This window comes from Vigna angularis, chromosome 1 (assembly GCF_016808095.1).
Source record: "Vigna angularis cultivar LongXiaoDou No.4 chromosome 1, ASM1680809v1, whole genome shotgun sequence".
Classification (NCBI taxonomy): Eukaryota; Viridiplantae; Streptophyta; class Magnoliopsida; order Fabales; family Fabaceae; genus Vigna; species Vigna angularis.
The window spans coordinates 53,860,029-54,004,207 of record NC_068970.1 but is presented as its reverse complement, the minus strand read 5'-3'; the positions used below and the strand labels follow the sequence as shown (position 1 = coordinate 54,004,207).

At 31.9% G+C, this 144,179-nt stretch overlaps 12 protein-coding genes and 3 pseudogenes across 14 annotated transcripts; 7 read left to right on the top strand and 8 right to left on the bottom strand.

The window, feature by feature from the left end:
* Positions 1 to 4,071: 4,071 nt before the first annotated feature.
* Positions 4,072 to 7,254, top strand: LOC108326139 (pentatricopeptide repeat-containing protein At1g55890, mitochondrial-like; annotated as a pseudogene).
* Positions 7,255 to 8,354: 1,100 nt separating this feature from the next.
* Positions 8,355 to 9,798, top strand: LOC108335909 (protein E6). Its single transcript, XM_017572119.2, has one exon. The coding sequence runs from the start codon at positions 8,420 to 8,422 to the stop codon at positions 9,548 to 9,550; it is 1,131 nt and encodes a 376-aa protein (XP_017427608.1). The 5' UTR covers positions 8,355 to 8,419; the 3' UTR covers positions 9,551 to 9,798.
* A 7,541-nt stretch (positions 9,799 to 17,339) lies between these two features.
* Positions 17,340 to 17,858, bottom strand: LOC128195307 (uncharacterized). Its single transcript, XM_052872552.1, has one exon. The coding sequence runs from the start codon at positions 17,856 to 17,858 to the stop codon at positions 17,340 to 17,342; it is 519 nt and encodes a 172-aa protein (XP_052728512.1).
* A 19,322-nt stretch (positions 17,859 to 37,180) lies between these two features.
* LOC108333284 (uncharacterized protein At3g17950) lies at positions 37,181 to 40,419 on the top strand. 3 transcript variants are annotated; one of them, XM_017568688.2, is made up of 4 exons: positions 37,182 to 37,316; positions 37,446 to 37,517; positions 39,253 to 39,411; positions 39,986 to 40,419. In XM_017568688.2, exons 1-4 carry the CDS (start codon positions 37,305 to 37,307, stop codon positions 40,241 to 40,243), a joined length of 501 nt encoding a protein of 166 aa, XP_017424177.1. In that variant the 5' UTR covers positions 37,182 to 37,304; the 3' UTR covers positions 40,244 to 40,419. The 3 variants fall into 3 exon arrangements, with proteins under 3 accessions (XP_017424185.1, XP_017424177.1, XP_052727306.1); XM_017568696.2 differs by lacking the exon at positions 37,446 to 37,517 and having other exon boundaries at positions 37,181 to 37,316; XM_052871346.1 differs by lacking the exons at positions 37,182 to 37,316; positions 37,446 to 37,517 and adding an exon at positions 37,526 to 37,549.
* A 9,583-nt stretch (positions 40,420 to 50,002) lies between these two features.
* LOC108324089 (protein DEHYDRATION-INDUCED 19) lies at positions 50,003 to 53,110 on the top strand. Its single transcript, XM_017556912.2, has 5 exons — positions 50,003 to 50,370; positions 50,486 to 50,625; positions 51,919 to 51,996; positions 52,107 to 52,396; positions 52,734 to 53,110. The coding sequence occupies exons 1-5, from the start codon at positions 50,286 to 50,288 to the stop codon at positions 52,840 to 52,842; spliced, it is 702 nt and encodes a 233-aa protein (XP_017412401.1). The 5' UTR covers positions 50,003 to 50,285; the 3' UTR covers positions 52,843 to 53,110.
* A 6,382-nt stretch (positions 53,111 to 59,492) lies between these two features.
* On the bottom strand, positions 59,493 to 60,223 carry LOC128194906 (18.5 kDa class I heat shock protein-like; annotated as a pseudogene).
* Positions 60,224 to 69,070: 8,847 nt separating this feature from the next.
* LOC108337209 (18.5 kDa class I heat shock protein) lies at positions 69,071 to 69,892 on the bottom strand. The gene has a single exon (XM_017573684.2). The coding sequence runs from the start codon at positions 69,655 to 69,657 to the stop codon at positions 69,199 to 69,201; it is 459 nt and encodes a 152-aa protein (XP_017429173.1). The 5' UTR covers positions 69,658 to 69,892; the 3' UTR covers positions 69,071 to 69,198.
* A 3,536-nt stretch (positions 69,893 to 73,428) lies between these two features.
* LOC108336979 (18.5 kDa class I heat shock protein) lies at positions 73,429 to 74,253 on the top strand. Its single transcript, XM_017573419.2, has one exon. The coding sequence runs from the start codon at positions 73,667 to 73,669 to the stop codon at positions 74,123 to 74,125; it is 459 nt and encodes a 152-aa protein (XP_017428908.1). The 5' UTR covers positions 73,429 to 73,666; the 3' UTR covers positions 74,126 to 74,253.
* A 9,708-nt stretch (positions 74,254 to 83,961) lies between these two features.
* Positions 83,962 to 84,691, top strand: LOC108318818 (18.5 kDa class I heat shock protein-like; annotated as a pseudogene).
* A 4,696-nt stretch (positions 84,692 to 89,387) lies between these two features.
* On the top strand, positions 89,388 to 90,063 carry LOC108337130 (18.5 kDa class I heat shock protein). Its single transcript, XM_017573591.2, has one exon. It carries the CDS (start codon positions 89,477 to 89,479, stop codon positions 89,933 to 89,935), a length of 459 nt encoding a protein of 152 aa, XP_017429080.1. The 5' UTR covers positions 89,388 to 89,476; the 3' UTR covers positions 89,936 to 90,063.
* A 2,634-nt stretch (positions 90,064 to 92,697) lies between these two features.
* LOC108333576 (18.5 kDa class I heat shock protein) lies at positions 92,698 to 93,453 on the bottom strand. The gene has a single exon (XM_017569047.2). It carries the CDS (start codon positions 93,278 to 93,280, stop codon positions 92,798 to 92,800), a length of 483 nt encoding a protein of 160 aa, XP_017424536.1. The 5' UTR covers positions 93,281 to 93,453; the 3' UTR covers positions 92,698 to 92,797.
* A 6,615-nt stretch (positions 93,454 to 100,068) lies between these two features.
* LOC108326152 (17.4 kDa class I heat shock protein-like) lies at positions 100,069 to 100,628 on the bottom strand. The gene has a single exon (XM_017559461.2). It carries the CDS (start codon positions 100,520 to 100,522, stop codon positions 100,121 to 100,123), a length of 402 nt encoding a protein of 133 aa, XP_017414950.2. The 5' UTR covers positions 100,523 to 100,628; the 3' UTR covers positions 100,069 to 100,120.
* Positions 100,629 to 101,084: 456 nt separating this feature from the next.
* On the bottom strand, positions 101,085 to 105,035 carry LOC108336655 (uncharacterized). The gene is made up of 5 exons (XM_017573127.2): positions 104,957 to 105,035; positions 103,565 to 103,705; positions 102,911 to 102,995; positions 102,691 to 102,771; positions 101,085 to 101,642 (listed from the first exon to the last, which is right to left on the bottom strand). Exons 2-5 carry the CDS (start codon positions 103,694 to 103,696, stop codon positions 101,287 to 101,289), a joined length of 654 nt encoding a protein of 217 aa, XP_017428616.1. The 5' UTR covers positions 103,697 to 103,705; positions 104,957 to 105,035; the 3' UTR covers positions 101,085 to 101,286.
* A 7,065-nt stretch (positions 105,036 to 112,100) lies between these two features.
* LOC108319309 (polyubiquitin) lies at positions 112,101 to 114,042 on the bottom strand. The gene is made up of 2 exons (XM_017550408.2): positions 113,887 to 114,042; positions 112,101 to 113,276 (listed from the first exon to the last, which is right to left on the bottom strand). The coding sequence occupies exon 2, from the start codon at positions 113,274 to 113,276 to the stop codon at positions 112,359 to 112,361; it is 918 nt and encodes a 305-aa protein (XP_017405897.1). The 5' UTR covers positions 113,887 to 114,042; the 3' UTR covers positions 112,101 to 112,358.
* A 7,429-nt stretch (positions 114,043 to 121,471) lies between these two features.
* Positions 121,472 to 126,860, bottom strand: LOC108319735 (MACPF domain-containing protein NSL1). The gene is made up of 7 exons (XM_017551083.2): positions 126,340 to 126,860; positions 125,308 to 125,546; positions 124,595 to 124,799; positions 123,868 to 123,942; positions 123,570 to 123,753; positions 122,796 to 122,968; positions 121,472 to 122,377 (listed from the first exon to the last, which is right to left on the bottom strand). Exons 1-7 carry the CDS (start codon positions 126,604 to 126,606, stop codon positions 121,691 to 121,693), a joined length of 1,830 nt encoding a protein of 609 aa, XP_017406572.1. The 5' UTR covers positions 126,607 to 126,860; the 3' UTR covers positions 121,472 to 121,690.
* Between the last annotated feature and the right edge of the window lie 17,319 nt (positions 126,861 to 144,179).

Here is a 144,179-nt window from a genome sequence, read left to right as displayed (position 1 = left end):
TATCTATAAATATTCACTAATATTTAAAAAATATATATTTTATAACTTTTTAAAATAAAATTATAAAAAAAATTAAAAATATAATATAAATTAAAATTTAATTTAATTAAATTTAATCTAATAAAATATGAATTAATTTTAATTTTAATTAAATTTAAATTAATAAAATATAAATCAAATTTTATTTTTATTTTTATATATAATAATTATCCGTAAATAAAAATAATATAATATCACATTCAATCTATTTATAAGTAGATATTAAAATATTTATTTTTGTTTATTATTTATATATAATTATAAATATTCAGAAATATCAATTATTCATATGTTATTATGAATATTTTTATTATTTTAAATAAAGAGAACAGTGAGAGTGAAAAGGGTAGGTGCAGTCCAGAATCTAGACAAAGCATAGAGGGCACATGGTGTGTGTACCGAATAACATTCATTATTTTGAGTTTTCACGTCCCACCCACTCCACAAATCACGCACTCCTTCTGCCCTAATCATCTTCCAACTTTCAACTTTTTCATCTGCCCCACCCTTTACTATGCCATCCTTAACTTCCAACTATCACTCAGATTGCTATTTTCTTTCGCAGGGTTATAGGGTCTCATTAACATTACTTTCCTCCCAAAACCCTAATATATCATACTTTCTTTTCGGACATTTCCCTATCTATAGGCCATGTTTATGGTGCTATTCGCACAATCAGTGTCACAGCTCTTTTGGATTACTCCACTCACAAATTTTTTGTACATTGTACATCCACAAACTTAAGGGGTTATTGAACAAGATTTATCTTCTAACAAGTAGGAATACATAATAAAATTATAATTATAAAGGCATACTTATGTTTTAAGTCATGATCTGTGACATCCCAAAAATACGGTCAGCACTGTAGATTCAGAAAAATCACATTTAATAATAATTCAGTACAGTCTTTCACTAAAAACAAAAACCAAGCTGCACATCTTACAACACGAATCACAATCTGAAGTCGAACGCACAAATAAAAACTTGACCGAACGGTTTACAGAAAACATTTACCGAACGGTCCAAAAATCAACTTAAGCGAAAGCAAAGGATGGTCGGACGACCACTCAATTCAACAATCACACTACTGGCCGAGCGGTCTCACTGTTCGGTCTTCACTTCAACATTAATCAGGTTCTCTTCATTCAACATTTCTTCCAAACGCTCGTCTCCCTCTGCTCACATCCACGCGGATGATCATCGCAATGACAAGACGGACGTACAAGGACAGAGGACAACACAAGGAAAACGAAAGGGTAAGCTTATATAATTTAACTCATGCATCAACATAGAATTTCAAGTAAGCAATTCATCATACATGCATATTTCAACATACACATTCATTACATAACAACCCACTGTAATGCACACACTAAATAAAACTCAACACGACTGACTGTCCGGACTGTATGAAATCTGCGTAGTTACAGGCGTTCACGCGCCCGGGTGGTGTGGTAACTGGCATCCTCATCAGCTGCCACCCGAGGTTAGTACGTCCGTCCAAAGTACCCCTAAGGACGACGACCTCCTGCCATTCCCACGCATGACGTGCGCCCTCTACTTGAGGACAAGCACTCACGGAACATCAGGATCGAACAGCCAGCATTAACTTCCCACAGTCATACTTTACGAATTTCAACATTCATCTGAGTCGTTCCTACCTGGAACGCTCGTTCAATAATCATACTTTCATTTCATCTCATATATTGTTCATCATTCACTTTTCATAATTCACTAGTCATCATTCCATAATCATTTTCATCATTCATAAGGAAGCCATTAAAAGAACATTCTTTCAAAAGTCACAATATTCCCATTCATCTCATGCAATCTTCATCATTTAATATTTGTCATTTTACTATTCATCATTTACTGTTCATCATGAACTATTCATCATTTAAATACCGAACGTTTCATCACAAGGGGAACGAGAACGAACGCTATCCGCGAGACCAAAAGACGCTCGTCGGATCAAAGAACGAACGCCAAAAGCGAGACCGAAAGACGCTCGTTCGAATCGAAGAACGAACGGTTTAAGTTCAGAAATGTACAAGTCTGGTACTGTTTACTGGACGAACGCTCAGTGTGATACTGAGCACTATTTGGACGAACGCTCAGTTGGAGACCGGGCATATTAGGACGAACGCTCATTGCCGAGCACTATTAGGACGAACGCTCAGTTGGAGACCGGGCATATTAGGACGAACGCTCATTGCCGAGCACTATTAGGACGAACGCTCAGTTGGAGACCGAGCACTATTAGGACGAACGCTCAGTTGGAGACCGAGCACTATTAGGACGAACGCTCATTGCCGAGCACTATTAGGACGAACACTAAACAGAACGAACGTTCAGTATAAGATTAAATATCAATTAGGATGGACGTTCGGTATGAGACCGAACCGTACTCGGACGAACGCTCCCATTAAAACCGAGCAAACAAAAGTACGAACGCTCAACAAGGCAGTGTAACATGAGGACGCTCGTCCTCGACCAGAAATCATTCCAAATGAACGAATCAAACTCTGACCATTTTAGATAAGGAAAAACCGAACGGTTAAAGACCGTTCGGCACCAACATTCATTAGCATGGAAGACTCTTTTTAATTCATTTATATTCCAGTTAACCTCAACATGTAATTCTCATAATTTCATACGTTCATATCAGCATCAACTTCCACATCTTATTCAATCCGTATCATGTAAATTCATATATCTCTTTTTACCAAAAATAACGAACGTTCATACATTCAGAAAATCCAATATCATGCATTATACTCATGCAATTAACAACGAACGTTCACACACATACATCAAACCAGTTAAATTAAATAAGCTTCCCTTACCTGGAAAATGACGAACGTTCACAGACGTACACAAACGCTCTCCACTCAAATCCCTATCGCCAACGCTCGTTAATCCGCTATATGAACGAACGTTCAGAAACCCACCTATATTTTGGTCATATACTGTTAGGACGAACGTTCAGAATATTTAAGAACGAACGCTCAACATGTAACTTAAGGACGAACGCTCGACAGCACTGTTTGGACGAGCGCTCGGTACTAAGACGAACGAACGTTCAGAAACGAACGCTCGACAGAGAAAAAGAGACGAGTGCTCAAAACAACGTGGACGAACGTTCAATTTGTCAAGTTTTGGACGAACGTCCAATTTGAAACCAATTTGGACGAACGCGATTCTGCAGATTTTGCAGAATCGCAGGTTTTCCAGAAAACCAGAAAACCTCCATTTTTAACTCTAAAGCTTTTAGATTTCTTCAAAAACAGTAAGGTTAACTAATCAAAACGAAAAATCTATCTCCCCTTACCTCTTGAAGACTTCCTTTGTGAATTCTTGAATCAATCTCAGCACTGTGTTCCTCCTTTGCCGTTTCAACCCCCTTGCCACAGTGTCCAGCTCTCCTCCCTTCTTCTTCTTTCCTCCTTCTTTCCAGCACCTCTTCACTCTTTACGTGAGCTAGCCATGAGTTGTTGCAAGACGTGAATATCTTCTTTACTGGACGCAACAACCTACTGAACTAAGCTTGCTGGATGGAAGTTGTGCTACTGCCCACCCTTGATTCCATTAAGCTTTGTCCCTTAGCACTGTCTTTACTCAATTCTCCATATCTTTGTGCTCCTCGGCGTGACAAAGGCAGAGACCCATCCATTTGTGTTGTTGCAGACCGTGACAACATTCAAGCTGGACTATGAAGTGCTGTTCTTCATTATTGTGCAGACCTCTTCCTTCTTCATTCTCCATATTAGAACGTGACTTCTCTGCTGGTGCTGGTCCAAGCTGCTGCCATGGCTTTGCTGGAACGTGGCCTCCGTCTGCTGCTGGACTTCTTCTTGCGTGTTGTTGGATGTTGGGGCTGTGTGCAACCAGCTCGGACGTGAAGACTGTGCGCTCTTCCCTCAAGGACGTGGCTTCTCCAAACTGGATACCTGCTGGACGGAGCTGTTGTGACAGAGAAGCTAGCTGTTCACCGTGATTTCTCCTGGAAGATGAGCGTGCTGGACTGCGTTGATGGAGCTGCTGTCGCTACTGGATCAGCTGGCTGGTGGACGTATGTGCTCCTCCTTCTTCACGGTGGTGGATGATGCTTAGCTAGAACCCACCTTCAAAACCGGCACTTCTTCATTCACCATGCAGCTGTTCCTTCTCCATCAAGGTTAACGTGCGTATTTTTCCTTCCAGTCAGTAACTGCAGCACCGTGAACTTCTACTGCTGTGGGTGTGGCTGCTGGCTCCTGGATGTTGGACGTTGTGTGGAGGCCATGGTTGTGACGCCTCCCAGCTGGACCGTGGGCATCTGCTGGTTCTGCTAGCCAAAGAGAAGAAACATTGAAGTGTTGGATGAAAGGAATGAGTTGTTCCCAAGGAGCTATCCTTTACGTGTTGTTTTTCATGCGCGCAGCTCTCCAACTTAATTGTTCACCCATGAAGATAATAGTAAAATATACTGTGTGCATGTGAACTATAACAATGTTCACGGGTGTGGCATATTACTATGCTCTCACATGAACGTGAGCTCTGTGTGTGGCATGTTGCTCCACTGAAATGAAAAAGGGTGGGTGACCACCGTGTCCCCACTACTCTTAAAATCATGGTCCTTACATGATCAATTTGAAAACTTTTAATTAATTTATTAATAAACTTTGATAGTTTATTTTCAATAAATTTATATTTTTCAATTTGAATGTTTGATGTTAAATTTTGTTGTTAACCGAATAATGTAGCTGCTAAGTAATTAAGGTGATTCTTATGTACTCTATTAAGAATTTGCAAATTTGATAAAGAGACAATTCTAGCTAATGGGAAGAGATGCAATGCACATAGCATCATATTAATAACAACATTATAATCTTTTAAGAGCCTAAGTATTAAAGGAATTACTGTTTTAGAAGTTTTGATGATGTCTACAAGTCAAGTTTCAAGTGTTAAAATTACAAGAAAATTTTTATTAAAATTTTTTTATGTTAAAGTTTTTGTAATTAAGTAGTTTTATGTAAAGGGTGTTATTTATCCCTTATTATATGTATTATGTGTTTAAAAGTTTTCTAAAAACTCATTTTGCCTTGGAATAATTGATTACCAACTAATGATAATCGATAATTAATTATGACGAACAATTATGAGAGTTTTCAAGCAACCATTGTGCATACATTAAATGCATAATTGATAACTTTATTTAGATAATCGATTATCACGCGTTAAATAGCTGACAACAAATTTTTGAAGGTATCCTTGGGCGAGATATCAATATATTAGATTGAGACTCTCGTTCTAAAATACGAAATACGTGAATTTCGAAAATCTTATCTATTTTGTTGTGTGCTATGATAAGTGTGTTCTAGGGTTTGTGTAACTCTTGTGCTTGTGGCTTTGAGAACTTGGTGTGGGCATAGAGTGAGAAGTTTCACGGTAGTTGTGATTAAGTGTTGTTGTTGTTGCTAAGTCAAAGCCTATCATCCTTTGTGAAGATTCAAAGGAGGTGGTCACCCTTCGTGAAACATTCGAAAGAAGTGTTCATCCCTTGTGACTTTCAAGGGAAGTGAGTTTTCTTGGGGTAACAAGAGAAGTGTTCTAACCTTAAACTTGTTTATTTTCTTTGTGATTGTAACAGTTTGTTGGTTTGTGATAGTGGATCGTTCATTCTCATTTGATATTAGCAACTAGACGTAGGATCCTTGTGATCTAAACCAGTATAAAATCATTTATGCAATTTTCTCTCTTCCTTACTCTCTTTCTTACTCTCTTATTTGTTTTAAATTATCGCTAAGGAATTTAAATTACAAGAGAAAATATTTAAAGACACGACTTGCGATAAGAAAACAATTCACCCCGTCTTGGTTTGTTATTCACGCTAACCATTATGTTGCACCACTCTAACAATTACATTTCATAGTTTTCTAGTTTTTCAAAATGTAATAGGACTATAATGCTACTATTTTATATTAAATACATTCATCTTAAAATAAAATAAAGTTAAAGCCTAATTATATGAGAATCTACTTTCTCTCTCCTATTCCCAAAGAATTTGCTACTAATTTCTTTTATTTGAATATACAGTATCCTCAGCTCACACAAAAAATATAGTGATCATTACAAAAGAAAAGAAAAACATAACACAAACCAAAACAAAGTAAACTAATATTATTAAGACGAAACAAATTACAATTTATATTTTTATAATTGATCACTTAACCAAGGACTCTTGTTGAGCCCACGCGTAATGGTAGCTAGTACCACTCAATAACATCTATGACATTAACTTCTGTTTGAGACTATGTAAAATTCATTCTTAGCGTAGTAGTAGCTAGTACCACTCAAACACTAAAAGAAGTATTCCGACATTTCCAACGAGGGTTTCTCTGTGCGCCTCATATTCCTTTATGGAAAATCTGGCATGGCCAAACACGTGCGCACGATGTTCAACGAAATGCCCCAACGAAAATGCGACCGCATCGTTCTCTTTGTCAATGCCCTCTTGGCCGCATACCTCCACTCTAAGAAGTTCGACGTCGTGGATGAGCTTTTTAGGACCCTCCCCACTTAGCTCTCAATTAAGCCTGATTTGGTGTCGTACAACACTTTCATTAAGGCGTTTTGTGAAAAGGGTTCCTTTGATTCAACATTGTCATTGCTTACGGAGATGGGTGTGAACCCTGATTCCATCATGTTTAACACTTTGCTTCATGGGTTATACTCAAAGGGTAGTTTTGAGGATGGTGAGAAAATGTGGGGGCAAATGGGTGCAAAGAATGTTGCTCTTGATGTGAGGGGTTATTGTTCCAAGTTGGTGGGGTTGGCTAGGGAGAAGAAAGTGGGTGAAGTTGTTGAGCTCTTAGGGAAATGGAGAAGGTGGGTGTGAAGCCTGACCTCTTTTGCATAAATGTTGTCATCAAAGGTTCTATGAATGAGGAGAATTTGGATGTGGCTAAGAAGTGGTTTGTTGAGATTGTAAACTCTGATTTTGACCCTCATAAAAACACTTACTTTATCCTTGTTCCCTTCTTGTGTGAGAAGGATGATTTGAAGATCACAATTGAGATGTGCAAGGAGATTTTCAATAACCAGTGCATTGTTGACACGTCATTGGTGCAGCTTGTGGTGGATAAGCTGGTGAATGAGGGCATGGTTTCAAAGGCGAAGTTAGATTGTGGCAAAAGTCTTGTACAAAAAACTTTTAAGTTGGAAAAATCTTAAATTGTTAGTTTCGCATGACCCTATGGACGGTTCTACAAAAAATATTTATTGTATGTTTAATATTAAAATAAGCGAGTTTCATCATTTAGAACATACTATCACTTCTAATACACTATTTTTTAGACTCTTACAAATTGTTGATAAGAGTAAAAAATATAAGTAGTTATAATTTTATTATAATTTTAAAAGTATTTATTATATTTTTATAAAAATTGATAGGGAAGGCATTTTAGTGATTTGAGAAAATTTAGTAAATATTAGACTACTCGTAAGAGAGAATGAATAAATTAAATTATCAAGTTACTTAATAAATTAAAGATTTATGTAAGTAAACATAAAAATGTGTAAAACAAATCTTTAAATGAAGTAAAAGTATAGATAGAGAAGAATATTTAAAATAAATTTTGTAAATTACCTAATAAATAAATAGTGTTTTAATAATTTAAAAGAGAAATGAGTATGGAAGAAAGTCATACATAAATACATATTTTTGTTTTTGTACCTTGTTTAAAATAATTAATATTATTTATACAAATATGTTATTTATGTATATTATATGTATATTATCATGCCAATGTCAATATGTTTTTTATTAAAGTAAAAAGTTCATATAATACCTAGAAATAGAGTTTAAATGAAATTTGATATTTGCTATGAATATGAATTGAATAGATGTGGCCGATAAAGTTGTTACATTTTCATTTTATAAAATGATTTATAAGTGTTCCTTTTCAAATAAAAGCTAACAATCTTACCATATATGCTGAGTTATTTATTCCACTTAGTATTTGCATTTGTGGATTCAATGATGCAACTCTAATCAAGGATGGATTTGCTTAGAAGTAACGAAATATGATACAAAATGTTGAGCTCAACCCTAACAAGAAAGCCAGGATTTTTGACTGAAAAGATTAATAATGATGCAAATCCTCTGTCCGGCTGAGATTAATATAATATGGGCCCATTTAAATCACCTAAAGTTCCCCGGTGTGGGACCACAACCATCACAGAAAGCCTTCTCCAATTTGCACTAGATGAGTGGAAAAGTAAAGAGGGTAGAAGGATAGGTTGAAGACCCTCTCTATATAATCAAACTTCCACAACCAAAACTACTCAGCAGCACTATACACTGTCCACACCATCTTTCTCTCTTTCACACTCACCAATGGCTCCCATCCCAAAACTCATTCCTTTCCTCTTCTTAACAACCCTTTTCTTCTCCCTCCAACTCAATGCCAGAGAAAGCCAGTTCTTCAGCAAAGTCACCCCTCTCAACAACAACCTCAAAGAGACAGAGCTTACCGATAATGAAGGCTCACTTAACAAACCAGAACAACAACAGCCAGTGTTCATTCCAGAAACAGAAAACAGCTATGGCCTGTATGGTCATGAGACTGGTCTGCACCCTCCCACCACTACAACAACTAATGCTGCCCCCAACACCACTCCCACCACCTTCAAGCCATACAAAACTACCACAACTGAGGAGGACAACGCCAACAAGTTCCACAGCTTCAAGAAAGATGCCTATAACACCAACCAAAATGAACCGAGTGAAACAAGACTCACCGGCACTTCTTTCAACAACTACTTCTACAGCGGCAAGGATGCTTTTGAAAAGCAGAATGAATTCAGTGACACAAAGTTTGCAGAAGGAGGATACAGCTCCACGGAAAATCAGAACAACAATAACTACTTCTACAACAGCAATGATGGTTTTGGTAAGCAGAGTGAATTGAGTGACTCAAAGTACGCTGAAGCAGGATTCAACTCCAAGGAAAATCAGAACAACAACAACTACTTCGACAACAGCAAGGATGCCTTTGGTAAGAAAAATGAATTCAGTGATACAAAGTATGCAGAAGGAGGGTACAAGTCCATGGAAAATCAAAACAGCAACGACAATGCTGCCAACGAGAGATATTACAACAGCAACAACAACAACCACAATGCTGCCAACGAGAGATACTACTACAATAATAACAACAACGAGGCTGCCAACAACAGGTACTACAAAACTAAAGCTGTTAACAACAATTACAATGGGGAGAGGCAGGGTTTAAGTGATACGAGGTTCGTGGAGGGTGGAAAATACTATTATGACCTTAACTCTGAGAAGTACAACAACCCAACACAATATGGCGGTTCATCCAGGGGAGTGAACTCCGAGCAATGGTACAACAACAGGGGTTACTTTGGCAACAACAATGTGAACTCCTACGAGAATAAGAACTCCATGGAAGGTTATCAGAACCAGGAGCAGTTTGAAGATGAGCAGGAGGAGTTCGAGCCTTGAGCTTCAGTCATCAGTGTCACAGTGAAGAGTTAATTTTGCTTTTGATTTGGAGTATTCACAGTCGGTGTGGATGATCGATGTTTTACTGTGCTTTACATTATAAATTACAAAAAGTGTTAAAGGGTAATAATTTATTTAGGGGTTTTACTTGGTGGTAATCTTATTAAATCTTGCTTTTGGAATTGCACAGTCTATGTAATGATTCGGAAATATGGCATGTAGTATCAAAGCATGTGTAACTTTTGCTATGAACATGTTGTGGTTTCTCGCTTTTCTCACTAAAAAAGGAACAATCTTCTGTGTTGTTTTTCTTTTTAAACGAGTGCAATGCAACACAAGGATTAAGCAGACGGAGAAAGAGAATATAGACCAATAAAAGGAAACATAATTTACTAATTTTAAACCTTCTTTGGTGGTCCAACTGGCCTTACCTACCAACATAGATGATCACAGATACCATTTTCAAACAGTGACAGGGGCACCACACTGTTGAAGTTGAGTGATAAACATCATTTTGTTATACCTTTCCTTTTTCACCACAATGGACAAAACGAAGTCAATGATTAGCAACGAATAACATATTAATTCATACTTCTAAATCACTCCCTTTAGATGCTGATATGCTAATCTGATAAGATCATGTCTGCTAAATAACATACACTAACTCATCAAAAAAATATATTTCGTATATATGACAGTCTTTAGAGTATCAGTCAATCCTTTTATCAAGGTTATTTTCCATTTAAATTGAAAAAACTTCAGCTTAATTGGAGTAATATCTCTTTAGGTATTTAGCCATAACCTATTCAAGCTGCCTAGAATCAGCACCAGTCGGTTCCATGCCAATGATGCAAAACAAGGTTAGGAGCTTCCTCATTGGAAATTATGCACCAATCACTGTTTCTTGGTGGATTAGTTATGCACTGTAGCTGTAGCCAATGGCATCTATGTGATTGGTAGAAAACTCCCATTTTGCCACAATTTTTCTATTAGTAGAAAACTCTTCAAACTTACATAAGGTGAACTATAACTACAGTCATTGATTCACTTCAACGGTGACTTCTGAGAGGCAGAAAACAGTAGAGAGGAATAGGTTACCCTTTACTACAGTCTTTGGACATAAATAAACTGAAGTCAATTTGTAGTTTAAGGTGTAGAAAGGTGGAATTGTTGTGAATTTGGGTTTGTGGAGATGCAACTATCAATATTAATTTTTATTGGTTGGGTGTGGAGAGGCATAATAATAATAAATGGAGTAATTTTTCAACCCAATCGATTACGCTTTCTTTCCTCCGTGATTGGGGGTGTGGGAAAAAATAAAGTGGTTGCTTGTGCTAGTTTGCACTTTATTTACTCCAAAGGTTGTTATGGTTTGAATATTTAAAACTTGGCAAGAGAAAGAGCACTTCACTTGCCGCTTGCATTTCCTTAAATAATTGGGGAGGGAAGAAACTTTCCACAAACACTTGGAGGACACTAGGAAGCAAGTAAATGCAAAGTCTGAGCTATTTTTCCTATACAGTGTAGAACTCTAGAAGAATTTGTCCTTATTTGACAATAATAGTATTCATAAATTGGAAAACTATTTTTCCTTTTTATTGTGGCACATCTTTTCATTCCTATTACCTACTACAGTGAAAAAGTGAATTTGTATTTGCATAGCATGTAGCAATTTGCTTAATTTGGACAGGGCATGTTGTGAGAGATAGAGGGAAAGAGGGCAGTTGAAAGTGTTAGGTTTAGATTAATTGATGGATAACCTAAAACACCTAACTCGTTTGAGGCACACGAGGGGGGCACCCAATGCATGGTAATAACCATAGACGGCATCAATTAAATAACCTTCACAAATAGGTGTACATTTTTTAAAAACCTTTTACTTCTTGCTTCAAATTTCTCATAAAATATCAAAATATTATGATTAATATTTTCAAGTTCAAAGAAATCTTACATAGTTTTTTATGTATTATCGGACTTCTATCAATACTTCTTTATCGAAATTTTATAATTGACATATATATATATATATATATATATATATATATATATATATATATATATATATATATATATATATATATATATATATATATATTTTGTTATAATGCATAATAGTGTTTTGATAATTACTTCTTTAGAAGAGTAATTTATTTATATAGACAATTTGAAATTATTTCCAATAAAGTATGAAAATTGGGTATTGAAATTCTAAAATCTTATAAGAGTAATTAGATTAATTTAAAATAAAAAATTTCAAATTTTACTTAAAAAGTAAAAATTTCAAATTTGTTCTATTTTTAAATTTATATTTGTGCCTTGTTTTCATATTTTCTTTCATTTTAATTCATTTCAAGAATTATCAATGTGATTAAGATCAAATATTATTGTGATAATTACTTTTCGGTTAATATCGACTTGAGATTTATTACTGATGTTGATAATAGTTTTTTTTTAACTTTCATGACTATTTTTATTATTATTATAAATCACTATTATTTCTTATTCAATATTAGTTATTATTCAATATTACTAGTTAGAATTTTATCTACCAGTATGATGAAGATTGTCTTTTGATAGATACAAAGTAGAATTTTTTGATTGAGAAAATATTTACCCAATTTTTTGATTGAGAAAATACAAAGTAGAATTTTTTGTATAAGATGTTGATTGAGAAAATATTTACCCAATTTTAACTAAGATTTCTTAACATTAAAATAATTTTCTTCGTTTGTAGTAATTAAAATAAAATACAATAAATTTTAATAAACAATTTAAAATAATATTAATTTGAATTTAATATGTTTAGATATCTTAAAAATTAATAAATTTCCTCCATATTTAAATTTTAACTTGATTTCTACATGCTATTATGGTAAATATGTGAATTCATATGATGTGGTGGGTGGTATGTTAGCTTCAAAATCATCTTTGACTTTATTTAGTTATGTTAATGGCTTGGGTAGAGATCTAAGTTAAAGTCTACTTTTATAAGAAAAATAAATTTGAATTTACATTATTTATGCATTTTTAAATTATAAATTGTAAACTTAGTATATAAATGGTGATGAGGTGACACTAATCCATAATATTATATAAAAAAAATCCCATTTTTTTTACACATTTTGTTTTGAATTTTATCTTTTAAATATTTTTTAAAATTAAAAAATAATTATTTTAGCAAATTTATCTTTTAAGTAACATTATTTCTAAACTTAACCTTTTTTATTTAAGTTTTTTTATAAAATTTAAATATTATTTTAAACTAAAATAACTATTTATAATAAAAAAGATTATCTAAAATGCTAAAAATTGCCTACAATAAAAATATAAAAATTATTTACATTTACTTTCATAATTATATTAATAATAGTTTTATTTTTTTTTTATCATAAAAAAAAGTAAAATACATGCGCATGAGTTTTCACTAATATAAACCGAGAATAATGCCTTTAAAAAAATGTGAAAAAAAGAAAAAAAAAATGGGAGTAAGAAGAAAATAATGTTAATATCCAAATAATGTTATATTTATAATGAGACTTAATTAAATGGTTCAATGATAAAAAAAATTCTAATACATAAGATCCTCGTTAGGATCATATTTGCATTTATGTGGGATAGAGATAATATAAGTTATATATTTCAGACTTTTAGAGAAGAGAAGAATTAGAAGAAAAGCATGAAGAATATATGACAAACAAACTTTGATTCAACAACTGATGATCCTAAAAAAGAAAAACAAGGGAGGTTCACTTTTATAGAAAAATCCTTTCATGTGAATTTTAAACTTTAGACATAATTATGGATTTCAAACCCCTTAATTCGGATCCCAAAATATATTTAATAAAATATGAAATCTGAATAAAGTAAAACAAACACAATGAAAAACAAAAAGAAACAAGATTAAAGAAAAAGAAAAACAACGTCAAAATTGTCAACACGAGTAGTCTTAGTTTAACCATCCTAGTTTACAAGTATTCTAACCACTTCTTGTTTACAAGTACTCTAACCACTTCTAATTCAACCCTAGACAACACGCTTAGACTATTTAACTCAACTAACTTAAACACCAAATGTTTTAATTCTCTTCAGAATTTATAACACAAATAGTGTTATCATCAAAGGCATAGATGATAACTCTCAAAGAGAGCATATAGAAAATACAAAGAAATTTAGTGATTTGCTAAGGTTTTTTTTATTAAAAGAAATATATCTTTAGACGATATATGAGCATATAGTAAATCTGAGGGAACGACGAAACTCGTCACGAACAACGATGGAATAGTGGTTCGACGACATAGCTCCTCTGATAACGACGTTTGAGAACGAAGAAGAACTTTCAAACCTTTCACACGAACCTACGAAACCAAATACCTCTAAATGAACATTCCATGTCATTTATTTTTGTTTAAAGAAAAATACCAATTCGACCAATTACTTTTTGGTACGTGACAATGTCAAAAGATTGTCAAGAGGGTGTCAATATATCATTACCCTTTTCATAATTGGTAACTCATTGCCTTGGAATGAGTTTCTGTAATTCTCGGCGGGAGATGTTTCGAGGGATATGGACAATAGAGGGTGTTTCTTCTTGATTATTAGTGTTGACGAATTTGACAAGTGTACCAAATCGTTTCAAGTAATAAAATCGGTAAGACTGGATATCGTTTCCCAAGAGACTCGTGTCACCAAACAATCGTATAATTTCTAACCAACTTAGACTAAAGAATGATTCCATAATTTGGATTTTTATGCAATTAAAGTAAATATAAGACAAGAATGATAAAAGTGAACTTTAGTAACTCAAACAATTAGGAATGAAAAGATTAGAAATGATATGAAATGATGTTGTTGGGTATGATTTCATCTATTTCACTCTAATGTATGTAAAAATACACCTTCTTCATTAACTTGCTAATGTCAATTTTCTAATTTACTCAAACTCAATCCCTTGGTAGAGAGAGCCTAAACTTACTTCTTAAACTTCAATCCCTTGGAAAACCTAACAAGTTCATCTGCTTTAAGAATTGAGATCTAAGACAACCAAAGGTCCAAGTTCTATCCCTAGATACAATTTCCTTTGGGTAATTTGTTCCAGTTCTAGGTTTACACAATACTTCCCAATATCAAGTAAATCAATTATCATGCCATGGATAACCAATTCACAACAAGCATTAAGAGAAGGAACAAAATACTAGCAATCAATGAAAGAAGCATCAAATATATTCAAAACAATTGCAATTACATAAGAGTTCAGTTGCTACATCAATTTCCCAACAAGAATGAAACTAGCTCTCCATGAATGGAGAGCTTGAGCTTACAGTAATGGTGGAAATGGAAGAAGGGAGAAGACCCAAGGATAAAGAAGGGATATTCCCACAGCTCCTAGCTTGCCTCTATGTGCCCAAAGATGTCGAGCCCCTTCTGTTTGAGGGTTAAATAACCCTAATCTGCCAAATCAGCGAAAGTCGCGCTCCAGCGCGCGTCACTCGGCAAAGTGACGCTCCAGCGCCCATATGCAGGGGGCGCCCGAGCGCGGTCCAACCACGGTGCAGTGGCGCTCAAGCGCCCATAAAAAAAGGGCACTCGGGCTAGCTTCAACAGAATTTTGGTTCTTCATTTTTGCTCTTCTTTCTACTTTACTTTGGTTCCAGCACCTTCATTTGATGCAAAGACTTCTTCCAACTAATTTAAGCATGTAAATGGATGGGTTAATGATCAATTTATCTCAATAAAGCTTAATATGCAACCACTTATTAAACTAAAAGAAACTAGGATTTACAAGGCAAAAAGCTAATAGAGAGTTGATATTTTCTCTAAATTCGATGCTGAAATCATGGTCAAATATGCCATTATCAACTCCCGCAAACTTATAACCTTGATTATCATCAAGCAAAAGGTATCTGACTCTAACATAAAACACAGTTTTCAAAAGCACAACTGAATTCACAATACATTGCTTAACTTGAAACAACTAGAAATGTGTAACAAATTAGTCATCTACTATGGTGCTCACAACACAATCAATCAATCAAATGCCATAGTTTATAAGAAATCAACAGTCATGACAGAATGCTTTACTGAGTTATATAGAACCAATCCTCACAAGAAAAATCAGAGAAACTCAGGAAAAATCAGTTGTGATCTAACATTATGGCATTCACAAGAAAAAATTAAGGCACAACATCTCACATGGTTACTCAAGGTTCCACAAACATCATCAAACAACTACCATAAACATTGATCACAATTAAACATAACGCATTATCAAATTGTTCATAATGAAAGCAACCACAATTTGTACTCAACTGCACAATCTCAAGCATCATTTCTCAGGCATCGATATTATAAATCAACATAGTTTATTAAGGCAGATAACTTAAACAACTTAACTAAAACTGAAAAAGAAAAAGTTTCATTCAAACAAAAGTTAAAACCAAATCAAACTAGCAACCAAAATAAAAGAAAGCAAAATAAAAGGTCCTGTGAAAATCATGATGTGCTCTAGTCACTCATATCTGTAGCATCATCATCATCAGCATCAACCACATCATCATTGTTGGATTCCTCATTTTTTGCACCATCTGTTGCGGCTCCACCTTCCCCAATAAATTGGGTTGGTCCCCAAGCCATGCTACTTGGGCCGCATATTACTCTACTGAGATCTCTCTATATGGTGGCATTTGTTGTGATTCTCTTGGAGTTGGATGAAGAAGTCATTTCTGCACAAAAAGAGTGAAACTAAAGTTTGCAAATGTGAGCCCACAATGTAAGTATGCATTTGTAGCAAACAATCATTAGATTGCATGATCATGATTTCACAAGGTAGAAAGCATACTATATAAGCAAGAAAAATCACAAAACACAAGTTGGAGCATGAAAAATTTGAAGCATAACAGAAAACCAGAGTTGCAGCCCAAATCTGGTCCGGCTCGGGCACCCCTAAGAAAAGGGGGCTTGAGCGTGAATCAAATGCTGAATTTGTAGGTTGTGCTTGGGCGCCCCTGAGCAATGGGCACTGGGGTGCACATGGGTTAGAATGCTAGAAAGCTGGCTTTGTGCAGTCCACGTTGAAGCGCCCCTCAGCAATGGGCACTGGGGCGCCATACCAGATTGCAGATTCTGCAAAATTTGACAACTTACCCTACGATTTTTGGAATTTGACACTTCTTGGCACTCAATTCAATCCAGATTAACATGTTTTCACTATACAAACTTGATCAAATCCATAAGGAGTAAAATTAAGTGCAAGAATGACAAATTAAGTGCACACTTCCAAAGCTTTCTAATTCTACAACTCAAGGCTTTACTTTTTGACACTTAAAACATACCTAAACTTAGCAACACATAATAAAACATACATAAGCACACAAGAACACATCAAAACATATTGAACCACTCCTATTCACATCAATTTATCACAACACTCAACATTACACCAATGCAACTATTAACATCACATAAGTTATAATTCAAACTAACATGCTCCAAAATAACCAAATCAAACTAAAACATTCTAAAGCAAATTCAAACAATCAAAACACACTCAAACAACAAAAGCACACATAAGAAAAGGTTAGAAAGTTGGGTTGCCTCCTAGTAAGCGCTTGTTTAAAGTCACTAGCTTGACAGATGAGGTCATTAGGTTTGATTCTTAATGCTGGTGAGTTTCTTCCTTTCATGACACCAACATGTTCTTAGCAGCTTTCTAGTCACCAACTTGACCCTTCTAGAATAAGGAGCCTCAATCTCAAATACTCCATTTATCTTTATGTCCTTGATGACCCATAACCTATTTCCTGATTCTCACTAGTTTGCCAGGTTTGGGTTCATCTCTTTCCATCATAAGGTTATGGTGAGCTAGTTTCTCTTCCTTATCTTCTCCTCCTCCCTTCACTTTTGGAGAGAAGCAATTAAGGCTCCTCTTGACTAACTTGGCAGCTTGATTTGGTAGACTAGTCACTAATAGAACTTCATCTGTCGTTTTAGGACTAGTTTGTTTTTCTTGAATTGGTTGCACATCTTGGAAGACATTTAAAGTTACCTCATCTTCTTGGTCTTTCAATTTCAATGTTCCTTCTTCTACATGAATGACAACCTTGGTTGTCTTCTTGAAAGGTCTTCCAAGGATGAGTGGTATCTCTACATCTTCCTCCATCTCCATCACTACAAAGTCCACCAGGAATTGGAGCTTATCAATTTTTACCACCACGTCTTCTACTACACCATATGGATATTTGATGGATCTATCTGCCAACTGAAGCATCATTCTTGTTGGCTTGGCTTCAAGACCACCAATCTTTCTAAGCATGGATAGGGGCATCAGATTGATGCTAGCCCTTAAATCAATAAGAGTCTTCCTTATATCATGGTTTCCAATGGTGCAAGGAATGGTGAAACTCCTCGGATCTTTGAATTTTGGAGGGAGAGTCTTCTGCATGATGGCACTACAATTTCCTTGCACTTCAATTGTTTCCTCATCTAAATACCTCTTCTTCTTCCTGAGGATTTGCTTCATGTACTTCGCATAGGCAGGAATTTGTTGTAGTGCTTCGGTCAAAGGAATGGTGATTCCCAGGTGATCGAATATTTGCTTGAACCGAGCTAGTTGTCTCTCCTTCTATTTATTAGAGGGTCTTTTTTTATAAGGAAGGTGTTTCACAAACTCTTCATCTTTTTGCTTTTTCTCTTTTTCTTTGATTTTATTTTCTTCTCCTCCTCCAACAATCTCTTCTTCAATTTCTCTTTCTTCTTGATTCTTTTCTTCATTCTTTTTCTTCTCTTCTTTTTCTAGCTTTTCTTCATCTTTTTCTTTTCTTCCAACCTCTTTTCCACTTCTAGTGAATATAACATTGCATTCTTCCCTTGGATTGGCTTGACTGTTAGCAGAGAATTGTCCGCTTTGTTGATTAGCCAACTGCTTCGCCAATTGACCGACTTGCACTTCTAGATTCTTAATTGAAGCATCGGTTCTTTTCTGATTTTGGATGGATTGCTGCATAAACATTTGCAGTATTTCTTCTAGTTTTTGAAGTTCGATCATTCTGAGATGGATAATGTTGAGCAGGATTATACGAATTTCTGCTACTAGAAGCTCCTTGTGCTTGTCTCCACCCTTGATTTGAAGGATTAGGAAAAGGGTTGTTGAAGAAGTTTTGTCTTTCTTGGTTCCCCATGTAGTTGACTTCTTCGGATTGGGAACTACTTGGAACTTGACAATGACCATTAGGATGGTCATCTCCACAGAAATCACATCTCATTACTCGTTGATGCGATTGAGCCTGAGCTTGCATTGCTTGCAATTACTAAGGTAGCTTGGCCATATGTTGAGTCAGGAGCTCCATTTGTTGAGCGAGAAGTTTGTTTTGTGTAAGTAGTGCATCTTGAGCACTAAGTTCATAAACTCCTCTCCTTTGTGCCAGGATTCTCCCATGTTGACTCCTTAGATTAGTGGAATCCATATTTTCAATAACAACAATGGCTTCATCAACAGTTTTCAATAGAACCGAACCACCAAAAGATGCGTCTAATATCATCTTAGTATGAGGTTGCAAACCATTGCAAAAGGTTTGCACTTGCATCTCTAGACTAAATCCATGGTTGGGACACTTTCTAAGTAAAGCTTTGAATCTTTCCCAGGCTTCACACAATGGTTCATCTACTCCTTGGATGAAAGTAGCTATTGCAGCCTTTATTTCTGTACTCTTAGATTGTGGAAAGAAGCGAGCAAGAAATTTATGGTCCACATCCTCCCAGCTAGTCAGACTTTGATTAAGCTGTGACTGAAGCCAAACCTTAGCTTTTTCGTTAAGAGAAAATGGTAATAGTCTCATATACAATGCTTCTTCTTCCTCCCCCATTACACCCATAGAGCCACATAATTCATAGAAAGTGACTAGATGAACATGAGGGTCTTCATTATCTAGGCCAGAAAATTGATTTGAACTAATGAGCTAGAGTAGAGCATGCTTCATTTCTGCTAGTTTATCACTCATAGTGGGCCTTACAATGCTTGAGAAGTTTCTTGGGCTTGTGTAAGTGATTGAGTCCCCTATGGTTCTCCTTGGAGATAGTCTTGTGCCAACCATTTCGTTCACTGAAGAAGTATCAAGAGGATCAATGTCTTGATTGTTAAAAGAAGATGAAGATTCAGGGGCAGCTTGTTGAGCTAGAGCTTTTCGTTTCCTTGTGTCACTATTATTCCTTCGAGCAGTTTTCCCGATCTCAAGGTCAACAAGGCATAGTTCTGATGATACAGTTCTCCTTGTACGGATGCTTCCCTGCATACACTAGAAAACAACCAAACTCGAGCCACAATTTAGCCCAAAAGTATAAAAATAATAATACAATAAAACAGAAAATTATACACAAAAGATTAGAGTCTAAATCGGTTAAAAATCACACGATAGTCTAATTTTAACACGGGTCCCCACAACGGCGCCAAAACCTTGTTTGCAACTTTGACAAGTGTACCAAATCGTTTCAAGTAATAAAACCGATAAGACCGAATATCGTTTCCCAAGAGACTCGTGTCACCAAACAATCGTATAATTTCGAACTAACGTAGACTAAAGAATGATTCCATAATTTGGGTTTTTATGCAATTAAAGTAAATATAAGACAAGAATGACAAAAGTGAACTTTGGTAACTCAAACACTTAGGAATGAAAATATTAGAAATGATATGAAATGATATTGTTGGGGTATGATTTCACCTACTTCACTCTAATGTATGTAAAAATACACCTTCTTCATTAACTTGCTAATGTCAATCTTCTAACTTACTCAAACCCAATCTCTTGGTAGAGAGAGCCTAGACTTACTTCTTAAACTCCAATCCCTTGGAAAACCTAACAAGTTCATCCGCTTTAAGAATTGAGATCTAAGACAACCAAAGGTCCAAGTTCTATCCCTAGATACAATTTCCTTTGGGTAATTTGTTCTAGTTCTAGGTTTACACAATACTTCCCAATATCAAGTAAATCAATTATCATGCCATGGATAACCAATTCATAACAAGCATTAAGAGAAGGAAAAAAATACTAGCAATCAATGAAAGAAGCATCAAATATATTCAAAACAATTGCAATTACATAAGAGTTCAGTGACTACATCAATTTCCCAACAAGAATGAAACTAGCTCTCCATGAATGGAGAGCTTGAGCTTACAATAATGGTGGAAATGGAAGAAGGGAGAAGACCCAAGGATGAAGAAGGGATGTTCCCACAGCTCCTAGCTTGCCTCCAGGTGCTCCAGAAGAGAGGAATCGCGTTTGGGTGCCCAAAGATGTCGAACCCCTTCTGTTTTGGGGTTAAATAACCCCAATCTGCCAAATCAGCGATGCTGAAATCATGGTCAAATATGCCATTATCAATTAGCAAGGATGGAAAGGGCATTATCTTTACAGGAAGGAAGTGCAAGATCAATAGTATGATCTTATAGTCTCTATATTATTTGGTGATGAAGAGTTGAGAAAGCACGTCAGAAACTTGCTTTGCTCCTGTGATCTAGATCTGAACTTTTAGTCTTTGGGAGATAATGACATCTCTAAGGCTGACATTAAAGTTTGGAAACACTGAGAATACTACGCTTCCAGCATGAAGAGTAGTTAATATAATGCCTATGATTTCATGCTCGTAGTGTAGATAGTTGAAGTCTAAAAGTAAGACTGGTAATCCCTTTCTTCTATGAAGTGAGAGGACTAATCTGATAGTTCCATAATGGAGATGAGTGCATCCTTCATTTTGTCAATGTCTAATCAAATCTTTAGGAATCTCTATATTAACTTATTGTTTTTCAGTAGTCGTAGTTGAAGAACATTGGTCCATCCTTAAGGACTCAACATATTCTCTAACATGAAGTCTTTTGGTAGGGATGAGTTTAGTGATGAATCTGAGAACTGATCTTTGTCTTCTGAAGATTTTATAAGGACTTAAGAAGAGAGGACTTTGTGTTTATGAGATTTGTGCATCTTGACGTACATAATAGTATTCTATAAAGTTTTCTAGTTTTTAGGATAGTTTTTGAGATATTAAAAGGTAAATAGGGTAGAATTTAAAAGAACAAACTATGAAATAGTTTGTGGTTGGGAATCTTTATACTATCATCTTATTCCTCTCTTAGAAAATGGTTAGATAAACTCTTTTAGACAATAATGTTAATGAAAAATATTTGAAAAATATATTTTTAATTAAGATCGTTTAAACCAAATGATATTTAATTGTTTGTTTAATAAGTTAAAACAAGTGCCAATTAACTTTTCATGCAACCAACTTAGGTCCTGATACGCTAGGCTACGACATGTTTTATTAAGGCACAAGCTACGGTACTTACGGTATGCCTTGTAGATTAAAAAAAAGCAGAATAAAGAAAAAAAGTAGATTCAAAATAAAAATTATTTGGTTCAAAAAAAGGTAAAAATAATTTAGTAAGATTTTATTTTATGCTCATAACATTATTTGATCGAAGAGAAATATAAAAAAAATAGAATAAAACTTAACCTTTAAAATTATTTAAATTAAAAACAATTAAATATTATTTTATCATTTTTCTTAATTAATAGTCATGTTATTTATCATTTAATTTTTTTTTATCATTGATGATATTACAATCATTATGATGTAAAAGAAACCTGAAAAACAAAAACCAGAATTCTATCGATAATTTTAAAATAACACAATCGTATTTACGTTTTCATATTTTCATTAAATATTTTTGTAAATAAAAAAATAAGGAGCAGGAAGAGGATTGAGAAGAATATGGGCTCTTGTTCTGCTCTGCCAGGATGAAGGCCCAACTTAGTCTGCAGTTCAGCCAGTGCTTCCTGTATCCCGATATTTTCTTCCTGCATTCTCAAAATTTTTTAAGTTATTTTTTAAAATGTATTTTGTATAATCTAAAAATGAATAAATTATATAATTCAAATTTCAAAAATAAAATACATATTTTAAATTATATAATCCAAAATATATTTCTGAATTTAAAAATAATTTAGATTTTATTAATTTTTAATTAAAAAAAATGATCATTTCATCATGTCAAGGAGGTACAGGAAAATAAAATATGAAGGTGCAGGAAGCAATGCCCTGCAGTTTTTATCACTATTCATCAAACTCTAACATAAATACTATTTTACATATCATTGTTAATTTTAACATATAATCTAAAGAAAGTCTGAAATCACCTATTACCTACACTGAAATATTTAAGAAACAAACAACCAAACAAAATATATATATATATTATATATGTGTATATAATATGTATGTGTGTATAACCCGTAAAAATGGTGTTTTGAATTGAAAGTTAAGTTAGCAATCGATTTGTGATTATTTCTACTCAATCCTCTTATTTATGAACAAATTAGTATAAGCGTGAGATATTAATGAGAACCCTGAAAGAGTATAATTAAGATTTGTGGCATTTTATACCAACTATCCTTAACACAAATGAAATGATGATGTTTGATAATTGGAAATAAGGAAGAGAATCACAGGTCCACGTGGTGCAAAAGTGCACTAAAAGAAATGTAACATAAAGTGTATTTGATTAGTCTTTTCAACTAATTTATTTTATTTCTTTGGTTACAAATTGTTTAACTAAAATATGTAGTAAATAAACTTATTTTACTAAATTATACAAGTTTTTTCATATGCTATTACAAATGAGTTTATAATAACTTGGATTTTGTTTTCAATCTCAATACTTTAAAAAACCATCCATGCTTGCTACTCATTGAATACTACATTATTTATTTCGGTTACCATACTATTTTTTAAATAAAATTTTTTCTTTAAACAAGCCGTAAAAATAATTCAAAATTAAGTAAAAGCTAAGATTACTTGTAAATAAATTTATCTACAAATTAAGAAAAATGCATATAAAAAAATCATGCAAAAATTTTGGACAGATGAATTGAACTTGAAATATATGATCATCCAAGTGAAATTGAATTTAGATTTATTAAATAAAATCTCATATATTTTTTTTTAGATAAAGCAATATAATAAAGATGGAGATATATTAAAAGTAATATGTATAAAAACGAAAAAAAAAATTGATACTTGAACAAAATAAAAAGATAATTAACTTATTAATATTTTGTTTATATATATATATAAAAATAAATTAATTAATTGTGAGAACCTAGAAAATTATAGGAGCACAGTGTTTTAAAATAATAAAACATTATTAGTTTAATGCTAAAATATTTAAGTATAAATGGAAATCTAATAAAAGGATATCATTACTTAAAAACACTTTATTTCTCTAAAATATATTTTTATAGAGTTCTCTTACTTCTTTTTATGTCTTCCAACTCTATGGTCATTTGTTTGAAGAGTAGATATTGTGGAGTGATCTTCTCAACGAACTATCCTCTTTTATCCGATCAGATTCCTTAGTTGTGTAAGTCGTCTTTTGCTTATTTTCTTGTAAACAATGCTTGTCTTGGCTTGCATATGAATCTTATTTGATTGCATGTGAGGTTCTAAGCTTCTTTGTGAGTCTTTATCGATCAGTGATCATAATGATATGGTCTGGTAATGTTTGTGATGTTTCTATGTGTAGATAGAGTATATTGTGAATTGGAGGTGTGTTTGTTATCTTAGAAGCTTTGGGGTTGTTTCGACAAAGTAAGGGAAACTAGTATTGATTTGCGTTATGTGAGTGTTATCAATTGGATGTTTTGCATTTTGTGCTTTATTTCATATTGGGGATGAAATTTGGATGTTTTTAATTAGTCTAATTTGGTGTATATTGCTAATTTGATTTGTATAATTTGGATTATTGTTTCATGCTTGAGTGTTTTGGTCAATTTTGTGTTGATTGAGGGAATTATAATTCGAGCAATTGAGCAAATTGGTATGAGCTCCAATGACTAAAACTACTTTTGACCAAAATAAGAGGGAAGTATTATTAGTGGAAGGGAAAAAGTGAGAAAGCACACTTTCACATATCATGATTAAATGACTAATCCCACGTAGGCAAGAGAGAGAAAAATAAGCTTCAGAGTTTTTTAGAGAGAGAGAGAGAGCAGAGAGAACTAAGGAGCTCTACTAGGGTTTTTAACCCTCACACGCACAAATCAGAGATGAAGAAGATGATGATCAGAGTAGAGAGAAAACAAGAAAAAACACACACACAAGGTACTGAGTAAGTATTTGTATATTATGTTTTTCTGCTTTTATAGTAACTGAATACACTGAACTTGTGTTCTGTTTTTGTTTATTCTAACAAGTATCAAACTCATCAATTGAACAGGTCTCATTTCTCCTAAATCATACAATTTCATCGGTTGAAACCTGATACAAAGTTTAGCAGTGGCAGACTAGCCTTGAGCATCAGCCTTGTTGTGTAGGTTTGGGAGCATTTTAGCTTTGGGCCGTTGAGTGCCAATTTGTCCATTAAGCCTCATGTTTTGCGAATACATTGGTGTTGAGTAGCAGTAGGGCATCGATGAGCGTCATATTTGTACTGCAGGTCTAGAGCATTTTAGCTCTAGGATGTTGAGTGTTAAAAAGTTCTGTTGAACGTAACTTTTTGTGAGAAGAAAGATGTTGAGAGCCATTTTTTTTCTAGAGGTTAGGCACTGAGTGCCAGATTGTATGTTTGCCATGTTTTCTTCTTTGGCTATTTGAGATAAATCTATAATGGACCTTGTGTATGTTTATGATTTTGATTAATGTTGTTGTGAGCACGATGATGGTGTTTAAGGAATGTTCAAGAAATGCTTATAATGGACCTTGTGTATGTTATGATTTTGAGTATTCATAACACACATTGGAGACTTATAAATATGTATTCTACATGTGCAAGAAATGTTCTTATTTTCGTTTTACATTTAAGATTACTTGACATTTCTTCTTATTACATAATATTCTAAGCACTATAAAGTTATTCAATATCAAGAGGGGTGAATTGGTATAATTTCTAATTAACAAATTCTAACAAGTTTTCGTGAACTACTTGACTAGGAGTTATAAGAAAACCAAATATAATAGAGATTTTCAATGATTATTATGGTTGTTGAGGAAGAATGTGCCCCCTAACTTTTTTATATATATAATTTGAAATATTTTTTTAATTTTAATATATTTTATATATTTGACACTTCCAAAAATTATTATAAATCTATACTAAAATTTTGGCATTCTTAAGATATTTGTTCAAATCCACCATTGACATAAATAGAGAAAGAAATATTGCACAAGAGATATTAAATGGTTATAAATTATCAATTTTTACACCTAATATCAATCAACTAAACCTAGGAGTGATTGTTTCCATTATAGTAAAATATTTATATTATAATACTACGTGGTTGACGCGACCAAATTAATATTACTAAACTATAGCAACTCAATATTTCTAAGTTAGTAGCAAATAATAATAGTATGGGTAAGATAACCCAAAATCATCTCCCAATGAACATAAAATTGATTCTTAACAAATTATTTTTTATAAAAATTATACAAAAGAGTCAAACAAAATAAAAATAATACAAAAATAAAGATAAATAAAATATTAATAACAAAAATAAAGAGAATTTAAAAGATACAAAGAGACAAAAATAATAATAAAGAAAATATGTTGATTCCAATCTTTTTTCAAAATAGAATTCATTATTTGTTGTCTAAATATTATTGTTCAATTATTTATTGTCTTAGATTTTCAAATTAATCAATGTAGTTTCTCAATTAATTTGTTGGATTAATAATAGTAAATTTAACCAAAGTACATTCTCAGTTAATTACTATGCCTAATCAAAGTACATTCTCTTACCACTTTTATCAAGTAAAAAACTAATTAATCAAAGTACATTATTGATTAATTTTTGTTAAAGTTTTCACCTTTAATAAAAGTACATTCTCAATTATTGACAAAAACTCATTCAATCACATGAAAGTTTCTAAGTTTAATCAAAATACATTATTAATTAGAATTAAAAACCGTTGGACTCATTTGATTGACATGTTTTATAGATTTAACATTGTGCTAACCTGCTACAATGTAAAAATCATTATTTTTATAGTATAATCAATCCTAAAAGCTCAACACTCCATGAAATGTAAAAACAATATAAAAATAGAAGAAGAGAGGGAAGAGAAGGTGAAAGTTAAGAGAGAGGACAAAATTAGGTCCCTAAAGGGTTTCTAAGCTCTTCTAATGTGTTTCCTCAACTCTAGTTATATAGAAATTAAACTGAGCTTTATTTTAGACTTTCTTGTTGGTGTAATCTTATTTTTTATAATGTTATTTCCTCCAATTATCTTTTAAATAATAATCTATTATCTTCGAGATATATTACATTTGATTGTTCTGGATATCTAAAAAGATTTAAGAATACCTTGTCATATTCAAAAATATTTGACAAATATTATCGGTTGATAATTACTGATACAATTAAATAATATAATTATTTGAAAATATCAAATAAAATATCTAAAAATACATATTTACCTATATTATTTTTTATCATAAATATTTTTGAATTATCAAAACCTTTTTTTTGTGAAAAAAGATAAAGAAATTGCAAGGTCCAATTTTGGTTGTTTGTTCTCTCTTGCTAAATTTTTTCACTTTTCCATGCTTTTTTTGTTTTTTTTATGCAAGTTTGACTTTTTTGTAGTTTTGATTATTTTTTATTTTTTATTTATATTTAAGGTGTCATGATGTCTTAGTGAGTTTATTTTCACACTTTCATATAGTGAACTTAGTTGTTGTCGCACTAACACATCTCAAAATATCTAAAGAACCAACTAAAAAGTTGTTTATAACATGTTTTTATATCTCATGTTTAACAAACCTAATTATAAAAAATCATAATTATTTGTGTCTCATGTTTTTTAAATAACTCTTAAGAAAAAATACCATAAAATATATATATATATATATATATATATATATATATATATATATTTATATACTCCACAACCAACACAATTAAACATATCACAAGAGTTTATAAGATTTCTCAAATATATAAGCTCATAAAAATGTAAATTAATGAGTAAGCAAGTAAGAAGATCAACAAACAACTTGAAATTGATCCTATAGAGTATCATTTCACAAAGTTTAAAAATTCCTTGGAAGTTATTTTTGAATGATTGTAAGTGATAATTTTTGAAAGTAATTCATGTATTTTAAGAGAAACCCACTAAACCTTTTACAAAAGCATATTAGATATGACTCAATTAATTATACTAAGTAATAATTGATTGCTTTAATTTTTTTAAATACAATATAATATTCACTTAATTTTATTATTTGCACAATGAGTGTTTAAACGTTTGAGAAGAATAATTAATTATTATAAATGATACTTCATTAATGCAAGTCATATAAGAGTCAATTTTAAAAAATTAAAGTCCTAATTAATTATTTATAATAACGAAAGAAATTATTGGATAAAAATAACCATCAACACATAATTAATTATGTGAAAAGATAATCAATTATCGATAAAGTGATGTTTTAAAACGGTGGGAGGCGCAACAACGTTTGGAGCAGTGAACGGAGAAGGATTTTATAGTTTCACTCAAAAACCCCTTATATACCCTATAGTATCCAAAACTTATTCATAAACTACGAAACAATTCAATAATATAATATTAATAACAAAACCTATTTAATCCAAAAATCCCCGTTTCTATGAAATTGTATAATTATGGTTGATATCAATAGTAAAAAGTGTAGTTTCTAACGCAATTATGCGAAAATCAAAGCGTACAACACTGTATATCTCGGTTACAACTTAACTCGTGGTGGAATGCTGATATTGCCTCAGTTAATATAAGACCTGAGGCCTATACCTATGCATAGAAGGCCTTATTACCTCGGGTTGACGACAACCAATGTCTAAACACATTTGCAAGTCAGGTTTTTTGCCTGAAAGTCCTCTGCAAGTCAGGCTTTTTGGCTGACAACTCGCCTATTGCCTCGGTCTGCTAGGCAACCGATGCCTAAACCTTTGCACCTGCTACGTTGCCTGGTACTTTGTCTACTACGCCAGACCTAAGGCATTAGTTTAGCCGGGAACCGAGGTTGTTGGTCCCGTACCTCCTGACATTTAAGATTTCATACGTTTTGTCCAACACTTTATACTTCGTTTTTGCTTTTAACTAGTGCTATATGGTGCTATTACCTCGTGTTTTTGAGTAACCGAGGTAGTAGCTCCACTTCATATTTTTTAACCTACAGACCTTTCATTTGGGTCGCACAACTTCTTCTTCCTCTGCGTATACCTCTTCTTCCTTTGCATAACTTCTTCTTTTGCGGGCTCGTCCACCACTGCCACCCCTGTGTTGCCAGTGGTCTCGCTGCGTCCTACGAAAAAAAAATAAAAAAAAAATCAAAACATTTACTGCTTCGGTTAAGGATGAACCGAGGTGGTATCCTACCCTTTTATGCCTCGGTTCGCACCCGAGGCAAAAAGTATTAGACTTTTTGTCTCGCTTGGATATGTCTCGGTTCGAGAACCGCTGCCTATGAGCAAAAATAACCGTTGTCATTTTCCCTGACTGCACTAATGTATATATAATCATTTTGGTGTACAAAAGAATTCAAATTACCATATAAAATCAAAACAATATCATGTAAACAAGAAAAATTTATCCTAAAATTCAATTTTTCTCCATTTTTAAGAATTTCCATAAACCAAATTATCTACATAAAAGAATCTCACTTATTTTTAAGGAGAATAGCTCCCTTACTGAAATTTCCTTTCATCAAATCTAAGAAACTAGCATTTAGACGAGTTAAGTTAAAAAAATAATTAATTAATTTGAATAATTTAAAATTTTTTACACTGAAATAATTTGTTTGAATAAAATAATTAAAAAAGAATTAAAATTTAAGCCATCTTAAAAGGTATTTTAAATTAATGAAATAAAAAAATTTCAAATACTCAAAATATAAAAATTTGAAATTTTATTTATTTTTATTATTTTCATTCGTTTAAGTTGAATCAAATTAACATAAAGTAAAGAGTTAATCGAGTCAATTTAAATCAAAGACTTAATTGTACGTTATAAAATGTCATTTTTTTATTAATGTAATTTGAATAAAAAATTAAACAAATAAAAAAACAAGTTGATCGAACTAAATTGAAAGTTAAAATAGATAAGTCCGAATCAATTGGGTGTATATATAAATTGTTATTAAAATTAATTATTATAGTAATTAATTAACTTTTCTTTAAAAATAGTTTTTATTTAATAATGTTTTTAGTGAAAGAAAATAAATGATTTTGTCTAAAAATGTTTTAATAATATTAGTGGAATACCTTCTGATATAATAGTAATAAAGAGCTTATGGCAGATGAAGGAAAAGGAAGATCTTAATATAAGTCAGACACAAACCGACAATGAGCTACAATGAGCTTGTGTCCATATGTATCATTCTCTTTCATCACAATATAATCTTAGGTGTCGGTTATAATAGTAAATAAGGGTGAGTCATTTTCACATATTTATATGATTCCTCCCACGAATAAGAGACACCCAATGCAGATAAAACTTCTGTAGCCATGTGCATGGAATCTCTATATAAATGTTAGAACTCATTATCTCTACTCAAAGTTCATTTTATGAGTTTGAATTTTAAAACTATAATTTAGTTATCTTAATATAATAATTTTAATTATATTATTTTTACTTTTTAATTAGTGTGTTTTATTTTACCAAACATGCTATTACAAATATGTTTTTATTTTTGGTTTTATTTTATACTTGTTTAATTTTACTGTATGTATACAATTTAATATGTTAACATTTGAAAGTTTATAATGGTATCTAAGATCACTTTATCTAAGATCACTTTATTTAGAAGTAAAATATTTTGAATACATCATTTGAATTTTAAATTGTGAGTCTCTCTCTCTCTCTCTCTCTCTCTCTCTCTCTCTCTCTCTCTCTCTCTCTCTCTCTCTCTCTCTCTCTCTCTCTCTCTCTCTCTCTCTCTCTCTCTCTCTCTCTCTCTCTCTCTCTCTCTCTCTCTCTCTCTCTCTCTTCTCTCTCTCTCTCTCTCTCTCTCTCTCTCTCTCTCTCTCTCTCTCTCTCTCTCTCTCTCTCTCTCTCTCTCTCTCTCTCTCTCTCTCTCTCTCTCTCTCTCTCTCTCTCTCTCTCTCTCTCTCTCTCTCTCTCTCTCTCTCTCTCTCTCTCTCTCTCTCTCTCTCTCTCTCTCTCTCTCTCTCTCTCTCTCTCTCTCTCTCTCTCTCTCTCTCTCTCTCTCTCTCTCTCTCTCTCTCTCTCTCTCTCTCTCTCTCTCTCTCTCTCTCTCTCTCTCTCTCTCTCTCTCTCTCTCTCTCTATATATATAAAAGAGGATTTTTATTTGTTTATATTTGTTTTTCAAATTTACTTTTTAAATAATATTTTTAATTAAAATAATTATTTTATCAATTTTATAATTTTCTTTAAATTTAATCGTTTTTTAATTTGACCTCTTTATATTTATCAAGCCCATTTTCTATAAGCTTAGTAACGCTTGGTCTTATACCAAGTGTTCGTTCTAGGCAAGTGTTTGGTCTCACACCAAATGCTCGTACGGAGTAGTGCTCGGTCTTACACTAAGCGTTCGTACTCGTATCTTTTATAATCTATCTTGATGAAAATAACGTTCGTCTAACTTCAATAAGAACTTTCTTCTCTACCGTGCTCGGTCATTGACTGGCATTCGGATTTCTTAATGTAAATTCAAATAAGCTAAGTATTTATCAGCGTTTGGTTTCTTTGTGTGAATTCCTTTAAGTATTATTATTGGAATGTCTTGAAGTGTCTATACTCATTGATTTCGGCCTAGAGTCGTAGCACGTGGCGTGGTCCTTTCAGCGTTCGGTCGGAGCTATCAAGAGTCAATTCATCCAATTAGTTCACTTTGTAATTAACGTTCGCTCCATTCGTTTCTTGTTATATCTATTACACTAGGTTTCTTTCTCAAACCGACAATAACCCTCTCGTCTTATTCTATTCTGGAATTGGAGACCTCTCTGTCTCGTTCCAAGTGTTCGTCCTCGTTCTGAGTGAGGATTGAACGTTCGGTATCTGATGTCCTTCATAATCTTTGAAACAAAGAGGAAATTGAAATGATTGGTAATAAAAGACAAATTTGAGATGATTGATAATGAAAGATGAAATTGAGAATATGATATGTATGAAATATGTTGGATTATGAACGAGCGTTCCGGGGAGGAACGACTCATGAATGAATGTTGGAATTTGTAAAGTATGAATGTGGTAATGCTAAGCTGTCGGTTCATCCTGATGTTCCGTGAGTACTCGTCCTCACGTAGAGGAGGGTAGGTCATGTGTGGGAACGACAGGAGGTCCTAGTCCTTAGGGGTACTTTGGACAGATAGGACTAACCTCGGGTGGCAACTGATGAGAGTATTCCAGTTACTACATCACCCGGGTGCACGAACGTCGTAACTACACAGACCTTACTTTGAAAGATGGACTAAAAACAAATTCGCTTGATAGTTTAGGGACTAAAAACATATTTAACCAAAAAACAAAAGATTGAATGTTTTTTTATATCTCATACTAACAAAATAAAATGCTGATAAAAAATAAAAAAAAATCAACAAAAATTTATTATAAGTCTCACTATAACTATAAATAAAGTTAATTTAAATAAACTTAAAATCTTTCAATTTAGTAAAGTTAGGTTGGAATTAAAGTTTAATTCTTAACCTATATGAAAACTATGAGTGAAAACATATTTCAACTAAATAATCTTTTATTTATATATATATATATATATATATATATATATATATATATTTATATATATATATATATACGAAAATGTCACATTAAATTAAAAATAAATCCATTTAAAAAACTTAAATTATGAGACCACAACAAATTTTCTTAAGATCTACTATTGTTAAAAAAATTAGACAAAATCTTAATCTTATTAGACATAATTTAATCTATAAAAATACAATAACATTTTAAAATAAATTAAAAATACTCTTCAACTTACCAAATAAAGGAATGAATATCCCTCACAAAATTACTAGTAAATAAATAAATGAACAACAATCCATATTAATGACTAATGTTGCATATGTAACCTCTCAATTTCAAAAGCTTACAGATGATAAAATAAGATATTATAAAATTGATAAAACAAAACAAATTGTCTCAACACATAAATAAGTTAAACATTGATAAAATACAATCACTCATATAAACACTCATAAACAGTTGACACTAGACTCTATGATCCAGATACATGCCTTTGACATTGGGTTTCACCATAGGCATGCACTTGTAGTAGTGTTTATATTGTGCAGAGTTATAAACAAAGGTGTTGTTACCCTACTACTTACAAGGTTAATCCCCTTTGCGCATAAAACCAAAATAGTCCAATGATTAGGACCTCCTCACATTCTCTCCCCTACCATTCCTCTCTATATGAGTTGAATGATTGGTAATATATTATGATACTTACTTTATAAACCGCCATATATCAATGCATACGCTACACATCACCACCACACAAAATTTCTCCTTCAAATTCTCTCGACACAATACCACACATATCCACAAAGTATCCTCATCTCAATAAATCATCAAAATAGTCACAAGCATACATAAAGTCCATTTTAAATCTATGTCAAACAAGACAAATAGATCCATACATACACACTCGCGCTCAAAGGTGACGTCCAACGCTATACTTTTCACAAAATGTGATGTCAGCGCTAGCTATGACGCTTAGCATCATTCCTTTCGCAAAAAATTATACTCAACAACACTTTATGGTGCTTAGCACCCTAGAGTTAAAATGCACTAGACCTATAATACAATAATGACACTCAACGACACCCTAACACCGCTCAACGCTAAACCATTCACAAAAATGAATGCTTAGTGAAACATTGCTTAACATTATACTGTTCACAATATATAGCGCTTGACGATTCAAAATTGGCGCTCAACAGCTCGGAGGTAAAATGCTCCCAAATATGCAAAATGAATGATAGTGGCATATTTCACCATGATTTCAGTATTGAATTAGAGAAAATATCAACTCTTTCTTGGCCTTTTGCCTTGTAAATCCTAGTTTTCTTTTAGTTTAATAAGTGGTTTCATCTTAAGCTTTAATTAGATAAATTGATATTAACACCTTCATTTACACACTTAAATTAGTTGGAAGAAGTCTCTGCATCAAATGAAGGTGCTGGAACCAAGAAAAACAACAAAAATATGAAGAACCAAAATTTTGTTGAAGCCAGCTCGAGTGCCATTTTTAGATGGGCACTAGAGCGCCAATGCACCATGGTTGGACCGCGCTGGGACGCCCCCTACATATGAGCGTTGGGGCGCCATTTTGCTGACTGTTGCGCACTAGAGCGCGAACTTAAGTGCGAACTTAAGCGCGACTGCTGCTGATTTGGCAGATTGGGTTTATTTAACCCCAAAATGGAAGGGCTTTGACATCTTTTGACACCCAAACACAATTTCTTTCATTGGGAGCTCTTGGAGGCGAGCTAGGAGTTGTGGGAACAGTCCATATTCTTCCTTGGGTCTTCTTCCTTGTTCTATTTCCACCATTGTTGTAAGCTCAAGCTCTCCATCCATGGAGAGCTAGTTTCATTGTTGTTGGGGATTGATGTAACCACTCAACTCTTATGTAAACTACTTTGTTTTGAATGAATATATGGATGTCTCATTGATTGTTAGTGTTTAATTCCTTCTGTTAATGCTTGTTGTGAAGTTGCTATTCATGGCACGATTTTAGAGTTGCTTGATATTGGGAAATGTTGGGTAAATCTGGAATTGGATTAAACTCCTAAAGGAAACAGTATCTAGGGATAGAACTAGGACCTTTGGTTGTCTTAAATCTCAATTCTTAATGCGGAAATAATTGTTAGGTTTTTCAAGGGATTGAAGCCTAATAAGGAAGTCTAGGCTCTCTCTACCAAGGGATTGGGTTTGAGTAATTTAGTAGTTTGACATTGACATATTAATAAAGAGGAAGTGATTTTCTATACATAAGAGTGAAGTAGGTGAAGTCATACCCCCAACGATACCATTCTATATCATTTCTAATCTTTCCATTTCCAAGTGTTTGAGTATCTAAGATCACTTTTATCATTTATGTTTCATGTTTACTTTAATTGCACTAAAACCCAAATTATGGAATCATTCTTTAGTCTAAGTTAGTTCCAAATTATACGATTGTTTGGTGACACAAGTCTCTTGGAAAACGATATCTGGTCTTACCGGTTTATTACTTGATGCGAATTGGTACACTTGCCAAAGTCTCAATAATGAACTAGCGCTCAACAATAATGTGCCATCGCTCAATGCTACATCAGAACATATCAGATGAAAACTCAATGATTTGGGAAATTGAAACCTGCTTAAATGACCAAATTGGTATTCCTTTCTTAGTACTTTGGTCAAAAACAATTTTTAATATTAACGTACATACCAATTTGCTCAAATGATCAGATTTTAAGTTCCTTAATTACCATCAAATTAATCAAGACAAACAATATAATAAACACCCAACATAAACCAAATTTCATCAAATCAAGGCTAATAATATCACTTAATCTTGCAAAACGTACATTTAGATACATTTATAACTTAAAAACAAAGCAATTACCTTTCCTTACCTGAGAGACAAACAAATTTGGTTTAAGAAACCTCAAAACTCTTCAAGCTAACAAGATGTCCTATCTACATCTAAGAATAATACAAACACAATTAGGGCAAACCACTTACTAATGATTGAAAGTTGAAAATTTTTAGTTAGTGAATAGTTTCGGTAGTTAAAAAAACTAATATAAATATAACTTTTGCATTCTATATTTTTTTTTGTCTTTTTATATAAAACTTGTTCTATAATTTTTTATATTTTCTTTAAAAAAGATATGCACAACTTCTTAAAATCACTAAGTAACTATCATCTGTTGTTACTTTACATATTTTATATATATATATATATATATATATATATATATATATATATATATATATATAATTCATAAAATGATAATTTATTAAAATTGTTGAGTTGTAAAGAATTATATATCATATACATGTAATGAGAGAGGGAAATTCATTATTTTATGAAGGAGGAATGTTAAATGAAAATGAGTTTGAGTAAAGAATTTTTTAATTAAAAAATATAATATTTTACATGTTCGCAATTATAATTAAGTTAAGAGCATATTTAGATGAGTTTTTGAAAGATAAATTTTAGGAGAAAAAATAAAATGAATTATTTTAAAAGTTAAAATTAACTTGTACACAAATTAACTAAATACAATTTTAAAGAATATATAAAATAATTTGAACAAATTAGTTTGTTAACAAATTAGTTAACTTGTGAAGAAACTTTGGTCATCATGTAAGTAAACATATTAATATTAAAAATATTATTTTAGATATAATAATAATAATAAAAAAAATAAAAAAAAAGGGAAAATGAATATTAAACTATTTTATACTACTACGATCTAGATACTTTTCAAATAGTTTAAAGTTCAAGTTTTTTTATTTATTTAAATGGACTTTAAAGGCAAAATTATCTCTCTAACTTTATAGTTAATTGGAATATATATATATATATATATATATATATATATATATATATATATATATATATAAATGTAAAAAATATAGTAGTTATGCTGTATTGATCATTCAATTTGTTCTTACTTCCAATTTATTCTGAATCTCAAATTTGTACCATAATATTGGTATTAAGTATTATTCATTTTAGTGTTTCGTATTCAACTTTATCTACAGAAAACATCTTAAAAGATTCAAAAAATAATGTATTTAAATTATTTTTATCTTCCTCTCATAATATTAGACTCTTTAGAAATACAGGATCATCATTAATTTTTTTTTAAAACCCCTTACTAATGATATGAATAGTCAATAGTCAAAACTTTAAAACGTGGTGGTAAATATAACAATACAATTTATTTTAAAAGATGAGTATTAATTTAATATTTGCAATTGATATCAGAATTTGACATTATAAAAGAAACAAATTAAAGTTCTTGACCGTGACAACTACCAATCAACATGATATAATTCTTGATATTACGGAAAAGAACAATTTGGTTATTGACTTTTTCGACTATCAATTAATTTAGTTCCCTAGATAATCAATTTGGTCTCTATCCAAATATTAGATATAATTCATCACTTTCATGCATAAAATATAATTTTGTCTTTATGAAAATATTAAATTAATATATCAAGGACCAAAGTAGTTACCAGTCATGTACTAAATGATTATAATCATCAGATTGAAGATCAAAATGTTTAATTATTTTTTTTTTAAAATTACTATTTCTTATTTATTTTTGGTATTATTTACTCAAAATGGTGAATAAGGTAAAGAAAACGTACATATGTTTACTCCAGAAGTTTTTCTCTAAAACTTGCATACTAAACGACGTTAATAGAAAAAGTGTGTTAATTATTAACAAATTGTTTTCATCATTGACTAAAGTACATAACATTTGAGATTGGTTTCTGAAATATCATGAATTAATCTAAGTAACAAATTTGGTGCGCAAAATTGATCTTTAATTCGAGCAATGTTCCACAGGCGATGTGGGGCCTGGAGTCTTAAATGTCTAACGTTTAAGGAAGGATACTATTAAACCAGTTAGGAGACACGTATATTGTTCTTTGGTTTCTCTCCAATACAAAATTTAGTTTTTTCTCCGTGATCATCATTTTGTCATCAATTTCTCGGTAGAGGCAACTGACACAACATGGTTTCAGAGGTAATAATAATTCAGTGCCCTTTCGTTATTCCTCTGCACAACTTGCAACCATGACATCAAAATATGTCTTCTTTCTCCATCTTCTTCAACCATTCACCATTTCTCTTACCACTCCCTTTCTTTTTTCAGTTGATTGTTTTTAAGCACTCCAAAAGAACAATACTTCTTTCTGGGTGTGTTACTGCTATTGATGAATACATGGTGATGTGTATGAACTTTCCAGTGTTTAAATTGTAATTGATTCTGGATCTCTCTGGGTTTTTTCTTTTTCTGTGTGAGGATGGTTCTGTTCTTAGTATGCAGTCTCTTGATTCGTTGAATTAGAGAGTAATCAGTTTGTAGGGCACGTATGTTCTATGTTCTGTTTCTGTTTTCTTATAATAGTTAATAATCTTGCAAGTCCATCAATATCTGATGGAACTGGAACTGAATTTCTGCTGTTTTGTGAACTTGGAGTTATATTCTAGAAATTATTAGGTGAAGGAATGTTGAGCATAATGCAGTTATGTGTGTGTGAGTAGAATTTGCCTTAGCCAGATGGAGTGATACAATGAAAAGAAAACAATGTGTATGGACTATGATCAATGTGCGTACTGTAAAATTTGTACTTTCCAGATGGACTGACATGAAGAAATGACCCCATTAGTGTCTCAAGTTAGGACCGTATTGTAAGTAGTAGCTGTGAGAACAGTGAGCATACGAACTAACATTTCATTAAAACCCATCAATGTTTGTTGTCCGAACTTCGTTGTAAGAATGTGATTTTGATCTGAAAGATAGTCTTGGCGATGCCAACATGTCATTTACTAGAAGCAGAAAATGGGGTAACAAATGTTGATGGTCCTGTCCGGAAGATTACTATTTCATAATTTTGGCAAATTGAAGAGTTAAAGCCAGGGAAAAGGTAGGTCCAATTTTAAATTTTTAGCTTAAAATGATAAACTAGATGGTATAGGAACACAGTTTCTCTTAAATGAATGTCTTTCTCACTGGAACAATTATCAGTAAACATAACCATTCATGTATCATTTTGACCAACTATTCTTTTCATTTCATATAGTATGTAACAAGATAAGGAAATCTAGCAAAGGCACATGATGTGGGCCAAATCCCAAATCGAAAAGGAGCAAAATATTTTTTAAAAAAGGTTCGATAAGTGTGGCAACTAGATCTGGGAAATTTCTGGAGAAATGAGCCCATTCAATTCACACTGAATCCTGAGCATTGTTTTTAAAGCGCCAGTGAACACCAATTAAGTGCAAATTATTCAGACAATTTGATTTCTATCAGTTATATTTCCCCTTCATAATTCGGTTTATTTTGATTTTTTTTAATTGGCCACGCCTCTGTGGTAGAAGAAGAGTTTGTAACAGCACTTAGTTGCCCAAATAATTAGCTCTCTGTAATACAACTAGAAGATTCATAAATGGTCGGTGATAGAGTTTGCTGTCTGACATGAGACCAAAAGGTTGTCTGAACAAATTGTGTGGGTTGAGATTTGTAGGCCTTTTAGTCATTTGAAATTAGATTTTATGATCTTCTTTCCTACCGGATCTGTTGTTCAATTTACTTTCTTTCCTTACATCTTTGAAAGGGAAGAACAGCATTGTCATATAAACAAGATTGAAGGAGAATAGAATTAGTACATCCAGGAGGATAGTATAGAACAGTTATGCAATGTTCAGAATTTCTGAAAGATTTCCATAACGCTTACACTTGCTGAAAATGGTACCTTCAATATTACTCTATCTTTCTTTTGTTCTAGCATAATATTTGCTATACATATCTCAACCTCTCCAATTCAGTACCAGTGTTTGGGAACTCTTGTGACTGATCTGCTGATGTTACTTTTGCTATAACTGTACTCAATTTTTCATCAGGTCCTTGTTTTGAACTTGATTTGTATGTATTTCTTATTCTTGGCATCAATTCTCAGAACGATGAAATGCCTATTGGATGGCCATTTGGTCTGGGCTTTCTGAATACAAGACTTAGAGATGTAGAATCACTTCCAGCTGCTCCAGTAGAGCCACACTCAATGCACATTCCGTCCACCAGTTTTTCCTCATTCTCATCCTCCAACCTTGATACTGAGGTAATTCGAATTCACTGATACTATTTTTCTTTCTTTCTCATTTCATTAACTGAAATTAACTAAGGAACAACAGAAGTTCACAGTTAAAGTTAAAATATCTAAGGGAACTGTACTTCTGATCAGAGTGTACACAAATGAACACATTAGCCACTTATTTCAGAACAACAATTAATAGAATCTATGTTGTTATGGAAACGAACTCTGTGTAAACCATGTGTGGCTGACATTTCTTTCCATTCTTTACACTTCTAGAATTGAGTCAATGTAGACATTCAATGTGAGAACTACCAATTTCATAGAGTAATGGACTTCATCTAGAGGCACAGGAGGACCTACATACAGTTGAGGGTAGGCAAAAATATACCCTCTAATCTAGGGAAAACCATAAGAGAAATCAGTTTTTACCTTTTGCAACCTCCTTTTATGATTTTGAACTCCTAAACCCATACTCAATTATGTGTTATTAGTTAATAAAGAAAAGGGTTGGTTAAAGAAAACTGAATTGAGCACTAGTAAGAGAAGATGTAAAAAATAAATGGTCGTTTTAACAATGTTGTTGTGTTGGAAAAAGCAGTCGACAGCATCTTTCTTTCAAGACAACAGTGTATCCCTGGGGCATCTGATTGGGCTGAGAGCAGGAGAAAAGGGACGGTTGTACTTTCCAAACTCAGTGAGAATAGAAGAAAGGGAGGAGAAAACATTAGCAAAGTGTTCCACTTCTGACGATGGCTCTAAAGTAAAAGAAGAAGAAATGTCTGGTGGCATTTGTATATCTATACTACTTGAGGCCCTATTCAAGATCAGCAAAAGTAAGAAAAGTTCAAGTAACTAGCCTTGTCTCTACTCAAAATTAACAACAATCATTTTTCTTTCGTTTCCCATTTAAACTTTCCAAAGTAGAATAGAAAAGGGAGTCTTGTGTATTTTGTTATTCTGTTCTTTAGCAGCATTCTGTCTCTTCTACCACATCTTTGCATACCCAATAAAATGTTTTCCAGTTCTTGTGATCTTCCAAACTTTAATTTTCAGTTAGTTGTAAAAGTTTGTGCTCCGTGTGCATAATTACATAGATGTTGATTAATCAGCGAGTGAAGCAAGTCATAAAAATATGATTCCATTAGAGATTCTCGTGAAGTCCCAATTTTTTCACACCCCTCTCACCATCCATCGAGACTCTCGTATAGTTGCAATCTTCGTCAAGAGGGAAATAATTGAAATCACTATGTTTCAACATTATGAATTACTTATATTTGTTATAATTATGATTCCTTATTTTAGATATTACTTATTCAACATATTCTATATCTTTTTTTCTCCCTGACGAACCATTATTATGTTTACTTAAATCTGTAATTTTTCTTTTTGTCAAAGTGTGAAATATATATATATATATATATATATATATATATATATATATATATATATATATATATATATATATATATATATATATATATTAGGTCTGATTGGTTCTAATTAAAAATAAATAAAGGTAAAATTAAACATTCAATATAAAAATTCTCATAAATACAGTTAAATTTATATAATTTTTTTTTAAATAATCAAATTACTCTATATAGGTTATGTTTTTCTTTTTTTATCTACATTGTACTAGTGAAGTCTAGTCCATTGGGCTGGGTTGAATAGGCTAAATTTTGGGAGTTTTACCCTCCACACCTCCAGTCCCTTCATCCTACCCTTTCAAATTTTTGTAAAATGTCTTACTTTAAAAAATTAATGGTCAAATATTCCTTTTTAGCTTGTCAGTGCGTACACAAATATTCTCTCTCTCGCATCTCATTATTAACTTCCCTCCGCACAACACACAACACTCTTTCTTCTCCATTCACACACAGCACACGAAACACACTCTTTCCTCTCCATTCTCGCGCAATACATAGCACACAAAACTAGGGCTGGGCAAAAATAACTGTACTGTACTATAGTTAACTATACTATATTATACTTAAAAAAACTGATTCACTTTTACTAAAAGTTCAGTATACTATTTTATGGTTTAGTTTTTAAAAACTGAACTTATAACAGTTTCGGTTCAGTGTGAGAACTGTATCTACTCTTTTCTCTTTTCTAGTTCTCGTTCAATTGTTCTGCTAAGAAAACGTTATTTAATAATAAAATATTAATAAAAGAAACCGTTCAAATAAAAAATTAATAATAAATTTTTTAAGACAAAATTTTTTTATCACAAATTTGTATATTTTTTCATCAATAAACATATATTACTTTTTAAATAATAGGTTTAATGTCTCGGTAGGTCCCTATTTTCGGCGTGAATCTCAAATAGGTCCCTTTTCTTTTCGGCGTCTCAATTGGGTCCCCATTTTTGTAAAATTGTAACAATTAAAGGCCTACCGTCAAATTGGACAAACGGTCGTTTAATTGTTTATTACGTGGCATGGTCAGTATTTTCAGTAATCATAGGTGGAATTAAAAAAGAGTTTTGTATTATTAAATCAGCTTTAGAGAAAGGGCACAGTGGGAATTCCCACTTCATCTTCCCCTCTCCTTCTCACACACAACCAGAGTTCGATGATCTCGTTCAGAGACTCTAACCGATGATCTCGTTCGGTGGTGAGTATCTGCTGATTCTCCTTTCTCAGCTGAGCCACTTGGGTAACCAGATCGTCCAAGTGCTTCTGCTTCCTCATGCGAGATCGCCGTGCAGATTCGCGATTCGATGTCATTCTCTTCCTCTTTCTCTGATTCATTACTGCTTGCAAGTCCTCCTCAGAACCCGAGTTCTGAAGCAGAGAGGATGAACCAGAACATGTTCCGCTTGAGGAAGCCATGGGTCTTGCGCCTAACAGTGCTCGATTTGTGATTGTTGGGTTCTTCTTTGCAGGTCTGGTTTTTATGCAGGTTCGATTGTAGAGCGGGAAGGTGCGGTGGCGTGTGATGGCTGCCATGGAGGTTGGGCAACGGCGAGGAAGTTCGCGAGGTGAGGGAGGTTAGTGGTGGTCGCGGCATGGTTGGTGAAGATCGCGAGGTGATGATCCGAGATGAAGGTGCGATTGGGTTCCGAGAATGGAGAAGATGAAGATGGTTGTGCCAAGCTTTCGTCAATGGAGGAGAGGCGCGATGAAGGTTGCGGTGGCTGGTGCGTGTTCGATGATTTGCATGTGAGAAGAGTGGTGTCGCGGCGGCTGGTGTGGTTGATGGTGGTGGAGAAGAGGACGTTGACTTTGTGCGACGGCGGCGAGATGTTGGTGATGCGAAGACGAACTCGCAGATGGCGGTCGTGGTGGCTTCGAACCCTTGCGCGAAGGAGAAGGAAGGTGGCGGCGGTCTTGGTTGAGGCACCGTGGTGGTCCGTTGATGCGCCGGCGAGAAAGGAAGGAGATGATGTTCTGACCGTGGCGACGACTTGCGGCATTGGCGGGAGCGGCGGAAGCGGAACGGCAGTGGCGGCTAGGGTTAGGGTTTCAGTGGGTGGAAGATGATAGGGCTGACGTGGCGCGAGGTTGAAGAGAAGGTGTTTGATAGAAAGTCAGTGTGAGATGGGAATCATAATCAGTTTTCCCACTATGCCCTCTCACTAAAGCTGATTTAACCTCATACTTTTTAATTGAAACTCTTTTTTAATTCCACCTATGATTACTGAAAACACTGTTCATGCCACGTAACAAACAATTAAACGGCCGTTTGTTCAATTTGACGACAGACCCCTAATTGCTACAATTTTACACAAAAAAGGACCCAATTGAGACGCCGAAAAGAAAAGGGATCTATTTGAGATTCACGCCGAAAATAAGGACCTACCGAGACATTAAACCTAAATAATATTATTTTAAGTAATAAAAGTAAAATATATATTTTTAAATTTAATTTTATTAAATGATTAAGTAATATAAATCATAAAAAAAAAGACTATATAAAAAAAATAATACTTTAAATATATTATATTCTTTAAAATATTATTAAATATGTAAAAATATGTTAAAAAATCTTTTAATGATATTAAAATGTGTGTAAGCGCACACACTAAAATAACTATTTATTTTAAAAATCAACTTACTTTAAAATAAATATCAATATTATTATTTTTAAATGATAGTATTTTACATACTAAAACTAAAATATATTTTTTAACGTTAAATTTTATTAAATGAATATATAATGAAATATCATAAAAAAATAGTAAGGTAGCAAAAATAATTAATATTATAGAAATATCAAATGACAAAAAAATTAACAAACGTTTGTTAAGAGTAATTTTTCTAGTATCATCTTTTATTATATTATAATAATTAATAAATATTAGTTTAATTTTTACATAATAAAATATAAATAATAAATAATTGATTAATAAAACAATTTTACGAGGAACAAAATAAATATAAATAAAAAATTATTTTAAAATAAAATAAGTAGATAAAAAGATAAAATAAATTATATACACATAAAAAAATATAAATAAAAAATTAAAAAAATAAATATAAAAGTAAAATAATATTCATGACAAAATAAATAAAAATAAAAATAAATAAAAATAAATAAATAATAAAATAATTTCTATACACATATAATAATAAAAGAAATATAAATAAAATAGAAAATAATAAAATCAAATAATTAAAAAATTAATTTGTAAGACATTTATGAATAAAATAAAATAAATATTAAAATAAATTTCAATTAAAAAGAACATGTATTGTTATACTATTCAGTTTAAAAACTAGTACAATTCAGTTTAAAAACGAGTACAATTCAGTTTAAAAACTAGTACAATTCAGTTTAAAATTAGTATAGTTAGTAGTTCAGTTTAGTTTATATTGTAGTTTAGTACAATTTATTATAGTTCAGTTCAGTCCAGTTTGATAAAACAAAAAACAGTTCAGTTCAGTTTGTCTGAACTGTTTCAGAGCTCAGTTCAGTTTATACAAATTAGTTTTTAGTTCAGTACAGATTTTAGTAGTACAGATTTTAGTAGTACAGTGCAGTTCAGTTGTATTTGCCCACCCCTACACAAAACACACTCTTTCCTCTCCATTCTCGCACAATACACAACACCCAGGCACTCTCACTTTCCTGTTCCTCTCTCCATTCTCGCATAACACACAACACACAAGCAGCCTTCGTCTAGGCATTATCGCAAAATATGGAAAAATGGGCAATAGGACCATCATTGTACTTAAACACTACCCATTCACATTAAATTCACTCATCCATCTAAAAAATAGAAAAATTGATCCAAAACAAACAGAAAACCACATGGAGAGTGTTGTTGTTCCCATTGGAGAGTCACATTGAAATTTCTGTACAAATGACCCTCAAGCACCTAGTAATCGATTACACGAACCCTGTAATCGATTATCAGGGACCTGAGGATCATTTGTATAGAAAATTTAACGTGACTACCCAGGTGGAACAACAACACTCTCCATGATGGTTTTTGCTCTGTTTTTGTTGATTTTTTTCATTTTTTGAGATGAGTGAGTGAGTTTAATGCTATTGGGTGTGTTCACTGCACCAATGATGAGGTTAGGCCATTGATTTCTTCAAAAAAATGTCCATTTAGGTGGTTTGCTCCAACTGAGGTGCATAACTATTGTTGTAATACCCTTCTCGGAGTGTCACATGAAAAATTTTCATTTTATTAATTAAGAAATATGTCATCTAATGTTGTTGCAATGCACAAATTTTAAAAGGCATTTTCAATAAATAATAGATCTCTGAACAAGAGGGAAACATATACATATAAGATAACGTGCTGTCAACTTTGACCTTTGTTGACTATTTTAATCATAACTTTACACATACACTTGTAAATTATGTGATTCTTTTCTTATTATAAAATATACTAAAAAAGCTTTCCAATGACTACTAATTTGTAATTTTTGGACATCTGAGGTACAGTTAATTCCTTAAGGTTAACGTTTTATATATTTCTGCCAACTCTAACCTTTGTTAGTTGTTTTGCTTTTAACTTTCTCCACCGAACTCCAAATGAGTTGATTCTTGTTTTATTGGAATTTAGACTCAAAGAGCTTCAAATGACTACTAGCTCATAATTTTTAGACCACTGAACTAGGTGTAGTTAATTTCCTAAAAACAACATTTTTCTAAGCTTTCTAAATGGTCATAGACTTCACCTACCTTGGTTCAAACACCTATAGGAGATTTTTCCTCCACAATTGAGTGTAGCAAACTGTGTTTTAATACACTGTACACCATCAATGAGGATCAACGTGAGTCATCCATGCAAAAAAACAGAAAAAATCATTCATAGGAACACAAAAATGATCCTAAGGAGTCAAGTTCTCCGAACTGGGAAGTAACGTGTAATACAAACCAGCCCCTAGTCAAGTTCTCCTTTCTCTCTGTTTTAGTTTCTCTCTCCTTTTTAAAATATTTTTATTAAATCTAATAAATTCATAAATATTATTTTTTAACAATTAAATATTTTGTAATTAAATTATAAATTCATACATAAATTTAAAAATAATTATAAACAAATAAAATAATTAAATAACTAATATAATTAAACTTTTATATAACAAAGTATATAAAGAATCGGATATGGACATTTGAAAATTAAGACTTTGGATATTCACATTCGATACAAGTATAATCGGATTTTCATATCTGATATGCACATTTTAAGTTTTTCTTATTTTAAAATAGTTTTATTAATTTTAATAAATTCATACAAATTAATTTATAACAATTAAAAATTATATAATTACATTATAAACTCATATAAATTCATACATAAATTTCAAAATAATTATAAACTAATATAATAATAATTAAATAAGGACTATAATTTAAACATTTGAAAGAGATCAACCATAAATCAAATATCAAAATCCGAAAAGCATTACAGCGAATGTCCACAACCGACTCATCCTGCATCGGATCTTAATATTATCCCATTCATGTTTGTTTTGTTGTATGATTATATCTAATGCAAACAGATTACAAAAATAAAATCCTAACCTCCCACCATCAATGCACCAGCAATGTCCCACCAACGCAACAACCAAGAGCACCAAGAGGAAGCACCACCATAAAGCACCAACAAGCACACCAACAGAAAACACCCCCAAGCCTGATAGAAGCACCACTCCAAGCTACACTGGAACACTAACAACTCCTCTCACTCACAAGAACAATTGATATGAGTGGAAAGAAAAACACTCAACCAAAATAAATCAAATGGAATGAAGAGAAAAAATATTAAGGAAGAAAAAAGATTATCATAGGTGTAATTCAAATGGAATGCAATGGAGTGTAGGGTTTCTTAATATATGAAGGAAATGGAGGTACATGGTGCATGTTTCATGATAGAAGAAAAATGGGGTGCATTCGATGTTGGGCACAAAAATGTCAACAAACATAAAATTAATAAATAATCACCTTATTAATTAGGGACATTTTAAAAAATTGAAGGTGCAATTTGAAAAACTTAGAGTTGTAGGGTGAAAGACTCCTAAATATTTCAGACCTCAATTTTAGAAACCCAATAAAACTTTAAATGTGAGTTGTTTGGTTCTTCCCATTATAAACATCAATTTGCCATCTCTATAACCCTTGTAGTTTTCTATAGCCACCTCTAACCTTTATTAAACACTCTAAGACTATTTTCTTTGTGTAAAGATATTATCAAAATGAGTACAATTTTTCTTAATAAAACGTTTTTCACATATGATTAAAATTGAGCGATTCAAAGATTTTTTTTAAATCTAATTATTTTACCAGCAATGTCCCACGATTATTATAAAAAGGGGAGACAAATTTAATGGATAAGATACAATTTATTTAATGTTACAGGGAATAGGATAGAAAAACTCATTCGTGTACTTTTATTCATTTAAATTTTAGTTAAAATTGATCTATATAATAGAAGTCCAATATAATTTATTCATTAATAATATGTTTATAGATGAAATTTATCCATAAAAAATAATATATTTCAAAAACAAACTATTATTATTTTATAAATATTTTTTAAATAATACATTACAAATTGGATGAGTAATTCATGTCGATGATTAACACATGTAGAATTGATGATGTTTAAGTTATTTTATAAGCAAAGAATAAAATATATTTAATAGAGCATTTGGGATGCACTTTACACGTTATGTACAAATAATATTGTTTACCTTGGTGATTGTACATAAAACATGTAGAAACTTCCAAAAATGTCTTACACATCAATTGACTATCGAAGCTTACCAATCTACCCATCAACATTATGTTTGATAATCCAAGTTCAAACACCATTCTTTAGTAAAAGATTGGATAATTTACGAAAAAAAAATACACAAATACAACAACCTTGTTGACATAAAAATCCTTTAGTATGATGAAGGTAATAATGATTTTAGGGTCAAACTAACCGTGTTCTAACTAAAGATTAGTTAATTATGTTTTGGTTGAAATCAATGTAACAATGTTTCAATTGAGATTGAGTTGAAGATTCTAATAATGTCTCAATCAAGATTGAGTTGAAGATGCTTAAAGTCAAAATTATTAATGTTTTAGTTAAAAATGAGTTAAGAAAAAGTCCTATATACTTAAAGTTGAGTTGATGAAAGTCAAAATCGACAAATTAATAGCTAAATATGATCCAACCTTAACTAATTATATCTTAACTACGATCAATTCAACAATCTATTCATTAATACTAAACCAAAAATATCTATTGAATGAGTTATAAACCATTTAACTAAAATTAAATTGATAATATTTTAATACAGTTTAACTCAATAGTTTATCTACCAACACCAATGATACCATAATTGAGATTGTACAAAAGATAGCTCAATAAAAAAAATTAATGACATTTCAAATATCATTGAGTTGACTATTTTCAAATTTTAAAAGATATTAAAAAAACATAATTGAATTAGTTTTGATTCATTAAATGCATAGGATCAATTCAATTTTTAAAAAAGTAATAAATAAGTTATTAATAATTCATAAAAGTGAATGGTTGAATTTACTTGAATTTACTTTCATGATGTCTAAATAGAATGGTTTGACACCATAATTATCTAGAACTTTTTGTTAATCAAATTATCTTCCAATTTACTCTTTAAGTTCCGGCTACAAATAATAATTAAGTTGTTATTTACCTAATAATGATAAGCTGGTACAAATAAGGGAAAGGAGAGCAAGAAAGGAAGCTAAAATGTTTTAGATTAGATTAGACGCAAAAAACATAACATTTCTATGTTGTTAAATGGGAATGTATTGTTTTCATCATTCATCTTTAATTCATTAGCTACATTTTTTGTACATCTTAAATGCTTTATTCTTTAAATCCTATTCATTCCTTTGATGGTAAAATGTCTCATTATGTAAATATTGTTTGTGTGGTTCGAAGAGGACGAAAAGCAATGTTCTTTATGTAAGTAAAATAAAAGTGTCTACAACACTTAACAATAGCTCATAAAAGAAAACAATAGTCCAATAAAAAAAAACTTCAATTTCTTCTTAATTTTTAATTGTTATAATATTTTTTTTCAAAAATATAATAATTAATGTTTTTATTTTTTTACTGTAGACAAGTCAATTTATATAACCATTAACTGGTGCCGATTGAATCATATTGACTACTTTTTGACTTGCTAAGAAGTATACGATTTTAAGTCTTATGATAAAACAACCAATGAGCTAAAAGATATTCACATATTATTTTTAAAGGGAAACAACGTAGTGTTGCTTTAAAATTCCCACAATTTTATGTATATTTTTTTTATAAACTAAAAGTATCTTTTGAGATAAAGATTTATAGTTAACACATCTAAACACTCTATACATAGAATTCTAATTTAAGACAATTACTTAAGTCAAAATACTCTCATGCTAAACTTGATTTACGCATTTTGTCATATACGATAAAATTGTTAAATTTTATGATAATTATTTAAAATGATTTTATTCCTTTTTTCATGTAGAATTAATATCCTTTTTATTATTTGAGAATACAAACTCTTTTTACTAATTTGAATATTACAGCCTCGATATTTTTTTTGAAAATAATTGAGAAAGTGCTTATATTTGGTATGTCACAATTTGCTTACTATATATAAGTAATATATTTGAACTTGACACCATTTAATATATTAAAGATAAAAAAACAATCAAATAAAAGTAAAATGAAATGTTATGCAAATAAAGTAAATATAATCAAATCTACCACCAAACTAGGATACCTTTCAATGTAGATATTGATTAAGACCAACAAACAAACCGAGGATAATATTGCAATGTGTTTCATTATATTATATATCTGAAATAACATTTCACTCACTTTTGTTGTTGGTGTGTACTTAATTAAGATTAAATTAAAACATTGATTTTGAAACAATTAAAGTCACGATTAGAAAACTAAAATTTGTGTTAGAATTACATTAACAGAGTACTGAAATTTAATTAAATATTTTGAAATTAAGTGCAGAATTAAATTGAGAAAGACAGAGGGCAAAAATAGGGTAGAAAAAAGAAGGAAAGAAGAAAGAAAAATTGTGATAACCACATGAAAATAAGAAAGGAAAAAAAATCAAAGGTGTGTATATCTTAAGATAAACTCTGACATCTCTGCTCCTTTGTTTAATCTCAAGTTTGATGCTAACCACAAAACAAAACGCACCTTACTCCATTACAGTCGGCGATTCTGAAACTCTTAGAAAAAGTCAAATCATTTTCGGAGAACGATATTAAACTCTTATTTTTATTTTTATTTTTTTTCTCTACACTTAGGACCTGAGATCACGTTGCATCTCAAAATATTTTCATTCATTAGAGAGGGAAAAAAAGTGTTCGTTGAATCTGTTGAAGGTGGTGATTTGATTTGAATTTTTTACATAACCCATTTATCAATTCATCTCTTCGATCTTTCAATGGATTCTGACTTCTGGACCTCGCGTCTTGCCGCCGCTAAACGCCAATACACGCTTCAGCATCACCATCAGAATTCTCATTTAGGTTCGTGTTAATTGTGCTACGTGACAATTCCCTTTTTAGTTTTTCTGGAGAAGGTTTTCTGGGTTCAATCAAAATATATATTTTTTTTTAATTTTGAATATCTGGGGTGTGTCAGATCGGTTGGGAATCGATGATTTTGATGTGGAAGAAGAGGTGCGACCCGATTTCCCTTGCCCCTATTGCTATGAAGACTTTGACATCGCGTCTTTGTGTTCTCATCTTGAAGACGAACATTCTTGCGAAGCCAGAGTCACGGTACGAGGCTTTTTTTTTTCTCAGATGCTCTTTTATGATGTTTGTTTCGTTAGAAAAAAATGGAACGCTGGATCTTTGTTTTTTTAGTCTTTGAGAAATTGGTATCCTTGATGGCAAAGTTGTCTAATATTTACTAGGAAGCATGCTAGTATATTTTTGTGTAGAGGAAACCTGTAGAGATTTCAATTTCAGAAGAATTCTAAGACCATGTAAGGGCATATTTTGAAGTTATTGAGGTTCAGGATGTTGGAGAGCTAATCTACTGTAGGTCTTGACATGGTCTTACCTTTTGATTGACCTTAACATTAGTCATGATGACCAAAGTAGTTTGCTGTTATCCTTGTCGCCTTTTGTTCCTTGCCCTTTGTTGGTACACTTTGCAAGGTTTGTGATTTATTTATGAGAACATCTAGAAGTAATGAGGGAAATTTGCCCCAAAATGTATATAAATGATTAGTTTAACCGTTGTGGACGAGGAAATTTGCGTGTCAAGATGTGGTTTAGTTGTATAAGTTTGTCATCTATTATAAAGACCAGCAGGAAATTGATATAAAGAACAGGGTTCAAGTATGAAATCAAGAGGGCTTAGCCCCAAGGAGAATTGTCTTTTTTAGTTGCACCTGTCTATTGTATGCCTGTGCTTAAGTCATAACTACAATACATCCAAGATCGTTCAAGAGGTATGTTCTAAGCAACCACTTTTTCAGATGGAAAATAGTTATATATCATATAATAAAAAAGTAACATGTCGATTGATGATCTCCTGAACCCCGAGTTGTGAATTTTACCAGTAATTAACAATCTGTTGATCACTGATATGGATAAGCTGCCTTAGTACGCACTATTAGAATTTAGTTCATTTGTTGTGTATGTCTACATCGCACACATGTGTGTGCTTGCATATATATATGTGTGTGTGTGTGAGGGAGAATATATTAAGAAGTGAATTTAAGCCTAATTCATCATTATAAAGCTAGCTTGATGAATTATAAAACTAGATTGTTAAGTGAGGTTTATAACCGTTTATATTGTTTATATTGTAAATTGATCATATTTTTGCATTATATACATGTATGCTTGCATATATATGTGTGTGTGCTGAGTCTGAAGAATTGGTTTGAAAGAACTATATAAATGAAAAAATCATTGAAGTTCGGGAGTACGTACTAACATACCATGTGCAGGAAAAACGAAAGGCTAAAATTCTGTGTTGTTGCTTTTTATCCCTGCCTCAATATTTGACTTAACTGTATCGGGTTATGGTAGCTCAGTCTTGGTTTTTCTGGGATGCAGATTTGTCCTGTATGCTCTGTTAAAGTTGCAAGGGACATGTTAAGTCACATAACGCTGCAACACGGGCACTTATTCAAGATATCCTTTGTACCGATGTTTTGTTTGAATACTGTAAACCTGAACAGATAATGGTTGTTTGTTGAGTGAAAATTGAAAAAATTTAGTGGATTCCCTTGACTAAGAATTACGTACAGAGAAGACGCAGGTTAAGAAGAGTTGCTATTCCAAACAGTCAGACACTGTCTCTCTTGGGTCGAGATCTTCGTGAGGCTCATCTACAGGTGCTTCTTGGTGGTGCTGGCGGAGGATACCGGTCAAACAGTGCAGCAGTGTCTAATGTTGCTACTGATCCCTTTCTATCCTCATTTATTTTGAATTTCCCAGCCTGTGAAGCAGAAGAGATTTCAAAATCTGTGGTGACAACTGCTGAGGATTCTTCTGCAAAAAATGTGACACCTGAACACATTTGGAAGTCAAGGTACTTTTTTATGAATTTTGGCTGCCTTGTCAGTATACAATAAAAAGATATTATGATGTTTAATCCTTCAAGTCATCACGAAAGTCTAATTAACACATAATTATGTAATTCATAAAGAGTCATTGTCCTTTTTATGAACTCATTCCCATGCATTGTTTATTTTAACAAAAACCACAAGAATGTCTCAAATATTGACTCTGCTACTAAACAGTAGTCTCTTTTCTGTATTTTTTGTGTACTCATCTAGCTGGGTCAATTATTCAGGAATAGTATGCATGCTAAATGACTATTAGAGAATGACTTGTGAATCAGAACTTTGATCTGTGTCTTTGTGCAGTTTTGATCCCTCCTTGAGCAGCGAAGAGCGGGAGAAAAGGATGAGACAAGCTGCTGGGAGATCTGGTTTTGTGCAGGACTTGTTTCTTTCAACTTTGTTAGGCGACTAATGAAAGGTGTAAGATGGTTCGAGAAGAATAATGAACATGAGATCCATGGTTAAGGATCTTGAATGAAGGATACCTTTAGTGGGATCAGTGGTTGTTTGACAATCCATGTTAGCCTGATTGGTATATTATCTAAGTGGCACCTTTCACACAGCGCCGAATCTGATCATATTTTCCATTTTATCCCACCCTTGTAAGTTGTAAGCATCTTCACTGGAGATGTATTACTCTAAAAAATGTTTTATAGCTTATGGAAAGACTTATTTTGTTATATTGCTATTTATAATTAATTCACTTGACTCAGAACACAATTATCCTTATGCTCCCCTTTCAAGTGGAATATCTGAAAATTTCTCTTTAAGATAGACTGGAAAAAAAAAGTCAAACTACAGTCTTACAGTAACTATTTTGCTTTGCACCATAAATATTCTGTCTAAAGCCCTACAAAATTGGAAGCACAATGAAAACCATCGTCATATTCTGTCTAGCTCAACTTCAACCTTATCCTGCCAGAACATCTTATGTGAAAAATCTTGACTTGATAAGGGCCATTAGTTTTTGAATCATTAGGTAAGAAAAGAAAAAAGAAGCTTCAAAAGTTGTTTAGTAGTTATTACTATAATATCGATTTGTCTCCATTAACTAAACTGAAGAGGTCTTTAAAGGTTGATCAAAAGCCAAAATTGGCTTGGGTAAAAAGTTGAACGTGTTGTTGAATATTTATTTCGTTGACTTACTAGAAATTTATCCTTCATTGGAATACTCGCATGTCGGCATTAGTTAAAGTTGCAAATTAATATGTGATTCGCATTATTTTATTTTGACAAGAACTTCTAGATGATAACGAAGCTTATAATTGACTATGAACAACGGATAACCTAATAGACTATGATTGATCAGATGAATGAATTGTGAAGAACAATATTCCAAGTGGGAATTGACTTCTCGTTGATAAATGGCATGCTGGAATGTGAATTTGTCTTCTCTCTCCGAGAATTGTTCACTCTGAAAACAAGATTTTCTGAAGTCCTCGTATTTTTCAACTACTACGACAATTTGATATATTTTCAGCAAAGATTTAATAATGTCAACACATATTACACATAGTTGAAATATATCTAGAAAAAAATCTCTGATTTCTAGCCACATTTTCAGTGTACTTGCGGTGGTCTTCAACAACTTGAAGTTCACACCAATTTTGAGTACATTATGTTTTTCTTAATGTATCTGTATGATTCATTTTCTCTAGTATGTGGCCAGATTCTCCGTTTTGATGAGCTTCTGTCAATAAGTAATGTTTTCTCTCTTTTTCTACAAGACTTCATCTTCCTATTTTTCCGATTCTCTTATTTATATGTTAATACATCTCAGAAATTTTCCTCTAATAATAATAAACATAAAAGTAACAAGAAATCAAGACTAAGTGTTGTAACAATCCATATTTATTAAATGTAATAATTCAAATTTCTTTTAATATATTCATTAAGTACTAAATAATCATTAGGTCTTTGTGATAATAATAATTAGAGATGCATTGATTCATCTTATATTTTTTAAAGCTGGAAAATATTGCGTTTCAAAATACATCCAAAGTAAACTCATAACTACTTCAAAACATAAATTAAGAACTTAATACAACTTTTTTTTAAAAGGTTAAACGGATTTTATAAGACATTTTTATACTAATTCTTCAGTTTCCGGTCTTAATACTATTATCATCATCGATTTTTATTTCTGCTCCTGTATATATATTATACGACCACAAAAGAAAATTAAATAGATATACACAAAATGCAAGTGTATGTTAATACATACAAAGGTTGATGAGAAATAATATATCAAAAATAGTAACATATCAAACTATTACGAAAAATATCAAAGTTTATTTGATAAAAAAATAAGTTCTTGATCTCATCTTCTTTCTCCATATATTACTATATAAATACTCACTCAATAAACATTCTCTTTAAAAACCAATATACAAATTCACATGATATATTTAAAAGAAGAAGCGTAATATGAAAACAATAATAATTTATAATAAAAATTATTAAAACAAATCTTTGTTAAAAATCTTCACCTATAAAATCAATTACACTTGATAACTAATTGATTATTAGAGAAGGTAACAAGTATGTTGCACATTAATAATCAATTACGCATTACGTTTTTTCTATAATTGATTACCAGTGAAGATAACATGTTTATTATACACTAAAAATCAATTATGCTTTCTCTTAATCAATTACCCAGATAGGTAATAATGTATCTACATTCCTAATTAACTTAACAATCAAACAAAATGTAAAAATCATAAGTTCTGATTATGTAACCTAAATCAACACTATCATAATAAATTCATACATTTTTTTAACAATAAATATCTCAATATACTTCATATTCCTTCCTAATCCAATTCCCCATATCTTCAGATTCAAATTTTCAAATAATCAAAATTTGTTCAAAACACATCATTAAAAAAAAATCTAGATACTAGCCAAAGTTTTTGATTGTATGCTTTTACTCTTTTTAAGCCATACTCTTCAATTAATAATAAAGTCACAAGTATAATCATCTTACTTCATCAAAACCACTCAAACAATTAAATTCAAAGAAATTACTTAATTATGAAATCCAAAAAATCACATTCAATCAATAAAATTTCTACTCATCTAACTCTTCTATCATTATTTTCATATCAATTTCATAACATAACAATATCAACTATTAATAATTTCATAACATAACAATATAAACCATTAATAACTTCATAGTACAAAACCAAAAATCTCTTTCTCTCACAAATTTTAAAATTTTTTAAATAAAAGAAAATATCAGCATTATAGATATTATACATTAAATTTATACTTAAGAAATTCTTTTTTTTCAGCAACATTCAAGCATAACGATCATACATCAACTAATATATTTTCAAAAATAAAAACTAAATTTTAAAACTGAAATAACTTCTTTTATCTAATCAAATTTGTCTAACTCAGCTCTTCTCCTATATAGTGTCACGTGTGATAAATTATTTATCTATAAAATCAAATGCTGAATTAACTATCAAGACAAAGTTTTAAGATCATAAATAAAAAGATTCGCTAAAAATAAAAAAGGTAATATACAACTTAATATAAGGAAAAACGGATTCCTCTTAGAAAATGGATAGAATCTTTTAACTCACCTTAAAAGGTGACTAAGGATTTTGATAGAGTTCTTAACATATATTACTCTAATAGTATTGATTCTTCTAGAAGAATGAAAGATGATTTAGAATTTTGGAAAAGAAAGGAAGTTGTTGGAGAGAGTTATGTTTATAAAGAAGAAAAGAGTGTTTTAAAGAAAAAAAAGAATTTTCTCACAAATATAACCATTATGAATTGTTTGGTATATCAAAAAAGTACTCCGAGAAGAGGTTCACCTAGAAAAATAAAACACTAATAAAATATGAGCTTAATTATATAAAAGATTGATACTATTCTCTATCCAATATCTTAAGATAATAAATTAACGGGTTTCATATCTTTATATAATGTTCTACTTTTTTATTTTTATTCAATGTAAAACTTAGACTCATACTTGGATTTCTAACAATAGATTATTAAATTTATATATACATAAGATACCTTCATTAGTAAAAGGTTTTTTAGAATAATATCAAAAGCAAATTCGTGAAAACAAAAAGAAATAGTGATGATGATGTATCTAAAAGTAAGAAAAGATTTCCACGGTAAAGGAAGTGGAAATAGAAAACTATAATCCTAAAATATACATATAAGATATACATATAAGATACCTCTTACTAGTAAGAGACTTTTTCAGAGACTTTCTCAAAGTCATACTCAAAGTCATACTCAAAGCAGTAAAACAGGCTTTGTTACCAAAATAGGCAAAAATGGATCATATATTACGAAAATAGATAAATTCAATTCAAATTACCAAAATGGAGAAGTCGTGAGGGGCCAAAACGACTTCAAATGAAGAAGTCGTGCACCCCTACACGACTTCACAATGTTCATTTGACCAGTGGTGAAGTCGTGAACCTCAAAAACGACTTCTGGGTCCTGTAATTGATTACAAGATCCTATAATCGATTACACAATGTTGAAATCGTGACCCCCCTGCACGACTTCAGTGTAATAAGCAAAAATGATACTGGTAATCGATTACGACACTTCTGTAATTGATTACCAGTGTTTTAAGTATGCAAGAACCACCCTGGTATACAAGCTTGTTGTAATCGATTAGCAGTGTGTTTTGGTTGATTTACGAAAATTATTTGGCAGTTTACATATTTTATGTATTGTTTGTGTTATACGAAAAAAGAAATTGTGGTTATTATTTAATGAATGGAAACAAATTTGAAGAAAAGAGAAAAAAAATATTAATAAGAAATATTAATAGTAATATATTAATAATCGATTTGATTACAATTGGGTAAGATTAAGAAATAACTAATGACGAAATGAACAATTTCCCCTATGATGACCTTCGTTGCGGTAGTAAGAGCATTTTTTTGGCTTATCTGGATTGGATTGATCCATTTCATTATGAATCCTATTTGTAAATGGTCTTTCGGATGCCTTGCGTCGCATTTTAGGATCTGGTATGAATTTTGGACTTGTATACGCAGACCAATAATTCTGATTTTGGATTGGGTGAAATTGTACTTCATATGCCTTGAAAATGTTGTTAAGACTGTATACACTGGATCGATTACTTGGATTAGTGGGATATGCAAAAATGCACAAACAACAATGACATGGTGACATGGGAAACGAGTACCCTGGAAGTAACCACAATCACACCATCATTCATTTAGCCTAACCTTATAGGAAAGTGGAACAGGACGGTATTGGTGAGGTGTTGAAATTTCCTGAACATCAAATTCAGAATTTTCACGGTTGTAGCGATGAACATAACAAAATGTGGATTATTGTTGATTTTTCCTAAGGATGTCGGCGATTTGTTCAGGAAATTGGTGGCCTGCTTGTAGCATATAGTTCGCCTTTAATCCTCGTTCAACAAACCATGATTGTGTCCTCTTAAATGTTGTTCTGATGAGAACACATATTGGTAATGAACGTGCTCCCTTTAAAATGGAGTTGGTGCACTCAGCAAGATTAGTGATCATATGTCCATATCTTCTCCCTCCATCAAAAGCCTGAGACCATTTTTTTAATTGAATTTTATCTATCCAATCAACTTGTTGTGGGTATTGATTTCTTAGTACAATAAGTTTTACCGTTAATGACATAATAAATAAATAAAGTTTAGAATAATTTACAAAATTATAAAAGTAAAAGTGTATTAAAAATATTTGTAGTACCTACATTGATGAATTGTTTTTTAAGGTCATGATTTTTGAATTTGTTGTTGAAGTTGGATGCTAGATGACGTATGTAATAAACAGAGTTCAAATCATCTTGTTTCCAACCAACTTCTTCTGATCTTAAGGCCGATAGAATACCTTTTCCTCTGTTAGTGATGAAGCAAATATTTTGTTGAGGACAAACATGTTCTCGAAGTAATTGAAAGAACCAAATCATGGCCTCCTTTGTCTCACCTTCAATGGCAAAGGCCAATAGAAAAAAATTTCTATTGTCATCTTGAACTATGGCGGTAACTTCAAATAATATTTTACAATACAATAAAAATTTTCATCTTGAAGTCGTTTTGGCCTCACAATTTTATATTTGGTCAAAAATTGCCCATTTAAGTAATATACTAGGTAAATATGCCCAATTTGGTGCAAAGCCCATTAAAAGTTGACAATATCTTTCTGAAGATTTATATATGTATTGAAGATTTATGTATGTGTTCAACTAACTTCCGTACCGTTAAATATGCACAGTATCACAATTTACTTTAAAATTTAAAACAAACAATTTCAGATTCTATTCTCAGTTTTCATTATCCATTTTTGAGTTAATCTTTGTTGGTGAACCCTGTTACACATTCATATCAGTAAATTACTTAATTAGCCACAGTGCTAGAGTTTAGCAGAAAATGTGGTTCTAAACTTTTATATCAAGGTCTTATTTCAAGATTGCTCTTTCAACACATTATTATTGGAACCGTGAAACTGCAAAGGTTTGTGCAGATACTGATAATAACGAAATTCTAAAAGCTATAGTTAAGAAAATGAGATTCTCAGCAATAGCTATCAATCGTGTAACAGAGCACAAATTACCCACAAATTGATTCACACAAGGTCCTAAACATAACAAAAAGACACGTGTTTCTACCGGAAAATATTTTGGTGGCTTAATCAGAGATTTCTGAATTTGGTGGAATTAGCCACAAAAAATTCAGTTGCAAAGACAATGGCAAGAACAGCTAAATTCTTCTGCAATGAAGAAAAACTAATGGAAGTGAGAAAGAAACATGGCTAAAAAATGAGGCTTCTGAGTCTTCTTTCTCCCCTCCTCCTTTGATTCTGCAAACTCATCCCTCCAAAAGTTGATATTATCATCAGCGAATGCTATCCATTTTCAATTAAAAAAAACATAGGTAATTATAATTCGACAACAAGTTAGTTCAAGAGATAGCTGTTACATTAACTTCCCAAGAAAAATGGTTGAAGCCTCTAAGAAAGACCTATGTTTTAAACCATTAGCAATACCATATGAAGAAATTCTAAGACATTCTCAGGTGAAAGGTTCTTCAAATGATATTATATTTCTCAACAACCAGAACCATTGGTTACATTTTACTGTATTTTTATTGTATCACTCACTCACAAGATCCTCACCAAAACAAAAAGACTTGCGTTTTACAGTACTTTTATTGTATCACTCACACACAAGTTCTTCAGCAAAACAAAAAAGACGCGATCATCAACAAAGTAACATTGCTTAACCAGAAATTTCAATGGACTTGACCTCAGGTTTCTTAATCTCTTCCTTAGGAACAGTGACAGTAAGAACCTCCTCAAGAACTTCCCACTGCTACGCTCCACACGATGCCACGTGTCGTTCTTATCTTCCTTCTCAACGTTCCTCTCTCCGCTTATCTGAAGAACCTTATCATCTTCCACCTCAACCTTCACTTCCTCCTTCTTCAGTCCCGGAATCTCAGCCTTGAACACGTGTGCCTCTGGCGTCTCCTTCCAATCCACACGGGTGCTCACAAATGCAGAATTTTGGCGAGAAAATTCGGGGAAGGAAGCAGAAAGAGAATTCTGGAAAGGGAAATCCTTGAAGGGATCCCACACGTCCATGGAAAAAGGATCAAAGACGTTGCTCCTTCGGCCAATGATACTTGGAATCAGAGACATCTTGAATTTCTATAACCTGCCGAAATCCGAAAGTTGGAAGATTTAGTGAAATGGGAAACACGTAATTCTTTTCTAGTTCGATGATGTGTAGAGGAACCGATGCGGTATTTATAGAAAGTGAAAGGATTATTTAGGATGTTCCAGAAAATTCTGTATTCCCTTTGGTTTCTTTTCGCAGCTTTCAGTTTCTTCCACAGACTTCTACTTTTACCCAGCATCACTGAGAAGGTTCTAGTCTTTTATATACATCATTCTGTTTGTTTTTTAATGTTATTACTGGAATTAAATTTAATATGTAAAAATAAATAAATTTAAATAAATAATAATTTTAAAATAAAATATTAAATAATTATTTTAATTTAAGAAATAATTAAATTTAAATTAATAATTATTTAAAATATAAAAATATAATATAGATATTTTAATTTATTTTAATATTAAAATATTAAAAAAGAAACATTTACCAAAATAAGAAGAATTCATCAATCGAAGTAGTACAGTACGTATAATCGATAAAAGTCTAGGAAAAAGTTTTTTAACCACTTTTCTTAATAATTTTTTATAATAATTTATGTGATTGATTCGTTTTAAATATATGAACCAATAAAATAGTGACACGTAATTTATTGTCAAAAAATTATTTAAAAAAAGTTAACATAGTTTAAAAGTTTAATAGTAGAATTCTGTTATCCAAAAAACATGTATTATCTTCTATTTAAGTTGGATAATGATACTTTTAACAATATTTTTTTTGATAATATTTTACATCTATGTTATTGTGTGATTGATCCAAAATTACTTGACAATTTATAATAATAATCATAAACACCAACATAAACAAATTACAGAATGACACTAAATAATGTTATTAAAATATCATTATCAATTTAAGTTTTAGTATATTTCATAACTTGTACTCTGTTGATATTGATCATGCCCCCAAATTATATTACTACAGAAAATTGTTACAATCACTTTTGTTTATTAGTTTCATAATTATTATTTTACATATGCTTAATTGCATAAATATATCACATTTTACGGTAATTTAATATATATTGCAAGGATTTAAGTTTTTCTTGGTATTATTGTACGTGTAAATTTATTTGTTCATGTGATTTGTTTTGAGTTGAAAGTCTTAAGATATTATTATTTTATTATATTGTTTATATGATGAAAAAGATTAAGAGTGGTGGGAATAAAATATTTTAACTAAATATCTATTTTGCTGAAATAAAAAAAAGTTAGTATTAGTTATTATCTATTTTAGTGAAAAATTATTAAATAAACTTTTAACATTTTTCAATGTAAAACTGATATTTAGTTGTTATACATTTTTAAGAACTATGAAAAGGTGGAAGTAAAGAGAAAAAGTTAACATTTTTTTCCCACTGAGACTATACATTAATTTTGAAATGTTTTTGAAGTTTTTAACGAGGAAGTATATGGGTTCTTGATGAAATGGTAACGGAGTGGTTCTTGACGACCTTCTTAGATTATATTGTTGTACTGCTACAATTTCAAAACCTTTTTTTTTTAATAAATATGTCTAAACTTTCCTAGTCCAATCATTAATGAAAAATAAGAAATACATGTTGCCCCAAATATATTTGATTAAATTGAGCCACAAACATCTAAATATACTACTCCTAATTTCTCTATTTTCTATTTTTGAAAACTTCCTTTAGTTTGTTTGCGTTGACACACTTACGCATAGCTTCAGGGATGTAAACCGTGGGTAAGCCATCAACCATTTCTCATTGACTTAGTTGAAATAAATCTTTAAAATTCAGATACCCAAATAGTAAATATCGTAAATGCCACGACCATTATGTTTTGTTCTCTGTAAAACATTAATGTTTGATAACATTCATCATGACACAAAATGTCCTATTCTAAGACATATGTGTTTGGATTATGAGTCCTTTGTTTTGATCAAATATGTTGAGATAGTTATCCTACATCTTTGTAACAAACCCTTTATGTAACAGTTGATTTAAATTGAGCAAGTTTGTCTTCACTTCTAGCACATAGAACATCTCTTCAATCACAACTTTTCTTTAATTACCATCTTTAAGTTTATCCTTCCAAATCTCTTTGTTGTTAGGCTTCTATCATTAGAAAATTTAATCTATCCTTACACAATTTCATTTATTTTCAAAAATCATTCCTTTCTTCTAATTATGAGTTGAACAACCTAAATCCAAGTATCAAATTTATCCTTTGATTGATTGTAATTTTTTTAGCCATCAACATCATCTGATTGACATATCATCCTAGGTCGAATGAACTTTGTTTTTGGTTTGTTTTTCACTTCATTTCCTTTCTAACATTATTTTGGCAAAATGATGCCAAATCTTTTACAATTGTTGTATCTCATGTTTTTATCAAATTTTCATTCATTTTCTCCATAATGGTGCAAGACTTGTAATGCTTGTATTTGATAGAATCACTAAAATCTCCGCTTTGTTGTTTTTGTAATTCTTTTAGGAAAATGTTTCTTCGACAATGCAAATTTGACAACGACATGTGTCTTTCTGTCATTTGTTGTTTTAAATGATTTATTAGAAAATGTTAATTTTGTTTTCGAGGGTGTTTTTGGAAAGAAAAATGTTGAAACCTGTTGGCGCCTTTCACAAAGTGAAATTCATCCCTACGAAACTCTGTCATCAGTCTTTCGTTCTTCATTCGAAACTCTCGCTCCACCAACGAAGTGCTATTTGTCCACCGCTGTGAAAATCATTCTTGGGTCCACCGTTCTATCTAGACGAAGTCGTGTGTGTCGATCCGACATTGCAGTGCTGGGAGGAAGTCTCGCTTGGGTCCACCGTTGGCGTCATTTGTCGAAAGGTTTCGTTTTTTTGCCGTCATCGTTGGTCCTTCATCGGTTGGGTGCGGTGGTCACTTTGTCAGCAGCGATTTTCGTCTTTTATCCAAAGGTATTGTTTATTCGCACATTGTATTATGCTTCGTTCCTGTGGTTTTTTGGTTTGTCAATGGTTTCTTCCTTTCTTTGTGCTCTGTATTGTGCAATGGATGTGGTTACCTATTTTCCCCTTCCAACTTGCAAACTCTTGCTATGAATATTTCACTTTCCATGTCTTTAAAGTTGCTTTTAGGTTCAAGATCTTCACATGCATAGGCTAACTTATAGACTTTCTCTCCAAATAATGTGTCATTAACGGCAAAAATCTAGAGTCTAGTTGTTCCCTTGAGTAGTTCATGACTTAACTTCTCTTCCCTCACTTTAATTTGTAAATATTACATTATCATTGTCTTCATATTGTTTCTAAATTCCAAAATGTTCATTTTAGGAGGACTTGGCTGCGTTTAGGAAGAAGTATATATTTGACTCGATCCTAGACGAGGACAACGTCCGAAGATTTCAAACGCTGCAACATTTTGGATTACTATAGCATTAGAAATGTGTTCTTGGTTTAGATTCTTATTTTATAGCAAATGAATAGACATTGTACAAAATTATACTATTAAATTTTTTTACAGAATTGTACATAATTATAACAAATGCATACAACTAAACTATTCTTGATTAATTATTCTTCATATTCATTTTCTTTGTCAGTGTTTTTGGTTGAGTGAGTTTATTCATTAACTTGTTGAGTCAAAATTGATGTGTCCTTGTGTTGATGAGGAGTTGGACTGAAACAATAAGTTTACTAAATTGGTTGTTGTTGATTGCCTGGAAAATATGTTTTTGGAAGACAATTGTTCCCAATTATGTGCATCTGTAATCGATTACGAGTAGCATGTAATCGCTTACCAGCAAAAAATCACGAACTTGCACCGAAAGTGTAGCGCCACTCCCCTGCTGTGGAAGAAGAGCTCCCAATTGAGGGGTTGGAGAAGGGGTGTTACAACAATGGTCATGCACCTCACCTCAATTGGAGAAAACCACCTAAATGGAAATTTTTTTTGAAGAAATCAATGACCTAACCTCATTATTGGTGCAAGGAGCACACCTAATAACATTGAACTCACTCACCCATCTCAAAAAATGAAAAATTCAACAAAAATAGAGAATGAGGAGTAGTGTTCATCTAGCTGGGGAGTACAGTTGAAGTTTCTGTACAAATTACCCTTTTTCCTCTAGTAATCGATTACAGGGGTCATGTAATCGATTACCAGAGGAAAACGGGTAATTTGTATAGAAACTTCAACTGTACTCTCCAGCTAGATGAACACTACTCCCAAACTCTGTTTTTTTTACCTTTGCTACTTGTTTTGTTCTTAACTTTCTTCACCGAACTCCAAATGACTTGATTCTTATTTTGTTGGAATCTAGACTCAAAAATATTTCAAATAGGTGTCAAGTGCATCAAAACAATTTACCCCACTCAATTGTGGACAAAATAGTTCATATAGGTGTTTAAACCAAGGTAGGTGAAGTCCATATAAGTGTCTGGCTTGTGCTAGTAGAATCACATCACACCTTAACTATACTACTATTTTACCTTGAATTATGGAAAATTTATAAATAAATAAAATAAATTAGAATAATATAAGAAACATGAGACAATAACGTGAAAGTAAACTCATTTAGGAAGCTTAGAAAAAACGTTGTTTTTGGGAAATTAACTGCATCTACTAAAGTGGTCTAAAAATTATGAGTTAGTAATCATTTGAAAGATCTTTGAGTCTACATTCAAACAAAACAAGAATCAACTCATTTGGAGTTCGGTGGAGAAAGTTATGAGCAAAACAACCAACAAAGGTCAAAGTTGGTAGAAATATATAAAACGTTAACTTTAAGGAATTAACTGCACCTACTCAGGTGTCCAAAAATTATAAATTAGTAGTCATTGGAAATATTTTTGAGTCTACTTTCTAATAAAAAAAGAATCACATCATTTGGAGGTCTGTGGAAAAAGTTATGATTAAAATAGTCAGCAAAGGTAAAAGTTGACGGCATGGGTTATCTTATACGTATATCTTTCGCTCTTGTTGACAGATCTATTATTTATTGAAAATGCATTTTAAAATTTGTGCATTGTAACAACATTAGATGACATATTTCTTAATTAACAAAATGAAAATTTTTCCTATGAGACTCCGAGAAGGGGTGTTACAACAATGGTCATGCACCTCACCTCAGTTGGAGAAAACCACCTAAATGGACATTTTTTTTAGAGAAATCAATGAACTCACCTCATTATTCGTGCAGGGAGCACACCCAATAACATTGAACTCACTCACCCATCTCAAAAAATGAAAAATTCAACAAAAATAGAGCATGTGGAGTAGTGTTCATTTAATTGGGGAGTACAGTTGAAGTTTTTGTACAAATTACCCTTTTTCCTCTGGTAATCGATTACAAGACCCCTGTCATCGATTACTAGAGGAAAAATGGTCATTTGTACCGAAACTTCAACTATACTCCCTAGCTAGATGAACAACACTCCCCAACTCTGTTTTTCTGAGTTTTGCTACTTGTTTTGTTCTTAACTTTCTCCACCGAACTCCAAATGACTTGATTCTTGTTTTGTTGGAATCTAGACTCAAAGAGCTTTAAATAGGTGTCAAGCGCATCAAAATAATTTACCCCACTCAATTATGGACAAAATAGTTCATATAGGTGTTTAAACCAAGGTAGGTGAAGTCCATATAAGTATTTGGCTTGTGCTAGTAGAATCACATCACACCTTAACTATACTACTATTTTACCTTGAATTATGGAAAATTTATAAAGAAATAAAATAAATTAGAATAATATAAGAAACATGAGACAATAACGTGAAAGTAAACTCATTTAGGAAGCTTAGAAAAAACGTTGTTTTTGGGAAATTAACTGCATCTACTAAAGTGGTCTAAAAATTATGAGTTAGTAATCATTTGAAAGATCTTTGAGTCTACATTCAAACAAAACAAGAATCAACTCATTTGGAGTTCGGTGGAGAAAGTTATGAGCAAAACAACCAACAAAGGTCAAAGTTGGTAGAAATATATAAAACGTTAACTTTAAGGAATTAACTGCACCTACTCAGGTGTCCAAAAATTATAAATTAGTAGTCATTGGAAATATTTTTGAGTCTACTTTCTAATAAAAAAAGAATCACATCATTTAGAGGTCTGTGGAAAAAGTTATGATTAAAATAGTCAGCAAATGTCAAAGTTGACAGCATGAGTTATCTTATATGTATATCTTTCCCTATTGTTGACAGATCTATTATTTATTGAAAGTGCCTTTTAAAATTTGTGCATTGTAACAACATTAGATGACATATTTCTTAATTAACAAAATGAAAATTTTTCCTATAAGACTCCGAGAAGGGGTGTTACAACAATGGTCATGCGCCTCACCTCAGTTGGAGAAAACCACCTAAATGGACATTTTCTTAAAGAAATCAATGAACTCACCTCATTATTGGTGCACGGAGCACACCCAATAACATTGAACTCACTCACCCATCTCAAAAAATGAAAAATTCAACAAAAATAGAGCATGGGGAGTAGTGTTCATCTAACTGGGGAGTACAGTTGAAGTTTCTGTACAAATTACCCTTTTTCCTCTAGTAATCGATTATAAGACCCCTATAATAGATTACTAGAGGAAAAAGGGTCATTTGTAGATAAACTTCAACTGTACTCTATAGCTAGATGAACTTGACTCCCCAAAGTCGTTTTTGTGTCCCTATAAGTGATTTTTTCTAGTTTTTGCATGGATGACTCACGTTGCTCATCATTGATGGTATCAAGTGCATCAAAATATAGTTTGGCCCACTCAATTGTGGATGAAACACATGTTGCTCATCATTGATGGTGTCAAGTGTATCAAAATACAGTTTTCCCCACTCAATTGTGGAGGAAAAAACTCCTATAGGTGTTTGAACCAAGGTAGTTCAAGTTCATGACATTTTTGCACAACTTGTAGAGCAAGAACTTATTAACTTCTACATTCAATTTGATCGACAACCACCTTCTTAGATTACATTTTATTGTATACTATTATGAACCTTTTCATTTCAAAACTTGTTGTTTCGTGAAATGTCATTACGTTTTTTTATTAATGTATGTGCTTTTTAATATTGTTATAATTTTTCATTACTAAATACCCTTCATTATTTCTTTTATATTTGTTTAATATTGAAGTATTCCAACTTGAAGTGTTCCATTAATGATCCATCCACAAAACCTTCAAAAGACAGTCATAACGAATCCAAAATATTCCTGGGGAGTGCTTAAGCCACATCTGGGTAGCACTCTTTAACTTTCGGTACAAAAGGGAATTTTTCTACTGCTAAGCGATTACCAGCTCCCTGTAATTGATTACAACAACATCAGTCCTGTGTCAATGGTGTAGGAACTCACCTCTCAACCTAGAAACACCTTAACTTGGTCTTCCATCCACATAGGACTGACCTAACTTGAAATTTTTTGTTGTGGACACCTTCAACCATGGCCAACAGGGATAATCAATCCACACAACATTGAAAACACACTCGTAAGTACCCCTGGAGAGTGCTTAAGCCTTGTCTGGGTAGCACTCTTCAACTTTCGGTACAAAAGGGGATTTTTCTAAAAACCATCCAAATTGCGTCTTCAAAATAATGGACTTGTGCTCCTCACTCAAAATTCCATTCAAAGTAGCAATACACTTTGTTTTCAATGATGACGAACAAACAACTGCAAAAAAAAATTAATATTTGTTGGTATAAATAACCAACAAAAGTCAAACCCAAAAGCAAACACCAGCAAAATGTCCAACAAAGGCCAAAAAAAAACCCAACCCCAAAATACGAATACGGAAAGAGAAAAAGTTCATACCTTGTTAGAAGAACCAATGTCAACGGACGAACCCATTGCACAAAAAAAGCTCAAAACTTTGACAAAATTGACACTGAACGAGACACTTTCAACAGACCAACCATAGAGATCGCTGAACGTATATCGTTGAAATCACGAACTCGAGAGAGAAAGAGAGACTTTGAGGCCACAGACGACGGAACTTCCTCAACGTCCAGAGAGATTACTCAACTTCACCAAGTGGAGGGAGAGAAGATCAAATGAAAAAACTAAAAACCTAAAATGGAGAGAGAAAAGAGTGTTTCGGAAGAAGGAAAGAGTGCTGAAAGAAAAGAGGGTGGTTTCGAAATAAGCAAATGTCCAATTCCTTTTTCAAATCAGTTTTTTTTTTAAAAAGTAATTTTAAAATAAACCAATACAACGCTGAAACGTGGCAATATAAAATATTGTTAAATTCGCGTTGTGAACATATCACAATCCAATTCTTTATATTGGAAATTACTTTTGCTAACATTCTTGGACCTTTTCTTGTCTTTATACTGTGTCCGTAGCAAATGGTCTACGTTCATTATTCATTACTCATGTGTGTCAAATGTGGTTCAATGAATCTTTTAGTTCTCAATCTCATAGTCTCTAATTCATTATTCATGTGTGTCAAATGTGGTTCAATGAATTTTTTAGTTCTCAATCTCATAGTCTCTAAATCTAAATCATATGTTTCTTCAATGGCTACAACCACGTGGTCAAATTTTGGTGGCAACATTCTCAGAACACATTAGTCTAAAAAACTATTCCTACATACCCACATAACATTTACATTCCTCCATACCCACATAACATTTACATGTTCATGCATTTTGTCAAAATAATATGCCACAATAATCTACCACACTTTATTCTCATGCATAGTCAACAATTCAAATTGTCTTTACAGGTCCTGTAACCTCACTTTCTTATTCTTATCGCCGTTACCATAAGTCTTTATTAAAGTCTCGGCAATAGCTTCCTTTAATATTTTATTGAAATTTTTTAAACTTACACATTGATATATCAAGATTTTGTTGCAAATTGTTATTTCTTTTTCTTTTTATCAGAAGCCTTCTGCTACCCCTTCAACTACTGCCAATCATCAAACATATTGACATAAAAAATTGGCAATATCCCCTTTATCATTCTTACAAACCAAAGTTATCAAAATGAAATTTTATTCCTCAGCAACCATTACTTGTATTTTACACCATCTTTCCGTAACATCAATCACACCCAAAATCCATACAAAACATAACACTGATTTTGAAGGAAGTAACTATTTAAGCTTAACCAGAAATTTGAATGGCCTTGACTTCAGACTTCTTAACATCTTCCTTGGGAACAGTAACAGTAAGAACACCATTCTCCATAGAAGCCTTCACTTCATCCATTTTTGCATTCTCAGGCAATCTGAACCTCCTCAAGAACTTCCCACTGCTACGCTCCACACGATGCCACGTATCGTTCTTATCTTCCTTCTCAACGTTTCTCTCACCGCTTATCTGAAGAACCTTATCATCTTCTATCTCAACCTTCACTTCCTCCTTCTTCAGTCCTGGAATCTCAGCCTTGAACACGTGTGCCTCTGGCGTCTCCTTCCAGTCCACACGGGTACTCACAAATGCAGAATTTTCTCGACCAGATTCAGGGAAAGGAAAATCCTTGAAGGGATCCCACACATCCAGAGAGAATGGATCATAGACGTTGCTCCTTCGTCCACCGAACAAACTTGGAATTAGCGACATTCTTACGATTATAATACTTGGCAGAGATTTGAATCTTCACACAGGCTGTAGCGTGATCGTACTCAGATAACTCTCTTTTTGTTTGATGATGATGTCTGAGGAACTGATCCAATAATATTTATACGAAGTGAAAGAATAATGTAGGATGTTCAAGAATATTCTTTCTCATTTCCTTCATTCTTTCCGGTTCGATATCACTCTAAAAACTTCTGGATTTATTCCGCATTTCTAGAACATTCCTGTCTTTTTCATATTTTTGTGTTACTTTATTTATATTACTTTTATCCACGCGTTACAATGTATTATAACAAAAAAAAAATTGAGAATTTTACTGTAATAAATATTTCATATAAAAATTCTCTCAAAATTTTACTAAAATAAATATTTTGAGAAATTAAGAAAAAAAATTCACAACAGAATTTCATGAAAAAATTATATAGTAAATTTACTTAAGAAAATTGTATATTTTCACATATTGAGCTTATGAAACTTAATATATAGTTTTATGTAAAGTTGAAAATACAAAATTAAAGAGTAAATTTATTAGAAGGACTTGGTATGATATACCACAAATATAATACAATAGAAAATTTTAACATGACATAAATAATTTTATACGCAAATAATAAAATTCACATAAAGAAATATTTACATAAGTAATATTTGTTTTATTAATATTTTCAAATTGATGATATAGATCTAAAATAAAGGCAAACATATAAATTTATATATGAATTTACAAAAAGAAAATATACAAAGATATTTTCAGAAAGATAATTAAAAAATTCATAAATTTTATGAAACTCAAAAGTTACTTTATACTCTATAATGTAAAATTTATTTATGAGTTTGTTCAGATGGAATATTTAAGGCTATGTGAGATTTAATTGGTGAATATTGAAGTAACAAATTAAATGAGTTTGTTATTAAATATTTCATAAGTTAATATTTTAAAAACATTCCAGAAAATCATATATAAAATATAAACAGGTAATTAATGGATCTAACTTAATAAACAGTAAAGTGCACTTATCGCTAAAAATCTTTTTAACTTTTCTGTTTTGTTTTTATTGACGTAATGTTGAATTTAAATATAGTCATCTGATCTTTAGGTTTTACGGTCAGCATAGCTTGAGTCGTCTAATGAGCATCATCGATCATATATTGATGGTTTCATCTTATGATCTTTCTCTTTTGGTATTTTTTATATTGACTTCTTTATTCATCTGGTCAACTTACATTTGATTTGTCTAATAAGTAACTTTATCTTACTGCGTTTGGTAAAACTCTTTGCTCTCCACATGTTGACTAATAATTCTCACTTTTTTAACAAATGTACTTTTGATAAAGTTTATTTTAACTATGAACACATATTAAATATATAATCATCAACTTTATGATTGACATATATCTTATATTATTTCATAGCAGCTAATCAATATATTTTGCAAAGTCTACAGAGTTTTAGCATTTTCTTTCTTCGTCTAATCCTTGCATAAGCATTTTTATTTATTTGTTACTTACCAGATCTAGGACTGAGGTACCAAAATCATTCTAACTTATGTTTTTACTTCTTTATAGATTTTTATAGAGTTTGTTATCACCTAATTAATAAAATCATTATCTGAGAGAATTTTATAGCATTTGATTCTAACAACAGTATTCCATAAGATATTATCTTAAAATCTTTATACGTAAAACTATATGTAAGAAAAACGGTGATTCCAAAAATATTTCATAAAGAAAAGTTCAAAAGACAACATCTCTTAGAAAATTATTTCAATGGTTAGGATTTCATAATCCATAATCCTATATTCCTCCACCTTACATGCCTCCTTTACATTGGCTCTCACCTTGGAATACAAACAGCACCATGGAGGCAAACAGAGACCATGCCAAGCATAAGAGTAGATAGGGACAAAGTCGACGCCGGTGAGGAACACGGAGAAGACAGTGAACCCAAAAAGGATAGTTAGGGTTTCAAAATGTTTAACTTGTACAAAGCTCAATTAATTTGTAATGATGTGTTTGAACTTGTTCTCTTTTTTGAGTTTTTATCCCTTTATCTTACTCCTATATTAAGGGTAACACGGTGAAAAAGAAGAGGTTAAAGAAAAGTGTCATGGTGTTTCACTTGTAGAACATTGTAGAGGCTACGACAAGAGCAGGAAAGAAGGTCAATGTTTTACTTTAAATAAATCCCGATGTAGATCCACTTGTATGTTGTTGTCCAAGTTTTTGCTACTTGATTAGGTGTTATGTCTGACTCATGAATCTTGTAAGGTTGTGGTAATTTTTGTAGATTAGGTGTTATGGCAATTGAAGTTGAACAAATCGAAACAGGCTTCCATTGAAAAGAAAAAGTGTATAATTCCATAAAATGTGTTTTTGCTATCAGGATTAATGCAGTTAAAATAAGTTTCTAGTGTAGAAGAAAGTGAACATAATTAATGACACTCGTCTAGTTTCTAACAAATGCATTGCTCAGGATATTTTACATTTGTGTTCATTCTTAATCTTTATCTAAATATAGCTATTTTCTTTTTGGACTCTTTCATGTAAACATTTTCAGACCATTCTGATCAACTACATTGATCATATCCGAGCTCAGGATTTTGAAGTTGATTATTTAAATATTGGAGGAGGACTTGGGGATAGATCAATATCGTTCTGGTGCCATCCTTCCTTTAGCTAGAGATTGATCATTTTCTTTGTGTTTTTAATAAATCCATATTTGTTGGAGTATGAAATATTAATATAAAAGGACATAAATATACAAGTGGAGTCTTTATTTTATTTTCTAAGTTTATTTTGTAAGATTGAATTTAGTAATAAGATATTATCATTTATACCAGGTTAAATATAGTTAAATTTATTGAGACTATTGTGTATTATTTTATTAAATTTTTGTTAAAATACCTTCAGTAGATAACGGCTCTACCAAAATGAAATAACAAGATTATTTTATTTGTTCCTTTTTTTTTCTATGCTTTAATATATAAATAACGGTTTTACTGAATAAAGATTAAGTTTAATATAGATAACGATTATTATAATAAAAGATCTTTAATATAAATATCTTAATTGCTTTTAAGTTTAATAAAGTAAATAATATTTTTGTTTCTATAACAATCAAATAACCTCAACAATGAAATAACAACAACCAAAACAAAAGAAACTAATGAAAACAATAGAATTATTCTTTACTTAATTTTTTTTCTTATAATTTTATTTGAAAATGGCAATGGATGGATCACACGGATATGTCCATAGATCTGCAAGGATAAAACGTCGAACAGATATTATCACGTTGATTCACTTTGAATATGGAAGAGAGCGATTTTAGATAAATTTGAGAAGATTTAAAAGTAAATTTTTTTATTAATAAGTTAAAATAGATTTAAAAATAAAATTTATAAAAATTAATGTAAAATTTGATTGATGTGATAAATTAAAAAAATTTACTTTAATCCTAAATCTTTAAGTAATGAGTCAGTGGAATAATTTTGATATATGATGATTAATTTTTTCATATAAGTTTATACTTAAATTTTTAATAATTTTTTCTATGAGAAAGTTACTTCAACGTTGGTATACTTTCTCTTGAGGGAAAGTATTAGAACTACAAATATGTAAACGATGACCTTCCTGTACCACTCTTATACTACAACAGAGGACACACTTGAAACCTTTGTCAAAAAACTTTAGAGTGATATCGAACCGGAAATAATATAAATAAAAAATAACACAAAAATATTAAAAAGACAGGAATGTTCTAGAAATGCGGAAGAAATCCAGAAGTTTTTAGAATGATATCAAACCGGAAAGAATGAAGGGAATGAGAACAGAATATTCTGGAACGTCCCATACTATCCTTTCACTTCGTATAAATATTATTGGATCAGTTCCTCAGACACCATCATCAAACAAAAAGAGAGTTACCTGAGTACGATCACGCTACAGCCTGTGTGAAGATTCAAATCTCTGCCCAAGTATTATAATCGTAAGAATGTCGCTAATTCCAAGTTTGTTCGGTGGACGAAGGAGCAACGTCTATGATCCATTCTCTCTGGATGTGTGGGATCCCTTCAAGGATTTTCCTTTCCCTGAATCTGGTCGAGAAAATTCTGCATTTGTGAGCACACGTGTGGACTGGAAGGAGACGCCAGAGGCACACGTGTTCAAGGCTGAGATTCCAGGACTGAAGAAGGAGGAAGTGAAGGTTGAGATAGAAGATGATAAGGTTCTTCAGATAAGCGGTGAGAGAAACGTTGAGAAGGAAGATAAGAACGATACGTGGCATCGTGTGGAGCGTAGCAGTGGGAAGTTCTTGAGGAGGTTCAGATTGCCTGAGAATGCAAAAATGGATGAAGTGAAGGCTTCTATGGAGAATGGTGTTCTTACTGTTACTGTTCCCAAGGAAGATGTTAAGAAGTCTGAAGTCAAGGCCATTCAAATTTCTGGTTAAGCTTAATTAGTTACTTCCTTCAAAATCAGTGTTATGTTTTGTATGGATTTTGGGTGTGATTGATGTTACAGAAAGATGGTGTAAAATACAAGTAATGGTTGCTGAGGAATAAAATTTCATTTTGATAACTTTGGTTTGTAAGAATGATAAAGGGGATATTGCCAATTTTTTATGCCAATATGTTTGATGATTGGCAGTAGTTGAAGGGGTAGCAGAAGGCTTCTGATAAAAAGAAAAAGAAATCACAATTTGCAACAAAATCTTGATATATCAATGTGTAAGTTTAAAAAATTTCAATAAAATATTAAAGGAAGCTATTGCCGAGAATTTGATAAAGACTTATGGTAACGGTGATAAGAATAAGAAAGTGAGGTTACAGGACCTGTAAAGACAATTTGAATTGTTGACTATGGATGAGAATAAAGTGTGGTAGATTATTGTGGCATATTATTTTGACAAAATGCATGAACATAAATGTTACGTGGGTATGTAGGAATAGTTTTTTAGACTAATGTGTTCTGAGAATGTTGCCACCAAAATTTGACCACGTGGTTGTAGCCATTGAAGAAACATATGATTTAGAGACTATGAGACTGAGAACTACAACATTCATTGAACCACATTTGAATCACATGAATAATAAATAATGAACGTAGATCATTTGCTACGGACACAATTTCAGTATAAAGACAAGAAAGTCCAAGAATGTTAGCAAAAGTAATTTCCAACATAATGGATCGCAATGTGAATTTAACAACGTTTTGACAACCTCACGTGTCAGCGTTGTATTGGTCCATTTTAAAATTATTTTAAAAAAGAATTGATTTGGAAAAGGGATCAGGGTTGGACATTTGCTTATTCTGAAACCACTCTCCTTCCTTTCAACACTCTCTCCTTCTTCCGAAACACTCTCTCCTCTCTCCATTTTAGGTTTTCAGTTTTTTCATTTGATATTCTCTCCCTCCATTTGGTGAAGTTGAACAATCTCTCTAGACGTTGAGGAAGTTCCGTCGTCGGTGGCCTCAAAGTCTCTCTTTCTCTCTCGAGTTTGTGATTTCAACGATATACGTTCAGCGATCTCTGTGGTTGGTCTATAGAAAGTGTCTCGTTCGGTGTCGATTTTGTCGAAGTTTTGAGCTTTTTTTGTGCAATAGGTTCGTCCGCTGACATTGCTTCTTCTAACAAGGTATGAACTTTTTCCCTTTCCGTATTCGTATTTTGGGGTTGGGTTTTTGCTTTTGGCCTTTGTTGGACATTTTGCTGGTGTTTGCTTTTGGGTTGTGACTTTTGTTGGTTATTCGTACCAACAAATATTAATTTTTTTTTTGCAGTTGTTTGTTCGTCATCATTGAAAACGAAGTATTGCTACTTTGAATGGAATTTTGAGTGAGGAGCACAAGTCCATTATTTCAAAGACGCAATTTGGATGGTTTTCAAAAAAATCCCCTTTTGTACCGAAAATCCCCTTTTGTACCGAAAATCCCCTTTTGTACCGAAAGTTGAAGAGTGCTACCCAGACATGGCTTAAGCACTCTCCAGGGGTCCTTACGAGTGTGTTTTCAATGTTGTGTGGATTGATTATCCCGGTTGGCCATGGTTGAAGGTGTCCACAACAAGAAATTTCAAGTTCGGTCAGTCCTATGTGGATGGAAGACCAAGTTAAGGTGTTTCTAGGTTGAGAGGTGAGTTCCTGCACCATTGACACATGACTGATGTTGTTGTAATCGATTACAGGAAGTTGGTAATCGCTTACCAGTAGAAAAATTCCCTTTTGTACCGAAAGTTGAAGAGTGTTACCCAGACGTGGCTTAAGCACTCCCTAGGAATATTTTGGATTCGTTATGACTGTCTTTTGAAGGTTTTGTGGATGGATTATTAATGGAACACTTCAAGTTGGAATACTTCAATATTAAACAAATATAAAAGAAATAATGAAGGGTATTGAGTAATGAAAAATTATAACAATATTAAAAAGCACATACATTAATAAAAAAAACGTAATGACATTTCACGAAACAACAAGTTTTTAAATGAAAAGGTACGTAACAATATACAATGAAATGTAATCTAAGAAGGTGGTTTTCGATCAAATTGAATGCGGAATTTAATAAGTTCTTGCTCTACAAGTTGTGCAAAAATTGTCATGAACTTGAGCTACCTTGGTTCAAACACCTATAGGAGTTTTTTCCTCCACAATTGAGTGGGGGGAAACTGTGTTTTGATACACTTGACACCATCAATGATGAGCAACATGTGTTTCATCCACAATTGAGTGGGCCAAACTGTGTTTTGATGCACTTAATACCATCAATGATGAGCAACGTGAGTCATCCATGCAAAAAAATAGAAAAAATCACTTATAGGTACACAAAAATGACATTGGGGAGTCAAGTTCATCTAGCTAGGGAGTACAGTTGAAGTTTATCTACAAATGACCCTTTTTCCTCTAGTAATCTATTATAGGGGTCTTATAATCGATTACTAGAGGAAAAAGGGTAATTTGTACAGAAACTTCAACTGTACTCCCCAATTAGATGAACACTACTCCCCATGCTCTATTTTTGTTGAATTTTTCATTTTTTGAGATGGGTGAGTGAGTTCAATGAGGTGAGTTCATTGATTTCTTTAAAAAAATGTCCATTTAGGTGGTTTTCTCCAACTCAGGTGAGGTGCATGACCATTGTTGTAACACCCCTTCTCGGAGTCTCATAGGAAAAATTTTCATTTTATTAATTAAGAAATATGTCATCTAATGTTATTACAATGCACAAATTTTAAAAGGCACTTTCAATAAATAATAGATCTCTCAACAAAAGGGAAAGATATACGTATAAGATAACTCATGCTGTCAACTTTGACCTTTGCTGACTATTTTAATCATAACTTTTTCCACAGACCTCCAAATGATGTGATTCTTTTTTTATTAGAAAGTAGACTCAAAAATATTTCCAATGACTACTAATTTATAATTTTTAGACACCTGAGTAGGTGCAGTTAATTCCTTAAAGTTAACATTTTATATATTTCTACCAGCTCTAACCTTTGTTGATTGTTTTGCTCATAACTTTCTCCACCGAACTCCAAATGAGTTGATTCTTGTTTTGTTTGAATGTAGACTAAAAGGTCTTTCAAATGATTACTAACTCATAATTTTTAGACCACTTTAGTAGATGCAGTTAATTTCCCAAAAACAACATTTTTCTAAGCTTCCTAAATGAGTTTACTTTCACGTTATTGTCTCATGTTTCTTATATTATTCTAATTTATTTTATTTATTTATAAATTGTCCATAATTCAAGGTAAAATAGTAGTATAGTTAAGGTGTGATGTGATTCTACTAGCACAAGCCAAACACTTATATGGACTTCACCTACCTTGGTTTAAACACCTATATGAACTATTTTGTCCACAATTGAGTGGGGTAAATTATTTTGATGCACTTGACACCTATTTGAAGCTCTTTGAGTCTAGATTCCAACAAAACAAGAATCAAGTCATTTGGAGTTCGGTGGAGAAAGTTAAGAACAAAACAAGTAGCAAAGGTTAGAAAAACAGAGTTGGGGAGTGTTGTTCATCTAGCTAGGGAGTACAGTTGAAGTTTCGGTATAAATGACCATTTTTCCTCTAGTAATCGATTACAGGGGTCTTGTAATCGATTACCAAAAGAAAAAGGGTAATTTGTATAAAAACTTCAACTGTACTCTCCAACTAAATGATCACTACTCCCCATGCTCTATTTTTGTTGAATTTTTCATTTTTTGAGATGGGTGAGTGAGTTCAATGTTATTGGGTGTGCTCCCTGCACCAATAATGAGGCGAGTTCATTGATTTCTTTAAAAAAATGTCCATTTAGGTGGTTTTCTCCAACTCAGGTGAGGTGCATGACCATTGTTGTAACACCCCTTCACGGAGTCTCATAGGAAAAATTTTCATTTTATTAATTAAGAAATATGTCATCTAATGTTCTTACAATGCACAAATTTTAAAAGGCATTTTCAATAAATAATAGATCTGTCAACAAGAGGGAAAGATATATGTATAAGATAACCCATGATGTCAACTTTTACTTTTGCTGACTATTTTAATCATAACTTTTTCCACAGACCTCCAAATGATGTGATTCTTTTTTTATTAGAAAGTAGACTCAAAAATATTTCCAATGACTACTAATTTATAATTTTTAGACACCTGAGTAGGTGCAATTAATTCCTTAAAGTTAACGTTTTATATATTTCTACCACCTATGACCTTTGCTGGTTGTTTTTCTCATAACTTTCTCGACCGAACTCCAAATGAATTGATTCTTGTTTTGTTGGAATTTAGACTCAAAGATCTTTCAAATGATTACTAACTCATAATTTTTAAACCACTTTAGTAGATGCAGTTAATTTCCCAAAAACAACGTTTTTCTAAGCTTCCTAAATGAGTTTACTTTCACGTTATTGTCTCATGTTTCTTATATTATTCTAATTTATTTTATTTCTTTATAATATGTTCATAATTCAATGTAAAATAGTAGTATAATTAAGGTGTGATGTGATTCTACTAGCACAAGCCAAACACTTAGGACTTCACCTACCTTAGTTTAAATACCTATATGAACTATTTTGTCCACAATTGAGTGGGGTAAATTGTTTTGATGCACTTGACACCTATTTGATAACTCTTTGAGTTTAGATTCCAACAAAACAAGAATCAAGTCATTTGGAGTTCGGTGGAGAAAGTTAAGAACAAAACAAGTAGCAAAGGTCAGAAAAACAGAGTTGGGGAGTAGTGTTCATCTAGCTAGAGAGTATAGTTGAAGTTTCTATACAAATTACCCTTTTTCCTCTGGTAATCGATTACAAGACCCCTGTAATCGATTACCAGAGGAAAAAGGGTAATTTGTACAAAAACTTCAACTGTACTCCCCAGTTAGATGAACACTACTCCCCATTCTCTATTTTTGTTGAATTTTTCATTTTTTGAGATAGGTGAGTGAGTTCAATGTTATTGGGTGTGCTCCCTGCACCAATAATGAGGTTAGGTCATTGATTTCTTCAAAAAGAATGTCCATATAGGTGGTTTTCTCCAATTGAGGGGAGGTGCTTGACCATTGTTGTAACACCCCTTCTCCAACCCCTCAATGGGGAGCTCTTCTTCCACAGCAGGGGAGTGGCGCTACACTTTCGGTACAAATTCATGATTTTTCACTGGTAAGCGATTACATGCTACTCGTAATCGATTACAGATGCACATAACTAGGAACAATTGTCTTCCAAAAACAGAACTTCTAGGCAATCAACAACAACCAATTTAGTAAACTTATTGTTTCAATCCAACTCCTCATCAGTACAGGGACACATCAATTTTGACCCAACAAGTTAATGAATAAACTCACTCAACCAAAAACATTGACAAAGAAAATGAATATGAAGAATAATTAATCAAGAATAGTTTAGCTGTATTCCTTTGCTATAATTATGTACAATTTTGTAAAAAAATTTAATAGTATAATTTTGTACAATGTCTATTCATTTGCTATAAAATAAGAATCTAAACCAAGAACACATTTCTAATGCTATAGTAATCCAAAATGTTGCAGCGTTTGAAATCTTCGGACGTTGTCCTCGTTTAGGATCGAGTCAAATATATACTTCTTCCTAAACGCAACCAAGTCCTCCTGAAATGAACATTTTGAAATTTAGAAACAATATGAAGACAACGATAATGTAATATTTACAAATTAAAGTGAGGGAAGAGAAGTTAAGTCATGAACTACTCAAGGGAACAACTAGACTCTAGATTTTTGTCGTTAATGACACATTATTTGAAGAGAAAGTCTATGAGCTAGCCTATGCATGTGAAGATCTTGAACCTAAAAGTAACTTTAAAGACATGGAAAGTGAAATATTCATAGAAAGAGTTTTCAAGTTGGAAGGGGAAAATAGGTAACTACATCCATTATGTAGGAACAATCGGTACCGTTATAGAGTCGCGCAGCGGAATAAAATATAGATAGCGGAAAGCGTGTAACGATCACAACACAAGTTAAAATAGTCGGTTTCAAACATTGATTTTCTTAGCAAACTTTTATCGAACAATTGATGTGCTAAGAGTTTAGGGATCAAGAAAATCAACACAAAATTTTTATCCTGGTTCGAATCAAAAGATTCTACGTCCAGTCGTTAATCACTATAAATAGTGATTAACCTTTTTCACTAAAAATATAGTTGTACAGATTACAAGATAAATGAAATGAGCAAAGAATAGAAAACACCTTCCTTCGACAAACGAACCGGAAGAGCTTCCTTCGACGCACGAACCGGAAGCAATAGCTCTGTCAACTTGAAGAGAACTGCTCCGACCTTTGACACACAAAGCGCGAGCTTCTCCTATTCACAAGACCAGACAAGAGCACTCTATCACTTTGAGAACTTCCTCAGACAAACTGTATTCTCAAAATGGCATAGATCCTTTTCACTCACAGAGAGCTTCCCTTAGGCACAAAGCTCTAATACTCTCAACTGAAAAAATTCTTTCTAAGAGCTGTGAAGACCTCTATTTATAAGCCTAGTTTCGTGCAGGGTCAAAAACTGAAAAGACATCTCCCAACTGCCACTGATAATCGATTATGAAAAGTGATAATTGATTATTTGTGTCCGTTATGGGGTTTTTAAAAAAGTGATAATCGATTATATGATGTGATAATCGATTATTCCTGTATGACTCTGTGATAATCGATTATTGTCATTCCATAATCGATTATTGCAGTTAAAAATGCAAGTTTACAAAGTTTACAAGAATTTCCTACTACATTTAATCTCTACAAATTGCTTTTAACTAATTCTAATATCTTCTTCAACTAAAACTTCTTGCAGCATCATCAAAACAAATTTCTTCAAGATTTACCAATACTCCTTATTGGTAACACATTACACAATACATAGTACAAAGAAAGGAAGAAACCATTGACAAACCAAAAAACCACAGGAACGAAGCATGATACAATGTGCGAATAAACAATACCTTTGGATAAAAGACGAAAATCGCTGCTGACAAAGTGACCACCGCACCCAACCGATGAAGGACCAACGATGATGGCAAAAAAACGAAACCTTTCGACAAATGACGCCAACGGTGGACCCAAGCGAGACTTCCTCCCAGCACTTCAATGTCGGACTGACACACACGACTTCGTCCAGATAGAACGGTGGACCCAAGAATGATTTTCACAGCGGTGGACAAATAACATTTCGTTGGTGGAGCAAGAGTTTCGAATGGAGAACGAAAGACTGATGACAGAATTTCGTAGGGATGAATTTCACTTTGTGAAAGGCGCCAACAGGTTTTAGCATTTTTCTTTCCAAAATAAAATTAACCTTTTTTGATAAATCATTTAAAACAACAAATGACAGAACGACACATGTTGTTGTCAAATTGTTGTCAAATTTGCATTATTGAAGAAAAATTTTCCTAAAAGAATTACAAAAACAACAAAGCGGAGATTTTAGTGATTCTATCAAATACAAGAATTACAAGTGTTGCACCATTATGGAGAAAATGAATGAAAATTTGATAAAAACATGAGATACAACAATTGTAAAAGATTTGGGGTCATTTTGCCAAATTAGAAAGGAGATGAAGTGAAAAACAAACCAAAAACAAAGTTCATTCGACCTAGGATGATATGTCAATCAGATGATGTTGATGGCTAAAAAAAATTACAATCAATCAGAGGATAAATTTGATACTTGGATTTAGGTTGTTCAACTCATAATTAAAAGAAAAGAATGATTTTTGAAAATAATGAAATTGTGTAAGGATAGATGAAATTTTCTAATGATAGAAGCCTAACAACGAAGAGATTTGGAAGGACAAACTTAAAGATGGTAATTAAAGAAAAGTTGTGATTGAAGAGATGTTGTATGTGCTAGAACTGAACACAAACTTGCTCAATTTAAATAAACTGTTACATAAAGGGTTTGTTACAAAGATGTAGGATAACTATCTCAACATATTTGATCAAAACAAAGGACTCATAATCCAAACACATCTGTCTTAGAATAGGACATTTTGTGTCATGATGAATGTTATCAAATATTAATGTTTTACAGAGAACAAAACATAATGGTCGTGGCATTTACTATATTTACTATTTAGGTATCTGAATTTTAAAGATTTATTTCAACTAAGCCAATGAGAAATGGTTGATGGCTTACCCACGGTTTACATCCCTGAAGCTATGTGTAAGTGTGTCAACGCAAACAAACTAAAGGAAGTTTTCAAAAATAGAAAATAGAGAAATTAGGAGTAATATATTTAGATGTTTGTGGCTCAATTTAATCTAATATATTTGGGGCAACATGTATTTCTTATTTTTCATTAATGTTGGACTAGGAAAGTTTGGACATATTTATTAAAGAAAAAGGTTTTGAAATTGTAGCAGTACAACAATATAATCTAAGAAGGTCATCAAGAACCACTCCGTTACCATTTCATCAAGAACCCATATACTTCCTCATTAAAAACTTCAAAAACATTTCAAAATTAATGTATAGTCTCAGTGGGAAAAAAATGTTAACTTTTTCTCTTTACTTCCACCTTTTCATAGTTCTTAAAAATGTATAACAACTAAATATCAGTTTTACATTTGAAAAATGTTAAAAGTTTATTTAATAATTTTTCACTAAAATAGATAATAACTAATACTAACTTTTTTTTTATTTCAGCAAAATAGATATTTAAAGTTAAAATATTTTATTCCCACCACTCTTAATCCTTTTCATCATATAAACAATATAATAAAATAATAATATCTTAAGACTTTCAACTCAAAACAAATCACATGAACAAATAAATTTACACGTACAATAATACCAAGAAAAACTTAAATCCTTGCAATATATATTAAATTACCGTAAAATGTGATATATGTATGCAATGAAGCATATGTAAAATAATAATTATGAAACTAATAAACAAAAGTGATTGTAACAATTTTCTGTAGTAATATAATTTGGGGGCATGATAATATCAACAGAGTACAAGTTATGAAATATACTAAAACTTAAATTGATAATGATATTTTAATAACATTATTTAGTGTCATTCTGTAATTTGTTTATGTTGATGTTTATGATTATTATTATAAATTGTCAAATAATTTTGGATCAATCACACAATAACATTGATGTAAAATATTATCAAAAAAAATATTGTTAAAAGTATCATTATCTAACTTAAATAGAAGATAATACATGTTTTTTGGATAACAGAATTCTATTATTAAACTTTTAAACTATGTTAACTTTTTTTAAATAATTTTTTGACAATAAATTACGTGTCACTATTTTATTGGTTTATATATTTAAAACGAATCAATCACATAAATTATTATAAAAAATTATTAAGAAAAGTGGTTAAAAAACTTTTTCCTAGACTTTTATCGATTATACGTACTGTACTACTTCGATTGATGAATTCTTCTTATTTTGGTAAATGTTTCTTTTTTAATATTTTAATATTAAAATAAATTAAAATATCTATATTATATTTTTATATTTTAAATAATTATTAATTTAAATTTAATTATTTCTTAAATTAAAATAATTATTTAATATTTTATTTTAAAATTATTATTTATTTAAATTTATTTATTTTTACATATTAAATTTAATTCCAGTAATAACATTAAAAAACAAACAGAATGATGTATATAAAAGACTAGAACCTTCTCAGTGATGCTGGGTAAAAGTAGAAGTCTGTGGAAGAAACTGAAAGCTGCGAAAAGAAACCAAAGGGAATACAGAATTTTCTGGAACATCCTAAATAATCCTTTCACTTTCTATAAATACCGCATCGGTTCCTCTACACATCATCGAACTAGAAAAGAATTACGTGTTTCCCATTTCACTAAATCTTCCAACTTTCGGATTTCGGCAGGTTATAGAAATTCAAGATGTCTCTGATTCCAAGTATCATTGGCCGAAGGAGCAACGTCTTTGATCCTTTTTCCATGGACGTGTGGGATCCCTTCAAGGATTTCCCTTTCCAGAATTCTCTTTCTGCTTCCTTCCCCGAATTTTCTCGCCAAAATTCTGCATTTGTGAGCACCCGTGTGGATTGGAAGGAGACGCCAGAGGCACACGTGTTCAAGGCTGAGATTCCGGGACTGAAGAAGGAGGAAGTGAAGGTTGAGGTGGAAGATGATAAGGTTCTTCAGATAAGCGGAGAGAGGAACGTTGAGAAGGAAGATAAGAACGACACGTGGCATCGTGTGGAGCGTAGCAGTGGGAAGTTCTTGAGGAGGTTCTTACTGTCACTGTTCCTAAGGAAGAGATTAAGAAACCTGAGGTCAAGTCCATTGAAATTTCTGGTTAAGCAATGTTACTTTGTTGATGATCGCGTCTTTTTTGTTTTGCTGAAGAACTTGTGTGTGAGTGATACAATAAAAGTACTGTAAAACGCAAGTCTTTTTGTTTTGGTGAGGATCTTGTGAGTGAGTGATACAATAAAAATACAGTAAAATGTAACCAATGGTTCTGGTTGTTGAGAAATATAATATCATTTGAAGAACCTTTCACCTGAGAATGTCTTAGAATTTCTTCATATGGTATTGCTAATGGTTTAAAACATAGGTCTTTCTTAGAGGCTTCAACCATTTTTCTTGGGAAGTTAATGTAACAGCTATCTCTTGAACTAACTTGTTGTCGAATTATAATTACCTATGTTTTTTTTAATTGAAAATGGATAGCATTCGCTGATGATAATATCAACTTTTGGAGGGATGAGTTTGCAGAATCAAAGGAGGAGGGGAGAAAGAAGACTCAGAAGCCTCATTTTTTAGCCATGTTTCTTTCTCACTTCCATTAGTTTTTCTTCATTGCAGAAGAATTTAGCTGTTCTTGCCATTGTCTTTGCAACTGAATTTTTTGTGGCTAATTCCACCAAATTCAGAAATCTCTGATTAAGCCACCAAAATATTTTCCGGTAGAAACACGTGTCTTTTTGTTATGTTTAGGACCTTGTGTGAATCAATTTGTGGGTAATTTGTGCTCTGTTACACGATTGATAGCTATTGCTGAGAATCTCATTTTCTTAACTATAGCTTTTAGAATTTCGTTATTATCAGTATCTGCACAAACCTTTGCAGTTTCACGGTTCCAATAATAATGTGTTGAAAGAGCAATCTTGAAATAAGACCTTGATATAAAAGTTTAGAACCACATTTTCTGCTAAACTCTAGCACTGTGGCTAATTAAGTAATTTACTGATATGAATGTGTAACAGGGTTCACCAACAAAGATTAACTCAAAAATGGATAATGAAAACTGAGAATAGAATCTGAAATTGTTTGTTTTAAATTTTGAAAAGGTCTCTTACTAGTACGAGGTACGTGAATATCCCAAACAAAGAACTATAGTTTTTCATTTTCTTTTCTTATCTTTAAACATACCATATAGTTTTTCATTTTCTTTTCTTATCTTTAAACATACCATAGTCATCACTTACAGTATGTTGTGTATATAAACTTATTTTTTTTATTCTCACAAATTTATTTTTGATATTATTCTAAAAGGTCTTTTATAAAAGGTGTTTTATCAATGAAGGTATCATATATATATATAAATTTATTTCTCTTTGTTTTCACGAATTTACTTTTGATATTATTCTAAAAAAATTTTATCAATAGAATTTCTTATGTATATAAAAAATCACTTCTTTTTGTTCTTACGAATTTGCTTTTAATATTATTCTAAAAAATATTTTATCAATGAAAATATCTTATGTGTATATAAACTCATGTTCATATCTTATTTTATCTGATATGAAACTTTGTTTGTATATAATAATTTATTGTTGAAAATTTAAGTATAAATCTAAATTTTACATCGAATAAAAATGAGAAAGTAGAACACTATATAAATATGAAAGATCTATTAACTTATTATTTTAGGTATTGGGTAAAGTGTATTGTTAACTTTTTATATAGTTAGGCTCATATTTTATTAGTTTTGTGTTTTCTAAGTGAACTTCTTTCTCGATAATTCTTAAGTTGAGTTAAAAATTCTGTCCATTTTCTTTTATTTTTAGCGAATCTTTTCATTTATGATCTTAAAACTTTTTCTTGATAGTTAATTTAATATTTGATTTTATAGATAAATAATTTATCACACGTGACATTATATAGGAGAAAAGAGCTAAGTTAAACAAATTTTATCAGATAAAAGAAGTTATTTCAATTTTAAAATTTAATTTTTCTTTTTGAAAAGATGTTAGTTGATGTATGATGTAACATCCCAAAAATATATCAAAACTATATAATTAAGATTCATCACACCATGATATTGTAGAACAGTTTCTAGAAATAAAGTTAACTTACAGTTATCCATAATGTAACTATAAATTTAAATTTTACAAAAGTCTATCTTAGTTGCAAAACTATATACATGACCGAGGGGTCTATATATATTATATATATATGATCGAACGGTCATAGGCTACATCAGTGAGCCCTCGCGGTCCAGCACTTCCTCCAACAAACACTCACCTCCCTTTGCTCACACCCACAAGGTGATCATCGCAAATAGAGAGTACTGAATGAAAAACATGAACAAGATAGAAAAGAAGGGTAAGCAAGAGTTATTTAATTGATTACAGTTATCATGCAAGTTCAACGAATACATAATCATATAACATCCAACACTTATAATCATGCAATGACCGACCACTTGACTTGACCATTCGGATTGTATGAATATGTAGCTTGGGCCGTTCGTGCACTCGAGGTGTAGTAACTGGAAAACCATCAGCTGCTACCCGGGGTTAATCTGTTATAACTCACCTAAGACTCTATAGGCTAGGACCTCCAGCTATTCTCACGACATGACTTACCCATCTCTACTTGAGACTTGGTAATTATTAGAATGTCAGGATGAACGTCATGAATTTTGCTGTCCATATTCATACTTTACCACCACCTTAATACCAAATCATTGAGACATTCCTCCTTGGAATTCTCTTTCACATCCATATTACAATTATCATACCATACTTTTTCTTTTTACACCATTATGACAATACATACATAAGTCATCAAAGCAATTGGATCAATTAATTAAAACAACACACTGGAATAACTATGAATATAGGCCAAACAGAAATCACCAACATAGAAGAACAACACCGAACACCTTGTGAATGTTGGAGATCGAACAATCAATAATAGATACCACTGAAGAGAAAATCGAGTGTTATTAATGACCGACAACTAGAGGATTTCGAGTACCACATCATGACCGAATACTACCACTAGTCCAAATACTAAGTTTAAACCGAACGCTTATGGTTTAGGCCGAACACCTATAACATAGGCCGAACGCATTTAAGACCGAATACAAGTACGAGGTCGAGCACTAGTACAAGAACGAGCGCTACTAAGAGACCACACAATCCACTAAGACCGATCGCTACTAAGAGACCACACAACCCACTAAGACCGATCGCTACTAAGAGACCAGACACCCACAAAGACCGATCGCTACTAAGAGATCCCACAACCCATTAAGATCGATCGCTACTAAGAGACCACACACCTCACTAAGAACGATCACTATGACTAAAACATAATACGAGTACAAGACTGATCGGTCATTAACTGAAGCTCTACAAAAGTCGAACTCAGTTAAGACCGAACACAAGAAGAAAGTCCAACGGTCAATGAATGACCCTCGGCGATCTGCATAATTCTGCAAAATAGCTGCAGAATTATGATCAACCACTATCTTCACCAATTCCTACCACTTCCGAACTTCTAATCCTCCAAACATGATTCATATACCAAATTACACCTATCCAAGGATACCTCAACCTTTCTAACATCATCCTAAAGAAATTCGTATCAGATTAAACTCCAAATTATGTAGAATCACCACTCAATGACCAAACATTCATTTTTCACTTTTGACACATTTTAGAAAGGCTTAACGGTTCTAACAGGTCTAAAGAAACTTGCCTAGACTTTCCCCATTCACCAAATTCTCACTTGACCCCAAAGTCTCATTTTCACCTCTCCACTTCCTTAAAATCAGAACCAAACAATAACAAAATATACCTCAAAAGACTCTCAACCAGTTCACAGATTTCAGCAAGCATAAAATCAATGCAGAACAATCAATCATGCAATTTCCCACACATGTAACCATCCAAACAACAATCTCATATAAAGAAAATCATAATTAAATTAACTAGCTTCCATTACCTCTTAGCCGAACCGAAATGGTGATATTTTTTTTGTCTAGAAAATTTTAAAATTTGTGAGAGAAAGAGATTTTTGGTTTTGTACTATGAAGTTATTAATGGTTGATATTGTTATGTTATGAAATTATTAATAGTTGATATTGTTATATTATGAAATTGATTTGAAAATAATGATAGAAGAGTTAGATGAGTAGAAATTTTATTGATTGAATGTGATTTTTGGGATTTCATAATTAAGTAATTTCTTTGAATTTAATTGTTTGAGTGGTTTTGATGAAGTAAAATGATTATAAAGTAACTTTTGAGTTTCATAAAATATGAATTTTTTAATTATCTTTCTGAAAATATCTTTGTATATTTTCTTTTTGTAAATTCATATATAAATTTATATGTTTTCCTTTATTTTAGTTCTATATCATTAATTTGAAAATATTAATAAAACAAATATTACTTATGTAAATATTTCTTTATGTGAATTTTATTATTTACGTATAAAGTTATTTATGTCATGTTAAAATTTCTATTGTATATTTGTGGTATCATACCAAGTCCTTCTAATAAATTTACTCTTTAATTTTGTATTTTCAACTTTACATAAAACTATATATTAAGTTTCATAAGCTCAATATGTGAAAATATACATTTTTCTTAAGAAAATTTACTATATCATTTTTTCATGAAATTCTGTTGTGAATGTTTTTTTTTTCTTAAAAATTTCTCAAAATATTTATTTCAGTAAAATTTTCAGAGAATTTTTATATGAAATATTTATTACAGTAAAATTCTCAAAATATTTTTTTTTGTTATAATACATTGTAATGGGTGAATAAAAATAATTAAATAAAAATTAACAGAATAAAATGAAAAGGACAGGAACTTTATAGCAATGCGGAATAAGTCTAGAAGTTTTTAGAATGATGTCGAACCGGAAAGAATGAAGGAAATGAGAACAGAATATTCTGGAACACTCTACATTATCCTTTCACTTCCTATAAATATCATTGCATCAGTTCCTCAGTCATCATCAAACAATAAGAGAGTTAACTGAATACGGTCACGCTACAGCCTGTGTAAAGATTTAAATATCTGCCAAATATTATAATCATAAGAATGTCGCTAATCCCAAGTTTGTTCGGTGGACGAAGGAACAACGTCTATGATCCATTCTCTCTGGATGTGTGGGATCCCTTCAAGGATTTTCCTTTCCCTGAATCTGGTCGAGAAAATTCTGCATTTGTGAGCACACGTGTGGACTGGAAGGAGACTCCAGAGGCACACGTGTTCAAGGCTGAGATTCCAGGACTGAAGAAGGAGGAAGTGAAGGTTGAGATAGAAGATGATAAGGTTCTTCAGATAAGCGGTGAGAGAAACGTTGAGAAGGAAGATAAGAACGATACGTGGCATCGTGTGGAGCGTAGCAGTGGGAAGTTCTTGAGGAGGTTCAGATTGCCTGAGAATGCAAAAATGGATGAAGTGAAGGCTTCTATGGAGAATGGTGTTCTTACTGTTACTGTTCCCAAGGAAGATGTTAAGAAGTCTGAAGTCAAGGCCATTCAAATTTCTGGTTAAGCTTAATTAGTTACTTCCTTCAAAATAAGTGTTATGTTTTGTATGGATTTTGGGTGTGATTGATGTTACAGAAAGATGGTTTAAAATACAAGTAATGGTTGCTGAGGAATAAAATTTCATTTTGATAACTTTGGTTTGTAAGAATATTTTTGATCAGGATCCGATACGTAAAAAAAGTTGTAAAAAAAAGAAATTGTCAAAAAAAAAGTTGTTAAAAAAAAAAGTTGGTAAAAAAAATTTTCCTTTAAAAAAATTTTTCCTTTTGAAATTGATGAAGTATACATTTCCTTCAGATTGCAGACAATTCAGCTCCTATTGCATTTTACCCTTTTATTATAATTGAGTTTTTAATCTTACTATTTCCAGCAATCATATGTATGTTCATGTCTGAGTGTTTGACTCATTTTCCGCTACTACGCCTATCAGCATCCATCAAATAGTTTTATAGCTTCTTGCCTGAACTAGACAAAAATAAACTTTATTTGGTAACGGTTGTCTGGTCTTTTACTTAAAAGTCTCATTAAATTATGAAAAAAAAAATCTTAGAAGGCAATGACATAGTGATCGATTTTCAATTTATTCAGTTAAACGTTCAATTAGGATAATAATTATCTTTTTTTATAATTTTAAGAAAATGGTATTTACACTTATTATAATTTTTAAATATATTTACTTTTTAAAACTATCATAAATAACACTAATGAATTAGAATTGTTGGTATTATAAATCTACACCTAATGAAATAAGCTATCAAAATTTTCCTAATTACAAGTCATACATGGTGGTACAAATCTTTTTAACTTACATTTCTCTTCGAAAATCTTTGTATTGTTTATACATCTTTGATTATAATGTTGATATAAAAAGATTATTTGGAACAATTTGCGTGTAAAACGAGATGGTGTAATTGTTCTATATTACGAGATGTTATCATTATATGAACAAGTTGGAGTAAGAATATGATATAAAAAACTGATACAATTTTAATTTTTTTTTATAATTTTTTATATTTTTAATCAAATAGTTAATGATTATATGGAAAGATAAAAAACCTGTGAATTAATTTACTTAATTATCTTTAATTTGATTATGTCTAATTCTGTTTAATTGTGATTTGTGTTATCTACAGAGTTAGTCGATATGTTTTTGGTTTTTCATTGTAAAGTATTCTACTCGAGTTTTAACAAATTTTGTTAGGAAAATTCATTTATCTTAGTATGTTAAGTTCTCTCAGTATAATAAACCTTTAATTTTAAAAACAACAAAAGGATCACGAGATGAAATTGAAGTTCAATTGAGTTTGATTAAATTGACATAAAGGATTGAAGTTCAATTGAATCTAATTAAATAGTTCTGATGTTAAGACAAAACGTCTAACAACCTTTATTTTGAAGTATAACAATAATATTTAATAAAATAGTATTATTAAAAAGAAATTATTTAAAATAACACACTAAATATAAACATCTTAAACTTATAATGTTACTCTAAAACAAAGTATATGTATAAAGCTAAAAACTAATAAATGTTTAACATATGCAAATAATACTTTCTTATTTGTGTTGCTTTTTCTTTATTTATAGAGATAAATTAGTTCAAAAGAACATTACTTTAAAAGAACATTAAAAAAGATAGGAAAATATTATAAAAACGTATTTTCAATATCTTTTGTTTATACGAGCAATACAATTACTTTTAGAAAAGCATATCGTATCAAGAGGCTATACACCTATCTGAAGTTAAATTGAATTTTTGACACACTTTATCAATTTTCACTAAATCATTATTTAAGATTAAATTTTACACAATTAAAAATAAACTAGATGTCCTAAATATTTTTTGTTTATCCTAAAATGTAAAAATAACATTGCATATTTTAACTTATCTTCGATAATCGATTAATATGTTAAATTGTCGAAAACTATTTATTCTCTATTTTAATAAATTATACCACTTATCTTATCGCAAACATGCTTGTCTTTCAATTTAACAATTTTGTAAAAATTTTCAAAATTCTTGAATATACAGTTCAATTCTCTTTTTAAAGTATTTAACAGGAAATATATATGTGACTTGTGAGATCACGTGATACGTTTTTAAATCTGGTTGGTTTTCTTATTCAAATTTTGTTATTTTTAAACTTAATCATTCATTTGGAAGTTTGATTTTATGACATGATAAAAGAAAATTGTACATATTACAGCTACATTCAAATTTTAAGGTTGGAGCAACGTGACTGTGACTTAAAACTAGATAATATTCCTTTTAAATCAATAACATTAATACTATCAATCTAACTAAAAAATTCAATATTCTAAAGCATTTTACAAGTAAGTATTTTGAAATTAAATATCATTTTATTAAAGTTCACATTAAAAAAAATTATGATCGAATTTGTGAATATATGAAATTAATTTGTTTAGTAGATAAATTTTATTTTAAGAAGAGATCTTGCCATGGTCCATATGTCTAATGTTTCTCGAGTCAATTCATGCAAATTTTGTGATCCATTGTATTTCATATATCCAAAGTTTGTATTAGTTAAAAATTCTCTTAAGTTATCATATTTTAGAAATGTATGGGATAGTAAAATTGAAATCAAACTTTCTATTTCTATTAATATTACTTCTTCATTTGATGTTCAACATTCTTCTGCATCACAAAAAAAAAAAAAAGAAAAACTCAGAAGAAGAGGATCCAAATTCAGAACACATAAGGGCAATCATCCTCTTAATGAAGCAGATTCCCTTTACCAAAAGGTATGATCAAAACGAAATTTTATTTCTCAACAAGCATTAACAGCATCTTTATAGCATCAACAACACAACATTCTCATATTTCCAACAATGTAACAAAGTAACCTTAACCAGAAATTTCAATGGCCTTGACATCGGGCTTCTTAATCTCTTCTTTGGGAACAGTAACAGTGAGAACACCATTTTCCATTGAAGCCTTCACTTTATCCACTTTTGCATTCTCAGGCAATCTGAACCTCCTCATAAACTTTCCACTGCTACGCTCCGCACGATGCCACGTGTCCTTCTTATCTTCCTTCTCAAAGTTCCTCTCTCCGCTTATCTGAAGAACCTTATCATCTTCTATCTCCACCTTCACTTCCTCCTTCTTCAGTCCCGGAATGTCAGCCTTGAACACGTGTGCCTCCGGAGTCTCTTTCCAATCCACACGAGTGCTCACAAATGCAGAATTTTCCCGACCTGATTCAGGGAAGGAAGAAGAAAGAGAATTAGGGAAAGGAAAATCCTTGAAGGGATCCCATACATCCAGAGAGAATGGATCGAAGACGTTGCTCCTTCGCCCACCGAACAAACTTGGAATCAGTGACATCTTCAGTTTCTATTACTTGCAGAAATTCGAAAGTTGGGAGATTTAGGGGAAGGGTAAGCAGATTATACTTTTGTGATTTGATGACAAGCGAAGGAATTGATGCAGTATTTATAGAAAGTAAAGAGATAATGTAGTATGTTCCAGAAAATTCTGGTTTCACTTTGGTATGGTTTTACCTGTTTCAGATTATTCCACAAACTTCTATATTTACCCAGCAATATTGAGAAGGTTCTGGTCTTTTAGGCATAACTGTTTGTTTCCATGTACTTATGGATATGAACTACTTAAGGCCCACAGTACAGAAAAACCAATAAAAGCCCAAGCCCAATATCAGAGTTATCTAATTCGGAAGATACCGGAGGAAAAGAACCTTCAAAACACTGAAAAAATAAACAGAGGATGAAAAAAATTTGCAGTATTAGTTTGACGAATAAAAAATTAGTTAAATTTTTATTTTGTTGAATGAATAAAAGAATATCAAATAAATGAATAGATTCTGTAATTTTTTTTTGTAAAAAATATTTGTTTCTTCACGTTGTTTATTATGTATAAAAAAATAAGTTGTTATAAAGAACTATAACTTATGAAATTAAAAATGAGATATCTTAATTATCACTAGCATAAAATTCTCGTGTATTTATTTGTGCTAACAATTATTTAATGTTTGAAAAATTGGAAAATGTCTGAGACCTATGAAAACAATAGCTAATGTGTTTAAAATTAAAATAAGGGTTTTTCAGTATAAGATTTTTTTTTAAAAAAATATTTTACTTAAACAAGATTTACTTATTAAAATAAACTAAAAAATTTAAAATTAATCAGATCGGATAAGCACACAAAAAATATTAAATTTGTTTATTTCATTATGAAAATTTAGAAATAAACAAAAACATACAAATCAGTCAAAAAATAAAAATATTTAACAAAAAAACGTATCTTTTTTTTAAAAAAATAAAAAATAAACACAAACATATTCGTCCAACTTAGTCAGTGTTTTTTCTTTTTTCCATTTCACGCATCAATAGAAAAATATTCTCGACTTTCCATTTCAAATTTAATTATATGCTGAATATGATATTCTTTTTCTTCACAGTATTAAAGTGAGGGGCAAAACAGGTAAATCACATAACGTTTTAAACGTAATATTAAAACGTTATATTACGGTTTGATAAGAGAGAGAAACACACACAGCCTTCTGAGAGTTAGAGAGAAGGCAGAGAGAGCCACCCTCAGAGAACCACCCTCACGTTAGGATTTCACACCACCACACTGGCCGGAGAAGCACATAGCAGACCGGAGCAACGGAGCACAATATAGAGAGAAGAACAGAAACACTCACAAGGTACTGAATTTCAAAACTTTCACATTAACAACTTCTGAAATGTTTTACAGTATTTATAAACCTGAACAATAAACTATTTTTCTGTTTTGTTTACATTCTAACACTGAATAAAACTGCGAATAAACGAAAAAAACCCTCTTTTCCACCGATTGAATCGGTGAAAACTCCATCTCCTTTGATTTTTAGCTATTTCCACCGATTAAAATCGGTAAAAACACCTCCTTTCGAGCACACACACATTTTTCACTGATTAAAATCGGAGAAAACTCCTCCTAGATCGATCTTCCTCTTTCTGATGAAAACCCTAAATTTTTCATCTCCTTCCTGTTGTGATCTTTGACGATCTCAGCTTGTACCATTCCAATCTGCTTTCTGAGTTTCAGAAAGCGTTCACCTTTAAGGACTTTGGTGAGTATATATCTGCTAGTTGATCTTCTGATCTACAGTGTACAACCTCCAGTCTCTAGCTGCTGACCTGTTCCCTGATATAGTGGAATCTGGTCTCGATATGTTTGCTCCTACCGTGAGATGTAGGATGCTTAGCAAGGTTTATGGCTTACTTGTTGTCAACCAGTAGTCTCACCCTCTCAGATAGTTCAACCTTTAGTCCTTCTAACAAGAATCCCAGCCAAGTTGCTTGACAAGTGGCTTCACAGGCAGCTATGTATTCTGCCTCACATGATGATAAGGCAACCACTGGTTCCTTTCTAGAACTCCAGGAAATAGGAGATCCTTCCATGAAGAAAATATACCCTGCAGTGCTCCTTCTGTCTGTCTTATCTCCACACCAATCTGCATCTGAGTAAGAAGTAATTTGTACTTCTTCTCCAGTCTCTCCTCTTCTTAGCAGAATTCCATACGGGTGTGTACCCTTTAAGTACCTCAGTATCCATTTGACAACATTCAAATGTGATACTCTAGGACACTCTATGTACCTGCTTATCACTCCAACACTATAGCTCAAATCAGGCCTGGTGTTACAGAGATATCTAAGACTTCCAACCATTTTCCTGTAAGTTGTTGGATCAACAGCTTCCTCTTCTGGCTCTTTCTCTAGCCTTAATCCCACTTCTGCGGGAGTGTTTGCTGCATTACAATCACCCATCTCATACTTCTTTAGCAAGTCTAGGACATACCTGGACTGATGCATTACTATTCCACTCTCAATCTTGGTAAACTCAATCCCAAGAAAATAATTGAGTCTGCCAAGGTCACTCATTTCAAACTCCATTTGCATTTCAGCTTTGAAGACTGAAATCAACTCTTCACAACTTCCAGTGACTAACAAGTCGTCCACATATAGACACACAATTAACTTCTCTGTTCTGCCTTTGTATTGACAGCACTGTACATATATCCCGTGTTCTGAAACACATTTTTCAAAGCCAATACTGCCCATGAACCCATCAATCCTCTGGTTCCAGGCCCTTGGAGCCTGTTTAAGCCCATAGAGAGCTTTCCTCAGCCTATACACCTTGTCCAGCTGCCCTTTAACTTCAAAACCCTGTGGTTGCACAACATATATTCCTCCTCCAGTCTTCCATTTAGGAAGGCTGACTTCACATCAAGTTGGTGTAAAGACCAGCCAAATTTAGTGGCCAGAGACACCACTAGTCTGATAGTTTCAACCCTTGCTACAGGAGCAAATACCTCTCCATAATCAACTCCAGCCTTCTGTAGGAATCCCTTAGCAACCAGTCGTGCCTTATATCTCATAACAACTCCTTGTGGGTTTAGTTTTGACTTGTAGACCCACTTTAATGCTATGGGTTTCTTTCCAGAAGGTAATTCAACTAGCTCCCAGGTCTGATTCTTCTCTATGGAATCAATCTCCTCCTGCATGGCTTTATACCATTTCTCATCTTTAATAGCTTCTTCAAATTCAACTGGTTCAGCCTCTGCAATTAGAGCATAATGAACACACTGTCCATCTGCTGTTAGAGTAGCTTCATAGGATAACTCATAGTCCCTCAAATGTGCTGGCAGCTTTGAGGTTCTGGATGATCTCCTCTTTCTGTCATTCACCCTATTCTCTTCTGTTTCAACTGCAGCAGTTTCATCCTCCAGAGAAATGGTTGATGATTCTTGCTCAGTTGTCTTCCACTGCCAACTCCCACTCTCATCAATAACTACATCCCTGCTGATACATGTTGTCCCTGATGTAGGGTCATACAGCTTGTATCCTCCAGTAGGATTATAGCCTACAAGAATCAGTGGTACACCCTTGTCATCTAGCTTCCTCCTCAGTTGATCTGGTATATGCTTGTAGCATATGGATCCAAAAATCTTCAGATGTTTGACATTTGGTTTCAACCCCGTCCATGCCTCTTCAGGTGTCAAGCCAACAAGTCTCTTTGTTGGAGACAAATTCAGAATATAAGTGGCTATCACCACAGCCTCTCCCCATAGAAAATTAGGCAACCGTTTGCTCTTTAACATACACCTCACCATGTTCAGTAGAGTCTTATTCTTCCTCTCTACTACACCATTATGTTGTGGTGTATATGGAGGGGTAATCTCATGCACAATCCCCTCATTTTCACAAAAGAGTTTGAATTTAGTGGAGGTATACTCTCCTCCTCCATCTGTCCTCAAAACCTTGACCTTCTGCCCACACTGTTTCTCAACCAGCCTTTTAAATCTCTGAAATACCTGCAACACTTCTCCTTTCCTTTTGATTAAGTACACCCAACATTTCCTGGTGTAAAATAAACAGCAGAAAATATCTGCTACCCCCCGGTGTCTCAACCTGCATAGGCCCACAAACATCAGAATAGACAACTCCTAGTTTTTCTACAAATCTTTAGGGTAGGTTTTTCTAAAAACTGCCCCTTGTTTGCTTGCACTGAACACACTCCCTGCAAACTGTGTCTGGAATTTCAACATTAGGCAACCCATTCACCATTCTTTTCTGTCCTAACAGAGATAAATCTTTGAAGTTTAAGTGCCCAAACCGTAAGTGCCACAATCATTCCTCCTTGCTCTTTGATGCAGTGAAACACTGGTGTTTTACTGCACTCATCACTACTCTGAAAGTCCGATTATGTGACAGCTGAGCCTGCACAACCATTCTTCCTTGTTGATTGAAAATATTGAGGCTGTTATTCTCCATTTTCATCACATATCCCTTCTGTAGTAGCTGCCCCAAGCTTAGCAGATTTGATTTCAAACCTGGTACATACAGTACCTCTTCAATTGTAACTTCTTTTCCTCCTACATCTCTTAGAACAACTCTGCCTGTACCCTCTGCAACCAAACTCCTATCATCAACAAATCATATTTTTCCCTGTGCAGCACCTTGAATTCCCACAAACCAGTCTTTTCTCCCTGTCATGTGGGTAGAGCACCCAGAATCTAGGTACCACACATCATTTTCTGATGAATCTTCTTCAGTTTTAGCCATCAACATCACTAGTTCTGAATCAGATTCCTCCTCTTGGGCCAAATTAGCCCTCTTCTTTGGTTTGTTCTTAGCACCTTCACCACTCCAACAATCCTTGGCATAATGGCCAAGTTTATGACAGTTATAGCACTTAACCTTCTTTTTGTCGAACTTCCATTCACCATTCTTCTGATTCTTCACCTTGCCTGATTCACTGGACTCTTCTCCTTGCTGGTGCTGTGAATCTTTGGCCTTCTTGCCACCTTTTCCTCTTTTCTTGAACCCCTTCTTGCCTTTCCACTAAGATCTGGCCTGCAGGGCCTGCTCTTGGCACTGTCTGCGTTCATTGATGCGAAATTCATGAGCCTCTAATGAGTTCAATAGTTCCTCAATCTCCATGGTCTCCTTCCTTCGAGTCTCCTCAATTGCAACCACAACATTATCAAATCTGGATAATAAAGTTCTCAGGATCTTGTAACTATGTACTCATCAGATATCCCATCTTTACAAGCCCTCATTTTATTCACCAATTCTTGTACCTTATCAAAGTACTCAGCCACGATTTCACTCTCATTCATGACTAGAATTTCAAACTGTCTTCTTAGCGTCTGCAATTTCACCTTTGTGTTTCTGTCTCCATCACCATAGGTCTTCACTAGAATGTCCCATACCTCCTTAGCAGTAGCAGCCTTGGAGATCTTGTTAAAGATCTTTGGGCTAACACACCAGTATAGCAAAAATCTTGCCTTGTTGTCCAGTTTCAATTGCCACTTGTAATTCTTTTTCTCTTCTTTAGTAGCCCTGTCACTCACCTCAGGCAAACCGTCTTCTATCACCTCTGAAACATCCTGGAAACCAAAAATGGCTTGCATTTTGATGCGTCAGTCTTCAAACTGCTTCCCATCAAACACTGGTAGTGGCCCCTGTATTCCTCCAAATCCTGCCATCCTTTCTTGTTGAGTTCTTGTAGTTTCTTTGATTTTTAACCACCCAAAGAAACCTTCTTTCTTCTCCTCTGGATACACACAATTCCATATCACTCACCAGGAAAAAAAAAACAACACGAACCTATGTTCTTGATACCATATTAAAGTGAGGGGCAAAACAAGTAAACCACATAACATTTTAAACGTAATATTAAAACGTTATATTACGCTTTGATAAGAGAGAGAAACACACACAGCCTTCTGAGAGTTAGAGAGAAGGCAGAGAGAGCCACCCTTAGAGAACCACCCTCACGCTAGGGTTTCACGCCACCACACTGGCCGAAGAAGCACACAGCAGACCGGAGCAATGGAGCACAGTACAGAGAGAAGAACAGAAACACTCATAAGGTACTAAATTTCAAAACTTTCACATTAACAACTTTTGAAATGTTTTACAGTATTTATAAACCTGAACAATAAACTGTTTTTCTGTTTTGTTTACATTCTAACACACAGTACATATTTTTCCCTCCGATATGTAAACTAAAAGACAAAATTTTATGCAAACTTATACACACGGAAGAAAAATATTTTCTGTCGTATTATTTAATTTATTACTTACCTCATTTTCAATGTTAAGAAACTTAAAAAAATGTAAACCTTTTTATTATTTTTATATATATATCTCATTGAAAACAAATATGAAGATTTCTTTATTATTCACACCACCACACTGGCCGGAGAAGCACACAGCAGACCGGAGCAATGAAGCACAGTATAGAGAGAAAAACAGAAACACTCACAAGGTACTGAATTTCAAAACTTTTACATTAACAACTTTTGAAATGTTTTACAGTATTTATAAATCTGAACAATAAACTGTTTTTCTGTTTTGTTTACATTCTAACACACAGTACATATTTTTCCCTCCGATGTGTAAATTAAAAGACAAAATTTTATGCAAACTTATACCGACGGAAGAAAAATATTTTCTGTCGTATTATTTAATTTATTACTTACCTCATTTTCAATGTTAAGAAACTTAAAAAAATGCAAACCTTTTTATTATTTTTTTATATATATATATCTCATTGAAAACAAATATGAAGATTTCTTTGTCTATTTTTACTGCAACGGATATTACATATGAAGAGAAGAGAGTAGATATGATAAGAATTGTTGTTAAGTTATCAGTTGGAAATGGCGATGGGAGGGTTGAGCTTTGGCAGAGTGATGGTGAGAACGCCATTTTCCATGGAGGCCATCATACGATCGGGTTGGGTATGAGGAGGGATTGTGAAACAGTTTTTGAACTTCGAGATTCCGCGGTGGAGGCGGCGGCAGGAGTCGCTGTCTTCTTCTGTTTCCACCACCCTCTCTCCGCTCACCTGAAGCACTCTTCCGTTTTCTATCTCCACCTTCAATTCCTCCCTCCTCAGCCCCGGCACCTCGCCCTTCAGCACGTGCGCCTCCGCCGTCTCCTCCCACTTGAACTGCCCGCTCCGAAACGACCCGTGCCCGGAAAGGCCGGAGGTGGAAAGCGCCGTGAAAGGGGAGTCCTCGAAGGGGTTTGCTTTTGGAACCATCGACATATTCTTTATCAGAAAGAGACAGAGAGAGAGAAAAAGAGATTATTTGGTTTCAGAGTAGTTTTGCACTGTATTAAACCTTTTCCAAAGGTGACGAGAATTCTTCGCCAATCTTCACGGTGGAATTTTGCATGTGGACATCATTTTTTTTATAAATAATATAAAAGAGAAGACCTACACCATATAATATAAAGGTGATGAGAATTGTCGTGTATTTCATATACAAACCATTATATTAAAATTGAAATGAATTTTACATAGACAACACGATAATAACTAAAATTGTTACCATATATAAAGATACAACAAAAATTCTAAATCATAATGAATTCTCTTCTTCTATTGATATAAGGATATATTCTAAAATTATTGTTGAAAAATAATTTTAACCTTTTTTAAGTTAACCATATATTTCATTCTCAGTCCAGTTTTGACAACAAAGGCCCTAACGATGTGGTGGCAGCAGGCTTTCAAAGACATTATTAGGATTAAAACAATCCAACATTAGGAAGAACATAACTAAATTAATATAGCGCTTTCAATACACAAAAAGAGGCCAGAAAAATGAGAAAAGAAAGGGTCCTTAAATCAGTGAGCATTGTGCAACTGAAGTAAATGACAATTTGAAAAATACAAAGAAAATACAAAAATTTATCATCCTTTTGCAACATAAAAGTGTTGCCCTATTCTTTCCTATATAGTTAGGCCCGGGATAATGTTAATTTTAAAAATTACACTATTAAAGGCCATGGCGGGTATAGGAAACATTATTCCGTGTGTTTTCTTCTCTTTGGTTTTCTTTCATGAGAATTGTCTACGGACATAGAGGAAATGCCAGTGCTGTGACCATGTGAGGACTCAGACAAGTTGAATTTAGATTTAGACACGTGTCCTTTTTTCGAAATACTTGATGGCTCAGTAACTCCAGACAAGGAGCTTCTCTGTCTGCTACCTTTTGATGAAGCTGCACGTCCACCACTTTGCATAGGAAAGTACCGAGATGAAGTTGTCCCAGTGATTCCAGAAGAATTTCGATGTGCATGTCTTGCGTTGATTGAATTGAGGTTCTCAAGTTCTTTAGGATCAGGGTAATGGATGGTTGAAACTCGCATTGAAATCTTTGCTGCAGTAAAGCAAAAGAAATAACTTTTCTTAATGCTTGAATTCAAAGGCTACAAATTAGAAACCTATAAAAAATTAAAAGTGCTATTAAACACTCGCAAGAACCAGATTCTAGCAAGACAAAGTGACAAGAAAAGTAGTCAAATACAGCAAGGGAAAATCCAATCCAAATATAAAAAGGGCGGGTGAAAGGGGAATGGGGAACAAAATCGGGAGTGAGATCCACGTGAATTCACAGTTTCTGAAAAACAAAGCTAATGAGAAAGCTGCTGGTCAAGTTCAAAATCAAAAGTAAATCATTTGGCACTGTACTTACAATATAACTTCCTGTTACATGAACATTGGACTTATATTCACACGCTTTTTTTAAGAAAAACATTAATTGAACAAACCAATCAAACCTCAGATTAGAGGTTTCATGGTTCACCAAATGGATAGAAACCAGACTTGAAACTCATGAAAATTACTAGCAAATGTTGAGATGGAGAAACGGGCTGGCTGGCCAGTTTGGCAAAAGTGATAATGGTTGAATCTAGAAGTTTTTCAAAAGAAGGCTACTCAAAGCAGCTTGTAAAAAATAATGAGAATTTTCATGTTTTATTATTTTAGAAGGTTAAACAGACACACCGAAATTTTTTTAGAAGTAATTTTTAAAAGAAAAAATGTGGAGCAAATGAACACTTACTATCATAACTCATTAGATATAATGTTGCACCAAGTACATTCAACACCTTTGTAAAAGTTATTTACTCAAACAACACTTGATGCAAAACCAGACACTACTCTTCTTATGGCTTGAGATTTTACCTCAAATTATAGTAACTAACAATAAAGCTCTGTCGGAAAGCTGGGATACTTCTCAAATAATTCTTACATTGAAATGACCAAATAAAGTCCCATCTTACATGTTCTAATAACTTGAGAGTCTACCTCAAATAATAAATAACAAAAAAGCTCTTGCTCTCTGTGAGCTAGAATAATTCTCAAAATTATTGTTGATATCCTTCATATGACATTAAACAAGAAAAACAAAATATATGGATGCTTACCAATTGTTGGTTCTGTAGAGGAAACAAAAACTGTTTCATCTGGCTTCTGAGCAAAAAAGTTTACAAAATCATATACCTTACCTGCCAACATAATATGAAAATTAAGGTCCTTGCAGAAAGCAATCATATTCATTTCCCCACACACAAAAAAAAAAACACCATTTAGAGATCAATCATGCAAAACTTGAAGTTGAGAACACAGATGATTAATTTTATTTACCTGATGAACCCTCAAAGCTGGCTAGCTTACCACCATTGTTAAGTGTGAGAAACAATTTCTGTCCATTTATGTCAGATAAAAAATCCTGGACAAAAGCATCATACACACATCAAGCAAGACAACAATGGCAATAATTAACACAACACCAAAAAGGACTCTTCTTCCATCATCTAACTGCTAGATGGAAGGAAACACCACCAATACAAACACCAGTTCATTTGAATAAAATGCAACCTTAAAAATTTATAAAAATTGATCAGTCTCCTATAATAAAGTAAGGGGTAAACGTCAGCAAATGAATAGAGGAAATACACAGAAATGTATTTTTTCACACTCTTTAATGAGATCTAGCACAACAAAAATTAACATGAAACATGTACTGCAACTTTTAATCTCCAAACAAAATATAACACAATAAAAACTACGCTTAGTAGAGAGGCTTGATAAAAAAAGAAACCTAATTGTTTGGAAACAAAAGCCAATGAACTAATTTTTATTTTTAATTTTACTTGATACTATACTTGATCATTCACTTTTGTAATAACAATGATATCAATCCTTAAGGATTTTTCTTTTTCATTTAGTTGGCATCAACAGTTAAGATTCAGTTCAAAAAAAAAAAAAAAAAACCAAAGGCATAAAGGACAAACTTACATTGGAAGAAGGCAGCTTAAGAAACAAAAGTTCAGTTGAATCAGTCAAGTTAATGAGAGCTTCATTACTGTCTTCCACATATTCTGCAGAAGGCATGTAACCTTCTACGCCCTCCAAATCAGCCATTGACATTAGCAGAGCCTAAAATAAACCCCACCCATATTTAAAGGAAACACAGAAGAAAGGAAGATAGAAAATCAAACACCGAAAACAGTAAACAATTCTTCAGTTCAAATGCAGATAAAAATAGTCTGATGCAAAACTGCGTTGGATTATGAACACAAGTTGAGTCCATCAATGGTGAAAATTTGATTCTATTACTTCCCTAACACATCCACTCTAAAATGGTTAGCCCGGTCAATTCAGACCGTCCCGAAAACGATAAAGTGGAATGGCTAGTAGTCGGAAAATTTATCTACGGATTAAATAATTTATGCTATATACGCATAAATGCTCAAAAAATTTAAAAACTAAATTAATGACATAATAATTAACAAAAGATGGCCAAAAAAACACTGATCATGATTCATGACCACAAACAAAAATGCAGTGTGGTAGATGAGATGACAGAAGCTAAGATCCCAGTGCCCACGAAGGTTGCAATGGCTGTGAAACTGCCAGAGAAAAGAAGGTATCCAGCGATGGATGGCCGGTGGGCGTACTACAAAGTACAGAGAGGGTGGCTGTGCTTCAAAACAGAGATTGCTCAATGCTGGAAAACTGAATATAGTAGTAGAAGGGTGGCAAAAGAGAGTTTTTCGTCAAACCATTATACTGTTTTATTTGATATTAAAAGAAACACGGTAATCATTACTAGTAACACAAACCCACAATCTTATGATGTTCGTTTCACAAAAATTAACACCATGTTTATCAGCATTGCCTAGCATTCAAATATAGCTGTCAAGAGCAACTACACTTTCTCAATTGTCACCAGATCACACGATCGCGAATTCAGTGCTATATACTCACTCTCCAATTTAGACTGTTTGATAAATAACTGATTTTGAGAAATAAACGTTTTTATATCTCAAAAACTCGATCAGCTAAACAAGCCATTATATCTCTAAACTAAGCTGAATCAAAGACACAACAACGTTCACAAGACAAAATAAATAAAACAAGCACTCTGAACCCTAGAGAGACAGCATCACTCAATGCAAAAACAATAAAATCCACATAAACACAGTTCAAATTGATTTAATTTTGCGAATCTGATGCAAAATTTTGTAATGAGTAACGTAGGATACGAATACTTGGAGCAGCGGGTAGTTGTATTTAGTTTTCAACAACATTGTGTTAACAAATTAAACTCAATATGCAGCGGAAGGCAAAGGGAGAAAAACACGTTGCCTGGACGAAATATGAAGAATACAGAGTAGAGCGAGTTACCGGAACGGCGCAGTTGCAGGATTCGTCGTCAAACAAAGATGGATAAAGCACCAAACAATGAAAGAGGCTGCTTCAGCATATATTCACAAATTAAATAATTATTTTTAAGTTAATGAGATATACCTTTATTGTCGGATCAAGATTCAACATTTAAGTATTTTATTAATAATACAATTATTTTATTTCAATAAAAAATATTTTTATTAAAAAATAATAACAAAAACTATATGAAAAAATATATATTTGTTTATATAAAATTATAAAGTTAATAATGATAAAATAAACTCATTAAAAAGTATATTAATGCATTTATAACAAATTTTTGTATTTAAAGATATCATAGAAAATTATATTTTAAAAGTGATATTGGTTTAAAAATAATGAAACTCGATTATTATCATATTAAAAAATAAAAAAGTTTAATATAAATAGTTTTATTATAAAAGAATTTCATTGTTTTAAAATATATCATCTCTTTAAAAAGTCACTTTTATAGAGTTCATTTTTTTAATATGAGTTTTTTATCTATGCTCATGATTAAAAACCGAGACAATAGAATTGTTTTTTGTGACAACTTTTTCAATTTGGAATGATCAAATTCTTTGTTCGTTTAAGTTGAGTATGAATTATTTTCCTTCATATAACTTTTTTTTTAGTTGTCATTGAGCAAGGATATACTCGCTAAGCGAAGTCAAAGTAAAAGAACTATTGACTTAGTGGTCGTTGGGTATGAATATACTCACTAGTTGAAGCCAAAGTCATGAAGCTCATTAACTTGACAGTAGTTGCCCGAGACAAGTCTCGTTAGGCGACTTTTGGGAGAATTTAAGTTTGTGAATTCCATGATAATTTTGCTCGACAAGCTATTTAGTCATGGGGCGAGTAGGCCTTCAAGCACTACTCGTTGAGTGAGTAGATGTTCTCACTAAGCAAAATTAATCGAGTTTGATATAAAATTTTTACATGTACTATTCTGGTATGTTTAATGTAAGACTGTGTGATGTTAAAATGATAGTTGATTTATGATGCTTATATGAGACTGGTTGATAGATATATGAATAAATATGCATGCAAATAATGACGATGAGCTCTTGTTAATGGATATGAGGATTATATGTGTTTGGTGTAATTCTAGGAATCTCGTGGGGAGATTCTATTGTAAAATGCTGATAGAATCACGAACAATATTTCCTGAGGCGTGCCTTAAGGACTTATCCGCGGTGTATTGCGCAAGTCTCCCAGAATAGAACAGGAACTTCCCATAAAATCTCTGAGGATCTCAGAATTAGCAAGAATCTCTAAAAAGAGTATAAAATAAACCCATAATAATTTTAGGAGAGGAAAAGAAGAAAGGAGAATAAGAAAAAGACTGATTTGGAATGGGGGAAGAACTCTCTGTTTATAGAGCTAGGAAGAATAAAATTAATCAAAACAATAAAAGCAATAAATAATTTGACCATTGCAGCACTTAAATAAATGAACGTTGGTTAACATTTTTGCTTTGCCAATTAATAAAATACCAACGTCCTAAAAAGGAACATTGCCATCAATGTTTTATTAAGGTTGCAAAATATTCTTTTGCAATAATATAGCATTATTACAACAGATTCTATGGTGGCATTTTTTAGTGTATGTATTGATGTGGAAGTTCAAATGTTAGAATTTATCATGTCACTCTAATAACCATCTAAGCTTATGTAGAGTAGAAATGGACATGTGGTGAGAAGTGTAGGAGATCCTAGTCTAAGGACATTACCTTGGCCAAAAATGATAATGGACTAACCTTGTGTATGGTAAGGTGAAATCCATAGGCAATGACGATATAGAGCAGTAGAAGCAACTCCAAGTACAAGACCCTCCCCTCTGAGATTTCACATCAATGTTTGTATCCGGATAATTGAGTCTAATATGAGTCTTTATATGTGATATGGTTACTTTTATGACCGAGTGATGTATGATAATATCTCTATATTTGTTTTATGAAAATTCTTTTACACATTAGCCTACATTGTTGTTTCTTTTAGTGTTTCTTGTTTGTCTGTTTGTTCTTTTTGCAATTATTACCTTATTGATGTGAACATATAAGTGATAGATGTTGAAGAATCTATGGTGAGGATGATGATGTTACATAGTATTCTTCATTGTCATCTAGTAACTTTTTTAATTATTTTATATACATTTTATGAATATAATTATTTTATCAATACCATTTATTTATATATTGAAACAATCTGCTTTATTTATCAATCTTATCATATAATATTTTATTAGTTATAAACTATTGAGATGTTAGAAAATGTGATTGTTTTTAAATAATGTTTATATAATAGAATTATACTTTAATTAACTTATAAACTTGTGTGTTAAAAATAAATTAAATTTAAAAAAATGTTATATAAATAATATTTTTGTTATCTTAAACTAAAGTTAATATGGACAAATTCGCAATTCTACTAGCAAGGAGAGTGATTCTCAATACGATTGCAAGTTTCCTTATAAGCACAACATTCTTAACAAAATTTAAAAATCAATTTAAATAATATCTATTCAATTTTGAATTCATATTTAGAATATAATACAAAGTTACTTAGAGTAAAAAAACTATAAAGTTAGATGTCATTGTACAGTGTTAAATTTTCAGTTTATGATTAATTTTTAAATATAATGCTATTACCTTTTTCTTATAATTTTGCAAGCTTTATGTTTTTATTTCACTTCCAACTTTTTAAATATTTAATTTCAATTTAAATATATGTTAATTTCATAAAAAATTTAATAAATTTTAATTGAGTTTCTAATAAATTTTTAGGATCTATTTAACAAATTTAAATCTTTTAATCAATCCATGGCTATTAAGTTAGTAATCTTATAATTTTATAATTATATTATTAAACCTTAAACCTTAATTCATAATATTAACCCTTGACCCTAGTTCCTAATTCTAACCGTGAACTATAATCATAACCATAAACATTAACTATAAACCCTAAGCCTAACTTCTAACACTTAACCCTTAAATCCATTAGTAAATTCTAACCCTAAACCTTAACACCTAAATCCATTAGTAAACCTTAAACCTTAACCATAAATGTGATATCCCAAAATATCATATACACATATAATATAATAGGATTCAGCTATTATAATATGTAAAAGCAGTTGAGAGATAGAGATAATAGTATTTAAATATATATACAGTCATCCAAAAGATAGAGGGAATTAAAACGAAATCAAACTTGAGTACAAGTTTCCAAAGTTCTCCAAAATACAAGGCTATTGAAATTTTAAAGAGACATAAAAAGTTTTTCAAAAGTGTCGAACTATATAAAATAAAAGCTAGGAGTTTTTCAAAATAACAAGCTAATCAACTAAGAGCTAGTAGAAGGCCTAAGTACTAGGGGCTGGGTCTTCTTCAACCTCCAAAGCTTGCTCCAATGGTATATCATCACCTACTGCTCACATCCAAAGGATTGGATGATCATCGCAAGGGAGAAGACAAACACATGCAACACATACAATGCAAGGGTGAGCTAGGTTTCAAACAAACATACAGATAATTTCAATTCAATCTAGCATTTCCAAGAACGTCCATACACACATAAACATGTAAGTCATCATAAACATAAATATTTATTTCACAAAACTCATTAAAGCAAGCATCCTATCATGTTAAGACTCCTAGACACGTCCGGATATAGAATGTATGTAGAGCTGGGGCGGGTTGTGCACTTGTGATGGCCCCTACTGCTTTGTAAAGCCATTGCCGTGGGGTTCCACCCGACCATACACAAGGCTAGTCCGTTACTGCGGAATAGACCTTCAGTGATAGCGCCTACCCTAGGACCTCCCACTACTCCCACCACACGTGTCAATCCTCTCTAAGTGAGAATGAAAGACCGTTGGAGTGTTAGGGATAACCCCCCATATGGAAGCCTCTCACATTCATTCAACACACTAACTGATCCCACCGAGAGATCTTAATTTCATATTCAATCCGACCACTTTAAATCACATGATATTCCTCTTGGATCAATAATGTACCTCATAAACCACTTTGATTCATCAAACATAAAATTTCATAGTCATTCAAGTGCATTCTTACTATATTGTCTCATACCAAACCCATACACCATCATACAACATCAACCATGTCATAAAACAACTCATACATTACATACTTTCACAAAACCATCACTTATTAACACAAATTTCTTTAGGACTTTTAATTATCAATACTTAAGTAATTCAAATAGCTTGGAGACCCTCACCAATGGCTCCGGAAGGGTCGAAAAACCCCAGAACGAACTAAAGAACGTCCAAAACGGACGTCCGGAACTCCCAAAACATCAAAAACACCGAAAACACTCAATCTGTCACACATAATTCGCTCAGCGCACCCCCTGTGCGCTATGCGCATTTTGTCTGCAGAGGAAGCTAAATTCTGCAGATTTTTCTACATAATTGAGCAACTCTAACTCCCTTTTACCAATTCTAATCATTTTGGTGAACTTCTACCACTCATAAATCAACTTTCATGCTAAATTAAACTTACCTAAACAATTCTAATCCTTTCTAACATTATTATAAAGTGTTTATGCATTGATTTAGGTTCTACAACTTCAATTTTATCAACCTAGAGGTCTAAATTCAATTCCACAACTTGGAGTTGGTTTTTAACCATTTAAACATGCCTACTAAGTCACACATGACCTACCTAAGTTACCTAAACTGACTAGGATCACCAAGAATGCCTAACTCTAAATTTGACCACCACACTTCCTTTCTAACTCTAAAACACCAATTTTTCCCAACTTAGAGACCCAAAACCCGATCTTACCTCTTTTCACTAATTTTGACCAATTTAGTGACTCAAACAAGTCACAATACAGTGGATAAAACTGTCCCAAAAGTCCAATAATGCTGCAGACCTCATTTGCTCAAAATCACTACCTCACTTCCTCTAAAATGGCCTAAAATTGACCCTAAAGACACTTGATTTCGTTTCTAACAGCACTACCACAAAATTCTCATGCCAAAACAGTTCCAACATACACAATTCCATCATTCTAAGTCATTTCAAACAGTTTATAGCCATCAATCACCAAATTCACATAACACACACTTCCATACATGCATTTCAAGTTTAACTAGAACCAAGTTCATGCTTCCACAACATACCACTACAAATTTTATCATGCATTCACTCCACACAGTAAAATCAAGAGTAGAACTAGCTCCCCTTACCTCTAGTGTAGACAACCAAGCTCAAGTAGGAACCCTAGACCACTTGCTTGCACTCCTAAAATGTTAGAATCACTTATAAATCATCAATTGATGATGGAAAACGAATCTTAGAACCAAATAGAAGCTAGATTATGGAAGAAAACGAAATGGGTTGCATGCAACAGTTCAATCACATGCTTACAACCCTAGGGCACACGAGAAAGGGGGTTTTCTTACCGGTTCTGATTGGAGAAATTGATCGACTAAAAGCAAGACCCGCTACTTTATGATCGTTAGGACAGCACCTAATCGAGAATTTAATGGTTCAGTGTGAAGAATGGAAAGGGAGAAGATATAGGAGGAGGAGAGAGCTTGCAGGGAAAGAAATGGTTTCTCAGACAAGAGGAATGAGTTAAAAATCAACGTTTCAAAACCAATGCAATTTTATTTTAAAGTACTCAACCTCTCATCTGTTGCCATTTATCATCCCTTTTTGCTGACTCATATCCAAGTTCTTACAATAAACCCTAATCTTAATCCTACCCTTAACCCCTATCCCTAAATTATATCCTTAAACCCTAACCTAGTTTCTCAATTTAATTGATGTGGATCTTCTTAATTGATTTTGTTATTTTTAAAATAAAAAATTAAATAAAGCTTCTTCTATTAGAACCAAAAAGATTCTTCTTCCTTCATTAATAGTGATAATCACTTAAACAAAACTACCGTCAGCCACCAGATTTGCGAAAATACTACTAATGGCAAAGGCAACCTTGCTTCTCTACAGCATTCAAACCAGCAATCACAGCAAGAACCATCATGCTTCCATCATCTTCCTCATAAAAAATGCGAGTTCACTAGTGTCTCACACTTGCAAAAACAGACCTAAGTTCATTTAACCACAAATTAACGAAACAGTTCACTCGTCATCCTCTATCTTCTCTCACAAAATAACAACCTAAAAACACAGAAGCCAAATTGTGGAAGCCACCGTAAATTTTCAAATTGTATCATCATGAGAACCACTTACAGAAAACCAGAAACCAACATCTCTTCATCCACCACATGCATTGCACCAACAATCATACAATCCCCAATTCCACAATCAATCCCCAATTTATTTGAATAATAGAATACGTAAATTCTTATTTCATGAAATGCAAATTCCTTAAAACAATTTCCATTTTCATTTTAATTATATTGTCATGAACCATAATATTTAAAATATAAAAAAACAAAAAAAAAATGAAATAAGAGGTAAAGGAGTTAAGTTAGATCTATTTCTAGAGACCTTAAAGTCACTTGGATTAGTTTTAGCTTGATTTGGACCACTTAGATTGGTTTTAGCTTGATTTGGACTAGAAAATCCTTTTGTTACAGTTAAGGGAAAGATGAAAAAACTTTTTGGTTCTTAATAAAAAAGAAATTTTTTAATTTATTTTAAAATAATAAAATCTAATTTAGTAAAGACTCAATTGAGAAAAGAATAAAATAAAGAACCAAATTATCATAAGGACTTCGAATGATTCAACTTTAATACTAATTGGCACACACTCTATTCACAAGTGATTGAATATCTTTAATGGTCATGTGGGCAACCACTCAATTATTAAATTATATTAGTAAAGTAATATTATTATAACAATGTAACTACTATTTTATTATATTATTTTTCGAATTTCTTTATTACTTTACTAATAGTAGTAATATAAATATCATTTAATATAATAATTAAACATATTTTAAAATATCAAATTATTCGGTCCTTTAAATTCTGTTTACTTCGAAAAAAGTTCTTCAATCCAACGAATAAAGAATTAAATTGAGCTAAATCAATCAGAAAAGTGAAAACCATTATAAACCTCAGATATTCTTATTAGATTGAAGGATGAATTTATCTAAACATAACTAATAAAGCGAATTTTGTTTAGAAAGAAAATAAAAAGTGGATTTTATAAGCAAGGTAATAATAACGTATGCAGAACTAAAACACAACCAATTAAAACACTAAGATACTGAAAATACAAACAGGATAGCAAATTGTACAGATTCAAAGACAGCTACGACCCGAGTCGGCACAATTTCGGATAGTTCAAGAACATAAAAAACAAAAAGAGAAAAAAAAAAAAGGACACATAATTCACTAAATCAACACGAGACCTTGAGAACATAATCAGACTTAAAACCCTCCACGAAGACGCAATACCAGGTGAAGGGTGGACTCTTTCTGAATGTTGTAATCAGCAAGAGTCCTCCCATCCTCCAATTGCTTCCCAGCAAAGATCAACCTCTGCTGATCTGGTGGGATTCCTTCCTTGTCCTGGATTTTTGCCTTGACGTTATCAATTGTATCTGAGCTTTCAACCTCCAAAGTGATAGTCTTCCCTGTTAAAGTCTTCACAAAGATCTGCATACCTCCCCTCAGACGAAGTACAAGATGAAGAGTGGACTCCTTCTGAATGTTATAATCAGCCAGAGTACGTCCATCCTCAAGCTGCTTTCCAGCAAAAATCAACCTTTGCTGGTCTGGAGGAATGCCCTCCTTGTCCTGTATCTTGGCCTTGACATTGTCAATCGTGTCTGAACTCTCCACCTCCAAAGTAATTGTTTTTCCAGTAAGGGTCTTGACGAAAATCTGCATACCACCACGGAGTCGCAAGACAAGATGGAGAGTTGATTCTTTCTGAATGTTATAATCTGCCAAGGTTCGGCCATCTTCTAGTTGCTTTCCGGCAAATATGAGCCTCTGCTGGTCTGGTGGGATACCCTCCTTGTCTTGAATCTTGGCCTTGACATTGTCTATAGTGTCAGAGCTTTCGACCTCAAGGGTGATGGTCTTTCCGGTGAGGGTCTTGACAAAGATTTGCATTCCACCACGGAGACGGAGCACCAGGTGGAGGGTGGACTCCTTTTGAATGTTGTAATCAGCAAGGGTACGACCATCCTCAAGCTGTTTGCCAGCAAAAATGAGACGTTGCTGGTCCGGTGGGATTCCTTCCTTGTCTTGAATCTTGGCTTTCACATTATCAATGGTATCTGAGCTCTCTACTTCGAGAGTGATGGTCTTACCGGTGAGAGTCTTAACGAAGATTTGCATCTAGACGAGGCAATACGATGAATATAATAAAATAATCAGCCAGCAATTTCTTAACAAGAATTACAATGTGTGAAAACAAAACAATAAAAAGACAGCACAAAGCAAAAGACCGAACGTGAAATTATACACTTTTAACATATAAGAAAACTGAAAAATACTTCAAGAAACCCTCTTAAGCAATCAATAACCCTAGTTACAAAAAACACATGTAGCGGTCTACAACATACACAGAATTAAAGCCAGCACAAAAAAGGTAAAGCTATGAAAACACGAGACCCAGATAACTCTATTTCAATCAATAAATTAATCAATTTGATAACCGAAAAGGACGAAAAAACACCTCTGAACAAATAAAAAAAACAAGAAATTTCTCAGGATTACACAGTACAGAAAACTTGTCGCAGATCTGACAAATTAAATATGTAATTTCATAAAATCACCTCACGATCGCTTCAACGAAGCAATAATTTGAAACAAATCGAAGTAATAATAAAGAAATGATTCAAAGAACAAAAAAGCAGATGAAAATCAAAGGGCAATCGTTTATAAGAAAGAATAAAAACCCTACAATTCGAAATTTAATCGAAAATAGAAGAGTTGGAAAAGGTACCTTGAAACGGTGAGCTAGGGTTTTCTTCTATTGAGAGTTATGTTGGGATTAGGATAACAAAAGCGTGGTGTGGGCTTGGGTTTTATAGCAAAACTACCCGTTGTTTCGTCACCGCAACGGTAACTTGTTCAATCGTGTTGTGACACGTGGACGAGTTGAGACCGCGAATCGAAGGAAACCATGTTGACACGGCAACGTTTGGCATGGGTCTTCTTCGGCAACTAATGAGATTCCCAACAACTTCCGAAAATCTGTTGGCTATCACCGCCTCCCATTTTAAAAAAAGTATATTGAATTTATTCTAAAAATAAAATAAAAACTACTTAATATTTTTCATCAAATATCTCACTATTTGTTTTTACATTGATATTTAAATTGATATTTTATATATGACATTAGATGTATTAATTTTTTTTTTAAAGAATTAGAGGCGATAAATTAAACACCACAAATATTGACTAAATAATTCATTTATTTTCTCTCTTGGTTCACCATTTTGCAAGTGCATGTTTAGAGATGGATCCCTTTCGTGAGCTTGGCTTTAGAAAAATTATATTGCAAGAAAAGAAATTAAAATACTTGTATTCCGTGCTATACTTTTTAATTTCTTTTAATTTTTAATGTTAGTTTAAATGTCCAGCAATATAGTCTTTTTACATTATTATCAAACAACATGTCACACTTCTTAACACTATCCATATGACAAAATTTAGCAGTCAAATATATATTTTGTTCAAACGTAGATAATTGCTAGGTAAACGCTGAGTTGAATTAGAAAGGAAAGATATGTTTTCTTTACTCTTTTTCTTTTAATTCATAATATACGTAGTTATCAACTTTGAAATTTTAGATAAATGTCAAAGTACATCTATTATTTGTTATTAGTATGAACATTTTTTGTCTGACCCTCTTTTCACTAGGTTTCTTTTTCTCTCGTTTAAAGAAAATGGTTTGTAACTATTATTATTACAACTAGAGAACTTTGACATCAAGAATAAAATAAAGTAAACAATATCCATTCTAATAAAAATACCTTCACACATAAATTGTTTCTAAAACAATACACTTTCACTTATTTTTTCCTACTGGAACATCATACTTTGCAAAATAATTATTCAAATAATACAGTTTATTATAGGAATTCGGGATTTAGTTTCTCAATAATTAAATTCTAAACATGATTAATGTAATTTCGAAAAAAAAAACTAGAAAAACCGAATTATGAAATAGATTTTAATTTTTTATTTAAAATGAAAGGTAAAGAATTTTAAAATTAAAAAAAAAATATATTATTAGAAAAAATAAAATTGTAAGCAAATATATATTTTAAGAAATATAAATTTTAGAAATATAAATGTACTGAGGAATAATATTTTAGAAATATAAACATATTAAAAATAATGATTGATAAAACTAATTATTTAAGAAATAGTTATCTAAAATATATTATAATTTAAAAAATAATTATTTAGAGAAGTAGTTATTCTAAGAAGTAATTAATTGAAAAATTAAAAATGTGATAATTTAATTTGTTAGAAAATTAAATATTTAAAGAAGGTATTATTTAGTTTTATGTTGAATTAAAAATGTAATATTAATAGCTATTTATTCATAAATAAAATACACAATCATAACATCCATTTTACTAACATCAAATTGATAAAATAAAACATTTATTAATAATATTCAAAACAGAAAATCTACAATATAGAAAATTGTTATTACCATTATTTCAAAGTATGATAACAGTAATAAGATATATATAGATATAGTTTTAAAAAAAGCTATAGTATTTCAAGAAAGATAAAAGTATTTCTTAAGATTCTAAGAAAAAACTAACGAAACAACAACAACACATATTCCTCCTAAAATAGATAAACTTTTGTTTCCTCATTTGCTCACACACTAGTAAAGGTGATCAATGCAAAAGAAAGAAAATAACAAAAACAAAATTTGTAGAAGAAAGGGTAAACTAATGTGTGAAAGAGTTGTGATAAACAAATATAGAAATAATCATCATACATCACTCTTTCATAAAACAACTTTGTCAATGACTCATTCTAGACTCAATTATCTAGATAAAGCATTGATGTGAAATATCAAGGGTCGTACACTTGTGGTGGTCTCTACTGCCCTGTAGAGCTATATATGAGTTTCACCATATCACATAAGAGGTTAGTCCGTTAACATCTTAGACCAAGGTAAAGTCTTTAGACTATGACTTCGTACACCTCTCACCAGATACCTCATTCTACTCTACTTAAGCTTGAATGGTTATTAGAGCGACATGATAACTTTTAACGTTTGGATTCTCACATTAATGCGTATACTAATAAAACACCACCATAAAATTTCTCCAAGGGATTCATGGAATTACACCAACATATATACCACACTCGTCATCATCATAATATCATACATGAATATACACCATGAACTCTTAGACATGCATAAATTACATTACAAAATATATTTTCAAAAAACAATGGAATAAGAAATTTCACACATGCACATTGGCGCTCAGAAGTGTCGCCCAACGTTAGGCTTTTCGCAAAAGGTGACGCTTATCTATAGTTTTGGCACTTATTGTCATTCTTCTCCAAAAAATTTGCGCTCACCAACACCCTTTTACCGCTCAGTGTCTAGGAACAAAAATGCTTCAGACCTATAGTGAAAGATGGTGCTCAGTAGTGCCCCACTACCACTCAATGCCAAAACATTTGCATTTTTATAGCACTCAACACCAACCTGCCACCACTCAATACTATATCAAAAAACAATAAATGAAAATTTTGTGATTTAGGAAATTGGAATCTGCTCAAATGATCAAATTAGTATTCCCTTCTTGGTACTTTAGTCAAAAATAACTTTTAATGTCAGGACACATACAAATTGGCTAAATTGACCAAATTCTAAGTTTTCCAATCAATACAACTCAACCAAGACAATTCAATAATACAAACATTCAATAAACCAAATTCAATTGATCAATATCATCATACCATTCAATCATGGAACTATAAATTTCAAGATATCTATAACATTAAAACAATGCAATTAGCTTTCTTTACCTGAAAGACATACGAACTTGCTCAAAAGAAACCTATACCCCTTTTAAGCTCACAAGATGTCTTATCTACACCTAAAAATAACACAAACACAATTAGGTCACAACATTAGAATCACATATTAGTAGAAACTCATATAGATGACAAAAAGATGCATGCAAACAAATAACAAAAAAACACAAAAAAAACACACCAAGAAAATAGCTGAAACTCAAATTACGTGAACTAAGGAGATTATGTTTAAGTCCCTCAACTAATAATACATCTTCAATCTCAATAGTAGAGAAGGTTCTTAACTTGTTGGTTCCCATGATTTTACCTTTGTTATTGTCACCATATGTGACATGTTCATAAGTTTTGTAAGATATCTTACTGAATTTTCTTGTGACTTGAGAAACCACTATCTAAATACCACCTTGATGTTTGGCCTCAAGACTTAACTGCAAAAAAATATTAAAGAGAGGAAGTTGGTATCCAGTTAAATTTGGGTCCTTTCATGTTAGAGGATTTTAATGTTCCTTTAGGTACCTTTAAACTTTTCCTTGGGAACCCCACATTTCTTAAATTAACAGGAATTTTATGCATGACCAAGTTCAAAACAATAAAAGCATATAATAGATGAATGTTTGCTTAAGTTAAAAAACTTTCTGGATTTTAATCGATTAATCCCACCAGTATAACTTATGCCTTCTTTGTTAAGTAGACTTCTTTGAGAGCTAAGGATGTCATCAAAATTATAGCTACCCAAAGTCAAATTAGAAAGGGTTTTCATCAAATACTTGATTCTTTCTATCTGTTTGGGGCAATTCTCACAACTAGGTGCACTTTTCTTTCAATTACAAACAAGGTTTTATGAATTTTCTATAGTTTATAAGTTAGTTTTCAAAATTTCATTTTCATCCTTTAACTATTTTAATCTATTTTCCAGCCACATGTTTTCCCTTTTATACCTATTTTTTGAATATTGTAATTTTCTAGCTTCCTTATGCAGTTCCTAAAATGCATCAAGTAATTGATAGTATTTATTTTCATCATCATTAGAGTCAAAGCTGCTTACACTGCTTTTAGAGGATCTTGAGCTAGCCATCAAGCATAAATTTATTTTTTCCTCAAGGCCTTAATTGGATTCGCTGAATGTATTGGAGGCATTCTCTTCCTAGAAGATGTATGCCTTATTTTTCTTTTTATACTTTTTGCCTTCACTTTTCTCTTCTAGTGTTTGCTTTAGCTTGAATATAAGACAATCATGCTTGATGTGGCATATTTTACCACATTCGAAGCATGTTGGAGTAGTGGGTTGTTCTTGCTTTTTGAAGGGTCTCCTGTTTCCTGCAGAAGTATTGTTAGACTTATTCTTGTATTTCAGAAATTTTGAAAACCTTTTTACCATAAGATTTAATGTTTCACTATCTAAATTTCCATTATCTGAATCATCTATAGATTTAGCCTTGTGACAACAAATTTTGTAGTAGCTTTGGCAGTAGTTTTTAAGGTTGTAGTATGTTTTTTCTCTCCTTCTCTTCCTCTTTGAGTCTTCCCAGTTCTAATTCATTAACTATTTATTTTCTAAAGAGGGTGACTATATTCAAAATTGTAAGGTTTCTTTATTCAAATATTGTTGTAACTTTGGGTTGTCACGTTCTGTTTAGACTCTTTAGGATCTTGATGTTGAGTTCTTTCTTATCAAAAGTTTTGTCAAGTGACTGAAGGTGATTTACTATGTGAGTAAACCTTTTCTGAACATCATAAATGTTTTATCTAGCCTTTATTATAAACATTTTATTTTCTTGAATGAGGATGTTCTTTCTTGACCTCTTCACTTCATTTGCACCTTTATGTGTCACCTTACACTAGTGTAGAAATTACCTTTAACGTCAACCCTTAGACGTTGGATCACACAATATCCAACGTAAAAAATTGATCGGTGGCATTTTAGTAAATAAGTTGGCCTTGACGACGTCGGTTCATGGGGGTCCAACGTCTAGACGTCGGTTACATACTTTAAACCATGTCAGTTCGTACAATTAGACGCCAAAAAGGAAGCGCTAGAATGTGAAAAGTCATTTTTTTTCTCCATTTAGACGTCGGATCCCGCCACACCGACGTCTAGATAGTCATTGAGATGTCGGTCCCCCTTACATCTGACGCCTAAATGGCCTGATAGGGTAGGTAAAAAGTTGTTTTGGACGTCGGTTCCCCTTACATCCAACGTCTATATACACCGCGAATATGAATTTTTAAATCGAATGGACGTCATATTATTGAGCTCCCCGACGTCTAGTCGAGAATAGACGTCGGGCACTGGGGGCACCGACGTCTTGATTCCTGTTAAATCAGAAATCGCGAACCCGCGGTTATACGCACTTCATCGTCTTCCTCCTCACCTTTTCTCGCCGCGGCATTGCATTTCCAGGTGCGTTTTATCTCTTTTAAACCGTTTAAACTTACTTTTACTCCGATTAAACTAGTATTTGATGGATTATCTTCCATTTGAACCAATTAAAATGAGTTTTCGTTGTGTTTTGATATAATTTTTCTCGTGTCTTTGGGTAGCGTAGTAGCACCTTCTTCCTTTGCTAGTTTTCTTGTAAGAAAAGTTTGCGTCTTTAGGATCTCTTATCGCATTTCAACCCAAAACCGAACCTGGGTCCTTGCCTAGATCTCATGTCACCGTATTCTTTTTCATTGGCGGTTGGAATGGAACTAGGCAAAGACCCAGATTCGGTTTTCGATTGAAATGCCATAAGAGATCCAAAAGACACAAGCTTTTCTTATGAGGAAACAAGGAAGAAGGTGCTACTGTGCTACCCAAAGACACAAGCTACAGTAGACGTTGGTTAATGCCTTGTCCTACGTCTATAGTGCCCTTAGACGTCGATTTTGGTGTAATCCGACGTCTTTGTAGATGTTGGACTCTATAGGTCCAACGTTCCATTAGCGTCACCCATAAAGACGTCGGATCGGGATCTGACGTTAAAAGCCCAAAATAACATACGTCTAAAGCCCTTTCTACACTAGTGTTAAGACACCCCACATTTCTTTGGTTGATTCACAAACAGAGGTTCTGTAAAATTCATCTGAAGTTAGTGTAGAGGATATGATAGTTTTGGCTCTAACATCATAATGTGCTCTCTTGTTTTCATTAGGTGTCCATTGAGAAAATTCCTTAGGTACAATTTTGTCATTTTCAATTTTTGTACATAACATCCCATACACCTTTGTTAACTGATTTTAGGAGGATTTTCATTATGATTTTCTAAAATGGGTAATTTTTTAATAAGTAGATCAGTGGTCTATTAATAGATACCCCTTCAACAAATGTTTGAAATAAATTAGTTACAACATGATCTTTAAATTGATTAATTTTCGATTAACCAAGATACCAATTGTTAAAAATAGTTATACCTAATATTTCTCAACCAAAAAGTGAGAGTGAATTGATTTCCTAAAATTTTGAACCTTTTTAAAACAAATATTGAGATAGTGAGTGTTTAACCTTTATATTTACTTTTATATTTTCTTTAAATATTTTTTTATAAATAAACCTAAATATTTTATATATTCATATTCCTAATTTTTAACTTTACATTAAATTTCTTTTCAAATAATTTACCTACAATCATATCATTATTTAATTTCATTTTTGTAACTCATTACACCAAAAATTTTATTACATAAATTATTTTAATAAAATAAATATACATCTCTCAAATTTAATTTTACAAAAATACAATCATAACTACAATATATTATTATCATAATTTTCCTATTACCATAATTACCACATATATTTAAATTATCTTATTTTATTATTTTTATTCTTCAAATTTTTACTCCTAACCTATTTATAAATATTAAAAATCATATATATATTTTTAATTTCAAATTCAAAATTTTAAATTTGTATTAAATTATTTCTAATAAATCATTATACAATTCAAAAAATTTAATAAAGAAATATTTTTTAAAAATTATTTAATTTCTTTAAACTAAAAAAATATATAAAAAGCTGGTTAGAATTCGTTTCTCAGGAGCCAAATTCTAGCAGCAATATGTCCATCAATAGTTAAAATCTCTATAAAAATTGGTTTGTCCGAAAATCTGTTCAACAGTGTGGTCTAGTTTGGGAAATAATATCTGAAAATGAATAAACTTAGCAATTGGTCCACAAGAGGAAAAAATCGGTATTTGATTCATTGTTCTTTGCATCTTGAACAACCATCAATAATGTCTCCCCTTCCTTAATCTCCATAAGATTTAAACTTTTCCCTTTTCCTTTTTCATGAGTTGATATATAACATTCAGAAGAATAATGACAAACTGATGATGTCTCAAACATTCTTATTTATCATGCTCCCTTCCTTTGCCTTTGCCCTAATCATTGTCTTTGTAATTCCTTTTAGAATCTTTATTTCCTTGACCTCCCCTGTCTCATTCTTTTCCTCTGTCATTTTCTCTGTCAAATATATATTTATCATGCTCCCTTACTCATGTTAACATGCTACCAAAAGCAAGAATTCCCATCATAAAATAAAACTCTTTGATTCCTCATTCCAAATACTAGTATTTATTATTTAAGGCATTTGCACCAAATCAAAGTGAGAAAACCATAATCCACCAACAATCAACTGACACTGCCATACTCAGGCAACTTAGCACGAGATGACACTCCCCTATATCTATATTTTTCTTCAAATAAATGGTATAAGATATTTACAGCAAAACAATAACTTGTGCTAGAGAAGAGATTCTTCCGACAATATAGTCAACAACGAATACTTTGCCTTGATTGAGATTCTACCACCCTCTACACACAACTTTGCCCCAGTGACCACCCAGTACCCTGGTTGATCCTCAGGACCCCTAACCATTTCCTTTGTGTCCACTAAACTCAGCATTTTTGGAGCTCTTGCTGGCCCAGGTGGTCGACCTTGATAAATTGCTGAGTTTATATCAACTTTAGTAGGCTTCTCTGCTGACTGCAATTCTTTGCTAAGCCTAGTACTCATCAATGCCGAGAAGAATCCTGACTTTCTAGACGTTGTTGAAGGTCCATCCCATTCTGATCTGCGAATTGTGGCAGATGCTACTGTGGAGAATCCAAGTCTCAAGAAAAGAACTTTTTTCATTCCCATGAGCTTAACTTCAAACCACGCTTTTGTCACAATGGCTGTCGACTCGTCCATTCGGGAGCTACTGTACTGCACAGGTGCTGTGTGGACATGGGAAAACATGCTCCATTTCACAGGCTCATAGTACCCTCGTTCGTCTGGTTCATCGACAGGATCATAACCATGATCATCTGAAATTTCAAGGGCTCCAGGAACCTCCGAAAGATGCTGCAGATGGATTGCCAGATGGTCATTTTTCTTGCCTTCCAAGTATAAACGAATACCTGTCACAGGCCGGTTTCCAGAGTCAACCTGCTTAATGAAAATGAATTACTTAGTTTTTCTTTTTCGACAATTTACAACTTATTTAGACAAATAGCATAAATCTTTAGATTAATTTATAGAAACAACTAACAATTTATATGAAAATAATTCAATCATGTTTTTCCTTTGATTACAGAAATAACTTTTACATGCTTACTTATATCAGGATAAACACTTATTCAATACATTATTTACCCAAACACAATGATTGGTTATACAGAAGTACTGTCACTGAGTTTTTGGAAGAAAGAACATGAATGTATGTAGCTTATTCTCCTTATGTGCTCTTCCATCCCCATCTAATAAAGTTTCCAATTTTTAAATTGTTGGAAGCAACTAGAGCACAGGTAATGTCTGGACAGATTTTATGACTTTTAAAGACAGTTGTAAGAACCATTTTAATTACCTTCATGATGTTAACATAAAGCTTTGGTCCCATGAGAGTGAACTGAAGTGATGGAGACACGCTCTTTTTATACTTATGGCCGAATCCAAGAGGCAGATCACCATACATTGGGGCCCATTGCCGAGGCAACTGAAATTCTAGAAATTGATGAAGCTCTTCTATTTCAGGTTTATCTGTTTGAAACAGGAAACTGTTAAAAGACATATCTACCAGATGAGGCATGTTATAAAGAAGCATAAATAATATATATTGATTTAGAATTAGTTACTTGCGGTTTATGGAACATAGACACAAGCATATGTTAGTATTTAGTGAAAATGTGAGAAGTGAGAGGAATTGATTTTGAAATGGTCTAGATTAGTTCTTCTCATGAGAGAACTTTCGCTTGATACACTCCATGCATACATGTGAGTATATGAATGCATCTCAAAACTAATCCCAGGATAAACATGATACACAGGTAAACTTGATCTGGTTTTATGTCTATTTATGTTATGAATCCTACAGTCATTTAAATAACCCTGAAATCACTGTTTTATGTTTTCTTATTCTCATGACATAGGCCACATCTTCTTCGGTTTTGCAGGATTTACATGAAAATGATAGAGTTTTGATTCCATGAGATATCTTGATCAAGAAATTTAGAAATCAAGTGAAATGTTTATTTAAACAAAACTTTCCTCAAAAGTGGCAAGTAACAACCGAAATTTCTGAAGAAAAAAGACCAAGAGAATAACAGGATGGAAAGAAACCAAAGTTTCAGGTGTCACTCACATCTAAGATACAAATTCACTGCGTGACTTAAAAATCCATTGCCTGGAACAGAATTGAGAAGGGAAGTGATAGGCACGAAAGACAATGATATGACATTAGGATACTTTGATATGGTTGAAAGCCACTTGTTGTAAGATTGACCATTATCAATACCCCCTCTTCGAACAGAAATGCTCACAACATCCTGCAAAGCAATTTATATGACAAGTCCAACTTTGTCAGATGCACGATGGCTACATGGTGCTACAGCTGAAATGGTGAAAATATCAACTTTCTTGTAACACAGAAATATACTAACATCATTCTTGGAGTGACTTTTCACGACTGGCCTGCCAGCAGTAGGGTTAGGTTTGTTCCTGTGCCCTTGATTACCCTGTAGACATGATTACAGATATATTTAGGCAACTTCAAGATTTCCATTTCCATTCACATTTTCCAAGGACATGTACAGTTTATTGTTGCATTCTAAGCCAGCCGTTTTCTTCAGAATCATCTTTTTCAGATTCCTAGTGAGCAGCATTGTGTTTTCACTCTGAAATATAAGTCCATTCTTGGCCTTATATATTGGGAGAGTTAGCATTATGACAGTTCATTATGAAAGGCTTTGTTAAAAGCAAAGAAGCTAAAATTTTAGGAGTTTACTGTGAGCAACCTTTTGTTGCATCTGGTTTCAGCAGAATGCTAGCATCCCATCTTATGTTATGGGTGTGGATTTGTCTTTTTCCCTCTGGTGTTCTTTCTGTGCATGCTTCTAAGGGACATGCTAGTTGAGATATGATGAGAGATTAGGCAGCCTGGTCGCAATCTTCAGTTTATATATGTATTTAATATTTTTTATGCTGTCATATGGATCTACTTATTACTCAGCTTTTAGAATATATCTTCCTTGTAGTTTCCTACTTCTTTGAAACAAATTAAAAACTCTCTAAAATCATATTCTGCACTTCACTGTGTTTTTCATTTTTAAAAGCAAAGTATGGAAGGCAAGCTGGATTTTATAAGAAAGTACACTGCTGCATCTTTACCTTTGATTTTCGTGATTTGTCAGCAGGATTGACATTAGAACTTTGCTTTGAAACCTCAGAAAACCTCTCATCAGCTAATTGCTTTAGCAACTTCTGCACTTCAGTCGACGTTAAATCTGAGTTTTTTGTCTGCTTGATATGTACCACATCCTTGCCTCCCATCTGCACCCCAACTATTACATGGGTACCATATTTTTCAATGAACCTGAAGAATCACAATTCATTTAGAGAACTATTTAGGTTGAACCAACGTAAAGAAGGATTTTATTTTTTATCAAAGAAAGAATTAAACGATTGTTGAAGCAGGTAAAAATATACTAAGAGCTTTAAGAGTATATTAAATTGAACACCATGTTAGTTTTATCCTATATAAGTTTAAGTTTAGAACATTATCAGGATAAAGTTTCTCAACTCTCTTTAAGGACAAACTTTTCTTAACGTAGGAGACTCTTCGAGACCAAAGTAGAATTCTACACATGGACCCAAAACACACGCAAATACATCATGATCTAACACACAAGACTTCTTTCCTTAGTCCTTAATTATCATTATGGTTTTAGTAATCAAGGAGCATAGGCAATCAAAGTGATATTATTTAGAGTCAAGAAAACAAAATTATATGTTCATGCATGCCCACAAAAATCAAAGCTCTTTAATATTATAATACTAATAACGAGAACAAAATAAAGGACAACAATAATGACAACACTTACTCGGCAAGTGCTGCGGGGTTCCATGAACAAGGCACTTCTTTTTTCACATTTTCAGAAAGGGTTATGTTGGTTCTATCTAATTCGACATTATATAATGTTATGAACCATCCATCATAGACAAGGTTTTTAGTAGAAGCTGCGTCTGTAGCCCAGCATTTTTTCATGTTGAACATGGCATTGAATAGGCCACTTGGAATCTTACCGGACAAGGATAACTGTTTGTTGAAATGCTCAGACATCTGCATCGAACCAAATTCATGGAAATTCAGACTTTCTCATTTTACAACATCTAGTCATAGGAATGAACCCAAGATTCCACAGACACTAACATGTTTGGTTCTGACAAACCAAAGTCAACTTTGCTCTTAGAAGTACAACCGAATTGAAGTGAAAAAATAGCTTTTCCGTGAAAGAAGTCCATACAAACTTGCTTCTGAGATAATTTGTAAATGTTAAATGAGGTCTCTTGAACTCCGATTTTAACCAAAATCATATTTTTAAATCAAAAGACTGATCAAAATCATGTTTGTAAATAGTCCAAACACGGCACAAACAAATGTTTAGTTCTCAAAAGTCAAAAGAATGTACCGATGAATCAAGTATTCGATTAAAAAACAAATTTCAGTAACCCAATTTCAAAATGCACACATCCATCCACCCCTTATGAAGCAAGAATCCCAAACAATTATCAGTAGCAGATACTAATGAAAATCAAGATTTCGAGTTATTTCATGGTCGACAGGCAATGTAGAGGATACAATAACAGTGAGATATTGCGATATGGTGAAAATAGTGGCCGTGGACTGTGTCTTTCAAAACCTTGATCAAAATTCAGTTCTGGCAACAGCATAATTAAAACATTCAAAAAATAAAGAAACATAGAAGAGAGCTTCTTCATGAAAAACAAAACTCAATCAGAGAGAAAGAACAACGACCCAATTACAACTGGTCAAACATTAAATACAGTACCATAGTTACTCTTGACACTGCAGAATATGTCGATGGATGTCGGTGATGTGATGATGCACATACCTGATTGAAAGGGAGCACATCAGAGTGAAACCTGGTGCGTTCACCCTTGTCACACTTGATGGAGTTGGGAACATCCTCCACGACAACCCCGCCGGGAAAAACAAGGTCTCTAGTGTGTGTTGAATCAATCTCGATCAATTTAGACTTACAAACAGAGAACCTTATATCTCTGCAAAGATCATACCCTTGACCAATCACCTTCACAGCTTTCTCTGCGGCCATCTGGGGATCCAAGCCCGCAATGCTCACGTTGATCATTCCCATCATTCCTCACAAGGTGTAGAGTGATGATCCAACTGTGGTTGTTTGTCTTGTCTCACTCTTTGATCATGGATCACAATAAGAAGAGTTAAGGAGCAGAAGAACGAGTCTTTTAAGTGATTGTTGACTTGACTACGCTGTTCTTGTTCCTGCAATACGCAACGTTTCAAAGGGTGTTGTTGTTCTACGCGGGGCGTTTTTTTTTTTTTTTTTCTCTTTGGGTGGTTCTGGGAGGGTAAAAGGGACAGGTTGGTTCGTGTTCAAAGATTGGACCATCGAGGAAGGTGACAAGCGAGTGGGAACGAGGAATGAGAGAGAGCATAAAATGGCGGCTCCGTGTCTCTCTTTCCTCCACGTGGCAACCTTTTTCATGGTAAATAACGATGCAAACCACGTTGGGTTTTGCTAAGTGGAACTGGTCATGGCATATCGGTTTGTTGACTTGACTTGACAACTAAACATGTTTTAACTAATGAAAAGAATTAACTACACTCTTTTGGCAATTCCTAGAAATTCAATCATTTTGTCGTAACGTGATACAAAGGGTGTCTTCGTTTTTCACTTATTTAATAGATTGAAAATTTTTGCATGTTTGTTTACATTTTTTTAAAATAAGTAGAAGTCGTAAACAAGCTAAAAAATTGCTTATTTATAATAGGTATTCAAGCTGTGTTTCGACGGGAAAGTGACAATTGAAGAGAAAAACATGGATGGTTTTTGACGAAAAACACTCTTTTATAATTAAAATTTCTGCTCTATATAAATGATTTTATAAACAAATCACTTTTTTTAATTGTCAAAGGAAAAAAAGTATACATCCTAATTTCAGTTTTGTAATGATAATTACTTTGTCATGATTTTTATAAAAAAAAAAAATTAATTTATACTATAAAGATAGATAAAAAAATGTGGGAGGGGAAAATGACACTTTCTATGTAGATACAATTACCCTAGACGAAAACATCCTAACATAATACATAAAAAATGTACATGTCTTCCGATGCAAAATTATGAATAACATTTTAAAAACAATGTGTATGCAGCAGTGGTGTTTATATTTGGATGTGAATATACCGTTGAATTTTGTTATTTGATGTTGTGTGGTATATGAAGAATGAGATCGTGTGTTTTCACTTTTTGTTTAAATTGACTTGATAGGAATGAAAGTGGCCTGCATAAATGGTTACAGACGGAGGAGAAAGTTTCTGGGAAGCTTAGCCAACAGCAAAATCGTCTTAATGATGAGCAAGATGTGTGAAGACTTGGGACTGACTTACGCGTCTCAACCATCTTTTCATGCTATCCCTCTCAAATCTCAATTCCTCTCCTTTATGACTATTTACTTCACTCTTTTTCTCTGTGTTCTGCCTCTCTGCATTTAATGAGGTTCCGTCATAATGTTATTTTTAACCAAATTAAAATCATTTCTTAAAAGTCTCCAAATTATATGTTTTTATTCATATCACATTAAAAAATAGTGAATCAAAAAGGTAATTTCATCTCTATCATGTATTAATATAACTTATTATTATTATTATTATATAGGTTAACATGCATGCAAGTATAGTAGTTTCCAACACAATGTACCCTCTCTTTTTTGACCTAGTCCATATAGGTTCTTAGGTAGAGTTAGTGGGTCCAGTAAACACCCCTTCTTCAGCTCTTCTTTAATGTTGTCCCTTAGTACTATCCTACCTTATATTTTGTCCTAGCCCTTCATGGTCACTCCAACAATGCCACCTCATCATGTTATCACCACAACCATTCCTTTTGTTGAACTTGATGAAGAGTTTTAAACACTCATTTGAAGATGAACACGTTTTGATGACGTGGATGTTGATATTGAAGATGTATTTTATAATTTTTTTTTTCATTTTTGTTTCTGTAATTCATAAAAGATATTCATAAACACTTTTTAATTGGATAGAATTTTTTTTATAATTATAAGAAATTGAAATGCGTTATATTTGAATGGTTTATAATTGAATTATTTTCTTCTTTTACTTATTTTGTTTGAATAGAGTATTTAAAATATCATATATTTTAGTTTTTTTATAAATTAATTAGCCTTATCTTCTAAGACAAAATTTTATTTTAAAAATATTTTTAAAAAGTTAAAATTATAAATTTAAACTTTGCCAAAAAAAAATGTGTGCGTAGAAAAAATTATTAGTAGTGAAATTTAGATTTTTTATTTTTAGTGAATTTCAAATTCCATTGCTTTATATATATATATATATATATATATATATATATATATATATATATATATATATATATATATATATATATATATATATATATATATTTGAAATACCTTCTAAAAATTTCTAAATTTCAACTTACTTTTAAGTTATTCATTCAAACAACTCATTTTATTTTAAGAGTCTTGAATTTATAAAATAATTAAATTACTTTCTTGAATCACCTCATCCAAGCAAACTATAAAAGAAATTAAAAAAAAAAAAGTTTTTCAACTTTTTTTTAATTGATTAGTTCTATAATCAATTAAATTGTTGTGGATAGTATTCTGAATATGGTAATCAATTATCTAAATTAATAATTGATTAAACCAAAGAACATTTTAAGTGTTTCAAACTCTTATAATTATGACTAATCATAATCTTTTATAATTTATTAAACTTGTTTTTGAGTTTTTAATGAGGAGAGTGCTTAATTAGTTAACACATATAATCAATTATAAATTTATAATATATAAATGTTCTAACTATTTTTTAAAATAATATTAGGATAATTTATTAATGTTTGATTATGCGGTAGAAATGGTTTTAAATAAGTGTTTTACTTTCGATGGTCCACTGTAAATTAAAAGTTATTTTAAAAAATAATTAGGTAATTGAATATTTTTCATTAAGAACATTAATACAATCATAATTTCTTTTTTAATCTCAGTGATGTCTAGTGTGTATATATATATATATATATATATATATATATATATATATATATATATATATATATATATATATATATATATATATATATATATATATATATATATATATATATATATATATATATATATATATATATATATATATATATATATATATATGATAGTTTCAAGTTTGACTCATTAATATCATAGTTCAGAACATTATTTTGAACTAAACAAATATTCACACTAACTAATTGATAATATTTCCTTAGATCCCATCAAAGTCTTTGTATTTCATTTTACATTATATCAAATATTGACTTCCCAAACACATAGTCTTTTATTGGTTTAATGTCAACTCATTGTAACAAACCCAATATTCTTTCACAATATTAACATACTATTTTCAAGCATAGCAAAATAGATAACTATTCAGATATTTCATTCTTTTCTTAACCAATGATCTATACACAATCCAAATATATACAAAAAGTTAAAAAAATAGTTCTAGAACATATATATAACTTGCTTTAATCAAATTTCATTGAATAAAAACAAATATTTAATTTTATTTTATTTTTATTATTCTATATATTTCTTCAAACTATAAAGAGAATGTTATTAAAAAACATATTGAATAAGATAAAATCAAATCAAAACAATAACTTTAAATAAATAAATAGATATGAGAGTTAGAATGTCATAAACAAATATAATAATAAAAATAAAAATTAAATTACATGATCAATATGTAAAAATAAATTAAATAACATGGTCATAAATTCAATGAAGAGGACCGCGTATAACTAGAATAAATTAAATATATAATTATAAATAAATAAACAACAAGTGCATAATTGAAAATAAATTAAATGAAATAATATACAGGAGTACGTAACTAAAGATAAATTAAATAAAGCAAGTAAACAACTTTAGTGCATAATCGAAAATAAATTAAATTATAGAAATAAACAAAACTGATGCATAACTGAAAATAAATAAAATAAATAAATAAATAAAATTTGTGCGTAATTATAAATAAATTAAAATTAATTTATATACAAATAAATAAACAAGGCATAACAATTGAAAAAAAATAAAATAATATATAATCCAAAATAAATAAAAATTTAATAAACCACATATAAGTTTATTAAGATTAAAACAATAAGAGCTTAATCTCTTCCTCCCCAATACTTTTTTATAAGAGTGACACTAGGAATACTTTGATTATTAAAATTTCTTATAACTCCTTGCTTCAAATTTTCTTTCTTTCTCTTTCTCTATCTTTCTTTTTTCTTAATTAGTCTCTCTTTCTCAAACATTCTCTCTCGAATCTTACGTTTTTTACCTTATTCTCTAAAATTATAAATAAAAAAAAATTTGAGTTGAGACACATAAAGTGTTGTCTTTAGAAAGAAAATACTCCGATAATAATATAGAATAATAATTCACTTCTTTCTCAATGTATAACAAATCGTTAAATCAATCTAATAAAGTAAATAATCTCTAAACCTTATAAAATCAATATTTTTAAAATATAATATATAAGATGAGACTGAAAACACTTGAACTATTGTGTTTGTTATGTATTTTCTTCATGTTATATTTATATATCAGTAGAAGAAAGTAAATAGTAGTAAATATGATTTAAATAAAGTGATCATAAGAATAAATTTGATTCAAATAAAATAGTAAATAATAATAAATTTGATTCAAATAAAATAATAAATAATAATAAATTTGATTAAACTAAAATAAATGTAATAAAGTTAAAAACAATTCACCTATGAACAACATATTATAAAATTAATAATGAATAAAAGTATGAGTAATAATAGGTAATTTTTTTAAACTAAAATAAATATTTCCAACACTTAGTAGATACTTTTAAATAATATCTTTTTCAATATATATATATATATAATAATTAATATATATTTCCAACACTTAGTAGATACTTTTAAATAATATTTTTTAATATATATATATATATAATAATTAATATATAAATTTTAATTAATTAATATAGTTTTTTATTTGTTTTGTTTTGGTTTTTATCATTTAACTTTTTTATTATTTTCACTTTACGTGGTTATAATATTTTTAAAAACTACTTGATTTTGTTTCAATGTTCAGACTTTATTTAGAAACATTTTTTCTAATATATGAATTTAATCCTAGGAACTAAAATGTAAGATTTTCTAACTGAGAAAAAAAAAAATAGACAATCAGTTATCTAGAAGTATACATGTTAGATACCCTTCCAACAACCTTATTCGTAGAGGTTGAAGACCAAGTTGATGTTCCCCTAAAACATCCTCCTTTATTAATAATGAAACACATCCAACTCCATTTTAGATTTATTTTATTTTTCATCAATTTGATATCTCAAACATAACTTTATCCAATCAACCTTATTCCCACTTTTCCAACTGCCACACTACTCATGATCATGATGAATATAACATAATAAAGAATGAGACATATATATATATATATATATATATATATATATATATATATATATATATATATATATATATATATATATATATATATATATATATATATATATATATATACTTTATATATTTTTATATAATGATCATAATTAGAGATTTTTTAAAAATTAGTTTAAAATACATATTAAATGAAACTTATCAGTGTTTGACATAAACACAAATTTCACAAAATATAAGACTCATACTCAAAATTTCTCATTTTGAAATTTAAATAGTTTTATAGAGTGATAATTCTCTCTAAAAATTTTATTACAACTTTTTTACTTTAATATTTAAATTTTCATTTGAAAGTAACCAATCTTCTTTGACTCATAATTCCTCTTAAAATCTCAAGATAGTTTGAAATTTCTTCATCTTTAATCTCCTTTTCATTTTTTATTTTCTTAATAATTTGGTGAAAATTGTTAGAAACAATCCTTACACGATTTCTAAATCATCAATACCACAGACGTAGTTCCTTCAACCCCACCGAAATCTAAATCACCTCCAAAACTCGTTGCATCTTTTTCTCAGTTTTCTACTAATTACGTCCTCCATACTCCATGAATATGATCTTCTTATAACTTGCTTTCTTTATTTTTTTTTTATGAAATATTTCCTTTTCAGAGTTTATAATTGTAGCAGCCGCCTATGATACAATGACCAAAAAGAAAAAAACAAGAAATAAACTCGCAGACAAGTGTTTATCGTTTTTTAAGAGAAAAACTAAATATAAAAACGAAAAACAAAAAATAAATGAACAAGACTTATAACAATACCTTAATGGAGGTCATCGTCTTCATCTTATTGTTAAATATTCCTCCGTTATAATGATGGAGTGAAAGCAAAAGCAACTAAAGGCCAAACACTTGAAGAGTTGATGATACAACTCCGCCTTCATTTTATCTTTCATGTTAATGTTTTTTTATCAATAAAGAAGTACCAAATTCATATGCATACCAAAAAACAAAAAACAAAAAAGATTATTCTTTCTAATGCTGTTTTCATGTTAATGGTATTTTATTTTAAGCGTCATGAACTATACCATAATATTATTTATGATTACAGTTATATAACTTATTACGTATTTTTTTTAAAGTACATGTTAACTGATCTCACAAAGATACAAATGAACTTTTCCGAAGGTTGAAGACAAAAATCCTAAAAATAAATAGCACACAAATATATACCGTGTATTTTATTGAAAATAGCATTTATAAAGCAATGATTTTATAAATTTGAGTGAATTTTAGAATGACTGATAATATTTTATTTTAACTAATTAATAAGCATGGTAAAAATTAAGAAATTATTTCAATATTTATTTAATTTTTATGCTTTTAATATTTTATTTTAAAGAACAACTCCCTTGACATCAGCTTAGGCCTTCTTTTTTTTATAAACTTTGCTCCGCTAAGAAAAAGCAAAGAACACAAGCAATAAACATCTTATAAAATTCAAATCCTAATCTTAAAAATCAATACACAACCTTAAAATGAAGATATTCTGTATATTCTAATAGTTGTTGTAAGTAAAGTACAATTACTTATACCTCTTATTCCTCCTAAAGAGAAATAAAAATAAAAAGAAATCTTCATGCTTGAAGTTTTACCTTCTTGATCTTTTCTCCTCCCGCGTGACTTCGCACCAGAATATTCCATGCTTCCTTGGTTGTGGTTGCATTATGAATCTTCTCAAAAAGTGTGCATCACCAACACATTGATGAATGATGAACAACGCCATGTTATCTTTTTTTCTGGCTTTCTGATCATCTGCAACACCTGGAGTAAGTTCATGGCAATCTCCTTCAACCACATCACTCACATCTTGATATTTGGATAACACTTGCATCTGTATACTCCACATATTCTAATTTTTCTCCGTAAGAATTGGAAGATTTGCTGATGGAATATCACTGTTAGCCATCCTTTAGCTGCTCAAGCTTTATCAAGAAGTGAAATCTTGTCAATCTTCTTCACACTTCAACCACCCCTCCTAACCACCAATCCGAGATGTGATTTCTAAAGCATAGGACTTACGAACCTAAGCTCTGGATACCAATTCTATTGGAAAATAGAAGAAGATTGAAAGAAATATATGTTCTGTGTATATTCAAATGATAGAGGCAAAGCTATTATATATACAAGTGAATGACAGTTACAAAATTGTTTGAGAAAAATTGTCTTGACTTATACAAGACACTAATAGAAATTGTGTGAGTGGAGGGTAGACGATTAGTCTTCAAATTTCTCAACATCCAATCAATGGTTTCCCATCTCGACCTTCTTGTTATATGTACAAACATTACTGATTCGTAGAATAAAGTAATAAAAAATGACTAAATATTTATCTAATTATAAATTCTAATATTATTTAACTTCTTTATGTCTTTTTATAGATATTTAATTATTCGTCTCCATTGGAAGGTAGAGAGAGGGAAAAAATTAAAACCAAATGAGTTTTCTTTCTTTTGAGTGTTGTTTATAACTTGTTGAAATATTTCATGTTTATAGTGCTTTAAAATTTTTTTAAGAGTATTTGTAAAAGTTGTCAAGATTGTAGGTTTTGGTATATATAATTTCATGTTTTAAATTTTGTTGGACAACTTAATTATATAAATTAATTTGCTTTGGAATTGTTTGGTCGGGTGAATAGAAAGGAAAATGATAAAACAAAAAACATCATAAAAAAAATCCAACTTTTTATGATGAATTTTGCATTAACTGTCATAATAACTTTAAATGTCCTATGACTAATCCCGTTATACTTGTCATAGTAGATCCATTTACTATAAGAGATTTCAATATACATGTAATAGTAAACTGTTCTTATTATGAAGTTTTTAAAAATGTGTCATAGTAAATTAAACTTACTATGACTGTTATTATTCATAATAAGTTAGACTTATTTTGATAGGTTTTTGTGACGTCATAGAAAAAACACAGTTTTTATGATTCATGTAACTATGACGCCAAAATATCTTCTCTTTGATCTATCATAAAATATACATTGTAGTGTTTGTCAGAATCATTAAAAACACAAAAAAAAACCCAGCTAAGTGGATTACAAGTGTCAAGGAGAGAGTCAGAGTTTCAGATAGTGGAAAACAGGTGGCTGCAGGAGAGTGGTCATTCGGTTTTAGTGACGGCAGTATTGAATGTCAAATTTCAAATGTCGTGCCACTTCTCTGCATGCACCCTTCTTCCCCAAAATTTTGAACTCCATTTTCTCCTCTTTCTCTCTAAAAACCTCCTACTTCTCTCTAAGAAATCTCATTTTTTCCTTCTCTTGGTTAACAATCAGATCATGTTTAAGTATTCGTGGTGCCAAGAGCTTTCTTTTCCACCGATCAAGTTGTTGGTTTGAGTTGGTAAGTTCATTCCTCTCTCAGCCGTGTGGTTTCCTGTACATGCAAACCAAGTTCTGGTTGCATAAGTTAATCACCTTTCTATATGTGATTTTTGACAGAGTTCTGGTCTTTTATTTTGTCTAGAATTTGTGATCAGTAAACTCTAAGGGTAGAAGAAAGTGTAGTGGTGAACCAGTATCCTATATTGCTGAGCGTTCGGTCACGTTAAGAGGTAAAGGAAGCTTATATAATTTGATTTTGATTCTTGCTTTGAATGCTAGCATGTTTGGTTGCTGATTGGATGAATATGAAGTATGTTTATTACCATGTTTTGGCTGTATGAATGTATGAAAAAAATGTTGTGGAATTGATTGATATAAAGATAAATTCGAGGTCTGTAGTTCTCTGTAAAAATTGATGTTTGTCACTGAAGGTCATCATTGATCGATCGGTTCCCTTTGAGCGTTCGGTCTGGACTGAATCTTTCATTTGGGAAGAAAGAGTTGAAGACCGATCGGTTTATCTTAGTAAACTTGTGAAAAAAGTGTTCGGTCTATGTTTAGTTTTCCCATTTTATATTTTACAATCAGTGTAGTCAATGTACTCAATAAATTTTTAAAAGTTCTTAAATCTTATGTCCCACTTTTGTTAGAAATAACTTATATGTAATTAAATTCAGGGTATATTTCTTCATTTATAAGCTTATTAGTGCTCGGTCATAAACCAGGTTTTCTCTCAATAGTGCTCGGTCTTAAACCCAGCGCTCGGTCTTATCTCAGTAATCTATCATTACCATTTTTAAAATGAGAGCGTTCGGCCAAACTCAATAGTGTTCAGTTTCTACGGTGCTCGGTCTTATACTAGCACTCGACCTCTTTAATGTTAGTCTCATACTAAAGACTAAGTATAAATAGTGTTCGGTTTATTCATAATATTCAGTCTGTTATTATTATTCGGTGTTATAAAGTGTTCGGTCTCTATCAATGGTGTTCGACCTAGAGTCTTAGTACTCGGCCTAGGCTTTGTGGTGTTCGGTTTGAACTCTCTGGGGTCAGTTTAATGAAATGGCTCATCTTGTAAATAGCATTCGGTCTTGTTATTTTGGAGTGTTATTCCTTTTGGTTTCTTTCATAACTTTGATGATAACTCTTTCGGTTCTGATTTGTTTGTGAGCTGAAGACCTCTCGGTCTCACTCCTAGCTCTCGATCTCGTCTCTGTGTTGAAGGTTGTTTACTATTCAACTTCATATTGAATTTCTATTATAATTGGTTTGGTTTGAGGTTGTGAGAATAAATTATGATGAATGTGATTGATAAAACGAGTTTGGTTATGTAAGAGTATTCCGGGGAGGAATATCTCATGAAATGGTATTGGAATGGTAAAGTATGAATGTGGACAAAGCTTAGCTGGCGTTTATCCTGATATTCCGTGATTACTCCTTCTCACGTAGAGAAGGGTAAGTCATGTGTGAGAATGGCAGGAGGTCCTAGTCCATAAGGTTAACTTGGACGGAATGGATTAACCTCGGGTGATAGCAGTTGAGGGTATCCCAGTTACTACATCACCCGGGTGCACAAACGTCGTAGCTACACAAAATTCATACAGTCCGGACGGTTAGAGTCAAGTGGTTGGTTTTTGCATGCATAAATGAAGGATTGATCTTGTATAATTTAATAGTGTGAAATTGATGTGATATGAATATGTTTGATCCATGAATTAAATTACATAAGCTTACCCTTTTTCTTGTCTTGTCTATTTCACTGTTTTGTCTGTCTTTGTTCCTGTTCCAATGATCATCCGTGTAGATGTGAGCAGAAGGAGAAGAGTTTCTGGAAGAAGCACTTGAAGAAGCATCTGTAGCAGTAGAAGTTAAGACTGAACCCTAGACCGTTCAGTCATCTGTTTACTGCATCTTTTGTACGACTGATCAGTATTAACGTACTTTGTAAATTGTTCGGTTATGGTTGTAGCTTCTATTGTTAATTGTATTTGTAGAATCGTCCGATATATTAAACTTTGGATACCATTCGGTCTTGGCCGTAGGATTGTAAAGTTTGAGTTAGCAGTGATCATGTAAGGCCGTTCGGCCATAACCGTACTTTCTTTTTATGAGTAAAACTGATCTATAGTATTATTAATGTGATTATTCTATTATATGGTTTTATACTGTATTTTTGGGATGTTACAGTGTTAGTCTTGATATCACCAACTTTATACCTAATCAACAAGGCAAGTTAAAATGACAAGGAAAAAGGATAACTTTAAGTTTCTATACAAATTTTTTTCATTTGTTACAAGACCAAACATAAGGTTCTTTAGATCATTCTAAATCTATAAATACAAATCATTGTTTTATTTTTATGAAAGTCATTTGCATGGTGTCACAATCTATTACTATTTCTTCCATGTGCATGCCATGAAAGTTTAAGTACATCCTTCACTAGCAAGCACTATTACGAAAATGGGCTTTAACATCGGTTATGGATGAGTAATAACATCAATTATGTACTAATCCAATGTAGATATCACTGATGTAATAAGTCTAACCCTAACGATTATTGAACAACTGATGTAATATATGTATTTTTTAAAGGAATCAATTTTGGTTTCTATCTATCTCTATCTAGGTTTCTACCTATTTTATATTTTGGTTTAATGTCTCTTTAGATCTCTATTTTCGCCTAGAATCTCAAATAGGTCCCTTTTTTTTCGGCGTCTCAATTGGGTCCTTATTTTTGTAAAATTGAATCAAATAAAGGTTTTCCATCAAATTGATCAAACGTTGTTAAGGAGGGTGTAACGTGACATGCTGACAGTGTAATTTTTTATTACATTGGCATGCTGACGTGGCATGCTGACACCCTGGTGGTCGGCCTGATGGTCGGCAACTCGGTTTGGTGGTCGGCCACTCGGCCTGGTTGTCGACCACCCACTAGGTCGACCATCAAGCTGACCGGTCGACCACCAAACCTAGTGGCCGACCACCAGGCCGACCGACCCACCAAGCCGACCGACCACCAAATCAAGTGGCCGACCACAAGGCCGACCGACCCACAAGATCGACCATCCAACAAACCGAGTGGTCGACCACCAGGCCGACCGACCCACCAGGCCGACCACCCACCAGGATTTTAGCATGCCACGTCAACATGCCAACTTCCCTTACACATGTATATTGTTAGCATGCCACGTCACACCCTCCTTAACATCGTTTGATTAATTTGACGGAAAACCTTTATTTGATTCAATTTTACAAAAATAAGGACCCAATTGAGATGTCGAAAAAGAAATGGACCTATTTGAGATTCTGAACGAAAATAGGGACATAAAGAGACATTAAACCTTTTATTTTTTATTTTAAGTTTTAAATGAATTTCAATATATACGCCTTTCTTTTAGAAATAATGAACTCTTTGGATGATGTTGAATATATGGATAAAAACTTCTGTAATTTTATCATAGGATGAAGAATTGCACGATCCCCAATAAGCTTTTTCCATCTTCCATAACTTGCATTCCCTGCATCAAAATACAACCTACTCGCAATATACTAGTTATGTTTAGATCCAGATTCTTTCATAACATCAAACAAATGGAGCACTTTACATACAAATCTAAATAAAAAACTTATTTTAAATTTAATACTAATTATAAAACATTTAAAAATTTGAGAAAGCTACTAACTTGGTGGAGCTACATAGGGTGGTGGTTCGTGAAACCTCCATGGTACTAAGTTCCTTACTTCCGACGAGCTATGACACAACTAACACAACCTAGGCAAAGGTAGGAGACATGCTAAAAGGAAAAAACATGAAGGTAGAGAGCACACAATGAGGGAATGAATGTTTGGAAAGGTCATCATAATGAGAGAGGCGAGGAAATGTGAGATAGGTAAGGGAAATAGAAGTGGTAGTGAGGGAATAAAGTAAAGAAGAATTGGTATCATGAAAAAGATTGAATGTGAAAATATACACTTTGTACCAGAGGAGGCCGGACGGTCATAAGGCTGTAAGAAATGATCAATACTGACCGGACGACCCTAAAACTATCTTCAGTCTGACCGAATGGCCAAAGGCGAACGACCGGTGAACTCTGCAGAAGACTTACGCGAAAATTAAGGTAATTCGCGATTAAAGCCATTGGGCTGAAATTGGACAGTGATTAACATCTCACTAATCTCAAGCCCATGGAAAAAAACTATAAATATAGGGCAAAGGTAAGAGGTAGGTTTGGTTGCATTTACTGCGCATTTATTACTATTATATTGAACTGTCGAACGACATACATACTGACTTTGGCATCGGAGGACCTTTGACAAGTACACCCCCAGACGGAAGAACGAGACTGAGGATCTTAGAACGAAACTAGACAACGAGAGAGCAAATTGTGAAGGTGTTTAGTGACTCAACCTCACAACCGAAACATTTTATACATACTGACTTTGACATCGGATGACCTTTGACAGGTACACCCCCGGACGGAAGAACGAGACTGAGGATCTTAGAACAAAATCGGACAACGAGAGAGCAAATTGTGAAGGTGTTTAGTGACTCAACCCCACAACCGAAACACACTTGGTTAGGTATTAGGTTTCATTACATATTACATTAGTTGAACAAATTATCAATGTATGTCATTCTTAATACCATATCAGTTGTTGTTGCAACCCATGTAGTATCTCACCCTTTATACTACATCAGTTGTCACTCCAACAAATGTAAAAAAAACTATTATGAAATATTAAATTATTCTTACCAATTAACTTATTATATAATAATCTAATTTGTTTATCATTCTAAACTTAATTAATTATTTGTATAGGTATCAAAACGGGCCACCCGGCCCGGCCCACCACAGGTTGGTCACTTAGTGAGCCAACCCAACCCGGCTCATTTATTAACGAACCAGAAAAATTCGAACCCGGTCCGACCCACCACAGGTTGGTGGGTAAACGGGTTGGCTCGCTAGCTCACTTAATTACAATTTTTTAAAATAAAAAAATTACAAACTTTCTATAATTCAAATCTAAATAAATTTCACTCCCAAATTTCACTCCCAACATGGCTGTTTAATTAATTTTGAAAATAAGGAACTTAAATAATTTTTTCAAACAAAAAAAATAACAAATATTTTTTTATAAAATTAAAATTAAATTTTAATAAAAAAAATTAGATAGGTAGGTTGGTGGGCCAACCCGACCCACACGGGTTCAACCCGCATGAGCCGGGTTTAAATGAGTCGGGTTGAAATCTAACCTGCATAAAAAAAATACAATTTTTTCAAATCCAACTCGGCTCAAACCCGTGGTGGACCAGATTGACATGCGGGTTGTAAGCTCTAATTATTTGTGACATCCTTCAATCAATTTAATGTGGTGCTAAAGATACTAGTTTATTTGCTCAAAATGCAACCAATGATTCTCACTTCAAAGAAAAATACAATTAATTGACATAAAAAGATATATACCACACGCTAAAAAGATAAGTGTAAAAATAATACAAGTATTCATTTTACCATACTCGTCATTAAACATTATCAAATAACTATAATCAATACATTTATTAATTCCGTGAAAAATATTTTTACTATTTATATGCATTTTAAACCATGTGTTAACCAATACTTATCCTTCGTTTATTTTGATGGGATGTTTGTAATGAAAAACTTTTTTTTTTTCAGTAAGTTAAAAATATAATTAAAAGAATAATTCTAAAATAATTATTTTTAGAATAACTTGAATCCTATTGTTTAAACTTATTCTTTTAATGGTCACATAACCTTCATCTCACTTATTAATTATCCATACAATCAAAATATATAATTTTTATGTTTCATAGTAACCAAGAATTTTCACAAAAGTTGACGCATATAAAGTTGTGTAATAGACACAAAAGCTTTGTTCGTTTAAGAAGATGAATTTGGGAGAGAGAATGGATAAATTTAGGGGATTTGAGAGTGAATTAATGACTTTTTTTAGGAGATTTGGAAGTGAGTGAAAATGAATTTTGAGGTAAAATTTGTAAAAGTAATGTAGATAAAAAACAGTTTAATTTGTAGAAATTAAAGATTACAAAAATACTCTTGATTAGTGTCGTCAAAATGGGTTAAAACCCGTGAGCCAACCCAGCTCATCACGAGTTTGAGCCGGGTTGGGTTGGAAAAAAATACAAAAATTTTGATGCGAGCCAATTTTGACCCGGCTCACTAAGAACCCGGCTCACACGGCTCACCAACCCACCTATTTTTTTTAATGAAATTAATTAAATTAATTATTCAAATTCTATTGTTTTATTAAAATCAAATTAATTAAATTAATAGATGGATAATATTATAAATTGGATAATTCAGGAATATAACATTTGTTTTATCTTGTTTTCAGACCTATCTACAAGTATGACAGTTTTATCTTATGCTATATATTTTTGTTAACGGCTATATGTAGTTTCTTGATCAAACGGTTGTGTATGTCTCATTAAACTAAATTGGCAAAATTTTATGCTTGATAGCTTAGAATATATATAATAATATATTTCTTTTGTTTCATTTTTTTTATATCAATTGGTCCAATTATTAATGTTTCAATTTGATCGATCAAAGTAACATGTTATAAGAATCTGAGAAGAAGATGATGAAAAAAAAGTTAATTAAGTGAGCCAATGAGCCAACCCGTTTAACGCACAAACTCGTGGTGGGTCGGGTTGGGTTGGGCCGGATTACCCGTTTTGACAGCTCTACTCTTGATAATAAAAATAATATAAAATGATAATTGTTAATATTATATATAATTGTAAAAATTATTATATAGAGAAAAAGAAGTAAAAATTAATTTTTAAAATAAAAAATTGTATTATTATAATAATAATTACTATTATTATTATAATTATTAATATAATAATAATAATTATAATAATAATAATAATAATAATTATTATTATTATTATTATTATTATTTGAAATGTTGTAACCAAATACCTCATGTAAGTGAATATCAAGGAAAGAGAATCAACAAAGGGTGGTGTATTCGAATACACACCCCTAGAAGCGTATACATATACCTGTAACGGAATACAACATCATAGAAATTGAATCTACTACATTGTGTGTTTTGAACAAGTCTTGAAATCAATAAGGTGGAATCTGTTTCACTCTTATAGTACTTTAATAATCACTAATATATAAAAGAATTCTAATTAATAATATAGCTTTTTTTTTTATCTCTATACTATATGTTTCCTTTCCCCCCTATGGTAATAATGAAACAAAAACTAATTTCTATTATTAATTTTACAAAAAATTTATTTATAAAAATTTATTACAAAATAATAATTTTTATAATTTTATCATAGATAGTTGTTTTACTAAAGGTGATCAATTAAACTAAAAAACAAGTAAACTTAAAAGATAAAATAGTGAAATAATTTCTATTAATAAAAATAAAAATAATAATACGTATGTATAAAAAAACAATTACAATTATAAAAAATAATTTTCTTTATTAAGAGTTATATATATATATATATATATATATATATATATATATATATTTACGGATAAAAATACACCATTATTATTAATTGTTCAAAACTATTTTAACATTTTTTTTAAAATATTTCAATTATGATACATAGTAAAAAAATATTAGTATTTGATTGTACTCAATAATATAATATAATTTATAGTTATGCTTACAATGTTTAAAAACTGATGAAAAAATATTTGAAATTTTGTAGTAATTAAAAATATTGATTTTTTAAGTTCGTAAACTTTGATTTCCATTTATTACCTTTATGTTATTTATTTATTTATTTAACAACTAAGCTATACAAGACTAGTTATGCTGAAATTCTGTATTGTTTGGAATAATGTTCTGAAACAAGACTGAATAATTCCAAATTTTCATAATGCCATTTCTAATTATGTTTATCAATAAATTGTAATCAAATATTTTTATTTAATGTACATTGAATTTATTTTCTCATTTAATACTTTTTATGAAATAGAATATAAAATACATTAGCATTTATTACACAGACCGACTACTTAAAAAATGCAATAAATACTTGAAAGTTTTAAAATTATTATACTATAATATTTATTTACTATATTAAAATCCTTTACGTTATAACTAATTAGGTAATAAAAACAATTTTTTTTTATTTCCCTAACGACTCTAAAGTCAAATTTCAGAGAGAAAATAAACTCATTTATTATTCTAACTATTCATTAAGATGCATGTTAGTGAATAAAAATATATTAATTACAACATCTTAAATCAATGGGAAACCAGCTACTGTGTTGATTTGTTCATAAAACCTTTTTGCATGTATAAATCACACTGATAGGAGAGGATTTCTGAGGTCGAGAAAGAAAAAGTATACAAATTCTTGATTTCTCAAATTCTTGATTTCTTAATTGCAACATCTTAAATTCTTGATTTTCTTCGCACTCAAGAATATCTGTTCTTCTTTGATGAAAAGAAAGATTGAGGCAATGCAGGCAACGCAAGCAACAGGTTCACATGGAAGCGATGACGTTGAGAAAGAGAAAGTATACAAGAAAACGAAAAACTCTGCAATCAGTAGCACAACTAAGATCGTTCATCAACCTGAACCAGCATGTGCTTTGAAGGAAAAAGGAAAAGCTGCGTATGAGGATGCTGAAATGGACCCAGAAATTCAACATTTGATAGAAACATTGTTCTGGGAGATTGATAATTGTCCTAAAAGCCTAACAGAAGAAATTCCTATCAAGGTAAGCAAAAAGAAAGAACAAGCATGATCAAATCATAGGATACATGTTCTTATAGGGCATTCATAAAACTCACTG

Coding starts and splice junctions, on each gene's coding strand:
- LOC108335909 (XM_017572119.2), top strand. CDS start 8,420: ATGGCTCCCATCCCAAAACTCATTCCTTTCCTCTTCTTAACAACCCTT.
- LOC128195307 (XM_052872552.1), bottom strand. CDS start 17,858: ATGCTTAGAAAGATTGGTGGTCTTGAAGCCAAGCCAACAAGAATGATG.
- LOC108333284 (XM_017568688.2), top strand. Junction 37,518..39,252: donor CTGCTATTGATGAATACATG/GTGATGTGTATG, acceptor ATCAATTCTCAG/AACGATGAAATGCCTATTGG. Junction 39,412..39,985: donor CCTCCAACCTTGATACTGAG/GTAATTCGAATT, acceptor TGGAAAAAGCAG/TCGACAGCATCTTTCTTTCA.
- LOC108324089 (XM_017556912.2), top strand. CDS start 50,286: ATGGATTCTGACTTCTGGACCTCGCGTCTTGCCGCCGCTAAACGCCAA. Junction 50,371..50,485: donor CCATCAGAATTCTCATTTAG/GTTCGTGTTAAT, acceptor GGGGTGTGTCAG/ATCGGTTGGGAATCGATGAT. Junction 52,397..52,733: donor GAACACATTTGGAAGTCAAG/GTACTTTTTTAT, acceptor GTCTTTGTGCAG/TTTTGATCCCTCCTTGAGCA.
- LOC108337209 (XM_017573684.2), bottom strand. CDS start 69,657: ATGTCGCTAATTCCAAGTTTGTTCGGTGGACGAAGGAGCAACGTCTAT.
- LOC108336979 (XM_017573419.2), top strand. CDS start 73,667: ATGTCGCTAATTCCAAGTTTGTTCGGTGGACGAAGGAGCAACGTCTAT.
- LOC108337130 (XM_017573591.2), top strand. CDS start 89,477: ATGTCGCTAATCCCAAGTTTGTTCGGTGGACGAAGGAACAACGTCTAT.
- LOC108333576 (XM_017569047.2), bottom strand. CDS start 93,280: ATGTCACTGATTCCAAGTTTGTTCGGTGGGCGAAGGAGCAACGTCTTC.
- LOC108326152 (XM_017559461.2), bottom strand. CDS start 100,522: ATGTCGATGGTTCCAAAAGCAAACCCCTTCGAGGACTCCCCTTTCACG.
- LOC108336655 (XM_017573127.2), bottom strand. CDS start 103,696: ATGTCAATGGCTGATTTGGAGGGCGTAGAAGGTTACATGCCTTCTGCA. Junction 102,996..103,564: donor TTAAGCTGCCTTCTTCCAAT/GTAAGTTTGTCC, acceptor GCTTTTGTCCAG/GATTTTTTATCTGACATAAA. Junction 101,643..102,690: donor CTCTACAGAACCAACAATTG/GTAAGCATCCAT, acceptor GCTTTACTGCAG/CAAAGATTTCAATGCGAGTT.
- LOC108319309 (XM_017550408.2), bottom strand. CDS start 113,276: ATGCAAATCTTCGTTAAGACTCTCACCGGTAAGACCATCACTCTCGAA.
- LOC108319735 (XM_017551083.2), bottom strand. CDS start 126,606: ATGATGGGAATGATCAACGTGAGCATTGCGGGCTTGGATCCCCAGATG. Junction 125,547..126,339: donor ATGTGCTCCCTTTCAATCAG/GTATGTGCATCA, acceptor GGTTCGATGCAG/ATGTCTGAGCATTTCAACAA. Junction 123,754..123,867: donor AAAGTCACTCCAAGAATGAT/GTTAGTATATTT, acceptor ATTGCTTTGCAG/GATGTTGTGAGCATTTCTGT.